Raw genomic sequence first — 101,375 nt, 5'->3', positions numbered from 1 at the left:
GATGGAAAACGAGCATATGCAGGTGGCTCACAGGTAACCTGACGAAACTAAGTGGCAGGCGAAGTGGGATGTGACGGAGGGCGGGAGGAGCCTGACAAGGCGAGCGGGCTATGCCACCACAGGACGGTCCTGCCCACCAGAGGACGCAGGACGCACTGGCACTGGGCGGTGTCGTGTCGTGTCGTGGGAAGGTGGGCAGGTCGAAAGGTGGGCGGGCAGGTGGGCGGGCAGGTGGACCCTCATTGGCGACGTGACCAGGATCATTTGCACCTCACCCATTCTCAGATCGCTGTTGCCTCACAGGTCTGACAAGGTCCTGAGCGCCCGCTCCATTGGTTGGTCCATGCCTGATGAAGTGGCCAGGCGCAACCCGGTAACTCCCTGCCTGCAGCCTTGTTGCAGGCCTCCAGCCTGAGTGTTGGGCCTAAGGTGTCGGAGGGATACTACAAGCCTCAGAGGGTTGGGGCCATGCTGACGACGGAACCCAACGACAACCCGGGCCCCGGAAGTGACTGAGACGAGGTACTGTACGTCGTCATCGGGCGTGCTCCCCGCCCCCACTACCGGGCATCAAACTGGTGCTCGAACAGGGCCGGACTGCCAGCCAGCCAGTCAGTCACCTGGGTCAGATACCTTATGCAAGACAGCCTTTTTCTTGCAGGGTGCATGGCCATGGATCAGAAGCCACTCTCGGTGTTGCGAAGTGTTGTAATTTCTTCGTTCAGGGCCTGATTCTGGATGAGCCGGGTGGGTACATCGAGAAACAGAATGGTCGTCCGCGGCCCCAAGGGTCAAGTCATGAGGACATCTAGCTCTTTATCAAAAGAAAACTAGCAGGTGTACCCGAACTTCAGAGGAAGGACCAACTCGCCTCAAATCTCATGGTTCGAGATCCCTCGTCTGTTGAAGTTTGCGCTGTCGGGTTTGTGGGTTCTGAGTCGCGGCAATGAGGGGTAAGCTGAGGGCACACAGTGCTTTTAGAAGAGCAATGGCTTTCGGCACTGACTGACGCAATTGGGAGTTCCTTCCTTTGCCGCAGTGCTGACATCTTCCCGCCCTGCCTGCTCTCGGCTTTCGATGACACCTTGCCGCCGCCATGGTTCAATCGCCACCAACCCCCCACCCCCCCCCCCCGTCGCTTGCTGTGGTGACTGGTCTCTCCAACTACCTTACTTATGGTGCCTATTCAGGTATGCATGTTACCTACATGTGCGAGTCGAGATGTTGAACAGCCAACACAGCATCTCACCAACCGCGAACGTGGTCCATGTGCAAATCTTTCTTTTTCCTCTAGTGGTACAGTACAACGCCAGCAACATCCAATTCACCCACATGACTGTTTCTGCCTCTTTTCATCGTTTTTGTTTTCTCGGATTACCGGTCCATGTTCTTCATCCTCCGCTGATGCCTCTCTCAGTTTGCTTCATCCGAGTCCGGTACAGCCCAGCCAGGTAGTCGAGTAGTGTGCCGGGCCGAGTTGGAAGGGGCAGGGGGAGGTTCAGTTTGCTGCCTGCAACGGCGACGAAGGAGTGTCTTATCGCCGCCTCTTCACACTCATGTTCTTTGTCCTGTCCCCCCTGCCGGTGTCGCTGTGAATGCATGAAATAAAACGTGTGGGGAGCCACTCCCAAGGTCAACAAGGAAAAGCAATCAGAAGAATGTGGGAGAATGAGCCCATTCAGCAATTCTTCGTAAACAAACGCGTGGAGCAGGAAGACTGGCGCGGCGCTGTTCATGTTTCCCGCGGGCACGTCTGAGGGTTGACGCTGCTTCTGACTCTCGTCCTGACCTCAGCCTTTTCATCGTGCTGGGCCCTTCTTGACAGGCACCAGGGTCCAATATCCCCTCCCGCGCTGTCTGCAAAATCAAGGGCAGGGAAAACGCCCATCCGTAACGCCAGTTGTCAAAAATTTCCCCTTCGCACTCCTTTTCATCTCTTTGCAGCATGCGCAAAGAGATTTTTTTTTCTTTTCCAAATCAGACTCAAAGGGTCATGCCCAGATGGCCACCGAGTCTGCCAAGAAGCCCCTGATATCCATCCACCAGCCATTGAGGTAGTCCCTATATCCGCGTTCCGGAACATCGTATCCGTAGCTCCTGAGCGTTCGTGACAGGCGTCGTATGTCATGCCTGCTTGGCTCCTGGCGAGCTAACACCCGCAGTTGTCAGGAGAGCTGGCCGACATGCTGCACACTCTCTTCGTCTATCCTGCGCGTGAAGGCGGTCGAAGACCGAGGAGAGATAGGCAACGCCAGTTGGGCAAGACGGGTGCTGCTCCAGACCAGACATGGCCGCCCTACAGAAATCTGCGACCATGGCGGTATCGATGCCCTCCCCGGCAAGGTAGTCCACCCAGAACCGGTAGAGAATCTTCATGTCTGCGTGGACATGTCCTGCCTCGGCCCTTGGCTGCAAGCCGAAAGCCCTTTTGCAAAAGTCGAAATAAGTAAAATCATCAAGAACGAGCTGCTTCGTGTCATTATGCAAGGGTGTATCGTCCGTGGTCATGCTCGTGGGAGTCAAGCCTCGCAATCGACTCGTAACACATATGTGCACCCGAGAATGATCCGGTGCAACATTTCTGTCTGCTTGCGCCTCACCGCAGTTGGCATGGCAGACACTTTCGCCACTCTACGACTGGAGGGCCTCGACCTGTGACTCGCCATGCGTACCGTTCACCTGCGCCTGAGCGGCGGGTGTGGTGCCATTCACGTCGCCGTTGACCTGCTCCTGGTGCTGGTCCGCAAAGGCACTGCTCGGCTGGAAGTCGGGAACCGCAGCAGAGAGCTGGCCATTGGCCTCGCCGTGATAGGCTCCGTTCATCAGCGGCAGGCCGTCGTATCCATGGCCGTTGATCCCGTTGACGTAGAGAGGGGGCGAACCCAGAGGGTAGTCGGTTGCCGCCGGGTCACGGATCGCCTGCTGATCGAGAGAGTAGCTGTGGAAGGATTCAGGCCCGTCGGTCTGAGCGGCCTCAGACCTCTGATCTGTGGGAAGCACAAACTTCTGCCAGTGATCGCGGGCGCGCACGCGTTCGAGCCCGTCCTTGCCGACAACGTAGTCAATAGTCGTAGACTCAGCGACAGCAGCACGCAGAAGGTGCAGGTTGGGACCGCAAAGTTGGAAGACGCGCTGGAAGCCATGGATGAGGGACAAAGCGACGAAGCCCTGCGAGTCCATGTTCTTGCGAAGGTGAAGATCTTTGCACAGATTCTCCAGAGAGAAGTAGAAATCAACCTGCTGTGTCAGAACAGGCTTGACGTGGAAGTCAAATGCCTGCTGAGGAGGGTAGACAGGGGCCGTCATGGGCATGTTGGGGTAAGAATCCCAGGTGTATCCCATGTTGCCCGAGGTCGAGATGGGGCGCGGGCGGTTGCCGTTGCCGTTGGTGCGATGCGAGTAGTTCGATGCGGTAGACTGCCGATTGCCGCCACGACCAGAGGGCCTCGCTGACCCGAAGCTCTGGGGGAAGGAGTTGCCCTGGGGCAGGGGAGGGCTCGTGAACTGCTGATGGCGAGAGGGCACAGGCTGGGCGGCGAAGGCACCAGCATTGGCGTTGAAAGAGCCTTGCTGGTTGTGGGGAGGCACGTTTTGGTGCCCGCCGCGACCACGGTAACCGCCGCGGCCGCCCCTCTCCCCTCGACCATCACCGCGGGGGGCAGTGTGCTCCTGGAATTGTGGTTAGCTCGGGTTCCAGATGCTTGGCTGCCACCGAAAGCCATGAGGAATAGGGTGACATCAACTTACGCCAGCGCTGGCGTCCTTAGGCCGTGACGCGTTCTTCCTCGACTCCCTAGGACGAGTCGCCTCGGTATGCCTGGTGGTCGATGGGGGGACGGAAGTCGGCCTGCTAGGCGCGGCACCGTCCTTGGACTTCTCTCGCTGGTCGCTGCCGCCCTTGACTGCGTTGCCGGCAGGGGCTTCAGAGCTGCGGTCCGCGGCACTGGCGGATGTGGCATTGCCACCACCCCTGGTGGAGACATCACGGCCGCCTCGTCCGTTGCGGCCGCCGCCACGAGAACCGCGCATGGCAGGGACAGGAGTCTCAAAGTTAACTGTCGGCACAAAGTCCATGCGAGACCACTGCTTCTTCTCCCTCGACTTCTGACCGGCACTGTCATCGTGAGCCTCGGGTTGCTCTGTACGCTCCGTCTTCTCGGCGGGCTTGCGCTTGTCGTCCTTGATAGCCGTCTCAGGCGTAGGCCAGAAGGTAGCATCGCCGACCGGGGGCAGCGCATCGGCCTTGTCGCCCGCACGCGAGCCGCGGGCACCGGTCCTCCTCGATGTCTCGCCCTCGGTGCGAACCTCCTCGGCAGCCTTTCTTGGTTGCTTGACACCGTTTGCAGGTCCAGTCTGGGCGGCACTGGTCGAGGAAGAGTCGACAGAGTCGGCAAGTTTGGACTTTTTCTTGGAATCCTGCGAGTTGCCCCACGTTTCGGTCGAGGCAACCGAGCCATCGGCCTTAGCAGCAGTGGTCTGAGCGCCTGCGGGCGCAGAGCTTGGCTTGACCCTGGCATCCTGGGCCTCCTTCCGTTGTGTCCAGATGTTTACAGACGGCATTGGCGCCTCTGTGAGCTCGATCTTGGGCTGCTCTTTTTCCTTCTCGGCCTCCTTGTCCTTGTTCTTATCGGCCTCCCCGTTGGTGGCGGCCTTACCCTTCCGACCCTTGCGCTGGCCCTTCTTGCCGTCGTTCTCGTCGGTGACGCGGGTGGAGGAGCTGGAAGAGCGCGCGGCGCTCTTGTCGCTGCGGTAGTGGAAGGTCTCCGTGGTTGTCTCGTCGTCATCCCGTCCAGTGCCATTCACGGCAGGAGCGGATGCTGAGCCCATGTCGGTGGGGGCTGTTGAGGCAGGAGTGCTCTCCTGCGCGGGGGCAGAGTCGGTTTGCTCGGCCGCAGAGGCCTCTTCACCTCTTCGATCCTTTGGAGAGGCGTCATTTGACTTGGGGCTCTGCTCGTCGGCAGCCGACTGGTTCTTGATGGTGTCTTTGATATCAGCAATGTGGTCCTCCGGCGCTGAGGCCGACTGGGTCGTAGTCGCAGATGTGACGTTGGGCGCCTGCCCCTTGGCAGCTTGCGCGTAGGAGAAACTCGACGAGGTGGCCATGGCTACCGTCGACTGTGAGTGTCCAGTGTTTGCGTCAAATGACATGCAATTTGTTGTTCGTCCTGCTAGTAACAGGAGGCGGCGGCGGCGGCAAGGACGGACAATCACCAGATCCGTCCTGACCGTATCCGAAGTACGGACGTGAATGCGTCACTGGAAGAAAGTGACACGCTGGAGGAGCAGTGGCGGCCGCTCAACACCTTGGTTGTGGGCTGCCGGTGTGTGCCTACAGAGAGTACGAACGGGCCGACGTTGCCGCGATCCGAGGCGGGAAAAAACAGGCGAAAGCGGATGACGGAGACGAAGTGCTCGTTCCCAGAAAGGAGGACAAAGATTGGGTAGCTTCGCAGGGTGGGATTCCTTCGGGGTGACGAGGAATGCCAGAAGGGGTGGTTGTGAGGTGGTGTGGTGTGGTGTGGTGTGGTGAAAGGGCCAGGCGTGGAAGAAGGAAGTTCGACTGTAGGCGAGGTAGGGAGAGAAAAATCTCGACTGCCGTAAAACGCGAGGTTCGATTGGCGAGTTCGGGTAGACTCGTAGCGCACGGGGCCTGAAGCTGCTAGGTAGGTAGGTAGGTACCTGGTGAGGAAGGCAGACAGGCAGGCAGGGCAGCAGTTGAGCAAAGTCGCAGTAAACTCGGGGAATCGGAAACCGGCCAGAGGTGAGAACCGACCCCTCAGTGCGCGCAGCGAGCAATTTCGATCCTTGATCGTGTGTGCCCTGCAAAAAGAGGCGAGGTTCGTTGAACGAGACGGGAGGGCCTGGCGAAGAGAGAGGGACGGGAAGGGGGGAGGGGGGAAGGGCTTCGTGCAGTGAAAGTGTGGTTGAGGAGGAAGTTTCTCGTCGACCAGGTCGAATTAAACAAGCCGAGATTTTTGCTGTGGGAAAACAAATTTTTTTTCCTTGTCGCTGAAGCCCGCCGTAGTTCCAAACGCTACCAGGTTGGCATCTAACTGCAGGTGGAGTTGAACGCCCGTTCGCTCCACAGTCAGTGGACAGGGCAGCCTAGGATAACCCAACCCGTCGTGGTCGTGGGCACGCGACCGGTTACGAATGGCGGGCAGGATAGAGAAACGGAAGAGGTCAAAGGCAGCGAGGAAGAAGTGGGCAACAGACCGTACGGAGACGTAGAAAAGGCAGACAGAGAGATGCACAGAAGGGTTCTGGAGTTGGTCGGTGCCTGAACAACGCGTGTTGTAGGGATAATCGTTTGACGTGTCGAGAGTGTTCCCGTTGGGTTGGGTGTGGTGTGGTGTGGTCTGGCGTGGTGGGCGCAGGTGAACGGTAGGTATCATTCATTGGTGGGTGAGTAGGTACCTAAGTGAGTGATTCAGTGAATGAGACGGCCCCGAGGGGACGCAACAAGTCTCGACTGGTTGGTTACCTCAGGTGCCTTACCTCCCTCAACCTGAAAGGTAAGGTACTTGGATGTGCAACGGGATCTGGAGCCTCAGGCCGACGGACTGAGCAGGCAGGCCATACTACCTAAGGTACCTAGGTAGGTGATTCAACTGGCGCCTGGTTTCGGCATGGCTCGGCGGTCAGCAAGGCCTGCCTGTGTATCTACATGGAGCAGAAGCTGCTTGGCTTGGAATATGATCACGGCCACCGTGCTCCGTCTCGGCATCGGGAGCATGGCCATGCACACGAATGGTCAAAGCCAATAACACATCATGACCGCATGAACTTGAGCCTGGCTTAGACTCCTTGCAAAGCTCTTGTATCGAGTCCGTGTCCTCTGTATCTGTACATGCTACCATGCATACCATGGCGAGCAGCTGAACAGTTGAACCTCTGCTATTGCGCTTGCCGCCACACATCAGGCAGGCTCCTGTACCCGACTGACGTGGGGGGGGGGGGGGGGGGGGCTTGGGAGTCCTACCTCGGCCCTCTACTTGGCTACTGACCACCCTGCCTTACCATTGCCTTACACGGATGTTTCAAGATGCGTAAACACTGCTTAGATTAGCGAAAGAAAGCGTCTAAACCGCGCAGGCCGCGTTCAGGGAGCTGACTCGTTAAGACTGGACCTGCGCTGCACTTGGGCTCGCCGTGGTCAGACCAGGGCCCTGATGTGTGTGTGTGTGCTCTTCCTCGGTGTCCGCCGGCCGGTCCACCAATTGTCCGCCCACCTTCCCGTTTCGGTAGGCAGAAGCAAACGACAGGTATCTTACGTACCGAATTAGGTAAAGACGTACGGGCTGTTAATTTTTGTGTCTTGCCCTCATGACTGCAGTTTGACGTCCATTTTAGGCCCGACAAACCCGTCCTGCTCAAACAGGATTTGGTTTTCTTCTGTTGTTTCACTCAAGCCGAAGCGGTCACGGGCCATCAGAGAAAGGAGTGCAGGGCGGCACATCCAACAAACGCGGTATGCTGCAACTGTAGGTTCAACAAGTCTCTGCTTGCCCGTGTCGGGAAGAATACAAAGGCCCGAGTGATATTCGTTACTAGGATACATTGATCATGCCCGAGGTCTTCCATCCACTGAAAGTCCCTTCTTTGTTTCGTCGTACAGAGAGCATTCTCCGAGTATGAGGTGGTTGGTAGTACATTTGCGCCATGAATTTCAAGTGTGCGGAACATGCCCATCAGCCCGACACCCACGCCGCAGCTCGTCGAGCACCAAAGGTCGTTGCGAGGCGGATGCCGCTGGATCCCATGGGGAAGTAGCTGACGAGATACCAGATGAGGCAAGCCAACTGCACGATGGCAGAAATCAGCGTCAAAATCGTGCTGCGAAGCTGTACCGAATGGTTAGCGTCCTCTCCAAAGCACGAGGATAGCAGACTTACGCCGAGCGAGAAGTACAGAGAAAGGCCCAGAGACCCAAAATAGGCGCTGGTGAAGGGAAGACGCTCCGCAGACCCAAGATGCCGAACGTAGGCCATAGGCCCCATCATGGCCGCAAAGGAGGCGAGGAAGAAGATGGAACCGAGAGTCCATCTGTGCCCGAATATTAGCCAGGATCGGAAACAAACGAGGGGGCCTCCTGCTGCCTTGCAAGACTGCACATTCGGTGACATGCCGTGCGCCAAGGCGGAATACGTACAATATGACAAACTTGGTTGGGCGTAGCGACAAGACCGGAAAGAGCGCAAAGCAGATGACGAAGCAGGCGAGTGCCGCCAAGTTGCATGCGCCGAATATCATCAGTCGATCCCAACGGCTCACTGCAAGGTACGCATGAGTTAGCCAGGGCCAAGGAAGTGCGGTTGAGATGGCGCGCAGCAGACCAGTCCGCAAGTGTTCACATGGGACACTGAGACATGGACATCGACAACCACGCGCGTGGTCTGCCGAGACGGGGGACAACTCTGGGTTGACTCACAAACAAACCAGCCTTCCTCCTCCTCTCTCCTATTAGGAGCAGGAAGAGGAGCCCCCGGACCTTCGGTGGTAGGCAGCTGAACATAGCCCCGATCCTGGAACGGGTTCAGAGACTGTAGGGACGACATGAGTCCGCTTTGTTGAGCCGTGTTGACTGGTACATCCTGGTCACGACGCGCCCAGCCCAGCGAGCCCAGCGAGTCGCGGAATGATGCAGATGCCATGGTCGCCTCCGATCGCTTTGTACCCGAATCCCTGGCAAGGATGCACGAGGGTTCAAGACCTCAGCTTGGTGGGCGTGGTCGTGAAACCGCAGAAGAGGCGTGGGGACCTGAGGCGAGAAAGATGCCGATCCAGGGGAGATGTCGAGGGGCGGCCCGGTGATCTGACAGGCGTAATCAGGCGTGCTCAGAACCAACGTTCCGTACAGAATTGTGAATGGGGGCTAAGACGAATCGAGACGAAGCTGCTGGGGGCAGCAAGTCACGAGAGCGGAGGGGCGCGCGCGCAACGTGCTGAGGGCTGAGGCTGTTCAGCGAGGCTCGATCGGAGGCTGGTGACGGTCGGGCTGCTGAAACATCGATCCCGTATTAGCGTCTTGTCCACAGAGATACTGAACGGGTTCGAGAAACCCAGACTAAGACGCCGCGTACCTATGAGCAACCAGCTGTGTATTGCCTGAAAATGAGGTGGAGAGGGAAGCAACCCACAGCCTCTCCAGTACAAGAAGGCAGACAAGAACGCAATACCCGCGCGTGCCGCAAGGTCAAGTAGGACTGCGAGCAAGCCGGCAAGAGGTCGAGCTGATCAGGGTGTGGTCAAGGCAGACGGGGATGGTAATGCCGGTGGGAAAGGGGAGGGGGGGAGGGCTGGCCGGTCGGAGATACGGGGCAGGCAGAAAGACGGATGGAGGGTATGATGGTGGTGAGAGGTCATCAAGACGCGGGAGCTCTCAGTAGAGTGGCTGGAGGCCCCGGGATGTGCAGTGGCTGGTGCGGGTCCCCTTCACGTAAGCGGTGGCACATGATTCGATTGGCAGCATGAGGCAGCTTCGCTTGTCTCACTTGGAAGCACACGTTGGAACTGCCAGGCTTGCCAGGCTCTTGGGGAAGGGGTGTGTACGACCACGGGACTGCCTCCTCATCATGCCACCACCCAAGCACCCTGTTAGCTCGCCCGTAGTCTATCGGACCTGCTCGACATTGCCCACCTCGCTTTCTCCTTGTTTCCCATGTTTTCGATTCCGAATGCCGGTACATTCGGAGGCAATGGCCTTTGCCACCCCCCACGAGATGCTACGATGCACATCATGCAGGTCTGCTCCTCACCCGAGTGGATGTTTTCAATAGCCGTGCATGAAGATGAGCAGTGCCGACAAAGCCACCATGCCAGAAGGCTATGGATGATGCCACGAAGACTGCCATCAGTCACATCTTTCCACGCCTGTCTTGTGTAACCTTGAATGGCCCGGCGGCGTGACCACGAATGACTTGAGACGAAAGGACGGCGCCCTGATCCCAGTCCGATATTCTCGGGTGGCTGTAGGGACACAGTACGTGGGTTGGGTGATGTCGGCTGAGGTCAAACAGCGGGGTTCATATCGTCCATGGATCGATCGGTGAGAGAGGCAGGGAACGTAGCGATACGACGACTCCTTCATGGTAACGCGAGCGGGAAGAATCCCATCTTTTTTTTTGGTGCCGGGGCAAATGCTCCTATTTGCGTGGCGGCTATCTCGCTTCTGTCTGACATTTCGAGATCACGACCGATATCATGATTGAGCCCAGTCAAAAGACGCTTGGAAACAGAGGGTCTTCGTAGTGCGTGCTCGCCGGCGACGAGGGAACCTCTCGCACATCCACACATGACGCAACAGACAGGGCAGCACGGTTGTGTGTACTTGATGGACTGGGTTCTGAGGACTTCCCGCTACCAGCTTACGACTGCGAGGAACCCAGACGATCAGGCCAGCACGGAGTGTAGATGTATTTTGGGAGGGCGATTGTGGGTGTGCCCCCATGTCTCAGCCTGAGTGGTCAACGAGATCACGGGCTTGCACGGGCGCTGCGTACGGGCCCGTACTGGTGCCCTCCCTCCCGTGGGGCCGTCCCTCGCGGACCCCTCCTCGCCGCGTTCTTGGCTTTATCCATGATGGCATTTGTTCTACTCGTCGATGAAGCCATCAGTGGTAGGCAACCAAGTCGAGGGCACTAGCAAGCCAGGTCGACACCCTCGCAGAGAGAATGCGTGTCAGGGGATACAGTCAGGTAGATACGGCGAGGCTTCTCTTTGGGACAGGTGACGACGACACCGTATCGCCTCGATGGTAGCCGTGTGCATGTGTGCGTGTGTGCTTGTATAAAAGCTAGCGCAAGGCCTCGCGAGACGCGTCCTTCGTGGCTGGTTCCTTTCTGAGGCACGTCGCATTCGTCCACGTACTTGACCCAGGTCATCGCCACAGAGATTTACCCATCGACAGTATTGCGCAAACAGCATACAGTGCTTCCAGACTGCAAGAGATCGTGAGAAGGGCCCAAGACCGTCGTCCTTCACAAGCGAAGCGAGTGGACGAGAAGGAAAGCCAGGCAGAGCAATATTCGGGTGACACAAGCTGTCTCCTCCATGGTAAGGTCCCTCCCGCCTCGGGCCCGAGATTCTACTCGCTCCCTTGGGGGCGTCTCACGTCGATACCTTGGACCATAAGGGTGCTTGGCTGACTGTTGCGTCTCCATCCTTCAGACCCTCCCCGCTCCTACCGAGAACAGCACCTACCTTGAACCGCCGCCGAGGCTTGGCATCAGACTTGGATCTGGAAGAAGCCATAGGTTGGACAGACGAGTTACACCGGGCGCCATTCAGAGAGGTAAGGAACCATCCACCGGCAGGCATCCTCACCACCTTTCCCTGGGCCTACAGCCTTGGGTACAGCCGACAGCCTACAGCCTACAGCCTGGCGGGCAACAGCAGTAGCCTGATTCTGCCTGGCTCGACCTCCCTCACTGACAGTGAGCGGGTGAGTGGTTGGCGAGGTAGGCAGGTAGACGGCAAACTGACTCACGCACCAAGCCGCCCGCTACCACATCATGGCATCTCCGCGCCTCCGTGCCCATACCCATGCCCATACCTCTCCATGCCTCCATACCATCCACATCCACACCCACATCCGCCCACCTAGCGCCCCATCCACAATTCCAAGAAAAGGACCCCCCAGGCTGACTTCCTTGATCCTCACAGTACACTCACGCCGCTGTCCTCGCCTCAAACTTGCCCTCGACGCTCGACATCGATATCGACCACGCCTGTTGCCGCCCCATCTCGACTCGGCCTCAGACCAAGCCGCTCTCGAGCAAGCCACAGCACACAAACCAAGCTAGGCTGTTCGTGCGGCCAGCCAGTGCTCACCGGCACCACCTCACCGCTCTTATTACATCGCATCCCTTTTCCCTTTGCACACCATCTCTCCAATTACGCCGACTATCCTCCTCTTTTCGGCGACTCATCACTTCTCCCATTTCGCTTCTTGTGCAACCTCGAAAGCCAAGCGAAGCGCCGTCTTACTTGCGTCTGCCTGACTTTGCCTGGCTGCTGCGAGCACATCTGATTCATTCCGTGAGTACATAGCACGCACACACGCTGAAGTGTACCTTGCCTTATCGTGCAGCGAGTTGCGGTACAATTGGTGGCGGATCGTCACACCAAAACCACCCTGCCCCTCCGCTCCCCATTCAGATTCCCTCCAGACCCTCACCCACCCAACCCTCTAGTCTCTTTAGGCCTTTGCCCCCCCCCCCCCCCCCCTCGCCCAGCTTCTTCCCTTATGCCCACCTACCTCAGTACAAGTACAAGCAGCCTCGCCGCGAGCTGACCACCTCTGTCGCGCCTCGTCTCTATTTGCAACTTGGATTCCCGCCTGCATCTTTTCTCTGACAAGCTGCCAGCAGCGACAAACCAAACCGTTCATTCCGCCTCGTCGCGCAGTGCTCCGCTGACCGGCGAAGTCATCCCTGCGACCCAAGTACCATACCGCAGTTCCATCCCTTGGAGCCCTTAGTCAGGTACTTTAACCCTCCACGCCAGCCGATTCGCCTAGACCGTCTTCTGCCAGCTCTCGTCTCCAACAACAACCCCTCCCCGACACCGCACCGCACCGCAGCGCCCCTACTACTGTCACATCAAAAAAGCGCGCCGTCGTCTTTTCGGCTTCGGAGCAGCGACCACCCAGTCAAAGCCGCCAAAGACACGAACCCGGTCAACTACCCGCGCGTGCCGGCAGCCCTGCCCCATCTCGCCACGTTTCGACATTCGACCGACCGCCCGCCCGGCATCATCGACACTCGCCTCGGTTCCCCTCCCCCCCCCCCGAGTGTCCCGGTTACCCGCTTCACCTCCCTTGTTCTCGTCGACTCGAGCCTCGTATATTCAAGTACCCAAGCATCCTGCCACGAGCGACAGTTTTGCACCTTCGCAACGAGTCCCCAAGCAGCATCGCAACGTGAGTCACCTTTCCTCGTCCACCCCGCATCGAGCTGGTTTCCATCCCGTCGTGGTCGCCCATCACGTCCGCCCGGCCAACCTCTACATCTATTCTGGAGCTAACTCGGTGTCTCTACAGCAGCCTTAATTGTATCGGGGGGCAGAGTTGCACCTGCTCGACCGTGATCGACGTCCCAGCCCAGACACCATCAGACGGCGTGCGTAGGCACCAAAGCAAAACTATTTGAGCAACACGAAATTCACCCTCACAATCTACGGAATACATCCCCCACAATGGCTCAGCACGGCTTCGGTCAGTTCGGGGGCGGCACCAACGGTGGTGGAAGTATTGATCCGAATGACCTCGCCATGGGTGGCAACTATTCCTCATCATACCACAACAACTTCAACAACAACAACAACAATAACAATAACAATAACAACTCTTCAAACGCCTTTTCCAGCGGCTCGGCGCTCTTCGGCGACGATGAGCTGCTTGACGGCCTCAACAGCCCAACCGACGGGCAAGGGGGCATGCACGGCCAGGATCTCGGCGGGGTGTCTGAAATCAACATGAGCTACCCACAGGCGATGTACGGTTCTCACCATGGCATGGACTCAAACCTCAATGGCTACTCGAACACGCCTGATGGCGATCCTATCCAGAGTCCCTTTGTCCACAGCTACAACTCCCACTACCGAGGGGGCTTCAACCACCAATCCCTGGGCGCATCGATGCAATCTCCCATCTCTTTCTCCGGATCACCACATGCAGGTTCCGACCTCACACCAGATGGTGTCGATGCCAACTATCTCAACGCCAAGAGTAGGCAACGGATGGCACAGACCATGCAGCGCAAGGGTTCCAGCACCCGCAGCCCGATGACAGCGAAGGCCGCGATGCACGGCGTCTCCATGGGCTCGCAAGACTCGACCAGCTTCGCGAGCCAGTCAGTGCGCACGCCGGGCATCCATGAAAAGTCACCCTCCGGACAGTGGATGCAACCCAGCAACCCCATGGCGGCATCGTACAATCCCGGGTTCTCACCTGTACAGCCCGGTATGGCCGGCCTCAACGAGGTTATGATGAAGGGCGGAACGTCTATGCCTGCAAAGCTGGGTGCGTCGCAAGGCACAGCAGTCTCGTCCCAAGAGATGAAGCGCAAGCGCCGAAGAGAGTCTCACAATCTCGTTGAACGTCGTCGCCGCGATAACATCAACGAAAGGATCCAAGACTTGAGCAGGCTTGTGCCTTCGCACAGGCTCGAAGACGAGAAGATTCGAAAGATGATTCAGAATGGAACGCCACTGTCGCCCACGCTGTCTGGTATTTCTAGCCCCTCCCAGGCGACATCTGGCCTGGCTGGGCCTGGCGCTCGCCGCGCGACAGGTGGAGCTGCTGGCAACATCACGACCGGTCTGCCTCTGGAAGACAAGGACAAGGGACCCAACAAGGGCGATATTCTGAACGGCGCTGTCAGCTGGTCTCGCGATCTGATGTGGATGCTCCATCTCAAGCTTCAACAGCAGGAGGAGCTCATGAACATCATCGCCGAGCTCGGCGGTCATTTCCCTTTTGAGCTGACAGATGACGAGAAACGAATGCAAACTGAGCTCATGGAGGCCATCTCCAAGAACGACGCCCTGGGCTACTCGCGCACAGCAGGATCTGGCCTGCGCGTTCCCAATCACACCGATCTCCGCGGCGAGCCGCTCAACGGCTCCGGGAACCCTTCTGACGGTCTCGGCGGCAGCCCACTCGACAATGACGACGGCACAGTCACCGGCGACTTGACTGGCGCTAATGAGTTTTGGAATGACCCCGATGATGACGTCTCGCTTAACTTTAAGGGCGATGACGACTTCGGCATGGACCTCACGCAGTAAAGGTCGCTCGACCTTTGATTTCTCTTCCTACTCTTGTCTTGGATTGTTGCATTAAAGCTTATGTTTGGGTTCGCATGGGGGGGGTGGGATCTTGCACGGCATCAGGCGTTTGCATCACAGAGCCTGGATGAGTACGAAGTGGGCACGCCTTGTGCTGAGTGTTCCTTTCCTTATAATTTTCTTCTCGGGAGAGGAATCACGACGACGGGCCTGACGGACAGGCTCTGCCGGGCATCGACTCGTTGCATCTTCCTGTTTCCTCATCTTTTGATCTCGTCTATTTCCTTTCGGTCACCGGGTCCTCTTATAGTGCAGCATTTTGGAATCATTACAGACGGGCAGATGTGATACCTTTGGGGGCGGCGGCCAGGCATTTGGGATCGGCGAACTGAGGCTTGTTCTCTCTCTTGTTTTCCTCACGGTATACCTTGATTATTTAGCAAGCTACGTAGGTCGTTACGCATACAACGCACAGAAACTACTTTCAAAGCTCCTTCGTCATGATGTTTCAAAAAGCATCGAACTGGGCCGTCCAACAGCAGCACGTCATCGCATGTGCATCATAGCTGTATCATCTACTTAAACTGGGCGGCCGAAGCTCCCGCATCTAGCCCATGCCCTAGCCTATGACATGTACAACGCCGACGCAGCGTAGAAAGACTCCGCCCCTTCCCAACATCCTTGGTAGCTAGCTGGCCCATGCTCCGCCTCACCAGTGACGAACGCAGATGAGGTACTCGCTCATGGCCGTTAGTTGAGTCCAAGCCTCCTTACGCTTCATGTCCTCCTGCAGCGCAATGCGCTCGAGTGCCGACTGCCCGTTGAAGTACTTCCAGTACAGCTGCCACGCCTTGGCGAGCTTATCGTCGCGGAAGCGGCGCCCAATGGCCGACAGGTACAGCGAGTCCTTGCCCGTGGCCTTTTTGGCGTCGAGTATGACGCGCGGCGTCATGCCGGCGAGGTGCGCCGCCTCGTTGAGGGACGGGCGCTCCGTCGCCGACGGGACGACCTTACGTGCGTGCGCCGCTGCCTTCTCGGCCGCCTCGCGCTGCGTCTTCTCGGCGATACGCGAGAGACGCGCCTGCTCGGCGACCTGCTCGTTCATGGTCGGCACGTGCGGTGGGGCGGCGGGGGTGTCGGTGCCGTTGCCGGTGCCGGCGCCGGCGGCGGGCGAGGTCTGCGACGCGGGCGACGCGAGGCGACCATCGTCCAGAGACTCGAGGCTCGAGCTCGGTGCGCTGGTGCCCAGCGAAGGATCCTCGGCGCGGCGCAGCTCCTCGGCCTCGAGCTCGTATTCAACCTCGTATTGAATCTCTGGCCAGACGACAACGTAAGCAAAGGTGCAGAGCTGCGTGACCCAGCCTCCACGCATCAGCCAGCCGAGCATGAGGAGATAGGTTGGACGGTGTGCTTTGCTCGGGCAATAGTGCTTGTAAGGGCGGGGGGCGTAGGAGAGCTCCGCCAGAAAGTTTGTCAGCGGCGGAGCGAGGGGGAAGGCCTTTGCCCATTCAACGCTGGCGCGGGGCAGGTTGCGCGTGTCGCTGTTTGGCGAGAGAATGTAGACATCCCGGGCGTGGAGCGGCGGGATTGCTATGGCGCGGCGCCAGAATATAAAGTGCTGGGCGTATTTGCGGACCTGGCCGAGTGAGAGTATATTGCTTTGGCCGATTTGGAAGAATCTGATCGTGTAAGCGATGTTTCGTGAAATAAGCAAGCAGAGAACGACGGCGAACTCACGATTGCGTTGGCTTGGACAGTCGGACAAATTCCACCATGGCAGCGGTGGTTGGATCCGGATCAGCTTGAAGCTCAGCAATGATTTTCCGCTCGTCCTCCATGAGAAGCAGTCCGAAGCTACGATCCAGGAAGCCTGGCTCGTCTATGGTGTCTTCTCCCGTGAACGAGTTTGCCGTCGTGAGCCAGAGACCGCGTTGGCCCTCCTCGCCATCTTGTGGCAGATCTGCGACGTAAAACGGTACCGGAATCTGCACAGACGGCGTCAAAGGCCCCGCCACTGTGTCTAACTGCAGAGCGGCAATCTTGTTCTGTGATACAGCTTCGTAGATATCCTGTACCGAAGCAGCCAGTGAAGACGACATTAGAATCTCTGCCCACAGAGAGCTCATTTTGCGTTCTGGCTCGTCAGTCATTGTCTGGGCGTTGGCTTGTGCCTCAAGGGTCTGTTGAGCTCACTGTCTTCTCTTGCCTTGTCTTTGAGGGCAATGATACGTTTTGACTCCTTCCAGACGAAGTCGCTGTGCTGCTGGCTATACTTGTAGGCCTTGTTGACCTTTTTGATGATGTTGTAGTATAAAGTAGCAACGAGTTCTTTGACTTCGTGCTTCTTGGGGTGTATGATGAAGACGAGATTGAACATGGTCATCGAGGCCCGCTTGTCCTCTGCCTCGTCTTCCTTTCCCTTCTCCTTGTCCTTGTGGTCTGACTGGGCTGCATCAGAAATCGTTGGCGTTTCCCCGCCGCTCTGTCTCGAGACATCGTTTTCAGATGGTACTATGTAGGTGTCATCTGTCTTGGTAGATTTGGCCTTTTCCGTCTTTGGCTGTTTCTTCTTCTTCTTCCAGACGCCATTCTCGGGGACGTGGATGGGGTACGAAACACAGTACAACGGGTCCAGTGAGAGTTGGAAGAGCGTCTTGTGGTATGACTTGGCTGGGGTCAAGACGCTGGCTAGGTCCTGCGTAGGGAAGCCAGCGACGCGCTCCCAGGGAACCAGCTGAGTGCCACTCTCGGTGAACTGGTGATCATCCCAATTCTGGTGTGAAAGATGATCCGTCTTGGAGGTGGGATCAACAGGCTCGTCCCTTGATCCGGCATTGTTCAGACGCTCGAGGAGAATGTCATCGCTATCGCGAGAGTCTGAGACCAACTCATGGTGAGGTTGATGAGTCTGGGGTGGAGCGACGTGTGGAGGATAGTGGAAGACAAAGTTGGGCCCATCGCGAGACCTCTTGATGACGAGTGCGACAGCAAGAAAGTTTGATGTGTTCGGAAGCACTGGTTGCGACATGATCGCAGCAGATGGGTCCGGTGTATGGTGTCTGGTGTCTGGCTTCTTGGTGAGCTGATGGAAGCGGCTACCGCTGGGCCATGTTTGAATGATCACTGAATGAATGAGTGCTATCGTGACGGTGGGTGGGTCACCGCATGATCGAATCGCCTAGAGAAGGATTCCGTCCGGAACGACTGCCATTGGTACTTCGGCCGTGACAGGTTCTCTGCATGGAACGAGATGATGGATGGCGAGTCGGGTCTTTCAACCTGTTGAGCTGCAGTGTTGCTCTCTCTCTATACCCATGATAGGCATGCAAGGTAGGTAGAGGTAGGTAGGTTCGCGATGGGGCATGCGATGGAACGATGGCGGTGGGATGCATTACCTAAGCGAACCCACCATGGGGGAGGTGCACGTGCCCTTCCCTTTCCATGGAGTGACGGCATGTTCTTTCAGGGGTCCGGATCCACGCTTTCTCAGGTCAAGTGGTCAGGGCATGAACGGGAGAATGGCTCCAGTAGAGAGCGTTGTGAGGCGAGGCGGGTGCTAGGGAAGGGAAGACCCCTTTGGCCCCCTCCCCCTCCACACCACCACGAATAAGTGGCTCTCAAGGTTATCACATGTTTTGATCTGTCATTTTGACTGGACAGTCCTCATCTCCCTTTGCCGTTGACAAGGTGCTTCCAAACAACGGCCAACCTAGAGCAACCACAACGTACTTTTTTGATTTTCTTATCCGGACGGACCCAAAGTAATCTATCGTCTAGAAGGGCAACAGGTCGTGTGCTCATTCAGAAAACTTCCAAGCAGATCACCACTACTCTCCCTCGTCCTACAACCCTCCTGTGGCATCCTCATTCCAACAACCCCTGAGCGGCAGACCTCAACCCCTCCTTTGCTGCAGCGCTGCTGCATTGCGACGACACCCCCACACCTCGCAACTCCTGCAGACCACTTCACTCCTACATGGCCGGCCCCTCGCCTACGAGTTCCAGACCGTAACAATAGACCCTCTCGAACACCCCAAGGCGGCATAGCCTTGCGTCGTCCACGCCGCACCGATTTCGATTTTGATTTCGATTTTGATCCTGCATTTCCGCCTCGTCTCGACATAACCTGACGGTGTGTCGACTCTCCTGCGCCTCGACCTCGCCCCTCCACCCAACCCCTCCCCCGTGCGCGTGAGAGATCGCTGGCTCCTTCCTTCGACTGTCCGCGTCCTTCTGCCGAGCCGAGCAGACTCAGTGCTGAGCATGACTTCGTCCAACACCAACGGTCTCGAGACCGACCATGCAGATGTCCGATTCATTTCCTCCTCCTACGGCGGCACCGACCCGCACCAGTCTGCCATTCAGTTGATCTTGGCTGTGCGACCTGAGTGGGCTTCGGACGATTCCAAAATCGAGTTCGCCCGCTTTACGGACGGCATCACAAATACGCTGCTGAAGGCGGTCAACAAGAAAGAAGGCTGGACAAAAGAGCAAGTCGATGCTGAGGCTATTCTGCTGCGTGCCTACGGGTCAGGCACTGCTGTCCTCATTGACCGCGAGCGCGAAGCCCAGAACCATGAACTGCTGTCGAAGCATGGTCTCGCTCCTGAGCTCCTGGCGCGCTTCAACAACGGCATGCTGTACCGCTACATCAAGGGCAGCGTCACGTCCCCTGACGATCTGCGCAAGCCTGCTATCTACTGTGCTGTAGCGGGACGACTGGCCGAGTGGCACGCCACCGTACCTTGCATCCAGCAAGCCAAGCCCGCCTCCAACGGCGCGTCCCATCAGCAAGGCAACGGCAACGGCAACGGCACCAGTAACGGTAACGGCGCAGGTCACGAGGACCGTCAAATTGTCATCGACAATGTCGCGCCTGGTAAACCTCCCCCCAATGTTTGGACTGTCATGCAGAAGTGGATCTTTGCTCTGCCCGACACGACTGCCGAGCAAAAAGCAAGACAACGCACGCTTCAGGTGGAGCTAGATAGCCTAGTTGAACAGCTTAGCCAGCGTCCCGGACTGGGCGTCAATGGGGTAAGCTCAAACTCCATGTTGATGCGTGATCGCTCTGTAACTGAACCGTGTCCGTCTAGCTCGTCTTTGCTCACTGTGACCTCCTGAGCGGCAATGTGATCATTTTGCCCGGCCAGCCTGGCGATGTCGAGGGCGCAAAGTCGGTCACGTTCATCGACTACGAATACGCAACGCCCTCCCCGGCCGCATTTGACCTTGCGAACCACTTTGCCGAGTGGGGCGGTTTCGACTGCGACTGGAGCGTCATGCCGACTCGCGCACAGCGCCAGACGTTCATCACCAAGTACATCGAGAGCTACTTCGCCTCCCAGCAGAGCGAGGTCGACCGTGAGGCCGAGGTCACCAAGCTCATGGATGAGGTCGACCTCTTCCGCGGCGTCCCCGGCTTCTACTGGGGCATCTGGGCCTTGATCCAGGCCACCATCTCCGATATTGACTTTGATTACGCCTCCTACGCCGAGACGCGCCTGTCCGAGTACTGGGCTTGGAAGGCCGAGTCTGACGGCAGCAGGGCTGCCGCAGGTGCGGACAAGCCTCTGCGCGAGAAGCGATGGGAGCAGAACGAGTAGCCAGATTGCCCTTCTCTAGCCTCCCAGGTAGAGCATACCTCATCTGGATGGTGATGAGGCGCGTTTCTGAGCCTGGCTGATTTTCGATTCGACTTGTTCACAGAGGGGAAGGCAAAGGAGTTCCGGCACGAATTTTCTGGACATACCACCTCAACTGCGTCACAGAAAGAAATGGTTGGATGGGAGCGAAGCATGATATATCCACACGGGCCGGCGTCATTCAACATGAGCTCAGTAGAAGGGGGAAAGAGCTCCGGGGCGTTGCATTTTTTTTCTCTCCCATTCGTTCAGTCAAAAAGAGCGAGTCCCTCGTACATAATAATTACACACAATGTTATCCCAAGTCACTTGCTTGGACATTTGCATCAAACGCGCACTACCTCATCGGGCTTGACGCTGGGCAGGGCGGCGGGTGACTGCCGCAAGACCATGCATACACCTGAAGGGAGTGCACCTTGAGATCGAGGGGATGCGGGATCGGCGTACGTGACCCGATCTCGGCCCAGTCCAGAACGAGAACGCACTCCTCAGCTGGAGAGCTAAAAGCAAGGTACGTGTGCCTGAAGGATATCTTGGCCACGACGAAAAGACTGCGCCTGCAGGTGGCCTGTACGCAGGATCTCAGGGGATGTGCCGAAAGTCGGTGGAGCAAGTTGCAGGTACCATCGACACCCTCTCCCCTGGCATCAAGACGCCATGTGCGCTCGGGGCATCGACCGCCGGTTCGGTGGGAGACATTGGTGAGTGGTGCTTGTTGTGCCATGTCCCCTGACTCGAGGATGATACGCTGAGGGTGCTTTCAAGGTCTGACCGATACCCTGGGTTCGATGTTTGGTCCCCCTTGCGGCGAGGGTATCTAATGAGCATCAACCTAGCGCAGCTGGTGAGGCGATACAGAGCTTGACGAGGCTACATCAAACTGGTGAATGCATCATGAGATGCTTTGTCGCACAGAAGCAGCCTAATCTAGTGACTTCGACGAGGGCCATGCCCCCATGAGAACCAATATTGATCGCAAATGGAAGCCATCAGCCATCGCCCTCCAAACTCACCGCAAGGCTTCTTCGCAGGACAGCCATCTTTCCATAGCTGAGAGAGTGTTCGAAGAGCATGTAGCGACAGGCGACGATAATCATTGCCTTCAGCGAGGTCTTCGGGCTCCACGGCCACGGCCAGAGGCAAAGGCTTTGACAATGACACGATTCTTTTACTTTATTGATGAGTCCTCCTTGCGCTCTCGAATCCGGGAACAGGCAACGGCACGCATCATGCAAAGAATGGCAGGGAATGTCCCAAGTCCGCGACTGCTCCTTGCAGAACGAAGCATCAGAAGACCGAGGCTAGGCGATTCGCGTAGAGTGCAAGCTGGCAAGATGGTGCCTTTCCCGGCCAGGCGACCCATGACATACCGTGTCTCCAAACCCGGCCGGCCGGTTCCCTCAGGTGCTTGCGAATCGTGCGCTCCGCCGTGGTGACTTGTGGGTGGTGTGTTGTTCTACGCGGCCATGTGTACCCGCCAAAGGGGGGAGGGGGGGGGGGGGGTTCACAGCCACGCCGTTGGCGCAGCGGGTGACGATCAAATTGTTTTTCGGATATCCTCTGGGCACCGCAAGGGGAACCCTGTAGTAGCCCGTGGGCTTCTCGGATCAGCCCCATCGTAAGGTAGGGGCAGTATTGAAGAGCTGGCGATCGACGCCAGGCAGACGAAACACAATGACGGAGTTCGAGGAACCAGACCCTTCTACTCTCTTTTCTCGCGTCTGGGTCGGGAAGAGGCGGGGCTTGCAAGGCGGACGCGCGAAGAAGAACAAGCCCAGAGCGATTGAAATGCCCTGGTGAACAGGTGCAGTACTAGCTGGGTAGCTGCCGGCATTGGTCCTGCGGCCGGCAACGGCTCTGTTCGGCGAAATTTAGGATCAAGTAGACGAGTGTATCCCACCACCCGAGATAAGTCGAAACCCCTGCTGCATGTGAGGCGTTCGAATTGGAGCCTAGTGACGGGGCAGCGAAAGCGAGCTGGTGACGAGTGAGGGCCTTCTTCACCTTGCTTGCCAGTGCATGCATCCAAGAAGGAGGCCGCGCAGTGCCATTTCTACCATGGCTTTCTATTGTTGTCTTCGTTCTGATCCAAGGCTAGTTCCGGCCAGAAGGTGCCCATCCCATCAGCGGAACCATTGCCGACTCGGGTCACCGTCATGGGGTCGCATCCTCGGTAGCTGTTGCTACTGGCGTGAATGCTGTGCATAGAACTCAAGCATCGCCAATAAGCCCGCAGAGTGAGTCAGTGCAAACAGTGGAAGTGGAGGTGAAGGGGTCTTTTTGGGAGGGGGTGCCAGATGTGGTGCTCGGCGCCGACACGGCCGACACTCTGAGCCGGAGCAGACCCGCTAAAGTCAGGGCAACAGCTGTACTGAGTTGTGGAGCTGGATTGGGGCTGGGCTCAGACTAGAGCTGGGAAGATGGAGCTCGAGCTGGCACTGGAGCTGGAACTGAAGCTGGAGCTAGAGCTGCTGCAAGGAGGCACCTAGGCACATGAGAGTACCTACCTGCCTGACATTGCGCAGCGACAGGAGGCCTGAACATGACCAGGCCCCCCTCCACAAGAGAAGGCCAGGAAAGGGACATTGTTGCGAACGGAGCGGCAGAGGCCAAGGCGCTAGTGCTATCGTGCTCCAACCGGAGGCCCAAAGACGTCGAATTGGCTGATGTGTCACAGGCGGCAGGCGCACCGGAGCAATGGCGACTACGAGCAGGAGCAGAGTAGAAAACGAGGAAAAGCAGGGACCAGCCCCGTGTCGGAGGTTGGATGCGCCCGCCTGGCACAAGCAATGCCCTTGTCCTTCGAGTACCTACCTACCTACCTACCTAGGTACCATGTAGAGTCAACAAGAGGACTTTTCTCTCTCTCTCTCTCTCTCTCTCTCTCTCTCTCTCTCTCCGAAAGCACGCACTGTTGGCTACAACAAGGAGCCGCAAGAGTACCAAGGGAACGGGGCGGGCCAGCGGACTTGGAGACCATCGCCCGGCTATACACTTACCCACCTTTCGAAAAGAGGCTCGACGCGCTGGGGCAACGAGTGCTGACTTATGAACAATGCTTGACCCGACGGGAATAGTCCACCGGCGCACTCGCTGCTCGAGACCATCATCCCCCCCCAAGTAGGGCTGTTCAGCCGGCCCAAGTGGGAAGGTGCTTAGAGAGCAGCAACGGTGCCCATGAATTGTTTCGTCCAGATGTTTCTCCGCCCAGTGCGGCGTTCGGGGGTCAGATTGCAATGAGTACCGAGACAACTGGGTCGTGACAGAAAACGGGCTTGGTGCCCTGGGCAGCTGATGGTCCATGCGCTCTAGGTGGCGGGTCCCCACCAGTCCCGCGCCATCCGTTAGCGCACCATTGCCCTGCCGATAACGTGCTTTTTTCCTCTGTGTGTGGTACGTGCCAGCCTGCCATGAGGTGAGTGCGTGCCAGGGGTCTGTGATAAGATGCGGAGAAGTGTTGCACTCGAAATGAGGGCTAAGGCACCCTGGGCGCTTGTTGTAGTGGGAACGTACCTGGAAAGCTGGGGAGCAAGCTCGGAAGGTATCATCAACTTGGGTATCAATGAGTGTAGAAACCAAACAGCCAGAGGGTGAGCAAGAGACAGGGAAGAGAGGGGGTGACAGTGATGGGAGGGGGGGGGGGGCAACATTACTGTGCATGGGTCCCTACCTTACCTTCAGGTACACTGCCTTACGTTTGTCCCACTTCAACCTGGCCGAGGCAAGGCGCCTGCCCGTCTTGCCCTTGTGGAAGATTGTGAGCTTTCATGGTGCCAGGTGGCTGGAAAGCAGCGTGAGGGGGAAACACAATAGAGAGTGGGCGGAGAGTCGACGGGGGGGTGCAAATAGGGCGCAAAGTAATCACAAGCTCCACCCCAATCTGCCGACTGCCCCACTTTCCCCGATGACCCCATCGTCCATTCTTCCCTCCTCATGTCAAATGTCAAGGGTCCGTTTCGTTCGACCTGGGAACCTTGGGACATCAGAAGACCTCATGCTGGTCGCCAGTCTGCGCGCTTTGCATATCTGCCCGTCCCGTCGACCAGTCAAACATGCGGCTTGTAGCCGTTGACTGGAAGTCGGAGGTACCCCATTGTACCTTACCTGAGCTGAGGTGGGCGGGCCGTACTGAGCGGGCACGGCTTGTCAATCACGGTGCTTGCTTCCTCGTTCATTCCTTCCTTTGCTTGGCCCGCCATGCGGTCCATCCCATCTTGACATTGCGCTGCCTGTCCTGTGGTAGGAAGGTACAGACGGCTGTTCTTTCCCCAGCCCAGCAACGCTGCTGCTGCTGCTGCTGCAGTACCGTACCGTGCCTTTCCCTCTCGCCACAGGTACACGCTCTCGTTGCAGTTCCCCAGTCCCTCATATCCCATCCAAGCCCAAACAGGGAGGAGGTGCTGGCGCCGAGCACTCTCGCAATATCAACCATTGCATCTCGTCCTTCGGCCTACTTGCCGCCCGCCAGTGCGACCCTGTTTGCTTGTCTCCTTTTTGCCGCTGCGCCTGTCTGCCAGCGTTCAGGACGCCATTCCCCTCGACGCGAATCCTCGCGTGGGAACCCTTGTCAGGACCACGGAGGAACCACCGAGGATACTCATGAGGTAGGTCGCCGTGATCCAAGTCATCCTCCTCAATGACCCCACGTCGCCCGACTTTGCTTCTGTTCTCATCTTCATCACCATCCTCGCCCCCGGCCTCGCTATCGCCCCCGTCCTCGACCTCGACCTCGACCTCGACCTCGACCTCGAGCTTGATCTCCCTAGGCACCTGATATGAGACACACGCACACAACCAGGAGAGAAAGAAAACCCAACGATGCCTCGGGTTACAGCTGCCTTCAGCCATTGATGACCCTACCAGCACGAACCGGCACCCGCTTCCAGGCATCTGGACAGCAGACAAATAACACAGCAGCAGTAGCAGCAACAACAGCAACGGCGGCGGCGGCGGCAGCGGCATGGCGACTGAGGGGTCTCGTCACACCGCTCAGCGCCCAGTTGCCCTCGACGATGCCGTTCAGCAGCTCCTCCATCAACAGGCCGAGATTCAAGCCAAACTCGCAGATCTCCTACCCGCCACCTACCGTCACAATGTGAAGCTTGAGCTCTCCATGCTCCGACACAAGCTGCGAGCTCTCCATGCCTATGTACATCACCACGGTAAGCACGCCAAAGACCTCGAGAAAGCCGCCTTAGCCGCATCGTCCACCTCAGTGAGCTTGACCTGACTCGCCTTTTTTTTCTCACACCAGAGCAACTACCTGTCGCCCCTGTTCTTTGCGAGGCCGAGGAAGCAAGATCACTGCAGTATCGCTGTGAGTGCATCGAGGCCGCCATTTTGGACCAAGGTACAACCCACTTGCCCTCACAAATTTCTCCGTTTGCTGCACGGTATCGGCTGTGCGACATCGGCTTTACCTACCATTCCCTCCTAACACACCCACCATCTAGGTCTGAATCTCACCAACCCCACGTTCATTGATGCCCTCAAGCGGCCTGTCGAACACCTTGCCCCAGTCGGCTATGCCGCCTGGCTCGACCAAAACCTTGCGCGGTATGACCCAGTCTTCCGCACCTGGTCCATGAGAGCCGCCGCACCAAGCCCGTCCTCCTTGAACTTCACATCGTTCAAATGTTGGGATGAGGACTGCCCTCATTACATCTACGGGTTCTCCAGGAAGGATGATCGGAATGCTCACGCCAGAGGGCATGACATGGCCAAGCACCGGGACTCGGGGCTCTCCATCGGCGGTCCGGCGTCCCTCCCCTTCTCCGGTCTCCCAGCCGCCCCTAACCCTTCGACGTATGAGCAACCGGGCAACAGGGCCCAACCCCAAACAATGCAGCAGCTCCCTAGGCCGCATCCCGCTCACACGCTACCCCCAATAGCAACTTCATTACTGCCAAGAGACCGATCCGACTCTCTCAGTACTCGACCAGGCTCTAGCGACCTTCCAGGGTCAGCAAGGCAAGCAATCTACGCCGATCTCGACTCCCACTTGCCACCTCTGGCGCGAAGTCGGGTTGGCCAACCTCGACTGCAATCTATCGGCGAACTAAAGCTGGACCCGGATGCAGGATCATGCTTACAATGCCGAATACTGCATCAGTCTGTAGGTCTCCACGGGCACTGCGTCCCCCCGTTTTCACAGGCTCACAATTCCCAGTGCGACGCCGTCGACCCTTGTTCTCATTGTGCAAAACAACTCCAACAGCCTGGCAATGATGGTCACAAGCTTTTGGGGTGCCATCGCGGCCCCCTTGAGAATGTCTCGGATCTGCTTCTTGCAGGTAAGTCCTGTTGAATACGCAGTCGCCTTCTTCTTCTTACACTTTCCAGCTCCTGCGACGCCAAGGCAGATGCAAACGCCTTTGACCTCGCCGCTCGCTCAGCGCCGAAATATCAATGACCACCTCGAAAATACGTATTCGATATCTGCTGCAACGCTTGTTGACCTCAGAGCAAATCTCGACTTCGATGATGGGTTTTGGTCAGCGGAGGAGCTGGCCAGCGTGTCGTCACACAACTCCAATCTGGCACACTACTCGAGAGAATCGACAAGCCGACCACCGCCTATTCTGGCCATACTATTTGCTAGCTGGAACACAGACAACACTGCGTACAACCTCATGCACTTCTTGAAAGCCACCGGACAACTATCTGCTAGCAGAGAGGCGGAGAAGACGGCATATCCAGCGCTTTACCGCGCGAAGCTGCTCTTGCGTGAAGCTGTGTTTTGGAATTTGCAACAGCAATCGCCATCTATACACCTGCGTGGTGGCTCCAGAATCCCGCATCAAGTCCCGGAGGACGTTGATTACGATGGCCACTATAAGCTCTTGTATGATTGCTTAACGCAGTTCTTACAGGCCTTCGAAGCCGCGGCATTACACAGACAGAGGTTTGACTTCAAAGCGTCGCTTGCCATGTTTATGTCTGTCTGCCTGTTCAGTGCCATCCGAACCATTTTTGCCGACACACTTACGACTTTACCACGACGCCATGCTTTGCCACAACAAGGGTTGAAACAGGAGGTGTCTTTCGCGGGCCTGTCTCAAATCGACAGCGTTTACAAACTCCTGATTATCAGCTGCAAGTCGATGGGTGCTACACCTTTTGATGACCCAACTATTCCAGAAATCGAATCGTGCAGCGCCGCCTTTCGGTTACTGGAAACGATCATCCAGAGACACCAGTGGGCCGCTCAAGGTGTCTGGTCTTGCTGTGACTTCCTATCCCGGCTGGGCAGTGGTGCAGTCGAAGGCAATACGACGTACGTTGGATTTCTCAAACCCACAACGTGGCCATACAGTGATCGCTTTGCTGTTCCCGCGCCGAGTGCGAGGCCCATGGATGAACCCCAGACGCCCTTGTCCAATTCTCGAAGCACGGGCGAGCCTTGGAACCCGAGCATCCAGATCTTGCCCGATCGAGACTCATTCATGCCCCAAACTAGTGTCGATCACCTGGTATCGCCCATTGGTTATGACCACACCAGCCGGAGACAGAATGCGAACAAGAGCCCCCCCTTCCAACGGCAGGGGTCTTCGCGGCCATCAGACCTGCCAACGCTGCATAGTCGGGGGAGGGTATCTTATCAACGGACACCTCTACGGAGGGTCTACTGCAGCAAATGCAACGAATATCCCGAAGGCTTTAGGGGCGAACATGAGTTGCGAAGGCACACCGATGCGAAACATGCCGCCATGGTCAAACGATGGGTCTGTGCAGAGCCTGACGGCTACACATCTCCCGTGCCGAAACCCGTTGTGCCGCTGGCGAAATGCAAGGCATGCGTTACGCAGAAGAGGTATGGCGCATACTACAACGCGGCGGCACACCTTCGTCGTGCCCACTTCAATCCTCACAGGGGCGGTAAGGCTAGCGGCGATTGGCCACCGATGACGATATTAAAAGACTGGATGAAAGAAATCCGGCAGTCAGTGGATGTACAGGAGGACCAACAAGACGACTCCAGCGGCGACGAAGGCGAGGGCGAAAGTGAGTATAAGCCGCACAATGACTACGACATTCGAAGTCGGGTTGAGTCGCCAACACTCTCTGTCCCGCCGTTGGCTCCGGCACCGGCACGGGGGCTGATGCCAGCGCCTCCATCGTCCTTGGAGGTTTTAGAGCCCATGCAGCAGGGCAACACATCCGCCCGGCCTTTTGAGAACAGGACGAGATGTCCACACCCCGACTGCGGCAAGGTATTCAAAGACTTGGCAGCACACATGCTTACACACCAAGAGGAACGACCCGAGAAGTGTCCTATCGACACGTGCGAGTATCACACAAAAGGTTTTGCGCGAAAGTACGACAAGAACCGACATGCTTTGACACACTACAAAGGAACGATGATCTGTCCATTTTGTCCCGGGATCGGTTCGGCGTTTGAAAAGGCTTTCAATCGGGCTGATGTCTTCAAAAGACACCTGACGTCTGTACACAACGTCGAGCAGACACCGCCCAACAGCCGAAAGTTTGTCGCCAGTGGTCCAGGCCCCAGCGCTACAGTCAAAGAGGGAGCCCGGTGCTCCATCTGCCATGCTGAATTTAACACGGCCCAGGATTTCTACGAGCATCTCGATGACTGTGTACTAAATGTCATCGTGCCGGCGACAACGCCGTCCATGCGCACAGGCTCATCTTTGGCTGAGAATACTGGCACTGTTTCGATGCACGAAGAAAGAGATTCGGAAATGGAGGACGAACGGAAGCCTCCCGCAACGATGTTGATACCAGAAGGTGTGAATTATGGGGGGCCGTGAATATCGTAGGCGGAGACAATGTAGTGTAGAGGCGCGAGAGTCACTGAGGGAGCAAGTGCGCAACTATGATACCACATACCAAGATGTTGTTTACGACCATTCGAGATGGACACGGCCATCCATGCTAAGTACAGGGATATTTGAAGAACTGTGACTGTGATGACTCAAACCAGAGACGCTGTGCATGTTCTCTCGATAGAGTTGTCTGCAATACTCATGAAAGGGCGTGGCGTGGGGGCCACCCCTTCTCGTCCATTATGGCATAGAGGCAACTACTACTACCTGTGTGTGATATTGTGATGGGACCAAGGAAAACTCGAGATGGAGTGATGACAATGAGATGGCCAATGGACGGAGAAATTTGATCCGCCACTGCCTCGACTTGCTTACTAGGCCTCCTCCTCGATGGCAGCCACCTCTCTACCTGACCGAATCCCAGCCTGTACGAATGCATCGCCCCCACCCCTCCTCCTTACATGGCCTACAGCTGGCCGAGCGACAAAGGGGGAAAAAAACAAGAGATCTGGGTACTTCCTACACGTCGACCTTCAGGGGGATGAAGCCCGTGCCGACCTTTGGCTTCCTCGCGTAACCGTTGAGCATCCTCCAGCCGGCGCCGCAGAGCCGTCCCTCCTCGACAATGGCCGACACGCCCTCGAGGCACTTGCCTGCCTCGGTCATGACGCTGCCGGCCGTGACCGTGTCGGCGAGGCGCAGCTCACCGGCGACCTTTTCCATCTCGCACCGCAGCAGCCAGCGCTCCCAGCTCCAGCCGCCGGCGACGCCCGTCAGGGCCGCCACGGCGTCGGTGCTGCCCGTCACCATGGCCTCCAGCGTGACCGTCTTGCCGCCCGCGGCGGCGGCGCCCGGCAGGGCCGGCAGGGGCTTGCCCGGCGGGCGGCCGCCGATGGGCAGACAGAGCCAGGCGCGGCGCGTCTCCTGGAAGCCGGCGCGCGCGAGGCGCGCGAGCCACATCCTCGTGGGCGCCGGGTCGTAGCCGAGGGTCTTGAGAGTGAAGCCGAATTCGACGCTCTTAGCGAGGCCCAGTGGGCCTGCGTTCATGAGGTCCGAGTCGAGGAGGGAGAAGTCGAGGTAGCCGCCGGGCTTGAGGACGCGCATGCACTCGCGCAGGCACCCTTCCCACTCGTCCTCGCCGTTGCCGCCGACAAACTTGAGGAGCGAGTGCAGCTCGCGCGCCGACACGAGGTCGAACTGGGCGTCTGCAAAGGGCAGACGCGTCAGGCGCTCGACGGCGACCTGGCGGTGGTTGGGTGGACCGCGAATGTTCGAGTTGGACAGCTGGCGGACGGCCTTTGTGGTGACGGTGTAGATCTTGGTGTTGGGGTACTGGAGGGCGCAGTGCCATGCCCAGTCGCACGTGGCCTGGCCGCCGAGGTCGAGGATGCGAGCTCGGTCGCGAGCGACGCCGTCGGGGCCCGGCGCCATGCGAGAGAGACGCGCGAGGCGCTTCGCGACGGGCGCGGAGATGAGGCGACCACCGTTGAGGTAGCGCGTGGCGGCCACGTGCCAGTTGGACATGGACGTCTGGCTCATGGCCTCCTGCTCCTTCTCACGCTTGAGCTTCTCAGGGTCGTCGATGAGAACATCATCGCCGCGGGCGACGTTGGCGCTCAGTCGCTTCTTGGCCGACTGCGGCATGACGCTCAGTTGATACTTGCCGAGGAGCTGGTTGCGGTGGTACTCGCGGCGGCACACGCGCTGGGCCTGGAGGACCTCGAAGCGCGGCAGCTGGTGGACAAAGGCATCGAGGTGGCCTCTCTGGATGATGTAGTCCTGGAAGGCGCGGTAGTAGGCCGATTCCTGTCGCAAGAGCTTGGAGGGAAGCGAGCGCGGCACGTTGGTCAGCGAGACGAGGGTGGAGAACCGGACCGTCTTCTTCTTGGGAAGCTCGGCGGATGCGGGCTCAGAAGCCTTGACCACCAAGTCGCCAGACTCCTCTGCAGCCTCGGGGATAGTCTCAAGGCCTTGGTCTTGCTGTTCGCTGTCCTCTGTGTCCACGTCTACGGCTTTGAGATAGGCTCGTTGTGCCATGAGCCAGATGCCAGTGCGGTCAAGGTTCGACAGAGCTACCTCTTCCTGCTTGCGAGCGTACTCCGGGTCGTACGTGGTGACAATCTCGGTCGCGGCTTCGTCGACTCCAGGAGAGACGGGATCCGCAGGCGTAGATGAGCCGGATGCAATGGTGGGAACGACGGGCCTGGCGGTGGGCATGTCGTCCTCCATGTCATCTTCCGCCACCTCAATGATGCGCTCGACAGGAGAGGATGGAATGGCGATGCTGCGGTAAAACTGCTCTGCCATGCTGCTGGCCGCCGCCGCCGCCGCCGGCTGGCGGACCGGCAGGCTGGGAAGGGCGGGAACGGGGGGCACCGAGGCGTCCACGTTCCAGGGGCAGCGGTAGAACTGCTCTGCGGTGGTGGAGGTGGGCGGGACCATGTCCTCGGGGGTTCGGCTGGGCATGTGCCAGGTGGTCCTCGTGCGCGGGGAGAGACCAGAGAAGAACCCGCCGGGTGAGGGGATCTCGAGCTTGGAAAGATCAGCCAGAGACCGCCGTTGGGAGCCGGGCGTCATCTCGCCTGAGCGGGGGGCGGACGCTCGGATGTTGGTGAAGATGCGGAGGTTCTGCTGGCGCATCTCGCGAACAGGCTCCTGGGGGATCTCGAGGACCTGTTCCTGGTGCTCGTGGTGCCCGTCGACGCTGTCGTTATCCCCCGACAGCGCCTGCAGGGTTGCCAAAGCGCCTGGCTGGAGCTGCACTCCAGACCAGTCTTCGGCCTTGTCGCCGTCGTCGTTGCCGATGACGGGGGTGGGGGGCGCCGACATCTGGGCCAGCTGCTCCGAAGTCAGGCTGCCGTCTAAGCTGCCGTCGAGGGAGGGAGGGGCGGAGATGGTGGGGATCTCCTGGACCTGGCGGGCTTGCATGAAGGAGAAGACCTCGGGCGACATCTCGACGCGCGTCGGGGGTGTCGGCGGCACGGGGGAGATGAGCTTGTTCTTGAGCGAGCGCGCGGACCTGTCGTCGGTTGTGTTGATGCGCGCCGCGGGGATGACCAAGGGGGGCAACGCCTTGCGGGCGGTCATGGCCGTCTGGACTTGGTTGGCGGCGTCGGCGGCGGTGTTCCTTCGGCGGACAGACGACTTCCTCGAGGGCATGCGGCGCAGGCGCTGCTCCTCGTCGTCGCTGATGCCGTAGAGATCGTCAAACTCGGTGATGTCTGTCATGACGCTGGCTCGGTGGTTCCACGGGTTCGAGGTGGTCGTCGGGGACAGAGGCTCCTCGACCGAGTCGTTGGAGGGAGATGATGGGAGGATGGGGGCCGACATGAAGTGGAAGCCCCTAGGCGTGGGAAAGTGGTCGCTCATGGGGGAGAGCCAGGCCTCGATCTGGACGTTGGCGGGGGGTTGAAGCTTGCGGCCGTCGCGTTGTCGTTGGTTCTGGCGCCGCTGGAGCTGGTGCCATTGCTGACCGTCCTCGTTCTCCTCCTCGATTATAGTATTAAGCAACCTCCCTGGCCTTCGACCCTGCGAGGGCGAAGGAGGCTGATATGTGGATGTGGGCAGGAGTACCAGCTCTGCCATGGTTGCGTCGGGCTGTGTGTTGGTGGATGCGGTCTGGGACGCTGATGGTCCGGGAAGCTGATGCTCCGAGAAGCTGGTGCTCCGGGAAGCTGGTGCTCTGGGAAGCTGGTGCAAAACAAGACGACGATGCCTACCCGAGTGTCGATTGGCTGGAAGTGATCGTGTAAATATAGGTGTAGGATGAAGAAGAAGGCGCAGCAGCAAGAGACGCGCAGCGTCAGCCGGCTGCTCGGATGAAGAAGGAGGAAGCGCGGTATCGAATGGGAAACAACAGGGCCTTTGATGAACGACAGGCTGCCTCGGTCAACGAAGCTTTCTATGAAGTTGATTTTTGGCACGAAGAGAAGCTCAACTCGGAGAGTATGGCTGAAAGAAAAACAAAAGCACAGAGTGAACGAGAAGGAAGGTCAGGTCGATCATCGGGTCCTCCAGGGAAAGGCTGAAGGGGGGCGGGGACGACGGAGCGTCTTATTGAAGCAGAGGTTCGCTCTCGAGCGAGCATGGTGAGCGGCTAGATGGACAGCAAGCGGCTGCATGATGGCGGCTGCATGATGCAGCGCGAGCGGGAAAGGCCTGGCAGCTGGTGGTGCCTTGGTGTGTTCCTTGCGTGTGACAAGCCAAGCGGCGGGTGGGCGCGGGCACACGATGGGCCTTCTTTCCTGGCCCTCTTCGAGACATCCACGTCGGCGTCACAGAGCCCATTCTCAGCGCGTCAAACCAATGAGGACGGCAAACGGCTGCATGTCATCTGCTGGGACGACGAGCATCGGGCCAGTCAAGGTCGTGAGATGGCCTGGATGGCGCGCGCATAACGACATGGAGGTGTGGTGGAGGGTCAGGAAAGCAGGAAAGGGCAGAAGAGTCCGGATCGGGCAATGAGGAGGGGTCGACTCGTGTGGCTCACCGGCCAATGAGGGCGACGCGTCCCTCGTCCGGCGCTTAACTCGATCCAGCCCGTGCCATTGGTGCGCTCTGCCTCTTTCTGCCCCGCTCTGCCTCTTTCTGCCCCGCTCTGCATCGCTCATCGCTCTGCATCGCTCTGCATCGCTCGCCATGCGCGCTGCTCCACCGTGTCTGGGGGCTGGGTCTTCGGCGGGAGTTCAGCCCCCAACTGTGGCTGACTGTGGGACACGGAGGGAGAAGGCATCGTCTCCATTGAGGCTTATAACCATTGGTTATACATATATACGCACACCCGACATGTTCCACTTGATACATCGTGTATGAAATAGGCGGTATGCATCTGCAAAGACTGCTTGATGGAGCCGAAGGCCACGTTGCAATAAATACTTTTTTCTCCAACCTCGTCCTTCATAGGACCGGTAGCTCAGGGGTAGAGCGTGCGATTGCAGTATTGCAACATTATCGCAATGTCAGTGGTTCAAATCCGCTTCGGTCCTATCTCTTTTGGCCTTCTTGTTCCCTCTTTTTCTTTTTTTTTTCTTTCCTTGTTCAGGCAGATAGATACTTGTTCGACTAAATGATAAAATCCGCGGGACGGCCGAGGCATGAGGAGACGAATTCATAGGTGTCACCCGTTCGGAGGCGTGCCTATTCTCTCTCTCTCTCTCTCTCTCTCTCCTAACCCATCTCCGATGAATGAGAATTGCTCTCACAAAGATGGGAGTTCAACGACTCGTCCGCATTGCCCTACATGAAGTAAGTGCCGCCTTTTGCTTATTCATCAACTAGGACTGGTAGCTCAGGGGTAGAGCGTGCGATTGCAGATCGCAATGTCAGTGGTTCGAATCCGCTTCAGTCCTCTCTTTTTTGTTTCGTCGTCGGACACTCCACACCATACGATGGATGGATGCATCGTCGATTGGAGCTTTTGCGGCCATCAGCCCGTTGGTTGCGACTCGCACACGAGCGCCGGTCAACCCACTGAGGCTCAATGACAGTACAGAGGCAGACACGATCCGCCGTTATATCGGTTGTGTGTGCTGTTCTCTTTTGACGCTCGACACCACCGTGACAACAAGCTGAGTCTGCAACTCGTCACCACACGTCCTCTCATTCTGCCCTACGCAGACAGCCACACACACATCTTGTCAACGCGACTCTCCTCCACCCATTCGGAAGGGCCTCGCCGGAGTGCTGCATGAACACAACAACCAGCAACCCCGGTCGCGCTACATCTCGGATGGGTTGGAACAGATGGGGGGCAGTGTGACATTGATTTCCAGGGCGCCTAATGATGAATATGTAGACACCCGCCGACGGGCGGCTACTGAACTCTTCCGGGGCGCCCTCGGTGCCGCCCACGCCTCAGCGAGCCGTCCCGTTAGCTAAGCAGACGAGGCGGTGCAAGCCCAAACGCCTCAGGAACCCCGCCATCCTGTTGTTCCTACGGTACCAAGCAAAACCACCCCGCAGTCGCTCCGCGAGAGGCCTGCTGCGTCTGTTGTCGGAAACGAAGCTGCGAACCACGCGTTCGTTCTGCACAACCTCACCAACACCAACACCAACACTTCATTCTTCAGTCCTACCAGAGTCCCCCCTACACCCGCTCTTATGGCCGATACGGAGCAAGCCGATTTTGAGCCCCAGAGCCGTCACGTCACATATTGTGGTGGTGAGAATTGAACCCCCTCCCTCCCATTTACCCCTCCAAAACCGACGTCACAAGCTCTGCGTGAAAACTAACCACACCTCTGTCCTTCCGCAGTCTGCACTCTCCCCCCCGAGGTACGATCCCAACAGCTCTCTCCCTCTCTCCCCCACATAGACCCCATGGCACGCACGCACACACACGCAAGTCCCCGTGTGCATGGGGGTGAAACCAAAAACCCAAAAAGCAAGCTCATTGAACCCTGACCCGTACGACGCCGACACGCGTAGTTTTGCGAATATGGCGGCACGGTGAAGAAGTGCCAGGAGTGGCTCGAGAAGAACGAGCGCCCGCTCTACGACAAGATCTGGTCGCCCGAGGCCCTCGAGGCGGCGACGGCGTCCCTGTCCGTCGAGGCGCAGAAGCGCGCCGCCAAAGACGCCCAGAAGAAGGCCGCCAAGGCCGAGGCCGCCGAGGCCAAGCAGGCCGACCGCCTCGCCAACAGCACCATCACCATCAAGCGCATCGAGCGCAACAAGAAGAAGTTTGTCACGGCCGTCATCGGCCTCGAGGCCTTTGGCCTCGACCTCAAAAAGGTCGCCAAGGACCTCGGCAAGAAGTTCGCCACCGGCTCCTCCGTCAGCAAGCTGCCCAGCGGCGGCTCCGAGATTGTCGTCCAGGGCGACGTCAGCGACGAGATTGAGGAGTTCCTGCTCGAGAAGTACAAGGAGATACCCGAGGACAACATTGAACTGGTCGACGACAAGAAGCTGAAGAAGAAGGCCGCCCAGGCCGCCGCCGCCGCTGCGGGGGCCGCCGGCAGCAGTTAGCCTAGACGGGAGGGGGGACTGTATGTGCTCATGAGAAAACAAGAAACGCCTTTGCATTTGGGAAGCCGCTGATGAGCGGGTGTGCGAGCGACTGCCAAATAAACTGCATAGCCTCCACGCCAATCCCTTGTGCGTTGCCCCGCATTGTCATTCGTGAAACCCAAAAGAACGCCCCAACCGTCAGTGCCGTATTGCACGCCAAGAAAATTTCGAGTGAGCTCTTTGGACCAGGCAAAACCAAAACCATCCGTACCTCATGTTCATGGTACATTACGTGCTTCAAGTCGGATCGGCTAGCTAGCCTCGCTTCCGGAGCACTCTTGTAGACCCTGCCGTGGATGCCGCCGTCGCTTTGGACGCCGCAGCCGCAGCCGTAGCAGTAGCGGCGGCCTTCTTCGCGGTGCTGGCGGCGACACCCTTCCTGATGGTCCCCATGACCGTTCGCTTCGCCCCTGTGGCCGCCGTGGCTTTGGCGGCGGCAGGCTTCTTGACAACCGTCGCCGTGCTCCCGTCGCTCGACTCGCTGACCCGCCGACCGGTGCGGGTAGCTGGCCGTACCTGGGGGGGTTTGCTGGCCGCAGGAGCGGCTCGTCTTGTCCGGGACGCGGCTGGGGCTGGGGCTGCAGAAGGGGCTGCTGAGGCGGAGCTCGTCGTGGAGGAGGTTGTCGTCTTGCGGGTAGGGGCTGGGCGAGCGGCTTTCGCCCTCTCAACCATGTTCGAGAGAGCAGACCGTGCCGTCGTGGGCGCTTTGGTGGGCGAGGCGGGCCTCGAGAAGGCGGGCTTTGCCGGCGAGGCCATAGTGCGCTCACGCGGGAGGTAGCGAGCATTGGTCGACGTGGGTGAGAGTATCTGGGCCGCCTCGGGGATGGTCGAAATGTGAGCGGGGCCACCGCGGTGCTTCTTCTTGGGGTTGTCGATTCCTTGGTTCTCCTTGTCACCTGCCATGTCCTCACTGGCCGGGGTCAGCGATGATGATGATGAGCGACGCACCAGATGTGAACTAACCTCAGCCGTTTCCTGGGGCGCGATGCGGGTTGTGACGCGTTGACTGTCTTGATCGGACTGGCCCTGGGAGCAAAGTCCTTCTCCGGTACGGGCGGCGGACGCGCAGCCGCGGCAAGCTTCTTCTGCTGCTCGGCGCACTTGGCGACCAGGTCCTGCATGGTGGACTTGAGAAGCGATCTGGGGATTCTGTTGACGCGCATTTCGACTCGCGATCGCAGGCTCTGTGCCTGGGCATGATACTGGGCGCGCAGCCGTCTCGCGCGGTCTGTGACTGGTAGGCGTGTCAGTGTCTACGCGTCTCGATCCTTGCCACCCACAGTCTGGACATGACATACTCTCAAGCTGCAGGTTTTCGACCAAGGCCTGCTTTTGTTCGAGTGTGATGCCCTTCCTCTTCTTGATCGGGCTCTTGCGTATCGGCGTTGCTGCCGTCTTTGTAGGGATCATGTGTCTGTCGGGGGAGGTGGCATGCTGCGCTGGGGAGTCGCCTGACACGCGTCTGTTCGCTCGAACTGGTGCCATGCTGCTTGATCTGGATGGTGTGTCGGGCTCGATAGTACAGAGGTCGTGCGTTCGGAGGATGAAATGTTGAGAGGTCGTATTGATATGTGGAAGCGCCGATGATGGAGGATCGGCTCGTGAGTGGACGGAGCTGGTGTATGGGTGTAAACAAACCTGGGAGACGGGACCTCGAGGCCGCCTTACGTAAGGAAGGCCGGTCTCCCCCAAAAAGAACATGGCCCTTGCGTACCAAGGTATCTAGGTACTTGTGCATGTAGATGGAGCAGGTGGGGCTTCCCTCGACCAACCAATGGATGACCGCTAGGCTGAACTGCCTTACGACAGACGGGACAGGAGCTCTCGTCGTGAAGCTGGCTGTACATCATCCACGCCTCTGCAGCTTTCTAGACCAGCCCTGGCCATCGCAACCTGCGCAACGTCATCCCAACTGTCGACAACACACAGAATCGCGCACTATTGCAAGTCACAGTCTCCGACCAGCACACATCCCTTCTGTCGACACGCTCGCCCTCCCTTTCCTACGACTCAGCCCGGAGCACCGCCGCCCAAGATGGTTCTCGAAGCGGTCATGGTTGTCGTCGACAACAGCGAGAGCAGCCGCAACGGTGACTACCAACCCACACGGTTCGACTCGCAGGCCGATGCCGCCAACGTGATCTTCCAGACCATCACGAACAGCAACCCCGAGTCGTCTGTGGGATTGATGAGCATGGGCGGCAAGGGCCCCGAGGTCCTCGTCACGCTCACCACGGAACAGGGCAAGATTCTCGAGGGCCTCCATCGCACGAAGAACAAGATCAAGGGGTCCTCGCACCTTGCTACAGGAATCCAGGTCGCCGGTGTACGTTCAAAGCTCTCACCCACTTTCCGCGGGATACACCCAACCCTCTGCACCAGTCCATGGTTGACTAATCATTCCCCCCCCTCCGCGCGCAGCTGGCTCTCAAGCACCGTCAAAACAAGTCGCAACGTCAACGGATAATCGTCTTTGTCTGCTCGCCGATCGAGGAGGAGGAGAAGAAGCTGGTGCAGCTCGCCAAGAAGATGAAGAAGGGCAACGTCTCGGTCGACTTTGTGCTCTTTGGCGCCCACAACGACGACGAGACCCAGCAGAAGCTGCAGGCCTTCAACGAGAACGTCAAGGGAGGCGAGGGCTCACATCTGGTCGTCATCCCCCCGAGCGCCAAGCTGCTCAGCGACCAGCTCATCTCCTCCCCGATATTGCTCGGCGAGGGCGCCGGTAACGGTGGCGGCAGCGGCGGAGGCGGCGCGGGTGGCGGCGGCGAGGGCGGCGGCGACTTTGACGGGCTCGACTTTGACCCGTCCATGGACCCGGAGCTCGCGCTGGCGCTGCGCATGAGCATGGAGGAGGAGAAGGCGCGGCAGGAGAAGAAGGCACGCGAGGATGCCGAGGCTGCCCAGAAGGCTTCGCTGGACGACATCAAGGAGGATGGCGAGTCGGCCCCGCTGCTGGGCGAGGCGAGCGGTAGCAGCGACAAGAAGGACAAGAAGGACGACGATAAGATGGACACGTCATAGATCCCCAAGGCCGCGAGCGTGTTCATCCTTGGAGCCTTAGATCCGAGTGTGTAGTAACAAGAACAGACAATACCAAGGTTTAGACGGCCTGCCGACATTTGCTCTCCGAGGCATGCAGAGAAGGCTGCCGCCAAATGTGTTGCATCACGCTCTCATTCGTGTGGTTTCAAAGCTGATTCTGTCATTACGCTATCACCTATTGTTGATTTCTCTCATGTACGACAGCAGCTTCCTGTCGAAAATCTCGCAACGGACGGGCATCTCCAGCTGGTAAAAGGGGTTCTTCATGACATAATCACTGTACAGGTCGTAGATCTTGCGCATCGTCACGTCGACGTTGACCTGTGTCGTGTCGGTGAAGAGCAGGAACTTGGTCCCTGTCAGCGTGTTGAAGCACTGGAGCCGGAAGTTCTCCGTCTCCATGACCTCGAGGCCCGACGGCGGCTCAGGCCGGCTCGGTATGCTTCCGGGGACGTTGGATGTGCGGTTGGGTTGGGTCTTGATGGGATCCAGGCGGGCTGTGATGGCGTGGACGCTGGAAAGGGGGTGGCAAGGTCAGCACGGCGTGGCCCCGGACTGAAAGGGGGGAAGATGCGCAGCTCTCACCCATGGAATGTGCCCGCTAGAACGAGGTAGTCATTCGTGCTGAGTTGGTTGAGCCCACCCTCGTGAAAGGTCCGGTGAAAGATGAGACCGCCGGCCTTGTTGATGATGATGACAGCGAAGACAGTCCTGTGAGCCGATGAGCATGTGGGCAATGGAGGCGGAGAGATGGCATACGTACATGGTTCGTCTTCGGCTGCTGCGGTGTTATGAAATGGTTGAGTTTGATCGTCATTTGTCTGCTCAAACGTCCAATCTCACGGTGTTATCACACGTGGCCGGCACAATACCGTTATGTCGGATTTCGAGACGAGATGAGGCCGAGTACAGGCAGGCTGGTGAGCACGGGTGAAGCGCCAGCGAATGGCCCACTGTCTAGACGCGCCTCAGAGCGAACCCCCCCCCCCCCCGATACCAGCTTTGGCTCCCCCCCCGGCACCAGGTACCTTCTAGCGTGCTGGGTCCAAGGACATTCAGGTCCGTGCATGATGGTGGGAATCGACATTCGGTCTTCCTTCAATCTTTCAGCCTCATTCACGACGGGGCACGACACGCCATCTTCCACCTACGCATCCACGCCATCAGCAATTGCGGCAATCATTTCTCGACCACCAACGCAATCGAACGCGAGCCATAAGATACGACTTAAATTGGCCCCTGTCAGCACGACCCTCCACCAACTCGCGACGGCGCGACAAGGCTACCTACCTCATCGCAGCACCGCCCCTCCAACATGGCCGACCAGGGCGACTCGACACTGATCCCGCCCCGGAAGCAGGAGCGCAAGCACTTCAAGCCCACCTCGCGCCCCCGCCCCCCGGTCCCCGGCCAGGAGAAGGCCGAGGCCGTGCTCGAGCTGGGCGAGTTCCAGGAGGTCGACACGCTGACCCTCTCCGAGGCCTCGCTCGTCATCAACGCCCTCGTCACCAAGCGCCGGATGGATCGCAAGAACGTCAACGAAACCGAGTACGCCATGTGTTCCCTTCTCCCTCTCCCCTTCGCTGCCGCACCCACGACGGCGCGTGCACTCTCCTGCCGTCCCAGCAGAAAGCCATGAATGACTCAAAAAAAAAAAAAAACTGACACGCCGCCTCGCTGCAGGATGCTCACGCAAACCCTCAACTACCTAGATGCCTTCTCGCGCTTCCGCCAGAAAGAGAACGTCGAGGCCGTCGAGCGACTGCTCAGCGCCCACAAGCAGCTCGCCAAGTTTGAGCGCGCGCAAATAGGTTGGTCCCTTGCCTCCACGCGAACTCCCTTGCCTGCCCTCGCAGGAAAGCGGTAGTCTGTACCCGTTGCTCCAGACTGCTGACCATTGCATATCTACGTAGGCTCTCTCTGCTGCGAGACGGCCGAAGAGGCCAAGACGCTCATCCCGTCCCTCCAAGACAAGATCACCGACGAAGACCTCCAGGAGCTCCTCGACGAGATCAGCAAGCTGCAGAGCAGGTGACGTGCCGGACACATGGGCGAGAGTGGGCAACGGGGCACCTTCCCGTCGCACTCTCTTGTAGAAAAGGACAGGCCGCTCCCGTGGATGGTGGTCCAACGTCACGGTGGTGCAGGGCTTTTTCATAGACGGCGACGCTCGGGACAGGCACAGGGATAAAAGGGACGAGTGCAAAGGTAGGCAGCAGTCATCAGGCTGCGCATCGATTCGAGACATGACTGCATGTTGTTAGGCGTATTACCGGCTCTTTCACCGGACGGGACGGGAGGGATGGAACGGACAGATTGCTTTGTATGTGTTGAATACCCATCCAATTTCTCTTGCCCTTGTGAACAGCTCGCTCGAATGTCTCGGTCTTGGATCCTCACCATGATCTCGTCAAGGCGGTGCCCTGACATTTCGATTCTCTTGGAGGACGAAAGGCGATAACCATGCACTGCACACTGGCTGTAGTTTGCAACGTGGCGAATGTCAGCAGATGACTAGTATTGAACTGCGACAAAATGTACACGAAGCCAAAGGCGGTATGAATCGTGGAAAGCAGCCGCGGGTATACCCAACGCCAGAAACAGAACCAAAACAAAGACACTTGTTCCTCGGACCCTCAACCCCTTCGAACACCCCCACCAAGACTTGTTGCGACCTCTTCAGATGGCATCCAACCCATTAGTGACCAGCAGCCGCATCCCACCGAGACCAACTGTTGACATATCTGTTCTGGTGCCGTTCATCAGGAGTGGCGGAAAGGTCTCCTCGCAGACTGGCAGAGCTGCCCTCACAGAGAGGGTGCATCTGCTCACTCGGGCGGTAGGCCTTGTAGCGCTGCATGCTTTGACGGTTCATTGGGATCTGAACGAGCTTGGGGGGACCGGGCGACACAAGCTCGGCAAGTGCGGCTCGCTTGGGTGATCCTTGAAGCTCGGGAGTTGATGCGTCCGTACGAGAGAACTCGGGGGTCGCGGATCTCGGACGCGAAGGTTCCACGAAGGAGGTTTGGGGCTCAAGATCTATGGTGGCGGGAGAGGCAAGAGACACAGGGCTGAGAGGGTCGTTCTTCATACGATGGGATCTGTTGTAAGCGCAGGCGCGGGTGAATCGAGAGTGAGGCTCCTCGTAGTGATCTGAAAATGTGGTCAGCCAACAATTTTGATTTTGGAAGCTGATGAAATGACGACAGACCTCCAAAGGGGGCAAGAATGCCATTATTCTTAAGTTCCTGGATCATGCCAGGTGGGGGTGTGCCAAAGGGCTGGAGTCCGCCCTTGCCATCGAGGGGGTCGTCGTCAGAAATGGTGCCTCCAGCAGTGAGTGACTTTCTGAGCTTCCTGCCTCTCTTGCCGCAAAGGAAGAAGGCGACGATGACGATGAGCATAACAGCGCCCATAGCGCCGAAGATACCGCCCTTGGCTGCAGTGGACAGACCTCCGTCTCCGGCATCCTCTGCGTCGGTTGTCTTGGTCGGTGCAGAAATGCCCGTAGCGAGAGTCGGCTCAGGGGCAATAGAGTTGCCAGGGGCTAGAGTGGGAACTGGCTCGACAGCTGACGGCGTGGTGGGAGCCTCTTTGCCTGGAGCGCCAACGTTTGTGGTCGTCGCAGCAGCCGGAGTCGAGTGGTTCACAGTCGGAGACGGCTGAAGCGGGGGCGCTTTGGAGGCAATGGTCGTGGGAATCGCCGTGCGAGTAAAAGTAGGCTTTTCTCTGTCTCCTTTTCCACCTCCTTCTTCGCCGTCCTCACCATCTACGGGCGTATCGCCCTCGTTGCCACCAGTGGTGCTTCCCTCCTCGCCGGTGACCCTGTCCCTGTCGTCAGGACATCCGGGCAGCTCGCAGGGATCGACCGAGCAACAGCCTGCATAGTGATTAGTGCGGCATCGGTAGAAGGTCAGACCGTCTGAGCATTCAGTGCCCGACTGAGGGGAAGGGCTGCGACGCATGGCGTTGTATTTGGTGTGGACTGGCTGGGGGTGATGTTGATGTGCAGCAACGAGCGACGATGGGTAGTTGCATGCCGCTCAGGTCGGTCGTTGCATGTGAAGTGTTCAAGCTCTGGACGGTTTCCGTTTCGTAGCTTGAGAGGGGACGAGAGAAATGAATGGCCGGAGAAAGGGAAGAACAGGAGCGAACGCACGTCCAATATGGGAAGTTACGAAAACCCTTAGAGGACGATGTTGTCAGACTGAGGGGCAGTGAATGATACTAGGTTCCAGGGCTTCGAGTTGGCCTGATCAGAACACTTGAACGTACCGTCGATGGGCAAAATAGAAGAAGAGTTGTGGGAGGAGAGTCATACGAGACTGTTGTGGGAAGCAACAACCTATTTCTACGGGCAGTCTGATCGAAGGGTGGAAGGAAGGCTGGTTTGTCCTGCCTGCTGGGAAGGTGCGGAAGTAGGTACCGTGGTAGAGCAACACACCCGTGTTCTGACTTTGCTTCAAGCGCGTACCTAGGCAGGTTGCTGTGACAAGCATATAGAAGTGCGGCATACATCCTCGAGAGCCGATGGACAACGCGCCAGCTGGTTGAACGCGTCCAAGTCAGCAATCAGCGAGATGATACCCCGGTAAGTTCGCCAGCAAATGAGGGGGGTAGTTCCATTTCCATCTTAAAAGGTATTGCCATACACAGCGCTATGACAGTAGCAAATACGCATTATTGCCGTTCATCGATGAGCGAGCAACATGTTTTCCTCCTTACACATCGGGTTACTACGAGCAGGGCACGTCCAACTACCTTGCCTCGGCAACAACTCCTCTGGGCGTCCAAGTGTCACTCTCGTACACCATGTCTTATGTAGCATTGCACCGAAACGACGGTTGACAGCGCAGCTCATCCAATGGCTCTTCACGACCTCATTCCACCGGGAGACCGCACGACGAGTGACGCTGGCTGGGCTCCTATCAGACGGACGCACCTGGAGAGGCACCAGGCATCCCTCCACCAGGCCACGCCAAAACAAAAGCCGGACGATCGCGCCGTGAGATGATACAGTGAGATGATAAGGGGGGGTATCCGTGTCACCCACAAGACTCTATTCGAGTGGCTGATTGCCATTTGCCGCGACAAGATCCTTTTGCTTGTCCTCAATACATACACATTTACCAAAGCAACAAACTACGCCAGCCGTCGTCCCCCGACGCAACAACGCCTTCCTTACAATTTTTCCAGCAACAGTCTGGTGCCAGAGTTGCCCACTGGCCTCTCGGGCTTGGCGCCGCCCTTCTTTGCCTTTTTGGCCTTCTTGTCACCCTTGTCGCTGTCCTCCCCCGCCGCCTCGGCCTCGGCCTCCCGCCTGGCCTTCTGCTCCGCCGTCTCTTCCGTCGCGGCAGCCTGCAGCTGCTTCTTGCTCTTCTTGAGCGTCGCCTTGAGCTCCTTGCCGTGGCTAAAGTCGGGGCTCTCGAGAAGCGCAAGCACCACGAGCGAGCTGGGGCCCGTGGCCCATTGAACGACGTGGTCCTCGATGACGGGGTACAGCGCGTCGGCAAACTTAAGCGGGGGCTCGACCTGCTCCACCTTGCCCGTCTGCTTGTTATACTTGCCGCCGGCGATGAGCGTCTTGAGCGCACGGCCGCCCCAGGCCGTCTGCGACACGTGGGCCTGCTGCGCGACGTGGTTGTCGAGCTCCATGGGCTCGGCGGTGGGGTCGCCCTCGGCGACGGCGGCGACGGCCTCGAGCGCCTTCGTCTTGTCGCCCTCGACGGACAGGAGGACCTCGGTCACGATGTGGCAGCCGAACGAGTCTGCCAGCAGCGTTGGGGCGGCGGCGGCAATGGTGCTGAGAAGGGATGGTGCCAGGACGGCTGCCAGCTCTGCGCGTCGAATGTGATCGTCCTTCTTACTCGTCGTCTTGCGGATCTCGTGCACCTCCTGGAGGATGGCCTTGTCGTCGCTCATGTTGGAGAGGAACAGGGCCTTGGACTGACCCTCGATGGGGTACATCAGTGTGGCCCGGGCGTACTGGTTGTTCATGGACGCGATGATGTTCTCGGCGACCTTTTCTTCGTCGTCGCTGATGAGTTCAGAGAAGATCACCTTGGACGTCATCTTTGTGTCGTCAATCACGTCAAACGCCGTGAGGATGACCATGTGGGCATTGGCGTCGCCGGACATGAGGACGAAGTTGTCCTTGTAGACCTTGAGGATGTTCCTTCGGTCCTTGGAGGAACCGTGGGCGAGGAGGAGGCACGCGAGACGCGAACCGGAGCGGGTAAAGGCCATGTTCTTGAAGAGATCGCCGCTCTCGTCATCGCGGAGCAGGTCGAGGAAGGCCGTGTGCTCGTCGCTGCCAGGCTTGATGTTGAGGAAGTACTGCAGCATGGCGTCGTGGAGCATGGTGAAACCGGTCATCTTCTTCTGCACCAGCGAGTTGATCATGTCGCACAGCGTCTTCATGATGGGCCCCCTCTTGCTGGGGGACTCCTCGAGAATGGCGGCGAGGTCCGAGGTCGGCTTCTCGTTCTTGTTGCGCTCGAGCAGGGCAAACTCGGGGCCGTACCACTCGCGCAGGAGAATGGCCTTCTGCTCCTTGCTGGCGACCTGGCGGTAAATGTCGTCGAGGATCCACGAGGCCTCGGGGTGGTTGATGAGACGGCGAACCCTGCCGTAGAACTCGGGGATGATCATGTCCCTGATCTCGGGCTCCTTCTGGACGACGAGCTTGGCGATGAGGAACTTGGCGTATCGGCTCTCGGCGAGCTGGGAGAAGGTGCCCTGGAGCTCGGTGCAAATCTGCTTCCTCTGGGCGGCGTTGGAGTACTTGATGGCCGTCTGCACGGCGCGCACGGCGTCGTGCTTGAGGACAAAGTCCTTGACACGGCCGGTGATGATGGTGAAGAGCTCCTCGAGCAGCTGTTTCCTCTCCTCCGAGGGGACGTGGGACTTTCTCCTCAGGCGCTCCCAGATCTTCTTGGTGCGTTGGACCTCATCGCCGAGAGGCTTGGCGGCCTTGCGCTCGCGGGCCAGCTTCTTCTGGAGAGCGTGGGCCTCCTTGGAGGATTCCGCTGGTGGTCAGTTAGCATTGTGGTCTCTTGGTTTTTTTTTTCTTGTTTTTTTTTTTTTTTTGGGAACGTGGCGGGCGTACTAATGACGGGCTTTCCGACGCCAGTGATGTTGTCGGCCTTGGCCTTGCCGTCGTACTTCTTCTTCTGCAGGGGCGATTGCTCGAGTTTGGCGCCGCCGTCAGACTCGTCGTCGTCGATGCCGTCAAAGTCGTCGCTGCTGTCGGCGGGGCTCTGGACGGGCGCAGCCTTCTTCTTCTTGGGGGCGTCCGTCTTGACCTTCTTGGCCGACTTGTCGGAGGTGGCCTTGCCCATGGGGGCAGCCTTTCGCTTGCTTCCGGTGGCGGCAGCCTTGGTCGCCATTTTGATCTCAAACAAGGAGCGGTTGAGGTGGCTTGTCGATCGGGGGCGGAGGGAGGGAGTTCTCTGAAGACCGTTGATACCGGCGGGAGGCAGTCCTTGTCCTTCCAAAACCGCTGGGAGCAGACTCAATGGGGGACCGACTGGAGACGGAGACGAGCGTCTGGGGACCAAATTTTTTGTTCAATTGCCGGGCGGTGAGCGCGGCGCTAACGATTTCTGGTCGCCCCCTCCACCTGGCGATAAGAGGCGTCTTATCAGGGTCTACATGGCCAAAGTTGTTCATGAAGAAGACTGGTCCTGTTGGGGTTACGTTTCGATGTGGACTTGTCTCGAGGCAGGCGTCCGATGGGCCCTTTGCCTGGCGTTCTCCATGCGATCGCCCAAAGGAACGTGGATGCAAAGTGGCGTCTGCTGTCTTCAGGTTCGCCACGGGCCTGCGATGTTGTGTAGTGGTTCTCCATGGTCATCAATAAAGGTAGTGGAAAGCCTCGAGGGGCAGGATGCAGCTTCGTGTAGAAATACACAGTGTCGTGATTAAAGGGCATGATGGAATGAACATTGCATTTGTTGGTCTCTGCATTGACAATACATCGTCAAGATATCATTTCCCACTATGGACCAATTTGGAGAGAGGCAGCCGACTTTTTTCATCACCAAGTGTGGTCACTTATTGCGGCGGTCGTCCCTGCCCTGTGCAAAACAGGCATGACAAGGCCTGCCCCTACACTGATGCCGCCCAGAATAAGAGCTATGACAGAGATGACATTGGACAGACCGACTCGTCGTTTGCGATGATAGAAAATGATCCAATGCATGTTGATTCGGTCTCTCGGAGTCGGCATAATCATTCGATTGAGCGAGCAAGTCATGTGAAATCAAAGGTGCTGAGCTGACCGACACATTATGACGGACCCAAAGAGGGGCTCACCCTGTGTGCGATCATCAGCACCCGACCACGACCGACTCCAGCGAGGAGCAACGACTTCGAACCCAGCAGACTCAATCACCCCCCCCCTCCATCCGCACCCTCCCACCCCCAGCTGCGGCTCGTTCCCAGACCTCCAGCACGGCGTCAAAGCACCCGGCCCAATCATCACCATGGGCCGCGAAGAACAGGTCGAGGAGCGCGAGGTGCTCGAGTCCATCTTTCCCGAAGAAATCACAGGTCAGCTACCCCGCCATGACGACCCATCGCCTGCCTGCCCTCTCTTCTCGGGCCACAACATGACATGCGACGCCGCTGCTGCTGCTGCTCCTCCAGGGGGCGGCTACGCAGCTGGCGCAAGGCCACGCAAAAGCTACACGTGCTGACCTCCCCCCCTTTCTTGTCTGACAGACATCTCCGAGACGGAATTCAGGATAAAGGTCGTCCTCGACGTCGTCGGCGAGGAGGACGCCCCCGAACCCCCGACCATGCTCCTCCACGTCCGCTACCCCGAAGCCTACCCGGACGAGGCCCCCTTTCTCGACCTCAACCCGGAGCAGCAGGCCGGCGCGCCGCACCCGCACTTCTCCGTCGCCGACGACAAGGCGGCGCTGCTGGCGTCGCTCGGCGAGACGGTCGAGGAGAACCTCGGCGTCGCCATGGTCTTCTCGCTGTACGCCACGCTCAAGGACGCCGCCGAGCAGCTCATCACCGACCGTAAGGCCGCCGTCGAGCGCCGCCGCGAGGAGGCCGTCATGGCGGCCGAGCGCGAGGAGAACAAGAAGTTCCAGGGCACCCCCGTCACGCCCGAGACGTTTCTGCGGTGGCGCGACGATTTTCGGCGCGAGATGGAGGAGGCGCGCCTGCAGCAGGAGGAGGAGAGGCTGGCCGAGCTGAAAAAGGCAAAGGTCAAGGAGCCCGTCAAGATGACGGGCCGGCAGCTCTGGGAGGGCGGCCACGTCGGCAAGGTGACGTATGACGAGGGCGATGACGAGGACGGCGGCCTGGCCGAGGGCGTGGAGAAGCTCAAGGTTGAGGCGGCGTAGCGAAGTATTGTGCATAAATGCAACAGAGACAAAAAAAAAAAAATCAAAGCCCCCGGCATTTTGGATACCTAGTGATGATGACGAGAATACAGAGGAAGGAAGGGGGAAAAAACGCCAGACGATTGTTTGCGTTTCAGTGATCTATTTGCGAGAGACTCTATCGTTTCGACGATGCAGCACCCACCGTCATGACCCGCTGCTGATGTATGTGTGTGTGTGTGTGCTGCATGTGTATAGTCATCTTTTGAACGCCCCGACTCCCCCTGATCATCCCAGAGACAACTCTGCACGGCCACTACTTTATATATTTTCATTTCTCCGAACGCTGGCCGACTCAGCCCGCCATCTCCTGGTCCTCCTCCTCGTCATCGCTGTCGTCCTCCCACACCTCGTCCGCCTCGTTCTCCGCGGCGGGGCCGAGCTCCTTGGTGATGGCCTCCAGCAGCTGCCTCGCGTGCTCGCCGAGCTTCTCGTCCTCGTACTCCTGCTGCTCGTAAAGCTTGAGGCAGACGGTCAGCCACTGGCGCGCCGACCGCCACACGGCGCGCCAGTCGTCATCCTCGTTGGCGCCGCCGGCGGCCGCGGCCGCGGCCGCCGTCGTCGACGTCGTCGTCTTGGTGCCCTCGGCCTCGCCCTGCTTCAGCTTGTCGCCCGAGATGTACTGGCCCCAGCCGCCGAGGTACCAGGCCTCGACGCTCTCGTCATCGTCGCCGACGAGCTTCTCGAGCACCTCGATGCTCTCCTCCTCCATGTCGACCTCGAGCAGCAGCCGCGCGAGGCTGACGCGCGTCGGGAAATCGGGCACGTCCGGGTGGGTGACGGGCAGGCCGCGCCAGATGTCGAGGCTGCGGGTGAGCGCGGCGCGGGCCTCGTCGACCTTCTGCTGCGAGATGCGCACGTTGGCCACCGTCTGCCAGGCCTCGGCGAGGCCGGGCGCCACGAGCGTCGCCTCGGTGACGAGCGCCTCGCAGCGCTGCTCGGCGTCGGCCTCCCACGACAGGTCCGTCATGTACACCTCGGCGACGCCGCACAGCGTGCCGGCGAGCCGGCGCTTGCGCGCCTCGAGCAGCGCCTCCTGCTCCGGCGTCCGCCGCCCCGTCATCTCGTCGAGCGCCCGGATCTGCGCCCGCAGCGCCGCCGCGCCCCGCTCGAACCGCCGCACGCTGTCCTGGCCGCCGTCCGAGCTGAGCTGCGCCAGCCACAGAAACTTCTCCGGCCCGCCGCCGCGCGCCTCGTCCGCCGACCCGTCGTTGTCGAGGGCTACGGCCCGTGTGAACGCCGCCCGCGCGTCGTCAATCTCGCCGGCCTCGACGTAAATCTGCCCGATGAGGTTGGTGCAGAGGAGCTCGAGCTCACCACCGGGGCCTGTCGCCTGGAGAGCGGCCGTCGCCGCGCCGAGGGCGTTCTCGAGGTCTCCCTCTTCGAGCTTGGCCGACGCTGCCTCGAGCAGCACTCTGGGGTCCATCTTCTTGGCGTCGGTTGCTTGCTGTTGCTTCTTGTTCTTCTTGTTGGGTCGCGTGGGCGCCATGCTACAGGGCAGATGTGTGTGAGTCTTGCGGACGGTGGGAAGGGGCCGTGGAAGATGGGCCTTCTTGACTGACTAGGTATGTGAAATAGAACAGAAAACTCCGCCGGCTGCTGCTGCTGCTACTGCTGCGTTGGTCGCTGGTCGTGGTGGTGACGACGGCGGGCCTCTGCTGGACCTGTTGCAGAGAAAAAATCTTATCGCCCCTTATCGCGCCTTCTGTGTGTCTGGCGGGGGTTCTGCGGGGTAAGGTGAGCTTGGAAGGTACCTGTCGAGGTACATAGACCCAAGACAAGGTACCTCAGGCAAGGTACCTAGATCGCGAACTTCATCGACATGTTGACCTCCCAGTCCCCTCCTGCTAAGAACTCCCTCTACCGATCGAAAAAGTGGCATCTACATGCTAGCACGCCATGTTCATTGAGTCGTGAATTAAGTAGCTATTTGTTTCTATGGCCGTTACTGTTGCTACGTTGCTGGAATGGATCAACGTCACTCGAAAACTCTCCACACTGTCCGCGTCGCTTCGCCGTCCGCGGAATATACCAAAAGAATCAGACTGACCGCTCCGTCAGATACGTCGGCCAATCCGGCCATGCGTTTTTGTAGTGCGCCGTCGCCAGCTTGAAAGACCCATGCAGTCGGTACAGGGTCTGACCGCTGGCCACCATAGCCCTGTTGTCCCCTTTCCATAGTCTACCCCTTGGGACGCGCCTTGGGCCTCCTGTGACCCCTGACTTCTGGTGAGCCTCCTCGACGCTACTGGCCACCGTCGCCTGCCAACCGGTTGCCCTGTGTCGATTGTACTGTGGTAGATAGAAACATACAAGTAGGAAATCGTAAGTATACTTTGTCTGGCAGTTCATGTCGCCCGTTCATCTCGTGGAGCTGCGGCTCGATGCGCCCCTCTCGTCGACGAGTTCCGCCGATGCGCCCAGTAGGTCCACGTGGTGCTGCTGGTCTGGATCGATTCTGCTGATGTTGTGTTGTGGCACGTAACCGAAACTTGTCGGTCGATCGTCGGGAGATCCGCTCAAGTCGATTTGGCTGAGATCGCTAGCATCCATCGACGAGCCCGAGAGGCGTCGTCGTTGCGATTCCGTCCTTGTAAAGGGCAGTCGATTGGGAGATGTATCGACTGCTGCCCGTTGTGCCTGGCCACGAGACGGCGATGTCGGCGGGACCAGGTTAAAGGAGGGCGTGGGGGAGTGGTCGAACTCGGCCTGCGAGTGGCGTTTCGAGCTTTTCCGGGGGATGTCGGGCGTCTCAGACTCAGGGCCGACGACTCCAAGATTCCTCGGCCTCTGTCTCTGTGATGGCTGTCGGCTGGCTTGCGACGGGATTCGGCTGGGCAGGTGGAAACTGTCGCCGTAATCTAGCCCTGGCAGCGCAGGAGGCGCATCTGGTACCCTCGATCGGTCCGACACCGTCTCCTCCGAGCTTCGTCGCCCCTCGTCTCCCGTCAACAAGTCGTCTTGTGGCGCAGCAGCCTTCGTCGGTGTGTTCTTCTGATCCTTCGTCGGTGCAGCAGCAGCACGACCATCATCGTCATCATCAGAATCATCAGAATCGATGGGTCCGTTCCTCAGTACCCCCATGGCCACTGGAATTCCTTCAGGGGGAGGATTGTCACTAAACTCGCCACCGGGAGCACGCATCGAAGTTGGCATGCGTGCGCTGCGGACAACCTCGAATCCTTTGCCCTTCTCCTTTGTCTTGCCGCCGAGCATCGTCCTGAGCCAGCCGGCTGCAGAGGCCATGGGACCAGTCGGGTCCGCAGGCCCCGTACCGAGTCTGCGACCTGGAGCCTCCGAGTTCAGCGCTGGACCGCGAACGCCGTAGTAGAAATCGACTTCTCGTGTTGCATAGTCCGCACGTGGGAGCAGGCTGATGGGGACCTGAGTGGGGGCCGCACCAGGCTCTGCCTGATCCGCAGGCAAGGCATCCGCCAGGTCGCCGCCATCAGCTGGCTGTGGCGCAAGCTGACTATATCGTCTCGAGTCAGCAATGGAAACGCGGCGTCTGTCCGACATGATGGAGCCCGTCAGTGTGTCGCCGCGACGCCGAGGCGGCCGATAGTAGGGGTCCGAGGGGTCAGCAATCATAGCCGGCTGAGGGCGGGTGGCTCCGCCGGGCGAGGGTAGGAAGGAAAAAGTGCTGGCCTCGCCAGGAGTCGTCGGCGTGAAGTTGCTGCCGCTATCAAAGTTGCGAGGCGGCGCCGAGTACGTGTCGATGCTGTCAAGAACCGAAGAGCTTCTCTGTTGGCTCCTCAGGAGGAACGCGCTCCCCTGGGATTCACTTCGCACTCTCCCTGCGGGCATGTAGCCCGCTTTGGACACTTCGTCGGCATCGAGCATGGCGGTGCTCGAAAGCGTGCTTTGGCGAGACGGCCCGTTGCGACGAGCCATTGTACGTCGCTGCAGTTGGCGCATGCCGAAGATCTTGGCTAGTCCACCTCTGGCCAGGCCACTCTCGCCACCGGCGCCAAGCAGACCGGCGATGACTTCGACGCACGTCTGAAGGGCATTCAAGAAGAACCCGAGAACAATGATGCCGGCGTGAATAATCAAAATGACGTAGCCGATCCAACCCTTGGGGCCTTCTGTGACTCCGAGCTCAGGGATGAAGGGAACCATGAGCATGACGGTGATGAACCTCACGACGGAGAACATGGTATGGTAGGCGTTCATGAATGTTGCAGGATGGAAGGGACGAAATGCGTGTAGCGTCAAGACTTGCACCACCTCACAGATGGCGAGCAAGACAATCTGAGCGATGCCAAACGGCTGCACCGCACCAATCGCGATGCCTCGGAAAAAGGTCAGCATGACGGGAACCAAGGCAAACGTTGCCGACTCGTCCGAATACGTGTTGTAGAGTGGCCCGTAGAGGAGCACGGTTGGGAGATCGTCAAAGAGGACCGCCCTCGGCTTCGTAGTGATGATCAGGTAGAGCAGCCAGCAGGTGAACCCGATCAGGATGACCAACGTGATGACAGCCAAGGCGACGGCAAAGTTGGCTGATTCGCCGGCAACGACTAGCTGAAAGGTGGAGAGCGCTACAATGGGCAGCAAGAAGAAGTTGAAGACGACTCGGACAACGTTGCCTATCGAGAACGGCAAGTTTTTCGCGCGCAGGTCCTCCTCGGTCGTGCTGCTGATCAGTCGGTAGATCCAAAGAACGAAAAAGCCTATCTGGATGAGCACGAGGACGGAGGCAATGATGACCAGCAGCCAGACCATCATGCCTACCCAGATATCCTCGACATCACCCATACCGACCAGGTGCGCAAAGCGCTCCAGACCATGATGGCCTTCTGTAACGTAGATGCCGTCTTGGATAGCTGGCCAGCCGGGAGACTTGTCTACAAAACTCTCGTTGAACATCAAGGCTGACCAGCTCGCTTGGCTGACGATGGGCTGGTAGAAGCCAGGGTAACTCAGAGTGAGTGATCCGGTGAGAACGACAAACTGGATATACTGCAGGCAGTCGCCAAAGCCAGGCGTGACAAGACGGAGCAAGTCCTGATCCCGCCCAAAATTTGAGGTCCACCGCAAAACGTCAGTGGTGCCCCAGGGGCTGTACATGCTCGCCAAAACGGTAGCGAAGCCGACGAACAACAGAATGGCAAAGGGCATCCACTTGATCAAGCCGGCCAGGTGGCCGAGATCCGGGGTGATGGTCGCAGAGACACAACCAATGTCAGTAGCGGCAACGTCACCGTAAATAACGAGGAAGGTCGCGGAGAAGGATGCAAAGGCATAGGAGGAGAAGAAGTCATGGCTGATGTTGACAGAGGGCAATTCGTAATGATTTGTCCTAGGAGGCACAAGTGTCAGCGGCGGCCCGAGGCGAGCTGCAAGCACAGCATGGTGTTCGATAGTCAATAACTTACACATCAGTCTGGTTGAAGACGGGCGCCAGGGGACAGGAGGCGTTCACGAGCTTGTCGTTACAAAAGTCTTCACGAGCACCAAAGGGTTGGTATGTGAGCATCTCGACCTGCGTCTTGAGCGCCGTGACCTTGGCGTTGGGTTCGTTGGGAAGCCGGACAATCTTGCCCTCAGTCTCTGTGGGATCTCCCCAGTGGGAATCGCTCGGCGGGGGGAGGGAGACCACAGAATGGGAGCCTGTCACATTTCCCCAAATGATGACACGAAGATTGTGGTTTTCGCTCTCGGTATCAAAGCGAGCATCGGCGTACAACGGGGTCCACTGCAGAAGGCGTGGCTCGTACAATCTGTAGGAATCGGGGAGACAGTTCGAGAAAGGAATCTGGACGGCGTCGGCAGGTCGAGTTGTTAGAAGGAGGCAAGCCAGGACGAGCAGCAGCACCCGGCCAGGCAGAGCGAGCGGCGGCGGCACAACGCGGAGCCACGGACGGCTGTGCGAGATTAGAGGCATGTCGAGCGAGGGTACATGGGCTACTTCGCGAAGCGAGTGACGAGGTGGCCGACTTGGGGTTGAGGAGGTAGAGCGAGAGGATATCATGGCGAGCGATGATGGCGCAGAGGGGTGTGTCCCATAGCCCCCGCAGCCGGACGATAGCGGTGGTGTGGTTGGCAGTACCGGTGCCGATGCTGCATGGCGTGGAGGAATTCGCGATGGCATGATCCGACCGGTGGACGAGACGTGCGAGTTGTCGGCGTGGGACGTCCCCGTGGGAGGCAGAGTCGGAATCGGAAACCCTCACGAATGTTCTCTTAGGGCCTCGGCAACATGTTGATCTCGTGTGCGGCAGACAGCTCGATAGGATCAGGGGATCGTCGTGTTGCTGAAGAATGTTTGCCTGTCGGAGACGTCGTGTCTTTGATGGCGGGAGGTAAGAAGCGAATCGAGGATGGATGGTGAAGCGACGAAAAGAAACGAGAGTCAAGAGGCGCCTGTCTGCCTATGGAACCGCGTTGCACTGCAAGAATTGTCTACAGGCAAGGTCAGGTAAGGTACGGTAAGGTCAAATAGTGTAATGGTAGCGTCCAGAGGCACAACAACTCGACGCGGCAGAAGCTGATTGTGCAGGGGGGGGCGCAGGGGGCGCAAGGACGAGACGACGAATGCAGCTGGCGCTGGTGGGGTGACGAGTTGAGGTGAGGATGGGAAACGAGGAACGGTGCAATGGGAAAATGGGGCGTGGTACGCCCGGTTGGGATTTGACCCGGACGAGACCCGTTCTCCACCAGAGCTGAGCCCGCCGGCCACCAGCTAGCCAAGCCAGCCAGTCTGCCTGGTAGGTCCCCTGGTCCTGCGGCGAGGGGCCCCTACCAAGGCAAGTAGGTAGATAGATGCCTTACCTGCAAGTAGGTACCTACCTGCCTATACCCAGGTACCTTACCAGAGGGTGCCTACAGGGGGTGAGCTGGTGGTGGAAAGTCTGCGCTCTGCGCCTTCGTATCACCTCGTGCGATGCTCAGTCCTCAGGGAGGCTAAGGAGGCTGAGGTATATGCTCTAAGCCCAACACGCGCTAGCGCTGGCATCGCTGGTCTTGGTTTATCATGGACGTTGGGCGGCTTCGCACTGGCCAGTCCACACAACGCAGCACCTCCTCCATGTACCCAGGTACGCATCGCCTCCAAACGCACCCAGCGCCACGTTGACTTGAAAACCGGACTGAGGAGAAGGGATTGGTCCTGTTTGTGTGTCTTTGAACCCATCCTTTTCTAAAATTGTCCATATAGTGCATCATCGCTCGATCAATTGCCCACCCGATCCTGACCCGTCACATATACACGCTACACGTCAGTGACACTTAAGAATTGATGAACCCCTTCTGCCCTATGACCAACCTACGTAGGCCCTTCATGGAACCGGGGCCGCGGGCTGACAAGAGTCATAGCGCCAGACGTTGATGTCCATCATCATATCATCCCCCAATGAGGTACTCTTGAGACGACTCCGCCTCGCCCATCCTCGAGCAAGAATTTCGCCCGCTGGCACCTACCCTCTCCCCCCTGCCTGAATACGAGCCACCAAACGTCCGCTCCCTGTGGGGATCGACCGTGGCACCAAGATGATAATTGCCCATCTTAGTGTCGATCGGCCCCCTTCTAGTGGCCGCTATTTAGGGAAGACTCCCCATTTCGTACGCCGTGGCTGTTGAGGTTTGTTGGCCGCCACTCAGTCTTTGACGGGCGCCGCCCTTCTTACTATGTACGTCGCGCGCTCGCTAGGCAGCCATCCTCACGACCCCCTATTCCAGCATCCCACGTCAATCGCCCATGGGAAAAGTCTGGCGCTGTACGTTTCAGAGCGGAAAGCCTCCAATCACTTGACCCACACTGAGCACACAAAAAGTCCCTGGTGTCAACTGTTCAACTGCATCATCTTTCTGTCCAGGAATCTGGTTGTCTCAACGCTGTTTAGACAGCGCGTCACGAAGTCATTTTCTACAGTCCACTGAATACGTATCACACGTGCAAGCTAGTATTTCTCTACCACAGAACGGCAGCCAGCTATACGTCTTCTCTCAAGACAGACGCATACAGCTAACTAAAGATTCAGCTCTAGCTGCATCTCGGTCCCATAGGCACACTGCAGCCAGTCTGCGACCACCTCCTGAAGTCTATGCTCGGTGTACTCCTTCTCCGCGTGTGTTCTGGGCAGCCCAAACTCGATATCGCCCTGCGTGATGTATGAGTCGACAGGTTCAAAAAAGACTATGTCTTGAGCCAGAGCCTCCAAGTTGAGTGCCTTTATTTGTAGCTGCAGACTGGCCGCGTTCTCGGTCGCGGTCTCAAGGGGCAACCGATCTGATTGAAGTCTCCTTGGCGTCTTGCGACCGGACAACGCCATGGACCGTTGTCTCTTGATCCAGTACCGCCGGGGATCAACTTCCATCATGACGCTGCTCCTGGCCCTCTGTGGCAGACTTTGGCGTAACCCTGAACCACCTGAGTTATGGCGAGCAACCACATGGTTGCTCCCTTGGCAGTGATAGCTGGGTTCAGGGCCCCTCGGCAAACTCATTCGGCGAAGCGACTGCGGAACCTCCATTCCTTGTGGTCTGTTAGGTTCCTCTCTATGATGGCCCTCAAATAGCATCTCAGTTTCGCCATTGCAAGTCGTTTCACCATATTGGACTCGTTTAAAATCCCGAATGTCACGCCGGCTGTGGGTGTGTTCATGACTGAGCTCGTCGTTTTGCTTGCTCCGGCTGGTATGATGCCCCCATCTCGGCGATGCGCATCTCCGCGCCTCAGAACCCCGAGACACTTTTGGGGTGAGTTGCAACGAGTTGCTATGGCACGTTATTGCGGGCTTCCCGGAAGAAATTGTTGCCAGGGGCGTTCTCGGCAGACGATTCAGGCCAAGATGCGGTGATTTCTCAAGGCCCCCTAGCGTCAAACGCGGGCTGTCAAGATGTATTCGCTCAACGTAGCTTCGAGGGTCTCTTAGGCTTGCCTCAGGCGACCGGAGATACGAAAGCTGGTTGCGATGATTCACTTTTGAAAGTGATAAGGGCACATCGGAGTCCTGATCAGAAGGGACACATTCACGTCGGGCCTCGGCGGCATCATCAGTCTTGCTCTCGTTGGCCGATGGAACAAAAGGGTACGGATAATGGCACCGGTTCGACACAGGGTCGATCCCACTGCCCATGCCAAAGTCCCGTTGAATCAGTGGGCTCACGTATCCTTTGTCTGTAGCGAGGTTGTGTATGGCCGGCACCTCCACCCTCGTGCCGTTTCTTGTCCCTGACAAAGCCTGGAATGGGGGACCTTCGTTATTGTGAACATCATACGATGCTCGTTCTGCTGAAGAATAAGTCGCTGCGGCTTTTGCAATGGTCCAAGGTGTTCTTGGACCATTGTTCGGAAAATTTGCGCTAGAGCCTTGTGTTTGATTATCTTCATCATCCCAGGAGCTAAGTGTAAGCATGCTGTACTTTCCTTCACCGCTCAATGTGCGAGTCCTCGCTGTGTTAACCTGTGTATATCGGAGGGGAACTTGACATGCCCTGTACTTATTGGTGATCGTGCGCGAATTTTGTTCCCTGGCTGGGCTTTCGTCTTCAAAGGAGGGATCAGGTCCGGAAATGAGTGGCACAGAAGCCTTTGAATTCATGTTAAGCTGAACCAAATTCGAGTCCAAGCTCTTACCATCATCAATAATGGTAGCAGCACCAGAAAACCCCTGGGGCAGAGTACCTGGGGCATTCGGAAGTGTGCTGTCCACAGCTTGCTGGAGCCTTTCGTGATCCTCAAGATCCATCTCGTATTCGTCCGTAAGGAGGGGACTCTCAGGGGTCCGCAGGTTAACGTGGCTTGCACCAGGCCAATCCCTCGTATTCTTCTGTGACAGAACCAGCATTGGTGAGTAGCGCGAACATTCTGTTTGATTCGGCGATTTGTTGTCGCTCGAATATTCGTGAGGGGTGTACAAATCGAGACATAAATTGTTGATGAGGTCGAGGACCGTCTGCTCGCTCGTGAAAACCACTTCATCTTTGGCAGGCGAGATGTTGAGGTCGTAGATTCCTGCCGTACATTTTATATCTACGTATAGGAACATATCTCTTGTCGTGCAGTTGCTCGCCTTTTGGAAGAAATTGTTGATGATCTTGACTAACTTTTTAAAAATGCCCCTATCTCTGCCCATTGGTCGGGAATCGACAGAGACGTAGGCGCCTTTGCCAGCTATCTTTGCATGATCTGCATCAGGTTTCGGCAGCAGTGCTCGAATAATAATGCTATTGGGACCGGACTCGTCCTTTTCTCCCTTATTGGGAGGCGTGGTTGTTGACGCTGTCGAGTCCAGTAGCTCTGTCGAGATGGTCCTCTCAACGTACTGGCTGGCCAAGCTTACGCCAAACATCTGGAGTGCAGCTTCCCGCGGATTGAACCTCTCGCGGGGTGCATACGACCATGCAGACTTCTCGCCACCAAGGACCTTGAATGTTAGTTTTGTCTCTGGTCTCGCCAGGGCGTACGCCTGCAGTAGGGTCTTGATGCTGGCGATCGACTTTGGGGCTTCCTTGAAGAACACCTTTCGACGGACAGGGAAATCGCTGTATAAATTGCTCAACTCGACCGTAGTGCCCACGGGTGCCGAAACAGTTTTGGGTACTACGGAATCGCCCGAGGAGGAGCCCAATATGAAGGCGCTTGCGACCTTATCCTGTGCTGTTCTGGTGGTGATGACGACTTTGGAGATGCAGGCTGCGCTTGACAATGCGCTTCCTCGAAAGCCCAAAGTCTTGCCACCTTTGAATTGCAATTCCTCGAAAGACCGCAGCTTGCTTGTATGGCCAGGGCGGCCCACACCCTTGATATCTTCTGGTGCTATTCCGTGGCCATTGTCACGGACCTGAATTCTACCGAGGGTATTGGCAGATATGAGCACTTCGACCGCAGTGGCCCCTGCATCAAGTGCGTTATCAAGTAGTTCTTTGACAGCGGAAGAGGGAGAAACCAGAACGAGCGTGGCACATAGTTGACGGGTGGCGGCGTCGGGGAGACGGGCGATAGACATGGTGAGTGTGCCGGCAGCGCACGGCCGGCGGTAGTGATACGACTCGGATTGGCTTCTAAATGACGACTTTGACAAGACTAACACAACATCATGTCGATGGTGTTGTGCGTGGGATGAGGCAGCAAGATTTTTTTGCAAGACATGGTGATGACAACCAAGGCGAAGGTGCCTAATTCATGTATTGATGGGACCTGGAAGGAAGGAGCTCCCACGAAGCTTCCCTTTCCCAAACAAGCTCTGAACACTTGGGAGAATGGATCTAGGGTGCACCTACCCGCTCCATGTGTCGGACTCGAAGCCAAGTGCCACCTACCCTGGCGGCTTTTTCCACAGCTGACGCCATCTGCAGTTGACTCAGTACCCCGCGGCACACCAAACTGCAACGAGTCCTCGAGCTATTGCCCCGCGTCGATGCACAACACTCAATCATCGGACAGGACCCTCCACACCAATCCCATCAGTTACCAACCAAGCTCTTGATCATCTCAACCTGAGCGCTTCCCAGCTGCATCACTCTTCTCTCTACCAGTACCACCACCGCTGTCGCCTCGCCTCCCCCCCCACCACAACGCCATGTCGATCAAGGGCCCGACTCCCCAGGAGCACGAGGGCAGCGCGCTGCGCATCGGCATCGTCCACGCCCGCTGGAACGCCTCGATCATTGAGCCCCTCGTGAAGGGCGCCAAGGACAAGCTCCTCGGCTGCGGCGTCAAGGAGTCCAATATTGTCATCCAGTCTGTGCCCGGGTCCTGGGAGCTCCCCATCGCCGTGCAAAGGTGCGTGTCTTCTTTCTGTTTTGTGGTGCTGCTTTCGCTCTTGTTCTCATTCCCTCCACCCCGCTTCTCCCGGCGATGCCGCGCGCCATCGGGCTCCCACCTTCCCCCGAAGGATGCCCTCTCTCCATCGAAGAGGAAGCAAGCAAGCAAGCAGGCAGGCTGACAGGCAGCCACCAGACTCTTCGCCGCCTCCCAAGTCCAGTCCTCGACCTCGGGCGCCGGCTCGGCCGGCGACCTTCTCGCCTCCTCGACCACGGACCTGACGTCCCTCTCGGCCTCGACCGACGGCGCCTCGGGCGGGCCCTTTGACGCCATCATCGCCATTGGCGTGCTCATCAAGGGCGAGACGATGCACTTTGAGTACATTGCCGACGCCGCCGTCCACGGCCTCATGCGCGTACAGCTCGACACGGGCGTCCCCGTCATCCTCGGCATCCTCACCGTTCTCAACGACGAGCAGGCTAAGGCCCGCGCCGGCCTGACGCCGGGCGGCCACAACCACGGCGACGACTGGGGCCTCGCGGCCGTCGAGCTGGGCGTCAAGCGCAAGGCGTGGGCCTCGGGCAAGATTGAGTAGACTATACATTGTATAAGAGGATGAAGGGCGGGTCGTGGTTGGAAAGAGGTGTGTGCGTTGGAACCTGACCCGGACGAGCCGTTGCTCCCGGGCGGTCAACAACAACAACAACGACCATGATGTGAGGGTTAAATCTTGGCACCAGTTCAAAAGGATATTGCGAAAGAAGGAATAAGAAAAAAGACCATGCAAGAAAGCTCAAACCCGCCGTATGCATCGAGTTGGTGGTATCTGAACATTAGGTGAATTACTGCGTGGAAGATGCGTCTATCTATCATGACCAAATTCTTTCCCACTGACATCTCACTTCTTCGGTTTTTGTCTTCACCAGCGTCCGTCACCAGCCCAGGAGAGATCCAACAGCTTCAATCAGCCGTCAATTCCCTTTCCAATAAATCCCGATAAACGTACAGGTCCTGTGGGAGCAGATGGCGGCTGCAACAATCCAAGATTGCGCTCCTGATGAGATATTCCTTGGCCGCTTCTTGCCCGCTGACACTCTTTCCCCTCCGAAGTAAAAAGAACACCCGCAAAATAAGCAACCCGCTCCGCTATTGATATAGTACGCCGACACACCCGAGAGGAGATTCTCACGAGATGAAGGCGCCGAGTTCGCTGCCAATCGATTTCTTAGACCGCCACATGGAGCGCTTTTTCTCACGCTTGGCCTTCATGGCCTCCCAGCCCTCGTCGTCGTCATCGTCATCCTCCACCTTGCGGAGCGTGCTCGTCTTCGGCAGCGGCGGCGAGGGCGTCTTGCCCTGCAGTGCCTTCATCGTGGTCTGATCCCATCCGCTGATGGCGCCGGACATGGTTGACGTGCGGGCAGGGTTGGACTGGAAGTCGTATACGGAGCCCTGACTTTGGCCATGGGCGGGAACTTGCGGCGCATGTGAGACGGGCCTGTAGCGGCCGGGTAAGCCGATGTTGCTGCGCTCCGAGGGGGCGATCGAGGGAGCATACCCTGCGCCTTGCGCGTGGATCGACGGCGCATAGCCGCCGGCGCCAGGCTGAATCCACGAGTCGGAGCTGGGCTGCACCATGCTCATTGTTCGCATGCGGGGGTCGAGCCCCATTTGAGGCGGTTCCATCATCATCGGTGACATGCCGTCGCCCACGAAGGACTGGCGAGAGCCACCCATTTCGGAAGGCGTAGGCATGTGGCTCATGGGGCGGCCGCCGTTCGCTTGGTTGCCGGCCATCATCTGCATGAACTGCATCTGCATCTGCATGAATTGCTGCATCTGCTGGGTCATGTGGACTTGGGCCTGCTCGCCAACTGAGATTTGCTGAGGCATCTGAGGCATGCCATACATCATCTGAGGGGGGATACCTGCTAGAGGGTCAAATCCGCCTCCAGGGAATCCGTTCTGCTGGCCTCCGGCGAAGTGGTGCGCATCCACATGCGGGCTACCACGTCGCATAGCGCGGGAACGTTCTTCGCTGGCAATCACGCCAACAAGTCCTCCAGGCGGCAGAGCTCCGGGCGATTGGGGCGCCGGCGCGCCTCCCGAGAAGTTCATCGACTCGCGAGGAGGTCCATTGACAAGACCGGCACCCACAAACGGGTCCTGGGGGAGCTTTCTGGCAAAGGCGGGCAGGTGACCTCCCTTGCGGGCGGCAGAAGGATCGCCCATGCTAGAGCCTGGCCTGCCTTGTTGGGGCATCTGCATCATGGACGCACGAATATCCGGGTTCGATGCCATGTGACTCATGCGGCTGGGAGCTCTGGCTTTGCTGGGGAACCCGTGGGCAGCGAGGATGGCCAGCGGAACCTCCTCATCCTCATCCTCGTCAGAGGTCCCAGGGGTGTGTCCTGGTGGTGGAGCGAGGCTGCCCAGGTTTGGCGTACTCAGCGAGGTGCTGATGTTGGGGCGCGAAGGCAGGGGGTTGGCGGCTTCACCTGTGACCTTCATCATCTGTTGCCGGTAGACAGTCATGTGAGCCTCTTGCTTCCTGCGCTGCTTCGCGGCCTGTTTCGCCTTCTCGATATCGTCCTCGTCGTCCTCGTAATTATCCTCCTCGTCGTCCTGCTGTTCCACTGGCGACTTACTGACAGGACCTCCGCTGTTCTGTCGTTCCTTGTCTTGCCTATACCTTTCGAATTGAGCGGGCGTCATGACCTTATTACGTGGAGGGCTGGGGGCTCTCGAGACGTAGCGGCTGGCGACACGTGAAGAGTGTGCAAGGCTTCCCTCGAACATGTTGTCTTCGCCCGCCTTCTTCTCTGGTGCAGTGTTCCTCCAGCTCGAGGTGCTTTCCGGTTGTCTGTAGTTTCTCGGTTGCTGCGAAGACGGCGCAGCAAAGTTGGGACTGGTGCCAAGGAAGCGGCTGGCGGCCATGGAGTCCTTGAGCAGGTTGGCATCCTCATCCTCGATGATGTCCGACGGCCTCTTTGTCGGCGCGTAGCTGTGGGGAGAATCATGGCGAGGTACCGGCGGCGGCACTTGGTCGAAGAGGGGAGAGCCCTGATTGGAGTTGGCGTTGAGGAGATTGTCGTTTGAGTGTTGACTGCTCCAAGAGTAAGGCGAAGCCTCGACCTTGGCCGTCTTGTCAATTTGAATGGGAGCCGGCACCAAATGGCTGGCACGGTTCTGGTTCTGGGAATGATGGTTGCCGCTCTGAGCGATCTTGTGGGCATCGTCTTGTGCCATGGCTCGTAGGGTCATGGCACTGTTTCGTTTGAATTTGTTGTCGAACATCTGCCCAAAGTCGCTGCCCATGTCAAGAGAGAAGTCTTGGTCTTCGTGTATTTTGGGAGGGGTCGCTGTGCTGGAAGTGGATGAAGTCAATCCCCGGGGGCGGCCGCTCAGTCCATCGTGCTCCTGGTTCGGTGGAACGGGCAGCGGGTGATTATCGACGGAAGGGACGGGGGGCAGGTTCTTCTTCTGACCGCCGAACGAGAACGTCCGGCCTGCTCGATCGAGAAAGCCTCGTGAGCCGGACTTGGGAGGAGCTGGGCCAGCCATGTCGCCTTGTGACTTCTTAGTTGCGCCTTTCCATTCTTCGTGATGGCCTTGTTGAGCGAAGTCGGCTGAAGAGGGTGCAGTAGAAACGTTGCTATGGCGCGACGATGCGTCCGTCGAAGCTGTTTTGGTCGTATTGGAAGACCCACTGCCCCTTAAGCTGAGTCAGTCTAAAAAAGCCAGGCAATAAGAAGATCCCTGTCAGGATGGCGGACAGGGGGGGGATACGATCTGGCCGAGACACACATGCCGTCAAGGGTTTGTTCGGTGTAGTCAAATCTGGCCAGGGAGGACAGACGTCTCTGGACAAGGAATGGAATGACGCAGCGGGTATTGGAAGAGGGCCAAAAAAGAAAGCCAGCAACATACCGGTTCGATGGTTTGAGGTCAGCAAACATATTGTCCTCGACGGAGCTCTGCGACAAGTTTGGCTTCTGATAAACCGTGCTGGTCGTCGCCCGGCCCATGCCCATCCTCACACCACCGTCAAACGACTTGCCCGCTGACACGTCTGTTCTTTCGAGCACTCGGAATGACGATGGTTCGTTGGAGGCCACATCGACATTCTGGAAAACGTCTTCGGCGGCGGTGGACTTCCGCCTACCGAAACCGACGGAGAATCTAGGCATAAAGAATGTTGATGTTCCACGTCAATCCTACACGGATCAGTCGGAAACAAGAAACAAATTGCGTGGTCGAGCTGCAGAGTCGCGTGGCGAGGTGACAGATGCTCTCGATGAATGAATGTCGAGCACGGGTTACTCTGTTGGAAGAGCGACAAGCTCTCGAGGGTGGATTTCGAGGTTGAGTTAACGTTCTTGTCGTTTACCGGAGGAATCGAGAGAAGGCCAAGCGGCACTGCGTGGAAAACGAGCCCAAAGGTTAGCTCTTGTCTGGCAGGCACAGAGATGGCGGCGATGGATGACCAGGCTGGAAGGGCTGTGACACTGCGAGAAGCAAATGGGGTGTGGGCCGGTTGTGTTTGACGGGTCGGAGCGATGTCGTGGCTGGCACGATCCAGCCCAACGGATGAGACTCGTGGAACCTCCCACAAGCACATGCGGGATTGATTCGAGATGGGAGCAGAGCAACTCGGACCACACGGGGAGGGGGGTAGGGCAGGAGGGTGGTGTTTGGATGTGAGAAGAGTCATGATAAGAAGGAAACACAGCCGCCAACGTACATTACGAAGTGGTAAGTATTAAAGGATATACGAGAAGAGCGATATCAGAACCGAACAGACTTCATGAGGACTGCTATCGAGTTTGTACAGGCAGTGCGTTCGGACAGTGATCGGTCGGTCGCTCGGTAGGTCAGGGCGGCCACACAAGTAACGTGTGAAGCTGATGTGTGGTGGATGGTCTTGATGAGGGGACGAAGCCGAGACAAGACGAGCCAGGCGGGACGGATCGAACAATGAGCGAGCGTGTGCGCGGCGACGAGACGGCCAAGTAGGGGTTCAGAGCGAGCGAATGAGTCGGGTGTTGCGGTTGTTGGCAGACACGGCACGAGGGACGCAAAATGTATGCAGCGGTCCAATGATGGCTGGACACCAGAGAGCGAAACGAGAGGCTGGTGGTTCTCTTTTTTTTTCTTGTTGGAAAGGATGGGAGGTAGGCTGAGGGTCGCTCGAGGAGGAGTAGGGAGGAGGAGCAGGGGCAGCAGGAGCAGCAAGCAGCAGGCAGGCCGGTGGGCGCGGTGGCGGCGAAGGCCCCTGTAACAGACCGAATGTGTGATAGGCAGGCAGAGCTGGCTGGTAAGTAGGTACCTTCGTACCTCCAACGATACTCATGGACGGACGGTACGGTACAGGTACGAATAGGTAGGTAGCCCCAGCAAAGAATACCTAGCTATGGCATTCCCCAACGTGCCTGCTTCGTGTTCAGCTTGTGGGCAGTTGGCTTGTCCTTCCCACCTTCCACCTCGCACCTCGCATCTCACATCCCCACCCACCCCAGCACCCTCCTCTTATTATTAGATAGGTGGGGAGACCGGTCGATAGTCCACCGGCCACCAGACCCCATCCAGGTCCCGGCCAAGAAGCGCGCAAAAAGCCAAGTACTGTACAGCGTAAAGTAGTGGGCAGGTGTCCCAAGCTGGTTAATGCCTGGTTGTCCGCACCTGTTCTTCCCTGTCGAACCCGAGCCACCTCGCGTCAAGAGTCCACACCTGCTCGGCACGCGATGCCACAGCACCCTGTCGGGCTGGACACAGCGCCTAGACTGAACCTAACCCTCCTGGCCTTGGCCTTGGCCCAGCCTCCAACCCCTGGCCCCTTGGTGCTTGTACTGACCTTTCCCCTAGCCTTGGGCACCAAGACCCAAAACCGCCGCCGGGCGAGCCCAGTATTTCTCCTCGCATCTGCAAATATGGTCTGCCTGTGAAAAGCAGTTTCCGGCGGTCCGTTCACCAGCTGGCCCGCCAGCTATGCGGCCACGAACCAAAGACGCCGCCCTGCGTGTCTCGAATGGCATGATATGATGGATTGCTGCACTCGAGTTGGTGGACTGTCTATTTGTCTGTCGTCACGCCTTGTCGGTGGCGTGTCTTTGACCGACGCCTCGGGCATGAAATGCGGTCCACGCGCGGGATGAGTGGCAAGCAGTAGCACTCGGATCACGTCCAGTCTTTGACGCCATTCCGACAATCCTGGGCAGCCAGTCCTGTTTCCTTCGCGGGGCCCACCTGCAACTCGCTTTTGCTCCCTTTCGCGTTCTCTCTCCAAATCTCACATCCACCATCGTCGCCAGTACTCGACGTCGCACTGCACTGCCCACCGCACCGCATCTGACGTGGTACCGGCTTCGGAGGAATGTCGCCCTGTTCACGTCCCACTTCGGCCGCACCGATTGTGCTCGCCCCCCCGCCCCCCCCCCCCCCCCACTCCTTTCAAAGTGGACTATCGTGCAATGGGGACTGTGCTGTGTAGTGCAGATTCGTTTTGTTCTCCATCGTTCATGGCACAGTCATGCCTGCCTTCGTGTCCACTGCTGATGCGCTGGTCCTGGTGGCAGCGTTTTCGGAAAGTTTTCGAGGCAGAGGACGGAGTCCCGAAGCGACGGACGCACACAGTTCTGAGCCATGACGTGGCGTCCGAGGTATTTGGTTCGTTCTTTGGAGATGGTCATACTGGAGCAGACGGCGCTTGCTCTCAGCGACGCTGTCTGTAGCACATGTTCCGCCGCCACGGGGATGAAAGAGGGGGGCGACACATTCGGGGTGACTTACTAGTTAGTCGTTATTGGCAATGCACTTAATGCTAATCTGGCACGACGGAGATTAGACCTCGCCCAAAACTGAATATTGCCAGTGAGCCATGGCCCTTTCGTGCATTCTCCTCTGCGGGTAGATGCCGGGACTCAAGATCAATTGCCATGCTTTGGTCAGCAGCTACCATGTACTTGGTCTGACCTGGCTCGCGATGCATCCGGGTGTATTGGATGCCGCGCCATGTCGCCTCGTGCACGTCTCCTGACACGGGTGCGAGTAAGTCATCTGCGCAAAGACCCCCCATCACAGGCTGAGACGCGTGCAATGGGTTTACCAGGTCCTCAGGGGAAAGCGTAACGCGCACAGAGCGCGAAGTGCCTGCTGAACGCTACAGGCATCCGCCTTCATCATTGGCTCCTCTATTTCTCCCACGATGCGGCGGCCGCGCTTTGCGGTGCGGACGGGCGGGAAGCGGGAGAGTATGGACAATCGATGAGGTCGTCCGTGACCTTTCACGGAAGCAACATAGGTGCCGTCGATCGCACCCAGCGCGCAGTGTCCGGGGCTGCCTGCGGTGAAACAATGTTGTTGCCGCAAGTCGCCGCGGACGAGACATGTTTTTCACGAAGTACAAAGACACTCACCGACCCTTCCTTTCTACTACGGCTGCCACTGTAACGGTGGTATCGCTTGTCGAGATGTCGGCATCGCTGCTACGGTTGCTAGCTACCCTTGTAGACATGGATTACGGGTCTATAGACGGGTGATGTCAGGATCGAGCATCGGTGTAGAGCGGAATGCTGGGGCGATTGGCATTCCTCTTGTCCCCAATATAGTGGGTGATGGCACACTCGTCAGCCCTGGCAGCAGACGGGCAATCACTGCAGATCACGCACCTCGATGACAATGGATGACATCAAGACCGTCGTCTGTATCAGGGCGGTGCATGTGCTGCTGTCTGAAGCATGCTATTCAATAGTTCGAACCGGTGTTGCAATGTCGCATCCTGGCTTCGGCCATCGCCTTTCGAGGAAAGGTCGCCGTTTCCTTTTCACTCAGTCGATCGAAGGTGGCAGCCCGGCCAGCTCGATCGTACCTCTCGCTAAGCGGTTACAGGTTAGTGCAAGCGCCATCTCTTGACGAAAGTCCCCTGGATCCTGTGGAAGCTTGAACAGTGGTTCCGGCGGACGGCGCGAGAGCGGGTGCGTGTTGGGTTAGTGGACTCTTTGCTAAGCCTCGAGTTGTCTCCACCTGCATTGAGACCACAGTCACTCACGTTCCCAGGGGGCTGATCAGGCGTCTTGGTTGGTGATCAGGGACGCATGCGCTCGCAGTCAATTGAGCGATGACTGTCAATATGGATGCTGACCATGCTGGGCCGGCCCCTCATCCCCACGGCTGCTGCAGGGAACTATGGTGGACTTGTTGAAAAAGAAGAGCAGCTAAAAGCTTGGAAGTCCCGTATCTGCTGTTTGTCGTGTTTTTTTTTCGTGTTTTTTTGTTGTTTTTTTCGGTGTCAGTGACCCATGAGACCGAAAGAATCCACCCTCACATCCACACGTCCCGTGAGACGCAGAATGGTGACTACGAAATGCCCACATTGTGCGCTTTGCAGGGGGGGCAGGCAAGCGGCGCAGGCGGATCTGCCGGAAGGATGGCACCATTAGACCACAGCCGAATCTGCCAGTTGATCCTACCTACCATGCTCCGGGTAATGTCCAGTCATTTCTGGAATCCCAGCCCAGCCTCGCTGGGATGTCAAGGATCGATTGATTGTGCTATTCAACTTGCTGGGCCTCATCGTGGGTTGAGCTGCGTGGCTGGTTAGAGGGGCACTTGGTATTTTTGCTCTAGATTGCGTCGAGATTGCTTTGGTTCGGAGGAGGCGTCTGTTGCTCTTGTCTCTAGCCACGCCCGTCGCCAGGACAAAAGCCGCCATGGGCCAGGCAACAATGCATGTGGCTGCTCGGCGGATCCAGTCCCTCTGTTCCAGTCCGGACAAGCAAATAAACTCCGCTCCGTTCATCCCCAGGTCCGAAGAGCCAGGTGGGCAATCAGATAAATCATGCGAAAGTGACGGCGGGCTGAAAGGGTGGATGGGTCGGTCGGCGTCTGGCGGCTCGGTCATGACAGGTACATGATTCTGACTGTGAGTCTCGTCAGCAAGCGAGTCTGCTGTCCGATGCTCCAGGCACCTGAGCCACAAGAGAAGTGTCAGGTCAAGTCTCCCCACGGAGGCGGATCCATGTGGGTTATTGGTCCGGTGTGCGAATGAAAAGCTTGACGCGAGGAGCGACAAGTCTAGACCGATGATCCCCAACGTGTGCAACATGTGAAAGGACGAGAAATATCTTGGAACTCGGAAAATGTGGATTCCGCTGGAGGTGATGATGGATTTTGAGGGGATTGGATTGAGACATGATGAAATTTGTGGGCATGTGTTAGTCGTGCGTACTGCTATGCAGGCGGCAGGTTGGTCTTGGTCGTTGGCCGCCCACGCTAACATAACAAAGTGGATGCCACCATGGCGTTCATCCAGCGAGGGCGGACGTCGGCCCATCTAGGTAGGTAGTGCCTGGTTCCTAGCTTCTGCACCGTCGGTAGGCAGCCACTGAATGGGCCCCCACTGCCGTGTTCAAGGGCTAACCCTCGGGTGCCTCACTGGATCCAGCGCAGCATGAGCTCCCCTGAGGTACCTATCTACCTTACAGCTTGTGGCTCGCAGAACTAGTGATGGGCAATCCTGACAGGTGCCTCCGACACAGATACCTTGACGAGGCACTGAATTGATGGTTGTAAGTAGGGAGGTAGGTGTCTGAGTTCCAAGATATGCGCCTGAGACTGACCTGACCTTATCCGCGTTCAAAGTGCTCTACCCAGCCGGCGTACTTGTTTGACGTGACGTTGTATGTTCAGCACTGACGCTGCTGTCGGCTGCTCGGGTTGCCAAGTGGCTATTAGCATTATCCCCTAGTACATCCGATTCCAGGTGGCTAGCCAATCTGCGGCGGCTGACACCGACCATGACGAACGCAGGGCTATGTCAGATCGTGTCCATGTCGTCGCCGTCTATAGACGTGCACTTAGTCGCCACCGAGCCGGTCCCGGCCCATCACGCTACCTTGGCGCATGTTGCCTGCCTACCCGGTAGGGCTGTGGACTAATCAAAGATGTCGGCATTGGTCAGTTCGAACTTATGGTGCCCGTCGTTGTCATGAAGGGCTGCGGATCATATTTGTTCATACGGCATGGAAAGCTGTAGCATGGGGCGTGTTTCCCACTACGAGCAAATCCCCAGCCAGCTGACAAGCAAAGGTTGTGTTGGAGCCCCAAACCTGTCCCAGGCTTGTCAGTCCTCAAGAATGTTCACGACAGTCACGCAAGGATCTGCTGCCATGCTGTCAACAAGAGATAAGCCCAATGGCAGCCTGGTTCTCGACTTGCTTGTCACACCTCAAGAGCCCTACTCTACGTGAGATGAAGTCGTCGAAGGTTCAACTGCCAGGGGTTCAGCGAGGTTTGAGTCCGAGGCGGCTGCTCTAACTCTACAAAAGAGTCGCCCAACTCTCCAGCATTTATGGGCGTGACCTTTTTTGAAACATGTCACTTGCTTTGAGTTGATTTGCGCTGTCTATGTTGACATCATCTACTGGTCGTTAAACCAATGTTAGCCATCGTCCGACCAGAACCGAGTTGCATCGATCGTCGGGTTACTGTCAGAGCCGTGGGATGAGCAGAGTGAAGAGGTCTTACACAGGGGATACCTACAGTCAATTGTTAGGTAGGGGTTAAGATAACACCCGAATTCGGGTCCCTTGCAGCCCTGATATATGTTCTCCCATAGCCCCAAGCCTTTAAACTAGCCCCTGCCCCGTGGTTCCGCAGGCGCCTCCCGAAAATCACCGGGCATCGAAGAAGTCTTTACAAAACGTGTCGTAAGCTTGACGCAATATATCCAGACGCTTCTACGAGCCCCTTGTTTCACTACAACCTTCTACACGGGCTCATTACTCCAGCCAGACTAGGAAGATGTCATTAAAAGAACGGTGGATCAATGTTTAACTCCAAGCTTCTCGTTCGGGAAGATGTCGACTGAAACGAGGAATATTCCGGAGTCAGTATTCGCACTCATTCTGACCCATGTCTTGTCCTGTTCGACCTCTTGATATTTCTTGGACGTAATCTCGAATTTGCTAGCATCGTCGCGCTCCACGTTTCTAGACTTGGCCCATATACTCCAACAGCGGGATCTGTACTCGGCCAGTTCGCACAGCTACACAGATTTAGATTCCGCCCTAGGATCCAAGACAAGTATCAGTCAATGGTAGGTCCTTGACGACTTGATCGTAAAATCCGGCTCAAGTGCTATTACCAAGGGCTGTAGAAAAGTCGGCGTCTTAGTGTACGGTGGATTTATTGTCTCCTAATCCCCCGTCAATCCGCGGAATATTTGACTTTAAGTCTGACCTAGGCCACCTAGAGAAGTCAAGTCAGGATGTTTGACTCGTTAACCACACATTCTGCGGTCTCATCCAATCAAATGAATAGACAATCAACGGCTAGCTGAAGGTGAAACCCCCGTCTTGTAGCCACCTGTACAATGTACAAATGGAAACCCTATCGTCTTTTTGGAAAGATGCTCTTCATGAACCGCACACAATGAACCTTCGATAAAGCGCTCTTCCGCTTCAGCTTTATTGCCTGGCCTCGGAGCGAATCATGGGACGGGCGTTTCTCCGTATTCAATTTCGAACAGGGGAGCCTCCGACTTCTCTCCTCAGTAACTGTCAATTGACCTATAGGTTCCAAATATTGCATTTATTTATTTATCATTGCGGTTCTCTGCTCTCGGTCAATTTTCTGACGCCATATAAAAGAATCTGGGCGCGACTAGAACAATTAGGTTTCTGTTCTCGCCATCTATCTCGTTGTGCCCGACCTTGCATCGATAGCATGGCTAGAGGCAAACTCTTCCTGAAATCACAATGCGGAATCATGAAATAGTGAATCCATACAATAAAAGAGGGTGACACCTCGAGGGTAGTGCCAACTGCTCAAGATACCTAGTCTTACCCCGGCCGATTGTTGGATGCAGGAGCTCATCAGGGAGGTGAACAACAGTGCGACAGAGCATCAGTATCAATTAATGATGTGACATCTTCTCCCTAGATGACGAATTACAGGCAGGCTTTTAGCACGCAGTGCAAACGAAGCTGAGAGTACTAGATACCTTGCTCGGCGGGAGCAAGTAGGTATTATCAATCAGTTTGATCACCGTGTGTCCGTGCAAAGAAACGGACATCTACCTCTGTCCAGGACTGATGTCATCACATAGCTCCTTATACGAAAGAAGCATTGCAGCAAGATGGACTTCAATCAAGGAAACAGAGATCACAGCCTGCTTGACACCGCCTCAAAGACGCCCTCACCTCGACATTTGCAATTGCGTCCAGGGCGTGAGCGGTCAGAAACATTTTGGCAGGCAAAGTTTCTAGACTGACAAACAATGACGACAGCACCTCAATCAACTCGACCAGTTCGTCAGGATGAGGTAGTGCCCCTCTGGAGCGTGTTGTTAAACGCTGTCGTACAAGGTGTCACCCCTCCTCGAAGTAGTAGCAAGCCAACGAGCGCACCATGAGGTAGTACGCAAGCTACCCCGCGTATCTCCACAAAGCACCACCACACCTCCAGCTCTCCAGTCACCTCGGCCAAGTCGAACATCTGTCACCCGCGCCCTGAAATGATATACACCCGACAAGGAACCCTTTGGTTTTCTAACCCCTTTTCACCAGGCCGTTACGTAGAATAGCCGCAATCGCCTTGTTCTTGTGTCTCTCAGCCGTCTAGTCTTACTACCCCTTGCTCCTAAGTAGATATCTTATCTAGCTACACCCCGCATCACAGGTCGTCCCCTTCACGCCTCGGCACGCTCGTCATGGCGTCCTCAACACCGATCACTCTGCCGAACGGCCGCGAGTACGAGCAACCTACAGGCCTTTTCATCGACAACCAGTTTGTTCCAGCCTCTGGCGATGAATTCGCCATTACCAACCCTGTGTAGGTCGCTTATCTTTGGTCACGCGGCGTCTGGCTGCTCACATGACCTTCAGAACCGAAGAAGAAGCGCTCAGATTGAAGGGTGCCTCAGTGGAAGACGTTGACAAGGCTGTCGCCGCGGCACGCAGAGCCTTCAATGGCGAATGGTCCGACCTAGCCGCCGTCGACAGGGGCGCGTTCTTATATAGACTCGCCGAGCTCATCGACCGCGACCGAGAGCTGATTGCCGCCATTGACGCCTTCGACAATGGCAAGGTACGTTGAGTCTGCTCGTTTTGCCCGCAGCCTTGCTGAGACATCCGGCCCCCACTCCGCAGCCGTACAGTGCCGCCCTGGCCGGCGACCTTGACGAGTCCTACAATGTCTTCCGATACTACGCCGGCGCCGCCGACAAGATCACGGGCCGCACCATCGAGACGGCCCCCACCAAGCTGGCCTACGTCCTGCAGGAGCCCCTCGGCGTTTGCGCCCAGATCATCCCCTGGAACTTCCCTTTCATGATGCTCGCATGGAAGGTCGCCCCGGCTCTGGCCTGCGGAAACACGGTCGTGCTGAAGCCTGCCGAGCAGACGCCCCTGTCGGCGCTTTACTTTGGCAACCTCGTCATCGAGGCTGGCCTGCCCGTTGGCGTTGTCAACATTCTGCCTGGTTTGGGGCCTGTCGCGGGCAAGGCTCTTGCCGGACACATGGATGTCGACAAGGTGGCCTTTACGGGGAGCACCAACACGGGTCGTGCCGTGATGAAGGAGGCTTCGAACAACCTGAAAAACATCACCCTCGAGTGCGGCGGCAAGAGTCCGTCCATTGTTTTTGAGGATGCTGAGCTCGACCAGGCCGTCAAGTGGTGTCACTTTGGCATCATGGACAACAAGGGCGAGGTCTGCACGTCGACGTCGAGGATCTACGTCCACGAGGCCATCTACGACGCCTTTCTCGACAAGTTCATCGAGGTCACCAAGGAAAACGCGAAGCTCGGTGACGCCTTTGACGAGCAGGTGGTGCAGGGCCCTCAGGTGTCTAAGGTGCAGTTTGACAGAGTCATATCGTACATTGAGGAGGGCAAGAAAGCCGGAGCCCGACTGCTGTACGGCGGCAGCAGGCACGCCGACAAGGGTTACTTCTTGGAGCCCACCATCTTTGCTGATGTAAGTGCCGTGACGAGGCTGGTTCATACACAACCGAGCGCATGCCTGTCTAGACATGAATTGGAGAGAGATGCTAAGCAACAGGAACAGACCACCGAGGACATGCGCATCGTCAAGGAGGAAATCTTCGGCCCCGTAGTGGTCATCTCCAAATTCAGCAACGACGCCGAGGTCATTGCCAAGGCCAATGACACGTCGTACGGCCTCGCAGCAGCTCTGTTCACCCAAAAGATCGGCCGCGCGCACAGGGTTGCGCGCAAGCTGCAGGCGGGCATGGTATGGATCAACTCGTCAGGCGATTCACACTTTGGTATCCCCTTTGGCGGATACAAGTCTTCCGGCATTGGACGAGAGCTGGGACAGTACGCGCTCGACGCGTACACGCAGAGCAAGGCCGTGCACGTCAACCTGGGTGTCGAGCTGTAGGCGCAGATTAGTATTGCTGGGGAGAGTATGACTGCTCATGTTGGGATAGGGCATGTTTGTAGGATGCTTTATGGATAAGTGTGGTAGTAGTCCAAAGCCTAGCATCTTCAAGGTAGTACCGATCCATCCAAGGTTGCAATCTCGTGTCGGTTGGCGTGCTCTGCCGAGCTGTCGCAACCCTCTAATTGATGCAGTTCGGCGCTGATGCTTTCGCTGGGGAGACGGTCCCGAACGCCGGTAGACGTGTCACGGTGCTATCCTTCTGACGTGGTTGGAAAGTGAAATGTGGAAGAATGTTCGACCTGGGACAACCACTGAGGGTGAGGGTTCGCATTGTCTTTCCAACAGAGCAGGGTCTAGACAATAAGCACAGTATTGGGCAACAGCTCCAATGTAATGGTCAAGGCAAGACTCCGAGGGTGCTGCGCAGAAGGTGACGGCTCTGGGTCTCGGATCATTTGATTTCGTAGTCCGTCGAGTTACAGGAGTGTCTTACTCCTGGACAGATGTATGGTTTCTACACACAAACCTGCCGTCATTCTCCTACGGACCCTCAGGATGGACGGGGGGCAGTTGTTGATGTAGCTGTGACAGTGGCCTTTCCGATACAACAAGAAATTGAGTAACTATCAAGCTTCAGTTTGATCTGCAGGGGTCGCTCACAGCCAAGACATTCAACCGTCCACAGGTGGTTTCCGAAACTCAAAGCGGAGTTGATAGAAAAAAAAACACCGCGCAAGGACCCTGAGGGATTGGATCCATCGACCCGAAACCACCGTGACCGGGCATTCGCGGCGTGTCTGGCAAGTCTGGGTCAGGTGGACGGGGCTTTGGAAGATCGCCGCAGCAGCCGCCAGATCAGCCATGTGATATGAGGTAGCACGACGAGCGGGGTCATTGACTTGAACTTGAGGGTGGGTTGAAGGCCTGGTGATGCACGGGATGCACGGGGGGACGACAGAAGACTGCGGTGGTAGTTACCTTGATGATACATGGCAACTGCTGTCTGTAGAGGTGCGGCAGCTGCACGACAGCTGAGTCAGGAGGGGATGGGTGGATTGGTTGGACCTGAGGCAAGCGGTGACGTGAATCAGGGGTCCAAGAAAGAGCGAGGGGAGCTGCACGTTCAGGAGCAGTGGGTGAGGTGAAGCTTCCCCTCGCAGCTCTCAGGGCCCTTTCTCCCTTGCCAGAGGCAGGCACCACCCCTCCATCGAGCTGGGCGGGGTCCCAATTGCTGCAGCCCATTCGTCGTTGGGCAGGTGGCCCCTGCAAGACCAGAACTAGACCAGATCCGAGGGAGCTCGAATCGAAAAAAACCGACAAAACCTGCCCTCCTCGTACCCAGACCCGGCTACACTCGCTCCCACACCCGTTTACCCTCTCTACGAGCTGCCCAAGCTGTCCAGAGCTGCCCCGAAACTGTCTTCCCCCAAGAGACACTAAGGCCTTGCTGTCTCCAGCCTCTGTTAAGCTTATTTTCATCAATTGCGTCAGGCACGACATATCAGATCCGACCCGAAGCCCATTCCACGCCGCTTCAGAGGCCGCCCGCCATGGGGTCCTCGCGAGCTTCATCCACCACACGCGCCGTCCACGCCGAGACAGACTCATACCCGTACCCCCTCCACACTCGTGGCAACGGCACCTTGGCCACGCTCATTCGCAACCGCTCCACTGCCAGCATCCGCGACGGTCATCCTCAGTCGCCTCGACTGCACAGAGGCTTCCACCTGCCGAGCGATGACGAGGACGACGAGTCGGACGCTTCGCGGCTGCTGCCTCACAGGAACTCGGACGATGGCGGCCGACCGCGTCGCCCGACGGCCGAGGAGCGCCGCCTGAGCCAGATGATATTCAGCCCTCAGATGAGGAGCATGCGTCTCATCGGCAACAGCAACCCCCGTTATCAATGGGATCGTTACTGGAAGACCCAGGAGCAGCTCAGGGCCATGACCAAGCCTCTGCGCGAATATTATGAGCGCAACAACGACCTCATCCGCATGTACCTCTACATCGACCAGCTCCTCGACTCCTCCGTGCCTCATGATCTTCTCAACGAGTACTCCGAGTCCCTTGATGCATCCGCCTTTCGTCCTGTCGACGTCCCGGGCACCATTTCCGAGGAGTCGCCCACGCCTCTCTCGTCTTCTCTTTCTGCAGCTGGCCAGCTCGGAGCCGACCCCTCGGGGACACCCACCACGCAGCTCGGCAGTAGTGCCGACGTGAGCACGAGCGCCGACCTCGCTTCCGCCGACAGCGCCACCAATATCAACGGCAAGAAGCTGCCGCGCCGCAACCCCAAGGACATCTTCAAGCCCACCGAGTCGACACCGCTCCTCGGCGGTATCAACGATCGCGACGAGGCCCTCTACGACGAGGAGGAGGCCCGTCCCTTTGCCGCCGACAGTGATGACTACCCCAAGCCCGAGATTCCCTGGCTCGAGGACTCCGACCTTGACAGCAGCGACCCCATCGTGACCTTGGCCATCTGGGTTAACTTCCTTGCCAATGCCATTCTTCTGCTTGGCAAAGTCGTTGTTGTCCTCTCCGTTCCCTCAGTCTCCGTCCTCGCCTCTCTTGTGGATGCCATTCTCGACTTCCTCAGTACCGCCATTGTCTGGACTACCACTCGTCTTATCGCCGCCAGCCAGAATGATCAGCACCGATACCCTGTCGGCCGCCGTCGTCTCGAGCCCATCGGCGTCCTCGTCTTCTCCATCGTCATGGTCGTCTCCTTCACCCAGGTCGCTCTCGCCGCTATCCAGAAGCTTGCCTCCCCCGACCGCACCATCATCGAGCTCGGCATTCCCGCCATCGCCATCATGGTGGGCACAGTCGTCATTAAGGGCGCCTGCTGGCTCTGGTGCCGCATGGTCAAGAACTCTTCCGTCCGTGCCCTGGCCGACGATGCCATGACCGACGTTATTTTCAACACTGGCTCCATCTTCTTTCCCATTGTTGGCTTCTACGCCAAGATTTGGTGGTTCGACGCACTCGGTGGTCTGCTTCTGTCCCTTGTCGTCATCCTCAACTGGAGTCAGACCTCCATGCACCACGTCCGCAACCTGACGGGTTTCTCTGCCACGTCCGACGAGCGGAACTTGCGTATGTCTCTTCCTGATTTCCCCTCCCAGCGGCAGTGATGCTAACGACGACAGTCCTCTACCTGACGATGCGCTTCTCCACAGCGGTCAAGCAGATCCAGAACCTCCGTGCCTACCACGCCGGTGACAAGCTGTTCGTCGAGGTCGACATTGTTCTCTCCGCCAACATGCCCCTCAAAGACAGCCACGACCTCAGCGAGGTCATCACATACTTCCTCGAGTCGGTGCCCATCGTTGACCGTGCTTTCGTGCACGTCGACTACGCCACATACAACCTCCAGACACACATCAACAAATAGTCCTCTAACATCTATCCAACCGTCTCATACTTTTGATTTCGATTTCTGGTTTCCCTAGCAAAAAGGAAGCATATGCATACCCAGGCCTTGCGGCATCACAGGACCGCCTACCGGGGTTGGTAGCGGGAAAGGTGGCGGTCAAGTCTCATTTGTTCAGCAAGCGGCGTTGTTTCATAGATGGTCCTGTACAGGCATGTGCGTACTGGGGCCACAACTTTTCAGGATAAGTCGAGGCTGCAGGCATACCATCTATATATGTATTGTAGTAAATGCAGTGTAAGCCCCACATGAACGATGTCCATCCATCTCCTCCATTAGTAGGGAATTCCGTTCGTCAGCAGCTGGAACTGGTCGTATACGCCCGTCGAGTAGCTGCCGGCGCTCTTCTTGATGAGGTCCTTCATAAACTCAGCCGCCTCCCGCTCGCTCTTCTCGAGCACGAACCGCTGCCTAAAGTGCTTGACCGTCTCGGGCTTGAAGCACGGCAGCCCGCTGTCCATCATGAGCAGGACGATCTGGCTGAGCTTCTCGCAGTACTGCCGGCTTGCGAGGAAGGACTTGACCGTCAGTTCCTCGAACCACTTGAAGGCCTGGTGGTCGGCGCCGCCCATGACGGCCATCATCTCGGTGGTCAGCTTGAAGGGGGCACGTTCAAATTTGATGCCGCCAGGCGCAATGTCAAAGCAGAAGCCGAAATCAATGTGCAGGATGTGGCCCGCGTCGTCGATCATAATGTTGCCATTGTGGCGGTCCTTGAACTGTAGGAGGAACGAGATAACTGAGTAGGCCGCCATGCTCTTGACGAAGTTGGTGCGCGCCTTTTGGTAGCGGAGCGAGTCCTCGTTGCCGTACTTGGAGATGAAGTAGTCGTACAGGCCGTTGACCGCCTCGCGGCCAAGCATGTCGCGCGACACCGAATTGGGGAGCACCTCAATGACACCGCAACCCGGCGCCGTCGCTGTGACGCGGTTGGGGAATACATAGACGTCGAGGCCCACGCTTTGGAAAATGCCTCGGAATGCGGCGATCATCTGCAGCGCGAGAACGTCCTGTCGACAATCGTCGCCGACCTTGAAAATGACCGACTGCCACACTTCAACTGTCTGGTTGTCCTGAGGTTGAGCAGCTTGCTTGCCGACCTCTTCGATCATTTCTTCGCCATCAACGGCAATGGACTTCTTTGCTTTCTTGACACGGAAAGTTGCCATGTACGGTGCCTTGGCATGGCTCTGCAGGGGTTTGCCCGACTTGCGGTCGATGCCAATAACAACGCCATCTGAGCTGATGGGCAAGTACACGCCCACGTCTACCTTGATCTTGCGAAGCTCCTCTTCGATCTTCTGCGCCTTCTCCGGCTTTGGCCGGCTGATGAATGGCTTAAGCTTGCCCGATATACTGGTCACCTCATCGAAGAAGGCAAACTCGCGCAGGTAAAAGTCGCGGTCAGCGTCACTGAAGTTGGCCACCATCTTCTCTTGAACCGTGTCTAGGGTGGGTTTGATGTCATCAGGCTGTATCATGTTAGTTCAATCTTTTGCATGCGCACAAACACAAATCTTACAATGGTGCCGCTGTCGTCCTTGTAGGCGTTTGCCTTCATATTCCAAATGATCTGATGAGCGAATAGTTGAGAGAACTTTGCAGTCTCCAGAATATACCGCTCGACGTAACCCAGAGCATCGTAGCGAAGTGCCTGTACAATCTGAGGAATGTAAAAGAAGGTAACCTCGCTCGAGTGAGACTCAAGTGCCTTCATGGCGTACTGAGTCATGTATGGGTTGCTGCGATAGGTAGGGGAAAAATAGGTGGCTGCCGTGATCGGGTTCACCGGTGCCCAGAGAAGCAGGTACTGTAATTCATGTAAGCTAGGTTTTGAAATCAGAACGAGCAAAACCAACCTTGAGCTGGAAGCTGACATCATTCGGCAGTGTACCACCCAAGAGAATAGGGAGTGCCTCAGGTTCAGACACCGCTTTGGCTGGAAAATTGAGGAGAAGCCAGCGCACTTCCTGATGCAGACGAGGAATCTGAAACCTTGACACTAGTTCAATGGCGATAGACGGATCCTCTGCCCATGCTGTTCTGACCAAAGGAATCAAAGAGTTCTAGATGTTGTCAGTGCATTTTCTTCGGCAACCAATTCATTGTCACGCTTACCTCGAGCGCCGTCTTCGGCGCAGCATGGCTCAAGGTGTGTGCTTTGTGTGGCTCAAGCGGATGAACCCAGACAGAGAGTCGGGTGTGCTCATTCTCAATAAGTAGCAACAGTAGCTGCGTCTTAGCCTTGAGGGACTTGAGGTTGCCTCCTGCCTGAGCGCCAATAGCATCGACCTGCTTCAAGGAGACGACAACGTCAGACAGCAGTCGAAGTTCAGTCTTCAGCTGGAGGATGTTGCTGCCAAAGGACCAACGCGGCGCGGCCCTGAACCAGCTCAGTCCGGCTGACAGCAACTTTTCTTTCAGACGCCCTAGGGCCACTGCCCCAATCGTTGTGCAGGCGCGGACGACCTTTAATCCGAAAAGAACAATCTGATATCTCAGCTCGCGGGCCACCGGGTGCGGTGTTGCCGTAAGAATGGCATCAAGAGTGATATCGAGAATTCGCAAGAAGATCTTCTGGACATCGGGGCTGCCAAGGCGCGTAGCGTTGAAGTGGCTGGCAAAAAATTGCATCAGGCGCATGTGCGGCGACAACAGGTTATGGACGTGGTGTCTCTGTTTGGCAATGCCTTCGAGATCGCTTGGCGCCGATTCCCCGCGCAGGAAGAAGGGGTCAGGATGACTGTAACGAGTTAGCTGGCAGACGAGCTGAGCTGTATATGTTAAGACTTACGTTACGGTTCGACTGAAGAGCCCGAGCCTTCGCTGAATGGAAAGCTCCCACTGCTGGGCAATCTCAGAAAGAAGACGGGGCTCGAGTCGGGGATTCTCGTTCATGACACCAAGCCACAGTGAGACACCGAGTTTGGTGGATTCCTTTGTAAACATAGCAAAGGGAATGCTGACCAAGTAGTGAACGACGTCAGACTCATCGCGACTGCTACGACAGAGCAAAGCGGCAGCTCGTCGAAGTATATCCCTAACCTCGGAAAGTGGAGTCGACTTCTTGCTCCGAAGCCGTGCTTCGACATGGGCAAGGGCGGTGGCCGCATTGTTGCTCTCTGAGGCGGATGACACTGAGGACTGCACAAAGGAGGCCCTACGGTTCAAGTGCATGAAGCTCACCAGTTCAGTGCCACGATCAGGGAGTGTTTCTCCGTAGCGGTACTCTTGACGCGTCGTGTATTGTGCGACAAAGTCTGAAGCCGTGTTGATGTTGCAGGCTCCCACCAAGTCCAAGGACTGCAACCTCTGGTCTGTGGAGGGAATGACGGCGGACATTTCAAGTGCAAAAGAGCGACCTAGGGAAATGTGGCCGTATGCGCCCTCGTCATTGAATTCTGACAGGTATGTCTGGAGTTGGCCCTTTACGTCCAATGGGGCAAGGCCAATGACTCCCGAAACCCAAGCCTTGGCCCTGCGGTGCAGATTGTCGAGTGTCTTACGACGGAAGTCATAGTCATCGGAGACCTCGACGGAGACGCCGCCAAGTGTCGAAGTAAAACAGGAGCGGGGGGCGTACAGGTCTGTTTCGGCCTCAAGGCAGCTGGTCCACATGAGGGAAAGGAGCTCCAACAGAGCAAAGAGTGAAGTTCGATGACAAAGCGCTGAAGGAACATCTCTGATGATACGATCAGCGTAAGTAAATGCCGCTTGCTGCACACGCTCGATCCGATGACAGCAATTGCAAAGTACCGCGGCGAGTTGTGATGCCGCAAAGGGCGCCGAAAAGCTCGAGTCTTGGCCCCCGAGGGTCTTCCGCAGATACTTTTCAAGCACCGCAGTAGCAATACCCTCCATCGTGCTGCTGACGTCCCCGCGGCGCATGCTGGGCTCCAGGAAATAAGAGAGTACCTTCGTGCAGTCGCCAGAGTCTGCTCGGAGGCTCTCCACTAGGTACGCCGACTGCAAGAAAATGACCTTCCGATAGCTAAGGCCCTTGATCTCCTGATCCTTTAAGGGCACCAAGTCACTCAGATGCTTCCTCTTCGCTGTCTCCCGCTCTGAGCTCATGCCACGGCGCAGCACAGTGTTTAGCTCAATGTCACTCTCGATCTGCTCTCCTCTCTGTTCAGCAACAAGTGGCGGAGAGTGGATGGCCATGAGTCGCAGCTCGTCCTGGTACAGGATTCCGAGGTCTGATTGAACGGTGAATCCATGGACAACAAGGTTAAACCACGCATCTCTGATCAAAGTATGGGACTCATCATCAGTAGCATTATTGAATGCGAGATCGTTTGCAGACATAATGACTGCGAGAGGTCGCAGTAGCTGCGCGATCTCCTGTGCCGCAAGTTGAAGGTCGGCATCTTTCGTTTGCGATTTGTGCACATCACCAATGGAGATGACGCTTTCCAAGAGGTGTTCCCAGTATATGTCATACAACGGCGATCCACGTCGGAGGTGGGTAGAAAGATGCACCCGAGCTTTCATGACCTTGAGTTTTTGTTAGGGAGTTGCTCAAAACATGCAGGATAAATGGTGTCACACTTACAGCATCCAGGAGGAAGCCCTTGTCGCTGGAGACTCCAAGGTGGGAGATTCTCGAGTACATTTTCAACAAAGAGCGGAACTCAAGTTGACCCCCCTTCAATGCCAGTGCCGCGGCGCCAATGATGATTTGAGCATCGACACGAGGGCTGATCTTGTCGATCTTCTGTAGGAGCATGGACTGAGCGAGAGCGGTAATCTTTTGGTCGTTGCATGCAGCCGCAATGCCGCAGACGGCTTGAACCACATTGCCCCAGACAACGGCGGTTTCTTCTTCACCAGTAATTTGAAGAGATATACTGCTTCCCATGGAATGCCGTCCCGCATAAACGGATGTTGGCCCGTCCTGGCTCAAGTCGTTCATTGTACCGTTGGCAATCGCACGATCTGAGCCGGGGCTCAAAACATTACCCAGGGTGTAGAGTGTTGTGATGACGGCATCCTGTGACAGCTTCCGAAGCACAAATGCCAAACTCTTAGACGCAATGGTGACAGTCTTCGAATCAGGCGCCGTCTGTACGATGAAGCGTGGCAGCAGACGACTGACAGTATTGGCGTAGCTCGGCGTGATTCTGCATGTAATGGCCATTGCCCGAAGCACGACCGAAGCCAAGGTTTCATCGGCCATCTGGAGCGGGTCGGCGAGTGCCTCCTCAAGCCAAGACATAACATTGTCAGAATCAGCGACGTCTTCGTTGATAAGCGAGCAATTGAGATAGCTGATCAGGGCAGCGGATTTTACAGCAAAAGCCAGCTCTTGCTCGCCCACGGATCCGAGTCTCACAAAATCGGCACTTGCTTCGAGGTAATCCATCTGGTTCAATGCCATATTCGCATAACAGTCCAGGGATCGTATATCGACATCGGCAGCACGCGAAGGCTCGGGCTGCTTGGTGCCCGACATGTGGACATCAAGGACATGCGTGCTTCTCAGTGTAGTGGCATCGGTAGTCAGAAGTGAGGTAGCAGCCACAAGAAGCCACATGAAACTCCTCTGCAGAAGCATCGCGCCAAGTGGTCGGCCAATGACAGAATAGTGGCGAAGAGTGCGCTTCCACTCCTTCGTGTGGCGATCTGGCGAGTGCGCATTGCGGATCGTGGAAAAGGCCGTTTCAGCTGCGATGAGGAACGGTTCAGACAGGAGTTCCTTTACTCTTTGGATCAAGGCTAGTCTGCCTCCAGCACGCCAGAAGTCGGCCTGAGCTGCAGCAGCTTCCAGGAAACCCAACAAAGAGATTGCAATCGTGGCCGTCTGGATGGCGTTGTCCAAAGTTGGGCCTTCGGGAGGATCCGCAGACGTAGGTACGATGTTTTCAGCAGCATGACTGCAAGAATTAATGAACGCCCAGAGACTGTCCGAGACTACCTCCTCCAGTGCATCGTAATTTGTGCCGAGAGACAGCAGGGCTGCGGTGACATGAAATGCCAAGGCCTCGGTAGGAGAGGGATCGATTTTCTTGAAGAACGGCGAGTGAACAAATGCCTGAACGTGAGCTTCGAGTATATAGGGGACAAGTTGGTTGGCCAGCTTCTGAGCACTTTGGCTGGTTTTGATTGACGGGGCGGCTTTGCAGAGGGCGAGAAGGACTTCGAATTCGCGGATTGTCTACGTCGAAATAAGCTGTGAATTCAATAAGGGAAAGGCAGAGATCCTACCATTGGCACCCGTCCAATAGCGACAGCCTGACTAGAAGAATAGCCATTAGAGCTTCTGCCATGCGGGGGGCACGCCTTGCATAATCTGTCGAGATCAGATCTGTCGAAAGAGGTAGTCGAGCTGGCGGCAGACAATGCAGCGATCTTCTGCAGTGCCTTCAGCCTGATATCGCGCGACATCTCAAGAACCAAAAACCTCTTGCGAGGACTAGGTGGACAGGCGCTGGGGTTCCGAGATGGAGACGGGGAAATGGCAATGGTACGCCCAACTTGTTTTGCTAGACTGGCAAGCTTGTGAAGCCATCGCGAGGTGACCTCCTGCAGGGTGACGACTGGTGGATTGTGTCTCCACTTTTTTATCTTAGTCATCGCAGCTTCCCCGTAGCTTCCACCTTAGCAAGGCTGCCAGCTTGACGCGTGCTCAGCTTCAACCTCACCTTTCGACGCATCTACCCAGACTTATCGAGCAAACGCTGCCAATCTCATCGCAAGCGCTTCCACACCGATCCAGTGGCTACATTCAGCACAAATAACACCTCCCGACACGCAACTGGTGGGAAACTGCACAATGGCCGCAATGTTCAGCCAAAACCCCCTGATGAATGGGCCCAACTACTCCTTCTCCGATGCCCCCAAGTCCGCGCACGGCGAGCACAGAGAGCACCGCTTCAACCCGTAAGACAGGCCCATGACTTTCTGGACTACGTCAAGCTAACACCTTTAAGATACACCGATAACGGCGGCTCTACGCTGGCCATCGCCGGAGCCGACTTCGCGATCGTGGCTGGTGACACCCGTAGCACATCCGGATACAGCATCAACTCTCGATACTCTCCCAAGGTTTACAAGATTGGCGGCACAACATCTAACCAAGATGATGCGACCATTCTCCTGTCAGTTGTTGGCTTCGCAGCCGATGGCGAGGCTCTCAAGGAGCGGCTGGATGCCATCTGCAAGATCTACCGTCACCGCCACGGCAAGGCCATGAGCGTCACGGCGTGCGCCAAGCGTCTCTCTACGATACTCTACCAGAAGCGCTTTTTTCCTTACTACGTCTACGCCATTCTCGGCGGTCTCGACGAGAAGGGCGTCGGTGCCGTCTTCTCGTACGACCCCGTGGGCAGCTACGAGAGGGAGCAGAGCAGGGCTGGCGGTGCTGCTGCCAGCCTGATCACGCCCTTCCTTGACAATCAAGTCAACTTCAAGAACCAATACGTTCCAGGCAGTGGCGTTGGACATGAGCTGAAGGAGAGGGAAGTGGTGCCCTTGGAGCGCAAGGAGGCCGAGATCTTGGTCAAGGATGCGTTTGATGGCGCAGTGGAGCGTCACATTGAGGTCGGTGACGCGCTGCAGATGATGGTCATTACCAGCAAGGGCATTGAGGAGATTCTGCTACCCCTGAAGAAGGACTAAAGGACTGGGATTTGACGACGTAGGAGACTTGGGCAGCGTTGTACAACAGCACGAGGCATGTAGTAAATCAAACGAATAAAGCCATACTGAGAAAGCTGCTCCCATCAGCAAGACCAACGAGCCTGGGGCATTCATAGTACATCGCACCCGGCCATTTGGATTTGCCGAGTATTGAAACGCAAGGCTATGCGGCACACCTCTTGACTGATAGAGGCGAACACATGGCGGTTCCTGGGGCCAACCCCAAGCACAAGCCTCAAGGTCCTACGGATGCAGCATTGTCGATCCTGGTCGAAGTCCTCGTCAAGTAGTCAGGTTGCGAATTTTCAACATTTCTTAGTCGCGTCAATAGCTGCAAGGGAGGTCGGGAAGACAGCCCTCACATCGTCAGCAGACCAACAAGTACAGGGGCATCTTTCCAGGGGTTTGCACTCGGCTGCACTCATTCCGTGCGGACCATCTGCAACCGGTAAAGGAAGCAAAGAGCATGAAAATGTACTGGTTCGATTACCCTGCATGAGGTACCCAGCCTACAAGGGCAGGCTGACAACAGCTCATTGGTCCCCATCTTGATGGGTTACCATGTTTGTCTTGTGGGAATACTCTCCTCGCAGGCTCACGGAGTCCTCCGGTCCTTGCCTCCCCCGTCAAGGGCTCTACGTGCTCTTACATCCCTTTGCGCCGTAATTACTAGGCTCCCTGTCCGAACGAATCCGAAGCCATGGCCTGCCTTCTCCTGGAGCATGCATTGGACCAGGCAGGGGCCATGAAGGGGCGTAACCAGCAGTAGCCTCAATTGAGAGCCCGGCAGTCTGGCTCGAACACATCATTGGGCTGTAGTATGCTGCATGTCATCTGCGCTCGCACTCGCCGGCTCAAAAGCCAGATTCACTTTGCCCGTCATCCACCTCTGCCCATGAAGGCCAAGCGAGCCTGCGTGTGCTGATCCATTCGTCTGCCGGCTCGTCATTAAGCATAGCTGACCAAAGTGTACGCTGGTAGTCTGTCAAAGTACCGGAAGACTCATTCGAACCGATGCCCCCAGACCAGTAAATTTGACAGCCTCACCCTTCCTGAGTCGAAACCACGCGTGTAGGCGTTGCCGGAGCTAAAATAAGATTTTCTCGCCACGTCGGTAAAGCTGCCCAGGTTCCAGGTTCCTCGAGTACTGGAAATTCGTCACCCATCGTATGTTTTGGAGAAAAACTGGAGGTAGGGTTGTCGATCTTCTTGCCGCTTCGTCGTCAGACGGCTTGATGGCCCTGTCGAGGCTGTGAGCAACCGCCACAGGCTTGTGCACCCCACCTTGAATTCCAAGACACGCTGTGGATTCCGGCCGCCACTGGACTTGGGGTCCCGTGTGGCTGTGCTGCAGCGGCACAGGGGCCGAAGAGGCGAACTGGAGCTTGAACTACCAGGTCGGGAACCACATGGTCCTAACTTGAGGCGCGAGCCAGGGATCCCGGGGCCATCAGAAACCGCTATGCTGAAGCTCATGTGTTTGTCATTGCTGACAGCCGTTATTCTCACCTGTAGAGACTCGTTCATGATGCTACCTAGCGTGGAGAGCTACTTCGCCCACTCAGGTCGAGTTCTTGATGTGCAATGTCTCATCGGCAGAGCCGCGTGTGTTTTTTGACTAGGTAGGCAGGCCTGCTGAGTTGGCAACCCTGATTCATTGTCGCGGGCCCAATGTGTTGTATTGAGGTACCGCATTATCTCTTCAAGTTTGTGTGGGCAAGCTGCCGGAGTGATTCGATCATATCACTGGCGCGCTGGACCAAGTTGCCTGCCAATAGAAATTTACACAACTGGCCACTGGCGACCGACACCCGCTGGCCCCGTCAGCTGCACAGGGGTTTTCCCATTCACCATTTCATCATTCCACGGGATTTTGGCGTGGGTCCAAACCTTTTCGTCGAACGACGGCTCCCAGAAGTATCGAAGATCAGGAGCGTAAAGGTCAATGATCGGCAGCCGCCGGCCTGGGCCCCGCGCACCAAGTGGCAAAATTGACCAGATGTGCCGAGCATTTCGCGCAATCCGCTCAGTGGTTCGCTTTCATCCGAAATCCTTGATGCCCACACGGCTTTGAAGGGGCCGCGCACGCATTCTGATCTGTACGTCGTAGGAAAAGCACCGAGAGAGCGCTCGGCTCAGGGAAGCTGCCTAAAGGCCGCCATGCCGCTCTAGTAGAGGGCAGCTTCTCCGGAATGCATCTGCCGGAGTAAATGCTCCGGCCCGAGCTGGAGAACGCCAGTGCGCTTCGGAAATTGGATCGCTCAGGGTCACTCATACGTGGGGCGTAAGACCAAAATTCCAGCCTCAGATTTCTTGCAGTACGCAGGTAGTGGAATGAACGTGGGCGCCAACGTATGGCCTCAATGTTTTCTTTTGTGGTCAGATTGCAGCTGCACGAAGTCACTTTATCAGTTCAATTTGCTCGATGAACAAGCGGGCGTCGCATGCTGAGGTGCGGTGCCTGTGTCCTTGTTGTGGCATCGTGCTAACGCCGTCGAATGGTCCGAGCCTCGGAAGATGGGGAAAGGGGACTTCGTCAACGAGAATCGAGAAAATGCCACAATCCCATGGTTGACAAACCCTCGGCCAGGCTTCAGTGCCAGTCTAGCCTCCACACCACACCCACTCACTCCCCGACTAGCCCACCTGCCCATGACCGGCACCAGCGTCAACGAGCTGGGTTTGGCAGTGGCAATATGCCTTGATCGGGATAGCAAGAAGTGTCATCCGAGCGTGTCCAGAAGCTGGTCCATGGCCGTCTAAACTCCACCCAACACAACCTTTGCCATGCAGTTCTTCGGCTCGTCGCCACGCACAGCTTAGGACACACTGGAAGCCAAGCCCCCTAATAAGGTGTGGGGAGAGGGGAGAGGGGGTGTGGCTACGAATCGAACCCTGAAGACCGTTCGCGTGCTCATCCCTGCCGATTGTTTCCCATTCAAATTCACCGATTTGGTCTCATACGGAAAGCCCTTCCATCGAAGTCACATTGGTGTAGCGTAGCTAGCCGCTGTGGTCGATAAGCAGCGACTGGCTGCAGCTCGAGCGGAGGGCCACCTTTTTGATGAGATGATTTCTTCTTCGAGTCGGTTCGATGCATCCGCGCAGCGACGGGAAGGCGCATCGTGATCGCCCAACAGGTACAGCCTGAGTCTAGGTCGCGGTCTTCCAGCATGGGGGTTCGAGCAGTACAATGGGTAAGGGAAGCGCTCGGGCGGTCAGCGGTCTGGACCACGACCGGCCTTGCTCACATGGTTCCCTTCGCCCAGCGAGAGACGTCCCTAGGAATCGAGCGACAATTATCGGACTACATCCATTACATGTGCAAGCTCCTCACCGATGAGCATCGTCGCCGACTCTTGTCCGGAGATCGCGGCATCAACCCTGGCTCCGGCCATGAGAGCCAGTTTTGTCTGAGTGAGTGGAATATGGACCAAAAGGGCTAAAGAGGGGTCATAGGCTTGGAATGGCGCGGGTGAACTCGTCTTTGCAGTGCCAAGGGTTTCTAGGAGTGCTTTGAGGGTCGTTTGTTCCACTCGCCATCGATTGAACGACGGAGATGCGCCTGGAAAACACCTAGCTAGTCTGAAGCAGAAATTATCCCAAAGCTCAATAAGATCCCAAGGCGCCGGATTGGCTTCGGCCAGGCATGCGGACGCTTTGTCCTTGCCAGAGGCTGTTACTACGGTATCCAATCTGGCTGCGCGCTTCCCAACCCCGTCATGCATTAACAAGCTCGAGGGAGAAGACCCTTGATGACAGGCGTGGCGATTGTGGGATGATGGCATACGCCGGGCGAACCATCCGGTGTTCCATAGGATTTTGACAGATAGTAACGAGCGTATGGACTGCAGATCGAGTCCCTTCCCGTTGGATAACCGACCGTTGACGTGGTGCTTCGTGGATATTTCGATGATGAAAGTATGCGTCAGGGTTGGGCGATCATGCTAGGTTGAGCTGTTCTTGCGTCCAGGTTGGTGTTGTACCCAGGCAGCGCTGGCGGAGTAAAGGATAGCCAAGGCAGGAAGAGCAAAGAGGAAACGGAAAGTGACCCGAACGGGGGCACTTGGCAAGGGCTCAGAAACTTCACTTGAGGACCTCAGCCACGTCGCCGCCACCTGAGGCCCATTGAAACAGGTGCTGGTGCTCCTGACCCCCGGCTGGCACTATATCCACGCCTTGTATTGTGAGGCACATGTGATGCGGTCACGCCCCCCCCTTCCGCTTCTTCCCATCCCCGCCCTTGTACCCCTTGCACGCCCCTCTCCCCTTCGGCTTCCCGCATCTTGAAGTACACCCACCTTCACTCATTACCACCGTGTACACGAATGACCCCTGCTTTCTCGTGTGCCGTCTCCAGACTCTGATCTAGACGCCATTACTGAATCCACTTTGGCCTCCAATGTCTCCAAATATGGTCTCCAACTTTCTCTTGCTCCATTCAATGTCGACTAGTCTCTCTCAATGGATCTCCAGACAGCACCACGGATCGGCCACCTGCGAAGACGGTATTGTCCGTGGCAGTAACTCAGACGGGGCTATGTTCGGACCTGATCAACAGTGTCTCTCTACATGTACGTACATCCTGTCGTTGCGTATCCTGTCCTCTCGCCCACCCCTGGTCCACGCACCGCGCCCAGGCCAGGCTGACAAGTTGACAGTCGACTTGAGGCTGCCGGGATCAGCACCATGACCCCGTTCTAAGTAGCAGCTCCAGTGGCAGCTCCAATCCCATTGTACGACATGGGGCATGCACATCTTTGGGACATGTGGTCTATCAGGCTAGCAGGCTAGCTCCCTGCCCCCCCCTTGGCGATGGCCGGCCCCAAGTTAACCATCGGACCCCTTGCCCTCTCTCTCACGCATCAATCAGTAGGTTGAGAAAGTCCCGGTCCTGGGCTCCGGACCCAGACACACGCGCAGGCCTAGATGCAGACCCGAGCAGAGACCTGGACACAGACACCGGAGACAGGCGAGACGGCGGGGGGGGGGGATTCCTTCCCTGTCCTCGACAACGGCAAGCCCACCAAGCCCTACAGCCGCTGGGTGTGCTTGGGTTTTGGCCACTCGCTCCACGGCACCCTGTCAACCCCATCAACCTCATCGCCTCGTCGTCCCTCGCATACATTTTTTCCCTGCTCTTTCCTCTTGCACCTGGCAAGGCTGTGTGTTCTCTCTACCGGCCCCCAGCTGCTCGGCCTCTCCAGCCCTATCCCTGTCTCCCGTCGACCAGGGCCCAGTACGCTAGAATCAACGGCGCGGGAGGCGAATCCTCTCGGTACCCGCCATCTCGTCTGCTACTTCGCGTGTCCTGCCCCGAGCGAGTTTGCTGAATCTGTGGCTCTTCTCTCAAGTCCAGCCGCCGAGTGTTCTTGCATGCTCTCGTCTGGTTTGCCAATTTGTCACCCCCGTTCACCTCTGCTCTTGGTTGTGTTCACTCCAAGTGTATATTCGACTCTGCTTGACTCTACTCTTTGTCTGATCCCTCCTCTGAATCCTCTTTCTGTTGCGCCACTATTATTTACCAACCCGCATCACCTCGCCTCGATCATCTTCCAGGTTGGGCGCATACACGTCTGACGAGCCGCGCTGTCTGTGGCCTCCCTCTGTGTTGAGCCTCACGCCTTGCGCTTGCCGAACCCCAGCCTCCCCTGTTGACATAGTTTACGGGAGACGCAAAAGACTGCTTTTCGGTACAGTGGCAATTATAGCAGGCCCCTGGACGTGATCCAATCTGCTATCATTCTGGGTTGGACATCCCGTCAAGAGATAGTTTTCGCTTGTCCCCCGCGCCTTCATCCGCCATCTCTCTCCTTGCGCCGCCCCAGATAGCTTACACCCTTGAGCATTGGGGGGTCCCAGGATCGTCTCCTCCTTTTTCGGCCACTGCCCTCTGAATTGGACACCTAAACCAAGCCAAAGCCGCTCGACCCTGGCCTGCTTCGCCTCGGACTCTTCTCTGGTTCCGTATTGGCCGCTCAGATAACCCTGATTGCTTTCAACGAATTTCGTTGACACCAGATCATACCCTACAAGTACCACCTGGCGGCAGGGCTTTTCTGACAAGCACAGCACACCCGAATCGCACACTTCAGGACGAGCCACCCACACTCAGGCACTCAAGCACGGAACGCATCCTTTCATTGATCAGCTGGGATTACCCGTGGACAGATCTTCCAGAACACCGCCCCGAGTTGCTGCCCTTCGCTTCACCAAACGCGTGCAGTTGATCGTACCAGCCTTATTGGTCCAAATACCACCATTTCTCATCTGCCACAAATAGCACCAATCTCGCTGCGGCGCCCACATATACATAGCTGTCCATCATACCATCCAGACCCGCCCACCTCCTTCCCCGGACATTCTAGGCTCGCTTCCCCAAAGCTTGGGTCGCTGCGACCTTTTGGCATATATACCATATCCCCTACTCGACTCGGTAGCAGTTTCGAGCATTTTGCAGTCTTGAATTACTAGCGAGAGCAGTAATTTCGATACACATCACACGTGTCCCGATCGGCATTTCCCTACCCTGAACTCGAACCTCTCGGGGGTTTTCACGTACCAATGGGAGATATTCCACCCCCCTCGAGCTCAGAGGATCACTTGACGCAAGAACCTCAACAGCGCGTCCACAATGTAGGTTCATCCTTTACTCTTGTATATTCGGTTGTGAGCAAAGACACTCATGGTCGATTTCTCTAGCATTCGCAACACCAGCAGCAGCAACAGCTCACTCAGGACCAGCATGCTTTCTCTTCCCAGTTTAATATGGCCCAACCATCTGGAAATGGCCGCTCCGGCGCTTACAGCATGACCAACATGGCGAATGCCCTCCCTCAGCAACCCGGCAATTTTCGACCTGTGGGCTATCCTCCCGTACCTCAGCAGCAGCGATTCAACTCTTCTACGCCATCTACAGCTATGATGACTCCACCGATGAACACTCATTACGCACCTCAGCATGTGATGCCAATGCAGAGTCAGCATTTTTATATGCCGCAGCAAACGCACCATTTCTACGGCGGACCACACTCGCCGATGCAGCAGCAGACACGACCTAACATTGCTTTCTATCCGAACCACATGGCATTGAATCAGCAGCATAGTCAAATGACACCTGCCTATTTTTACCCACAACACAACGCTAACTTTCAACATCATCAAGCTATATCCCAGTCCATACCGTCTGGCCAGCATTACGGCGGAGGTGAGATGATAAGTGAGCACAGAACACCGTCCCAGTCGCCAACCGGAGATCCTGCATTTCGTCTCCAACATGTCCATGGATCGAAAACAGGTGGTGAGTTTTTCTGCTCCCTGGGTGTCTAAGAAATCGTACTGATTTGTCAAATGCAGAATCTGGCGACGAAAATAAGGCTGGAATTGTCCGAGGTCCCCCTCGCAAGCCACGACAAAGTGGTAAGCTATTTTTTCAGTCGTCTAAAAACACTATCTGACTATCATGAGGCCATGCTATTTGGATAGGGAATCTGCCACCCCAGACGGATTTAATGAATCTTGTTCATCACGTTTGCAAAGAGGCACCAGGTCTCGAATCTCTCTTCCTCATCTCCAAGAGCAATTGCGCCTTTGCAAACTTCAAGGACGAGCAGACATGCATAGCGGCACAACAAAAACTTCACGACTCAAAGTTTCAAACCGTGAGACTCGTGAGTCGTCTGCGCAAGAACACCGTTGAAGGTACGACCGGTTTGGCGGTCCCCACTGGGCCAGCAGCATCTGCCGAGCCTCCGACACCACACACGCCTCTTTCGGAAACCATTGTAGATGGTACCGCCAAAGCAACGACAGCGGGACTTGACAGCAAGTCACCACAGGTCCACGATACGGAAGTTTCGGCGCACAAGGACAAGTTCTTCATTCTGAAGAGCTTGACTGTTGAAGATTTGGATCTGAGTGTAAGAACTGGCATATGGGCAACACAGTCTCACAACGAAGATACGCTCAGCAATGCATTCAAGGTGAGCTTTGGCGCGCGCCTCTCGCTGAGGTTTCTATCAACTACTCCGACAGAAACCTTACTAACATGGGTTTGACAGGCTGTTGACAATGTGTACCTTGTTTTCTCTGCCAACAAATCGGGAGAGTATTTTGGATATGCGAAGATGGTGTCGCCCATCAATGAAGACCCAGCCGCAGCCATTGAGTTCGCCCCGAAGGCACAGTCAGCAAACGACGTGGACGCGCCCAAATCGATTACGACCGAAGCTACGGAACATGCCCCAAAGGGCAGAATAATCGACGATTCGGCTCGTGGCACTATATTCTGGGAAGCTGGTCGAGAAGACGGAGAAAGCGCCGACGAAGAAGAAGAAAGCGACGCCAGCAGTGGGAAAGGGTTTGATGAGGTTGAGGCCAGCAACAAATCATGGGGGAAGCCATTCCGACTAGAGTGGCTCTCAACGACAAGACTGCCATTCTATCGGGCACGCGGACTGCGCAACCCTTGGAACTCGAATCGCGAAGTTAAAATTGCTAGAGATGGCACGGAACTTGAGCCTTCAGTTGGCCGCAAGTTGATTGGACTATTCAATCGAGCGCAGAGCCCGATTCCCATGGCGGACGGAATGCGACCAGGGATGGCCATGATGGCCGGGTTCGTGCCTCCCATGCGACCACCTCACTACCAATGATGAATGAACAGAAGTTGCGGACGATGTTTGGATTGGCCGCCACGGGAACGACTCTCTATGCTGGTCATAGCGCGGAAGAACATGAGGGCGAAGTGGGAGATATTCTACCCATGACCTAGACTTTCAACGATCTCGCTCTTAATGGACAAGCATACGATCATTGTATTCATTCTGGCAACTGCCACCTCAACCGGTATTGGACAACACCATCACGACGACTAGACACATCACAGTGACACATTGTGGCCAGAATACTTTATTGTACGGTCACGCACACGCGACCTGCCAACGCCTCCGGTGAACGGCGTTATTAGTTGTCAGAACCGGGCTCCTTCCGTTGAGGATGGAGTGAAGTTGGGGCTATTGTGGCACGCCCGAGTGGCTTTCTCCATGCTGTGTGGCTGGAGCCCGTCGGTCAACCCACTATCCCTGACAATCTCTTGCCTAAACTAAACACTGGACAACGCCACAAATGACGAATGATCGCCGGGCCCTGAGCCGGGACTGAGGTATGCCGAAGCCTCAACCTTGGCTCGGCGTGCTGGCGCAAGAGGGCAGAATAGCAAGGAGAACCAGTTCTATCCCTACAAACTGACTGCCAAGGGTCCAAGAAGAAATGCCCATCTCGGACAGACCGGCGAGTCACATTTGTGATGGACTGGGAGTGTTTTACTAAGAGGTCTGGCCGCATGATGTGGTGGTTTGGTGTTCGGACATCCGGAATCGTGGATGCAACTAACAATCGTCTGCCTGGCCACCCTGTTGCATGCAGATCACATCTAGGCTGCTCGCAGACGCAGATGAGGCACGTGCGGGGGGAGAAGTGTGGTGTGTGAAAGCCTGCAAGTTTGAGGCCGGGTCAAGGACTGGCTGACCATGCGAGACAGCCAGATTTGATTTGGGCAACACATTTTACGCGGTATACAAACGCCGAGGTATCTAAGCAGGCACTAGCTTAGTGTATGAATGACGGCGGGGTATGTCTGTGAAGCATAGGTCACGTACAGGCATCCTGATGCCCTGTTTGCTACATCCTTTGATTCAATTAGCTATTTGTGTTCTCTGCCACTCGGCTGTCGATCATATAAAGTACTAGGGTCAAAGTTGGGCACTCAAGGAGTGGCCTAGAGATGCCTGATTTTGGTGCACGTTGTATGTGACAAGTATAATTAGAGCAAATAGAAATATGCACGGCTCAGTAAACGAGCAGTTCGAACGGCTACTCTACAACACGACAACCTGCGGCGGGTTTCCGAGCTTGCCACTGTTCCCCTTCATGAGCCCCGCGTTCACAAGCCACGTGCCGCCCGTGTTGCCGCCGGGCCCGAGCATCAAGACCTTGAACACGACGGCGTGCAGCCCGTAGGCGGCGACCTTGAGGGCATCGATCCAGGCGCCGCTCGGCAGCAGATCCCGCACAGGTCCGCCCCTGCGCGCGACGAGCGACTCGTACGCCGCCTGCGCGCCGTCGTAGTGGGCGGCCTCGCGGCCGTGGCCAAAGTGCACGTGCCCGAAGACGTGCAGGCGCGGGCGCACACGCCACAGCTCGGCCAGCAGCGCGGGACAGCCGAGGCGCAGGTCGCGGTGGGCAAAGGGTGGCGTGTGGGTGATGAGGATGTCCGTGTCAGCGGGGACGGCGCCCTGCCAGGGCGGCGCGGCGGCATCGTACTGGAAGGCAAAGTCGGCGGGCCCGCAGCGCGGAATGTCGGGGGCGCCGTAGAGGCGCAGGCGACGGGCGCCGCGGGCGGCAAAGGTCAGCGTCAGGGCCTCGTGCTGGAGGTAGTGGACGCCCTTGAGGTCGAGGGGCGCGCGGAAGGTACGGTCGGCGAGCGAGCGCGCGTTCGGGTCAAAGTAGGCGTCGTGGTTGCCGGCGACGAGCACCTTGTGCGTGTGCGGCTGGGCCGCGAGAAAGTCAATCTGCGCCTGCAGCGCCGCCGCCGTGCCTGGGGTCGAGAGGTCGCCGGCGTGGATAAGGAGGTCGCCCTCGGGCACAGGGTCGGCGGGGAAGAGGTCGTGCGTGTCGGAGAGACAGACAACGCGAATGCCATTTTGTGTTGGCGGCGCGTACGGGCGGCCGCGGAGCATCAGCAGAAGGGCGTACAGGGCAGAGATGAGCGTCTGCAGTGGTGAGTCGAGGAAGGCATCGAGGGGCGTTTGAGGGTCGAATCTGCTGCGCCGGCGGAGGCCCAGCCTCTGGAGGATGGCCATGTGTGTCTTGTTCTCGCTGCAAGGAAGTCGTGTAGGTACAGTTTCTCGTGGATGGTATCTCGCAGATGGGGAAACCGACGAGTTGGCGCGACAGCGAGGTGATGATGGTTGAGTTGGTGTTGAGGGGCCTCAACCTGGTATGACAGGCAGGCACATGTGAAGAAGAAGTGACGAAAGAGGGCCCAAGCTCCCTGCCGAGACAGGACCCAGCCACGCTTAGCTAAGACGGCGACGTGACGCCCCGCCAAGGTGGACCTGGCAGGTGTGGCACCGCAGCAGGAGCTCAGCGCAACAGGGGATGGAAGCTACCCCCCTCCCCGCTTGCCGTCATATCATCGCCCCCACCCACCGATCCACGGCAGGGGCCATCCAGCTGAGCTTGTTTCCCGAAATGACGTTGACACGCAGCCAGAACCTGGACCCGTTTCACCAGCCAAATCTGCCAACAGACGGCAAGCTTGATACCTACCTTACCTTGCCTCACGCAACCTTGGCCAGCCAAAGCTGCCTCGTCATTAGTTTGCTGTGAGCTGCCAAGCTTCCGGTGCTTTCTTTGCTGCTGCAAAACATTGCCGGCTTCGTGCTTCGTGCTTCGCGCTCCCTGGGCTGTGCCATTCAAAAACGTCGTCTTCTCGCCTCACTCGACCTGCGTCCCGTACCCCTCTCGTCCTTGCTCTCCCTCCCTCCCTACCTTACCTAGGTACTCTGCCGCCCACCGACGAGATGGCCTCCCTCCAGAACCTCTACAGCAGCCGGAGTCTGCAACCAGGCTACGGGTCAAACTACAACGTCGACTATGTCATCCACTACCAGATCCCCCAGACCGACCGCCATGAGGCCGAGGCCGCTTACGTCCGTCTCATCGAAGCCCTCGTCAACGTCGGTCTGACCACCGAGGTGCGCCCCGGCGACGCCGACTCCCTGCTCATTTTCGTCAAGATCGCCTCCGACAAGGTCTTGAGCGACCAGATCTACCGCTCACGCCTCGGTGACTGGCTTCATGGCGCCCGCACCGTCGGCCCCGACCAGGAGCTCTCCGCCACCCTCAAGAGCGAACCCGTGACCGAGGCCGAGCGTCTGCGTCTCGTCTACCTCCTCATGACGAAGCCCCGCAACGAGGGCGGCGCCGGCATCACGCCCGGCACAGGCGCCTGGAAGCACGTCGCCGGCCTCTTTCCCTTGCACAACCACGACTTCAACCGCAAGCTCATTCAGAAGATGAGCACAAAGTACACCATTGACGACGACGACCTCGACGGCATCCGCAACACCTTTGGCGAGAACGTCGCCTTTTACTTCGCCTTCACCCAGTCCTACTTCACCTTTCTCGTCTTCCCCGCCGCCGCCGGCTTCTCTGCCTGGCTGCTGCTCGGTCAGTTCTCGTGGTTTTACGCCCTCGCGAGCTGTCTGTGGTCTGTCGTCTTTTTCGAGTTCTGGAAAAAGAAGGAAATCGATCTTGCCGTGCAGTGGGGTGTCCGCGGCGTCTCCAAAATCCAGACTCCGCGCCCGCAGTTCGAGTTTGAGCACGAGGCCGAGGACCCCGTCACGGGCGAGCCCGTCAAGGTCTACTCGCCCTTCAAGCGCCTACAGACCCAGCTCCTGCAGATTCCCTTTGCCGTCGCCTGCATTCTGGTGCTGGGCACCCTCATCGTGACCTGCAACTCGCTCGAGATCTTCATCAATGAGGTCTATAACGGCCCATTCAAGCAATATCTGGTACGTCTCTCACGTCTTTTGCATCCGCTCACGCACCAGCCTCCGCCTTCTCCCTGACCCGAAGGCTGACCCATGCCAGGCCTTCCTCCCCACCGTCATTCTCGTCGTCATGACGCCTACCTTCAGCACTGTTCTGCTGAAGTTCGCCGAGCACCTCACACAGATGGAAAACTACGAGACGATCGACGCCCATCACGCCGCCCTCGTTCAGAAGCAGTTCGTCCTGAACTTCCTCACGTCGTACATGGCCCTGTTCTTCACGGCGTTCATCTACATACCCTTTGGCAACCTGCTCCTGCCATACCTCGACTTCTGGCGCGCCGCCGCCCAAAAGATCGCGCCCAGCGACAAGTTCTCCACCCAGGAGTTCGTCATCAACCCGGCCCGCATCAGCAACCAGATGTTCTACTTCACCGTGACGGCCCAGGTCGTCAATTTCTTGACCGAGACTGTCCTCCCCTACGTCAAGCGCAAGGTCCTCGACGAGGCCAAGGAAGTTCAGGCCAAGATTTCGAGCAGCAGTGCCGGTCCCAAGGTCCCCGATGTTCCCGAGGAGGCTGACTTCCTCGCACGCGTCCGTAGCGAGGTTCTTCTGCCCACGTATAACGTGACGGATGATTACCGCGAGATGGTCATCCAGTTCGGCTACCTGTCGCTCTTCTCCGTGGCCTGGCCCCTGACAGCGTGCTGTTTCCTGATCAACAACTGGGTCGAGCTGCGGTCTGACGCCGTCAAGATTGCCATCAGCAGCAGGCGTCCCATCCCGTGGCGCGCCGACTCGATCGGCCCGTGGCTCGATGCTATTGGTTTTCTGTCGTGGCTCGGCACCCTGACCAGCGCCGGCATCGTCTCGCTGTGCAGCGGCAAGAACCCTGACGGGCCAGCCGGCGCGCGATCCGACATCAATGCTGTGGCTGTACTCCTCAGCGTCTTCCTCGCCGAACACTTTTACCTCGTCGTGCAGATGGCCGTCCGCTTCGTCATGACCAAACTCGAGAGCGCCGGCCTGCAAAAGGAGCGCAAGGAGCGGTATCTCATGAAGAAGAGGCTTCTCGAGGAGAACCTGCACCAGGCTGTTGACGAGAAGGCGGCGAACCCGGGCATCGCCAAGAGCGACAAGATCACGCGCGAGGCGCTGGAGGACGAGGCCCGCAGGGCTTCGGTCCGTGGAAGTGGCGGTTCAGACGAGATGTGAGTATATTGTACGCACCCAGGACGGGCAGTGCTGACAGGCGAACAGGTTCTGGCAGCGCCAGCGAGGCATTGACGACACGGTCCAGATCGGTCGGTCTCTGATCTCCAAGGTGGGTTCCTCGTGAGGTGGGCTGCAAGGCAAGGCAACGATGTAGTGATTGACCCGAGCAGAACGCGACAGAGGTGTCCGCGGCGAGCGGGACGGGTTTGCGTTCGAGCAAGACGACCAAGAGTGGGCAGGCGCAGGTGTTTGAGACACTGCAGAAGCAGAGAAAGGGAATGTGGTGAGCACGAACTTCTTCAAGGGGGGGGGTTCACATTTGCAAGCCGAGGTCGACGAGGATGAGACACGAATGACGCCCATTGGAGTTATGCGTAGTGTTTTCTTCTGGTTGTTTATTCATGGTATCTATTCTTGTAGTGCAGGGAAAGGACCGGAGGAGCCTGGACAGGAAACGAAAATAGTCGTGTGCTTTCTGATCTGGTACAAGTGACTACCCATCTTTGTGGAACTCATACCGAGACGCCCCGATCGGCATGTATGATGGATGCGGAGAAAGCCTTCCTGAGCAAAGCCCCAAAGGATTTTGTTGGTCGTCGTATTTTTTTTTTCCCGCGTGGATTCTTCTTTTTCTTTTCCTTCCCTACCGCTGTTCTTTCCTGCTCGTGACCCGCACGAGGCAGACTTGAGGCCGCGGAGTAAGACTGCGCATGGCGGAGACGGGCTACGGCACACAAGACTCGACGAGGAGGCGTTCGCTGCGCCCCTTGAACAGCGGGCACTACAGCGGCACCACGGCGCACAGCGAACACCAAGGCGGTTCCGTGGTTGTTTGTGGCTTGAGACGTGGGCCAATTGGCAGCGCAGGGTTGAGACCGTGACCATCCTCTCACACTGCCTCTCTCCCTGTCCTTCTCTCTCGCCAGTTGTCACTAGGTACGACTCTCCCTCTCGAGTGTGCGCCGCCCCTTTCTGTTCGCCTTGCTTTGTAGATACCCCGTTTGGAGGTGCCATGGCGGCTGCCCACCCAAAGTACCTTAAGGCAATCATGTCCTATTCAATGCCACCCGCCCTGCTAGGTAGGTACATGTGGGCACCTAGACAGGCCCCCAGCTGGCCTCGCCTTGATCCTACCCCTCGATGCACGGTGCGAGACACTCTGTCAGACCCCACATGGTTGACATTCCGCAGCCCTGGAGGGCCGCCTACCAGGGGTGCCTTCATTTGAGGTACCTGAGTCTCTTTGCTGGGTGCGTGCTTACCTAGATTCCTTGGTCCCTACCTAGGTCCCTACGAAGGTACTTACCTAGGTATCTAGTAAAGGTAGGTAAGGCAGGTACCTAACGAGGCAGCAAGGCAAGTAGGACTAAGTAGTCATTCGCCAGACGACAAGCCAGCACCCTGCTTGATTGTCAAGACTGTAGACTGTCTACCTTCGTGCTTGTACCACCTCAGCTCACCTGCTGATCGTCGTCTATCGACTTATCGACCATCGACCACCCATCATCCATCGTCCACCGATCATCCATCGTCCACCGCCCACCCCTGCCCTCGGACCCGAACGCTGTGCTCCCGCGTTCGCTGAGATGGGGCCTGATAGCCAAAAGGATCACGAGCACCCGCATATACCAGTATGTAGCCTCGTCGGTGACGGGCCGCCACCATTCTTCCCTAGTCCAGCCCCCTCCCCACCACCCCCTCCTCCAACCACGCCTTGAGTCCTTGACCA

The 101,375-nt window shown here is 57.3% G+C and overlaps 28 protein-coding genes and 1 non-coding gene across 29 annotated transcripts; 15 read left to right on the top strand and 14 right to left on the bottom strand.

Moving 5' to 3' along the window:
- Nucleotides 1-2,631: 2,631 nt before the first annotated feature.
- D7B24_006337 (uncharacterized protein) lies at nt 2,632-5,103 on the bottom strand (the record flags this gene model as incomplete). Its single annotated transcript, XM_028640469.1, has 2 exons — nt 2,632-3,669; nt 3,748-5,103. 2 exons carry the CDS (start codon nt 5,101-5,103, stop codon nt 2,632-2,634), a joined length of 2,394 nt encoding a protein of 797 aa, XP_028495337.1.
- A 2,588-nt stretch (nt 5,104-7,691) lies between these two features.
- Nucleotides 7,692-8,654, bottom strand: SFT2 (protein transport protein sft2; the record flags this gene model as incomplete). The annotated part of the gene is made up of 4 exons (XM_028640468.1): nt 7,692-7,844; nt 7,896-8,046; nt 8,153-8,273; nt 8,432-8,654. The coding sequence occupies 4 exons, from the start codon at nt 8,652-8,654 to the stop codon at nt 7,692-7,694; spliced, it is 648 nt and encodes a 215-aa protein (XP_028495336.1).
- Nucleotides 8,655-13,197: 4,543 nt separating this feature from the next.
- Nucleotides 13,198-14,790, top strand: D7B24_006335 (uncharacterized protein; the record flags this gene model as incomplete). Its single annotated transcript, XM_028640467.1, has 1 exon — nt 13,198-14,790. The coding sequence occupies one exon, from the start codon at nt 13,198-13,200 to the stop codon at nt 14,788-14,790; it is 1,593 nt and encodes a 530-aa protein (XP_028495335.1).
- Nucleotides 14,791-15,499: 709 nt separating this feature from the next.
- NPR3 (Nitrogen permease regulator 3) lies at nt 15,500-17,818 on the bottom strand (the record flags this gene model as incomplete). Its single annotated transcript, XM_028640466.1, has 3 exons — nt 15,500-16,469; nt 16,528-16,924; nt 16,984-17,818. 3 exons carry the CDS (start codon nt 17,816-17,818, stop codon nt 15,500-15,502), a joined length of 2,202 nt encoding a protein of 733 aa, XP_028495334.1.
- Nucleotides 17,819-19,053: 1,235 nt separating this feature from the next.
- On the top strand, nt 19,054-20,396 carry D7B24_006333 (uncharacterized protein; the record flags this gene model as incomplete). The annotated part of the gene is made up of 2 exons (XM_028640465.1): nt 19,054-19,827; nt 19,887-20,396. The coding sequence occupies 2 exons, from the start codon at nt 19,054-19,056 to the stop codon at nt 20,394-20,396; spliced, it is 1,284 nt and encodes a 427-aa protein (XP_028495333.1).
- Nucleotides 20,397-24,487: 4,091 nt separating this feature from the next.
- D7B24_006332 (uncharacterized protein) lies at nt 24,488-25,214 on the top strand (the record flags this gene model as incomplete). The annotated part of the gene is made up of 2 exons (XM_028640464.1): nt 24,488-24,520; nt 25,044-25,214. The coding sequence occupies 2 exons, from the start codon at nt 24,488-24,490 to the stop codon at nt 25,212-25,214; spliced, it is 204 nt and encodes a 67-aa protein (XP_028495332.1).
- A 181-nt stretch (nt 25,215-25,395) lies between these two features.
- On the top strand, nt 25,396-29,209 carry D7B24_006331 (uncharacterized protein; the record flags this gene model as incomplete). The annotated part of the gene is made up of 4 exons (XM_028640463.1): nt 25,396-25,597; nt 25,690-25,752; nt 25,889-26,728; nt 26,778-29,209. The coding sequence occupies 4 exons, from the start codon at nt 25,396-25,398 to the stop codon at nt 29,207-29,209; spliced, it is 3,537 nt and encodes a 1,178-aa protein (XP_028495331.1).
- A 534-nt stretch (nt 29,210-29,743) lies between these two features.
- D7B24_006330 (uncharacterized protein) lies at nt 29,744-32,809 on the bottom strand (the record flags this gene model as incomplete). The annotated part of the gene is made up of 1 exon (XM_028640462.1): nt 29,744-32,809. The coding sequence occupies one exon, from the start codon at nt 32,807-32,809 to the stop codon at nt 29,744-29,746; it is 3,066 nt and encodes a 1,021-aa protein (XP_028495330.1).
- A 1,316-nt stretch (nt 32,810-34,125) lies between these two features.
- Nucleotides 34,126-34,209, top strand: D7B24_006329. The gene has a single exon. It is a non-coding gene; the product is annotated as a tRNA-Cys (tRNA).
- A 220-nt stretch (nt 34,210-34,429) lies between these two features.
- Nucleotides 34,430-36,190, top strand: TMA22 (Translation machinery-associated protein 22; the record flags this gene model as incomplete). Its single annotated transcript, XM_028640461.1, has 4 exons — nt 34,430-34,468; nt 35,186-35,384; nt 35,478-35,497; nt 35,651-36,190. 4 exons carry the CDS (start codon nt 34,430-34,432, stop codon nt 36,188-36,190), a joined length of 798 nt encoding a protein of 265 aa, XP_028495329.1.
- Nucleotides 36,191-36,487: 297 nt separating this feature from the next.
- Nucleotides 36,488-37,717, bottom strand: D7B24_006327 (uncharacterized protein; the record flags this gene model as incomplete). Its single annotated transcript, XM_028640460.1, has 3 exons — nt 36,488-37,142; nt 37,196-37,466; nt 37,531-37,717. 3 exons carry the CDS (start codon nt 37,715-37,717, stop codon nt 36,488-36,490), a joined length of 1,113 nt encoding a protein of 370 aa, XP_028495328.1.
- A 550-nt stretch (nt 37,718-38,267) lies between these two features.
- PSMD4 (26S proteasome non-ATPase regulatory subunit 4) lies at nt 38,268-39,256 on the top strand (the record flags this gene model as incomplete). The annotated part of the gene is made up of 2 exons (XM_028640459.1): nt 38,268-38,558; nt 38,654-39,256. 2 exons carry the CDS (start codon nt 38,268-38,270, stop codon nt 39,254-39,256), a joined length of 894 nt encoding a protein of 297 aa, XP_028495327.1.
- A 192-nt stretch (nt 39,257-39,448) lies between these two features.
- On the bottom strand, nt 39,449-40,346 carry D7B24_006325 (uncharacterized protein; the record flags this gene model as incomplete). Its single annotated transcript, XM_028640458.1, has 3 exons — nt 39,449-39,791; nt 39,863-39,988; nt 40,306-40,346. The coding sequence occupies 3 exons, from the start codon at nt 40,344-40,346 to the stop codon at nt 39,449-39,451; spliced, it is 510 nt and encodes a 169-aa protein (XP_028495326.1).
- Nucleotides 40,347-40,592: 246 nt separating this feature from the next.
- On the top strand, nt 40,593-41,312 carry RPB4 (RNA polymerase B; the record flags this gene model as incomplete). The annotated part of the gene is made up of 3 exons (XM_028640457.1): nt 40,593-40,825; nt 40,961-41,088; nt 41,191-41,312. The coding sequence occupies 3 exons, from the start codon at nt 40,593-40,595 to the stop codon at nt 41,310-41,312; spliced, it is 483 nt and encodes a 160-aa protein (XP_028495325.1).
- Nucleotides 41,313-41,975: 663 nt separating this feature from the next.
- D7B24_006323 (uncharacterized protein) lies at nt 41,976-43,242 on the bottom strand (the record flags this gene model as incomplete). The annotated part of the gene is made up of 2 exons (XM_028640456.1): nt 41,976-42,430; nt 42,489-43,242. 2 exons carry the CDS (start codon nt 43,240-43,242, stop codon nt 41,976-41,978), a joined length of 1,209 nt encoding a protein of 402 aa, XP_028495324.1.
- Nucleotides 43,243-44,458: 1,216 nt separating this feature from the next.
- PUF6 (pumilio domain member 6) lies at nt 44,459-46,665 on the bottom strand (the record flags this gene model as incomplete). The annotated part of the gene is made up of 2 exons (XM_028640455.1): nt 44,459-46,305; nt 46,386-46,665. 2 exons carry the CDS (start codon nt 46,663-46,665, stop codon nt 44,459-44,461), a joined length of 2,127 nt encoding a protein of 708 aa, XP_028495323.1.
- Nucleotides 46,666-47,763: 1,098 nt separating this feature from the next.
- On the top strand, nt 47,764-48,636 carry D7B24_006321 (uncharacterized protein; the record flags this gene model as incomplete). Its single annotated transcript, XM_028640454.1, has 2 exons — nt 47,764-47,830; nt 48,002-48,636. The coding sequence occupies 2 exons, from the start codon at nt 47,764-47,766 to the stop codon at nt 48,634-48,636; spliced, it is 702 nt and encodes a 233-aa protein (XP_028495322.1).
- Nucleotides 48,637-48,970: 334 nt separating this feature from the next.
- Nucleotides 48,971-50,164, bottom strand: D7B24_006320 (uncharacterized protein; the record flags this gene model as incomplete). Its single annotated transcript, XM_028640453.1, has 1 exon — nt 48,971-50,164. One exon carries the CDS (start codon nt 50,162-50,164, stop codon nt 48,971-48,973), a length of 1,194 nt encoding a protein of 397 aa, XP_028495321.1.
- An 872-nt stretch (nt 50,165-51,036) lies between these two features.
- On the bottom strand, nt 51,037-54,565 carry D7B24_006319 (uncharacterized protein; the record flags this gene model as incomplete). The annotated part of the gene is made up of 2 exons (XM_028640452.1): nt 51,037-53,980; nt 54,057-54,565. 2 exons carry the CDS (start codon nt 54,563-54,565, stop codon nt 51,037-51,039), a joined length of 3,453 nt encoding a protein of 1,150 aa, XP_028495320.1.
- A 2,083-nt stretch (nt 54,566-56,648) lies between these two features.
- D7B24_006318 (uncharacterized protein) lies at nt 56,649-59,630 on the bottom strand (the record flags this gene model as incomplete). The annotated part of the gene is made up of 2 exons (XM_028640451.1): nt 56,649-57,049; nt 58,259-59,630. The coding sequence occupies 2 exons, from the start codon at nt 59,628-59,630 to the stop codon at nt 56,649-56,651; spliced, it is 1,773 nt and encodes a 590-aa protein (XP_028495319.1).
- A 573-nt stretch (nt 59,631-60,203) lies between these two features.
- Nucleotides 60,204-60,983, top strand: D7B24_006317 (uncharacterized protein; the record flags this gene model as incomplete). Its single annotated transcript, XM_028640450.1, has 2 exons — nt 60,204-60,406; nt 60,584-60,983. 2 exons carry the CDS (start codon nt 60,204-60,206, stop codon nt 60,981-60,983), a joined length of 603 nt encoding a protein of 200 aa, XP_028495318.1.
- A 590-nt stretch (nt 60,984-61,573) lies between these two features.
- D7B24_006316 (uncharacterized protein) lies at nt 61,574-64,578 on the bottom strand (the record flags this gene model as incomplete). Its single annotated transcript, XM_028640449.1, has 2 exons — nt 61,574-64,103; nt 64,319-64,578. The coding sequence occupies 2 exons, from the start codon at nt 64,576-64,578 to the stop codon at nt 61,574-61,576; spliced, it is 2,790 nt and encodes a 929-aa protein (XP_028495317.1).
- An 8,519-nt stretch (nt 64,579-73,097) lies between these two features.
- On the top strand, nt 73,098-74,790 carry D7B24_006315 (uncharacterized protein; the record flags this gene model as incomplete). The annotated part of the gene is made up of 4 exons (XM_028640448.1): nt 73,098-73,219; nt 73,273-73,474; nt 73,537-74,364; nt 74,455-74,790. The coding sequence occupies 4 exons, from the start codon at nt 73,098-73,100 to the stop codon at nt 74,788-74,790; spliced, it is 1,488 nt and encodes a 495-aa protein (XP_028495316.1).
- Nucleotides 74,791-76,343: 1,553 nt separating this feature from the next.
- D7B24_006314 (uncharacterized protein) lies at nt 76,344-78,193 on the top strand (the record flags this gene model as incomplete). Its single annotated transcript, XM_028640447.1, has 2 exons — nt 76,344-77,895; nt 77,979-78,193. 2 exons carry the CDS (start codon nt 76,344-76,346, stop codon nt 78,191-78,193), a joined length of 1,767 nt encoding a protein of 588 aa, XP_028495315.1.
- Nucleotides 78,194-78,507: 314 nt separating this feature from the next.
- Nucleotides 78,508-84,619, bottom strand: PI4KA (Phosphatidylinositol 4-kinase alpha; the record flags this gene model as incomplete). Its single annotated transcript, XM_028640446.1, has 7 exons — nt 78,508-79,704; nt 79,755-80,042; nt 80,092-80,298; nt 80,351-80,975; nt 81,027-82,729; nt 82,788-84,389; nt 84,440-84,619. 7 exons carry the CDS (start codon nt 84,617-84,619, stop codon nt 78,508-78,510), a joined length of 5,802 nt encoding a protein of 1,933 aa, XP_028495314.1.
- Nucleotides 84,620-85,007: 388 nt separating this feature from the next.
- Nucleotides 85,008-85,852, top strand: PRE7 (Proteasome subunit beta type-6; the record flags this gene model as incomplete). The annotated part of the gene is made up of 2 exons (XM_028640445.1): nt 85,008-85,114; nt 85,165-85,852. 2 exons carry the CDS (start codon nt 85,008-85,010, stop codon nt 85,850-85,852), a joined length of 795 nt encoding a protein of 264 aa, XP_028495313.1.
- Nucleotides 85,853-92,641: 6,789 nt separating this feature from the next.
- Nucleotides 92,642-94,749, top strand: D7B24_006311 (uncharacterized protein; the record flags this gene model as incomplete). The annotated part of the gene is made up of 5 exons (XM_028640444.1): nt 92,642-93,173; nt 93,230-93,292; nt 93,359-93,855; nt 93,934-94,490; nt 94,647-94,749. The coding sequence occupies 5 exons, from the start codon at nt 92,642-92,644 to the stop codon at nt 94,747-94,749; spliced, it is 1,752 nt and encodes a 583-aa protein (XP_028495312.1).
- A 1,002-nt stretch (nt 94,750-95,751) lies between these two features.
- D7B24_006310 (uncharacterized protein) lies at nt 95,752-96,735 on the bottom strand (the record flags this gene model as incomplete). Its single annotated transcript, XM_028640443.1, has 1 exon — nt 95,752-96,735. One exon carries the CDS (start codon nt 96,733-96,735, stop codon nt 95,752-95,754), a length of 984 nt encoding a protein of 327 aa, XP_028495311.1.
- A 723-nt stretch (nt 96,736-97,458) lies between these two features.
- D7B24_006309 (uncharacterized protein) lies at nt 97,459-99,770 on the top strand (the record flags this gene model as incomplete). Its single annotated transcript, XM_028640442.1, has 3 exons — nt 97,459-98,451; nt 98,531-99,642; nt 99,692-99,770. 3 exons carry the CDS (start codon nt 97,459-97,461, stop codon nt 99,768-99,770), a joined length of 2,184 nt encoding a protein of 727 aa, XP_028495310.1.
- Nucleotides 99,771-101,375: the final 1,605 nt, after the last annotated feature.

The sequence above is a fragment of the Verticillium nonalfalfae genome (assembly GCF_003724135.2).
Source record: "Verticillium nonalfalfae strain VnAa140/NRRL 66861 chromosome Unknown scaffold_44, whole genome shotgun sequence".
Taxonomy (NCBI): domain Eukaryota; kingdom Fungi; phylum Ascomycota; class Sordariomycetes; order Glomerellales; family Plectosphaerellaceae; genus Verticillium; species Verticillium nonalfalfae.
Note: the sequence above shows the minus strand (reverse complement) of the source record. Positions and strands in the feature narration are given on the sequence as shown.